The 104,931-nt window shown below is 32.9% G+C and overlaps 4 protein-coding genes across 4 annotated transcripts; 2 read left to right on the top strand and 2 right to left on the bottom strand.

Moving 5' to 3' along the window:
* Positions 1 to 14,453: 14,453 nt before the first annotated feature.
* mars (guanylate kinase-associated family member mars) lies at positions 14,454 to 28,193 on the bottom strand. Its single transcript, XM_072520644.1, has 4 exons — positions 27,336 to 28,193; positions 26,962 to 27,160; positions 23,152 to 24,004; positions 14,454 to 17,881 (listed from the first exon to the last, which is right to left on the bottom strand). Exons 1-4 carry the CDS (start codon positions 28,013 to 28,015, stop codon positions 16,926 to 16,928), a joined length of 2,688 nt encoding a protein of 895 aa, XP_072376745.1. The 5' UTR covers positions 28,016 to 28,193; the 3' UTR covers positions 14,454 to 16,925.
* Positions 28,194 to 30,087: 1,894 nt separating this feature from the next.
* LOC140432615 (uncharacterized) lies at positions 30,088 to 50,516 on the top strand. The gene is made up of 7 exons (XM_072520643.1): positions 30,088 to 30,242; positions 31,209 to 31,336; positions 32,399 to 32,532; positions 35,329 to 35,727; positions 35,949 to 36,132; positions 40,448 to 40,630; positions 50,096 to 50,516. The coding sequence occupies exons 3-7, from the start codon at positions 32,470 to 32,472 to the stop codon at positions 50,362 to 50,364; spliced, it is 1,098 nt and encodes a 365-aa protein (XP_072376744.1). The 5' UTR covers positions 30,088 to 30,242; positions 31,209 to 31,336; positions 32,399 to 32,469; the 3' UTR covers positions 50,365 to 50,516.
* Positions 50,517 to 60,224: 9,708 nt separating this feature from the next.
* Positions 60,225 to 89,306, bottom strand: Fem-1 (protein fem-1 homolog B). The gene is made up of 8 exons (XM_072520642.1): positions 88,982 to 89,306; positions 80,534 to 80,714; positions 72,951 to 73,162; positions 68,248 to 68,588; positions 67,666 to 68,131; positions 63,813 to 64,030; positions 60,611 to 60,834; positions 60,225 to 60,471 (listed from the first exon to the last, which is right to left on the bottom strand). The coding sequence occupies exons 1-8, from the start codon at positions 89,123 to 89,125 to the stop codon at positions 60,308 to 60,310; spliced, it is 1,950 nt and encodes a 649-aa protein (XP_072376743.1). The 5' UTR covers positions 89,126 to 89,306; the 3' UTR covers positions 60,225 to 60,307.
* A 7,257-nt stretch (positions 89,307 to 96,563) lies between these two features.
* Positions 96,564 to 99,407, top strand: LOC140432613 (uncharacterized). The gene is made up of 5 exons (XM_072520641.1): positions 96,564 to 96,978; positions 97,083 to 97,300; positions 97,361 to 97,602; positions 97,760 to 97,897; positions 98,070 to 99,407. Exons 2-5 carry the CDS (start codon positions 97,086 to 97,088, stop codon positions 98,399 to 98,401), a joined length of 927 nt encoding a protein of 308 aa, XP_072376742.1. The 5' UTR covers positions 96,564 to 96,978; positions 97,083 to 97,085; the 3' UTR covers positions 98,402 to 99,407.
* Positions 99,408 to 104,931: the final 5,524 nt, after the last annotated feature.

The raw sequence follows: 104,931 nt of genomic DNA, 5'->3' as shown, positions 1-104,931 counted from the left end.
CATTGAAAAACAGACAAAGTCATGTTTGTATAAACAATCTAAAACTTGTAAAACTGCACTTTTTCAATTACACTAGTCTTCTTCTTCTTAACATGCCATACACCAAAGTGCGTAGGCGACTATCTCATTACTAGAATTCTGTTCTTGGCGGCGTGACACAGCTCGCCTGTATTGTGTATTCCTGTCCATTCTTTAATATTCCTTAACCAGGATAATTGTTTGCGGCCGGCTCCTCTCCTACCTTCGATCTTCCCTTGTAGGATTAACTGTGGTATTTCATATTTTGCTCCTCTCAATATGTGCCCAAGGTAACCAATCTTGCGTTTTTTAATTAATTCAAAGAGTTCTCTTTCCACGCCGGCTCTCTTAAGGACGTCATCGTTTCGAACTCTATCCACCCAAGGTATGCGCATCATTCTTCTCAATGACCACATTTCAAATGCTTCAAGTTTGTTGATAGATGTTTTTTTCAAAGTCACGTTTCCATGCCATAAAGCAAGATGGACCATATGTAGCACTTGACTATTCTGTAGCGTATTTCGAAATTTAGGTTTTGATTACATAGGAGCGGTCTGAATTTCACAAAAGCTTGTCTTGCCATTTGTATTCGGGTTTTTATCTCTTGTTGTGGATCCGATTGGTCATTGATTGTGGTGCCAAGGTATTTAAAAGTTTTCACGCGTTTTATGCGATCGTCACCTATGCATATTATCGGGTTTTCTGGAGGGTTTCTGCTAATGACCATATATTTCGTTTTCAAAATGTTGATTTTGAGGCCATATTTTTTACCTATGCTATTCACCCTATCAAGTAATAACTGCTGATCTTCCAAATTATCAGTTATAATCACTGTGTCGTCCGCATAGCGTAGGTTGCTAATTGGTATGCCGTTCACCTTAATGCCTAATTCCGTGTCTTCTAATGCTTCCGCAAATATATTTTTAACATATAAATTAAAAAGCATCGGAGAGAGTATGCAGCCTTGGCGGACACCTTTCCGGATTTCAAATTCATCCGTATATTGGTCTTGATCAATCCTTACCTTTGCCATTTGGTTCCAGTATAGATTCTGAATAATTCTGATCTCCTTCTGGTCAATGTTGGCTCTATGTAGTAGTTCCATCATGATATCATGTTTAACATTGTCAAATGCCTTCTCGTAGTTGATGAAGGTGAGGTAGACATCTTTTCGTTGATCTAAACAGTTTTGTATTAAGGTGTTCAAACATAATATTGCCTCTCTTGTTCCTAGTCCTCCCTTAAAACCGAATTGTGTTGACCCGCTAAGTTCTTCTAGTATCTTGTACATTCTTGAGTGTAATATCCTAAGGAAGAGTTTCAGCAAGTGACTCATTAAACTGATTAAGCGGTGTTCATTGCATTTTGTGGCATTAGCTGTTTTTGGGATCATCACAAAGGATGACTGCAGCCATTCTCGCGGAATGTAACCAGTATCATAAATTCTATTGAACAGCTTTACCAAGATTTCGATATTCTCCTCGTCTAGTATGTTTTTCAAAACTAGCATGTAGCATTACACTAGTATGTTTTTCAAAACTAGCAACATGTTTTGAAGATTCTGGACGTACTCCATGTGGCGTTGGAATATCTGGAGCTGTCAGCAAGGCCTCCACAATTCGCCTTTAAAATTCTAATAAAGAAATTGCCTCAGTGTTGCGGTAAATAAGCCACCAGTCCAATATAAACCTCTTAACTTATCGAATAAGATTACACCACCCATTCCCTTGTTATACATTTGCACAACGTTTGTGTGAGGGACCGCTATAATTTTTCTGTCTTTTCTGGCCGATCTGTTACAGTTTCCTATAGTAAATATTTCTGGAGTTAAAATATTAGTTGCCATAGTAACTTCATTATTGTCATTCTAGCGAACAAGAGTTCTAATGTTCTTTGCTATGTAAAGCGTGGGAAGTTCCACGAATTTGTTTTTTTATTTCTTTGAGGCTCTTTCAATCCTGTCTTTTCTAAGTGTGTCGATTCAGTGTATCTTTTGATTTCTCAACCTTGTCAGTAAAGGTAAAGATGTAAAAAAATTATCAATATAAATAACAGATTCTTGTGGTAAAAACCCTGTACACAGCTTTTCGTTTACGGAACTACCTCACGAGTTACCCTGTAATCTATCTCCTCTTCCAGTACAGGGATGAAATTTTACGAGGTAACCTTTATTGGTCGCAAAGCCCAAAATTTATATCTGTAATGGATGAGTTTTCCTCGAATAAACTGCTTAATTGAATGATGTCCATAATACGACTCCATGGCTTCGTCCACTGAGAAACTTCCGTTCATTTAGATGGTCAAGTAGGGGTTGAACTTTGAACGCTTTATTGGTTTGTTGGTACAACGTATTATCGTTAAAGCGTAAAAATCTATGTTTAAATCTGTTTCGACTCATAGTATTACTAACTAGATGTGAGTTGTGAGTGAGGGTCCCCTCGACATTCCCAATACATTCTCCTAGAAGGAAATTGATGGTATCTAGAGAGAATAAGGGTGCCAAAGTATTTATATAAATCATCAACGGAGAAAGAGAAAGCGCAGGATTTTTGTGACGCGTACTTTACCGTTTCTTTACAAAGACAGCCCATGGATTAATAATTTTTCATCAAAAAATAAATTAACACATCGATTGGCTTCAAATTTTGTTGTTTCCATTTATTTAGTATATGGGGTTCCATATTGTTTCTGAAAATATCATTTATGGCTCCGTTCTCCAGTTTTTTTTCTTCCCACTTACGATCGATTTTTCATAGATTTTTTTCTGTTTTCAGAATCTTGTGAAATTTCTGCAACATCCCTTTTTTTGTTACATGATTCGTGAGTTTCGGTCATAGTTGTATTTGCCGGCACTGTTTTCTCAATTGCTTTTTTTTCGAGAAACAGCTATAATATCCATGCTTTGAGATAATGTACCTCGGCCAATACTTTGAAAAGTGTAATTGAACTGGTCTTCCTCATCAATTCCGGCATCATCTCTGTCAGAATCATTTCCGTTATTTGGATAATGCAACGTGAGTTGAACTTCGTTACACTGGTCAATTTCCTGAGCCAAAGTATCGTCATGTTCTAAACTCTCATATATTTTTTACAATTCTTCTGCATTTTTCGGATTATTAGATTTTTTCGCCATTTTTTCTAAAACAGAAACAATATTGATTAGTTATCACGATTGCTCAGCGTAATGTATATGATACGCAAGAATCAAAGACCTTCAAAATACTCACCAGTATAAATTCATATAAGTACTATGTATATCACTATTTGATATTTAGAAGCCTTACTTGTTGAACACCACAAAAGATTTTTCAAAATAAGTCGAAAAAGTCCTACAAACTCTCCTAAAATGCAACCGGAGATCTATAATATAACCTAAGAAAACTTAGCACAAAACTGATCACGCATTGACGCCAAGCGGTTATAAATTTCTAATGTTATGATAAACAGTTACCTTCTATAGTTTATTTTTATGAACGAGAGAGTAATTAGCATAATTTTAACTAGTAGCTCCGACCACTCCATGGGCGTGCTCAAGATTAATTGAAAAATTACTTTGAATAATTGTAAAAAATAAATGAATTATTTCAGTGTTATAAAGTGTTATGTGTACGTAAACAAAAGTGACCTCTTTTATCACACACTATATTAGAACTGACTGGCCTACATTAAAAAGGGTTTTAAAAAATTCACATTTTTTTTAATTTTTAAAAATTACAAAAGAGAAAAAAAATTTTTTAAACCGTCTAAGGTATGTTAAATAGATGAATAAAAATATTAATATAAAACTTACAGCTACTTGTTACAAATCCAAATCAGATTCAGAAGATGAACTTTCAGAACCAAGATTTATAATAACTGACTCGATCATTTTATCAGTAATATTGTCCAGCTTCCACATTTTTTCCTCTTCTTTAATAGTGTGATTTACTGCCTTTTCCCAGTTTTCAGGTTTTACATTATTTACGGCCTCCAAAAACAACTGTTTAACATCATGAATTTTAAAAGTGGTATTTTTTCTTGAAACTTCACTCTTTATCTGTGCCCATACCAGTTCAATCGGGTTTAATTCACAATGATATGGTGGGGATCTAAGTACTGTCATTCCACGATTTTTGGCAATTTCATTAATTTCGTATTTTTTAAATTTTTCTTTATGAAGGGCACACAACGAATAAAGTTCCTTTCTTATAGATCCGGGATGGTACGTAATAGTTTTTGAACTCAGCCAATTCTGCAAGTCTTTTTTTAACCACTTGGTTGTGGGCAGTCCTTCTATAAGTCTGGAGTGATAACTTGCATTATCCATTACTATTACACAGTTCTTAGGAAGAAGATCTATCATTTGTTCGAACCATTCTTGAAAGACATCAGCGTTCATGTCTTCATGGTAGTCACCGGTACGAGTTGATTCAAAAGTTAATAAACCACCTTCAACAAAACCGTCTGAACTGCCAATGTGTACTATTATCAGCCTGTGTCCCTTTCCTGATGGTGGGTTTAAACCAGTATATAAGTTATTTACAAAAGCGTGCCTTTGACTTGTAACAGTTTCATCCTGACAAAATTTATTTGGTGTATGACCCTCGTTGATCCATGTTTCATCAAGATAAAATATTTTTCTTTTTTGGTTTCTCATTTCCTTTATGGTTCTTAGAAAATGTCTTCTCCATATGACAATATCGCTTCTTTCTAATAAAATAGACTTTCTGGGATTCTTTTTCCAGCGGAAGCCTATTTCTTTTAAAAGTTTCCATAACGTACTTCGACTCATTTCTGGGTAATCCTTATCATCTCGAACTGAGACAAGAACTTTATCCAATGTTGGAAATTCTTGTCTAAAGAAGAATTCATGCACTTTCCGTCGAAGTCCTTCTTTAAAATGATATTCTATTTGAAATTTTGGTTTCCCTGGAGCATTACGTGGCATTTGAAAACTACCACATTTCTCTTCTTTAATAACTCTGTAAATCGTAGATTTCCCAACACCAAGTGTACTGCTAACTAACTCAACGGTCTCATCAACACTTTCACATAAACGTTTGTCTGTAAATGATTTAAAACAATTAAATATTAATGTTTTTTCATTAACTGTTAGAGGACCAATTTTTCGGCGTTTACACGGCACTTCCAAATTTTCCATAACACTAGTATACACAATAAACTGCACCTTGCAACTGAAGTACCTACTTTTAGTGAACTGTTAAGAATTTTGAATACGCCACTTGGACCTTCCTATATACAAAATGGAAAAACCCACTATCACATTTTCTGTGGAATAAGTTTAGAAGGTAATTATCTAGTCAATTACTGCCGTAGATTCCTGGAATTAAAGAATTAAATGTTTGATTGTTGAAACCCTTACTTCGTGGAATGCACTCATTTCAGATAAAATAAAACGTTTTATTTTATCTAAAGAATTAAACTTTATTTTGCAAATAGGCAAAGAATTAAACTTTATTTTGCAAATAGATAAAATAAAACGTTTTATTTTATCTAAAGAATTAAACTTTATTTTGCAAATAGGTAGGTACTTATTAAACTTTTATTGGTTATATATAACCAATAAAATAAACATCTTAAATTTCTTGCAAATTCATTAGTACCTGTTAACCTCCATCACTCCGACACTGGCAACCTTATTTAGGGATTAGTAACCCTCACAACTATTGTATTCTATTCTGCTCCAACCTTTATACCTGGTGGTCATACTCAATTTAAAATTGTTTTCCTATATACTTCTGTAAACTTGTTGACAAATATCTGTTTTTCATTGAGTCACCCGTATCAACAGTTTAGGGATTTGCATACATAATTTATTGTTTTATTACTCTCTCATACATAAAAATACACTATAACATCTACTCTGTCACCTATATTAAGAAAACAACTGTTTACTTTTTTTTTTGTTTGACTAGTAGATGGTGAAATCTGTAGCAGTGTTTCGCATATTACATAAAATACGGTGGGCATTAATGGGTTAATTTGATTCCGTATTACGTTTTCTGGTTGATCTTGCGGAGAGACCCAGGTTACCAGCGTAAAAAATATTACTAAATTATAAAAATAACTAGCCCAGATTTGATTCAAAACAGAAATCTAAAATCTTAAAAAGTACATTTTCTGTAATTTTAAAATAAACGTTGCAATTTATAATATCTTTTCATTCTAATGTAAAGTAAAATATGACTAATACATAGCAGTCGTACATTAATTGGAATCACTGATTTGAAGAACTCTGATTACTCCTTTTAGAGAACTAATAAGGTTTACGGCTTCCTATTTCTGAAAGCGAATATGGATTCATTTGATTAAAGTTTTTATTACATATATATCCAACAATAAGAATAAAAACAACAGCATTCCTATAAAAAAACATTAATAATATTACAAAAAGTTAGTAAAGTGCATGCGAAGATTTCTCTATTAATTTTAAATATTTTTTATCAGGAATAATATATGATAAAATTTTTTGCTGCGACAAGATCTTTTGTGTATGTCGTACAACTACGGATAAATCCAAAAGAACGAACACGCATGAATCCAGGTTTAAAAAAATCTTTTAAATTTTTAATACATTTAAACACATTTCGAGAGCTGGCCAATTGGTCTAAACCAATGTCATTAATTTAAACACACACACAAATACATTTCGTAGATACGTTTGTTTTTTAGCAATATTTATATTTTTAGGTATTTAGAGCGTTATGCAAGAATTGCGCTTTAATTCACAATTTTGAGTAATTCGATAGGAACTTCATCAGGCCCGGGAGATTTACCACATTTAGCTTGTTTCATTGCATATTCAATTTCTTCTCGTATAATGTCAGGCCCAGTATCATCCTTAAATACTTTTGGTGCTTCTGTTTTCTCTTTGTCTTCAAAAAGTTGTGCTATGTATTGTATCCATCTCTGCCTTTTTTGGTTTATATCTGTTATAAGTGCACCACTTTCATCTCTTAGCTGCCTAGTTTGAAGTGTTTTTCTCATTCCTGTTAATTCTCTAATTCTTTTATGCATGTTAAAAAATATTTTTTCTCAATTTCTTCTAGTTCTTGGCACTGCTCATGTAACATTCTCTCCTTAGCTTCTTTTATTCTCTTTTTAATTAATCGATCTGTTTCATTATATTTAATTAGAGTTTTTGTTTTGAATGATTTTCTTTCATTCATTAATAGTAGTATTGCTTCAGTCATCCAGTCTTTATGTTTTCTTTTCTTTGGTTTTAAGTTTTCATTTGCTGTTTTAATTATTGCTACTTTTATATTTTCCCATTTCTGATCAATGTTATAACTACTTTTATTAAATTCGTTCAGTTGGGCATTACGTAGATTTTCAGTAACAGTTTTTACAGTTTGTTCCTTTGTTTGTGGTTTCCTTAATGTCTTAATATCAATTCTACTTTGTGTGGGTTTTTTAACCAGTTTCAATTTGGTTCGTAATGTGACTACAATACAATACGTATACAATCGTTTTTTTGGTAGCTTAAAAAGTGTATTAGCTATTAAAAATTCTTTCGTCTGGTAAAGTTGTATCAAACGGTCATCATGTTCATTTCTATTTCCTAGACCATATTCCCCCAACATATGCATCCACTCTTCCCTGCCCAACTTTGGCATTGAAGTCGCCCATTACTATTGTAGTGTGATGTTTCTTCATTGATTTTAAGACTTGTTCCAAATCATGGTAAAATAGTTCGATATCGTCGTCATCTTTATCTGCCGTAGGAGCATAAACTTGAATAAAATTTATTATACCTTTTTTAGACTGAAGTTGTATTGATAAGATCCTATCAGAATAAGGAGTTAAACTTCTCACAGAGTAATTGACCTTTTTTGCAACTAAGTTAGCAACACCATAGCGATGATTCACCTCGTTGTTACCTGAATAATACATGGTTCCATTATTTGTAATTTGTTTGCCTGAACCTGGCCACCGTACGTCACTTATACCTAAAACATCAATTTGGAGGTTTTTCATTTCGAGCAGTACGTTCGCTAATTTACCACTTGCGTATAGACTTCTGACATTACAGGTTGCTATTTTCAATGTCTTAAGTGCACAGGGATTTCTCTGGTTTACGACCTGGGAGGCCCTGTGATCTACAGTTATTCCTCCCCTGCCGGATCTTGGATTCTGTGGTTCATAATCGGTAAGTTTGTTTACTCTACTTGTCATTTGCCATTCATGACTTTACTAGGGGTACTCTATGAGTCTTTAATGCAGTGGTTCCCCGTTGCCTTCTGCATCCTTACGCCGTTGACCTATTTTTCGATTCATCCGTCTTTAGGACCAGTGTCCCAACCCTTGGACAAAAGAGTGCCCTTTCACTTAGTCACTCATCCGCCCGCAGCCGTTGGTCATAAGTGGGGGATTGCTTATACCGGCAATCATTCGGTGAATTACCTGTTGGTCCACGGGAGGTACTTTATTTCCCTCCTACGGAGCTGGGGACGCGCTCTCTAGAGGTTACAGGTTCCCCCAAGAGGGAAAGTAAAATTGACAGATGTCAATAAAATCGTACGTCATCACTCTGGCAGACCTTGGGACATAAAGGGACTATCAGAAATTAAAAGAAGGGGAGAATGGTATATGGACTTATATTCAGGCAATAGGCTCTTGCACAATGGAACAAGTTACCACAATAACGTGTTGAAGCTTGCATAAGAGCGAGGGGTAGTAACACTGACTACTAAAAAAACCTAAATAAGTAAAAACAATTTAAACATTATTTTTTTTCATTTAAATTTTTTATGGCTATTGACCTTAAAATAAAAAATAGTTTCAGTTTGTTATTATAAGAATTTATTGTTTTCATTAATTTTTATGTATTGCTGATTAAATTGCTTTAAAATAAGTATTGTTTGAGTTCGAATGTTGTTTTTTTTAAATTCGCTTGAAAGAATACGAAATATCAGATGATAAAAAATATTGTTTGTTATAAAACACGCTTACCTCATTTATAAACAAATGGAATATTACCTACTTTAATGGTCCTTAGAAAAAAGTGTGGGTTTCGTTTATTTTTCTTATGATCTCGAAAATTTCCATATTATAAATGAACTATATAAATGTAAAAGTTAGTATGACCTCTGCGGTTTCAATATTTTTACGGGATGCCCAGATGTATAAGAAATGTATTCTGGGACTGTTATTAATAAAGTTAATCATATATTATAAATAATTTAAATAATAACTTAAAATTTTCCTAATTTTCTTGATTTATGTAGGGAATTTGGCGAAAACAATTCGACTCTTCTAGATGATTGTTATTAACTTGATAATTTATAGATAAAACAAACTTTTCTGTTGGTCTTGCATCTTATTTTCGACAAATAGGGGCAAACATCAAAATCTATGGTGTGGATCTGGTTACAATAATTTAAAAGAATTATTTAGGTCTGTACAGAAACATGATATTTTAATTATTAATAATTAAAGACCACTGTATGAACATATGGCAAGACTGCTGGAAAGATTCAGGAACCAAACTATACCTATGAGATTTATCCCCTTGTGAAGACCATCTTGAATAATCCATCCAATAGAAGGGATCGAGTAATAACTAACCGACTAAGAATTGGACACACTGCACTGACCCATAAATTCTTAATCAACAAAGAATCTTCTCCAACCTGCAGAAACCGTTCTCTCCCATTGACGCTGAAGCATATTCTGATTGACTGCCAGTACCACGAAGAAACAAGAAGAAAATATGGAATCTCAGATGACATCAAAACCACTTTAACCATAAACACTGATCATATAATAAACTATTTAAAAGATTTACGTTTATATACATATATTTAATGTAAATAAAATGAACTCTTGTGTACGTTACACTACTAATAACCCTGCGTGGTTGATGTGAATTATATGTTTTTTCTAAATAAAAAAAAATATATCTGTTTCATTAGATAATCTCTAACGTGAACATGCTATTAAACATAACGAAATTGTAAAAATACTCACTCAGTTTTACGTTGTTTAATTGATATTGTAATTTTTAAAGTTGTCGGGAATTATCATTTAGGGAACACGACCAATCAGAGCATTCGTTAAATCAAAGTAATTATAGAGAACTAAAAAAATGTTTAAGAAATACGATTTGGAATTTTCTAATTTACTTTCTGATTCGAAGACATTCAGCGGTTTATTTGCTAGAAGAAATCATTTGCTTTTCGCTAGAAGTAGATGAAAGTACTGATATATATCATGTCATTCACAACTATCAATTATTGTTATTCGATACTACGTTTTAATATTTATGAAAGATTTTTGGTTTTACAGACGTGAGTAAAAGCCATAAAGCAGAATATATTTTTGATGTTTTAAAGGACAGATTAAAATTTTTTTAAATCAAAAATAAATAGGTTGTGCAAACTTATGAAAGCGCTGCCATATCTGATGAATTGAATGGTCTCCGGGCAAAAGTTAAAACTATTGCACCGCAAGCTTTATTTACTCATTGTCATGTGAATATAATGAATTTAGTTTTACAGGATATGTGTAAAAAAATTAAAGAATGTCGTCGTTTTTTGTCAGTTTAACCGGATTCGCTTCATTTTTCTCAACCTCGCCTAAACGGACTGGTTTACAACAATTTGTTTCGAAAAAAAATGCCAACAGTTTCTCAGACGCGGTGGAATTTTAAATCTCGGTTAGTTTTCACTGTAGCAGATTTGCGTGAACAGTTTTTGGAAGTTTTTGATTTTTGAAGGTGACGATTTTGAAAGTTATGATATCTCGATCCGTGAAGCAATCGGTATCAAAAGTTTATTAAATGATTACTCTTTTAATATTCCTTCAAATATTATTAAGAAAGTGTTTACCCAAAACGATTTGATATTCAATGTTGTTCAAAATCAGTCAACTGACATTATTTATTCCAAAAATGGAAAACAAAGCTAGTTCAAAATTTTAGAGATTTTCGTAATGATAGTAATTTTCAATATATATGCAGTGACGTTTTGGATTCGCTTGATATTTCCGAACCCCCCCAAAAAAAAAGACAAGCATGACACAGATCTCGAAAACCGAGTACATTTTGAAATTTTGGATACTGTTGCAAATAGATACCTACTCGTTTTTCGAGTTTTGAAGATTTGCAAATTTTTGACCTCTTAACGATTCAAAATTTAAAAGTTACGCCAAAGAATTTCCAAGCTAACTATTAGATAAGTTAATTAAAAATTATCCATCATTCTTTAATAAAATAAAATTAGAAAATGAATTTAAAGTTTTATATGCTGATCGAAATATTTTCTGAAGGTGGTATAAGTTAAGATATGTATAATTTTAGATACAATGCAATTCATTACAACAAACTGTTATCGAAATTCATAAATTATTGTCATTAATTCTCTTATTACCACCAACTTCCGCCTCAAATGAACGGAATTTCTCTTGTCTCAAAAGAATCAAAACGTATTGTCGAAACACCATGAAACAAGAGAGAATGTCAAGCTTGTTTCAAATGTCAATAGAAAAAAAAAACTTTTAAAATCTCTCCAAAAATTTAATAAATTTTACTATGACGTTATAATCAATTTTGCTACTTCCAAACAAGGTGGCTAGAGTTAATTTATAAACATGTTTAGGTTCTAAACAAAAAAAAAACAAAAAATCTCCTATGATGATTGAAACCTTTTTATTAGACGGTATACCTATCTGAGGACACAAAAAAACCATGCCAATTCTGTCTCTAAAGCCACAAGCCGCCACTGGTTCAAATACATACAAAAACATAATAAATTTGATAAAATACTTTTTTTATTACATATGAATTTTTAAAATTATCATCATCAACTAGCCTCTAAAGTCCACTGCTGAACATAGGCCTCTCGCATGCTTTTCCACTTAGTCCGATTTTGCGCCATCTGAATCCAATTTGTAGTCACTCTTTTTATGTCATCTGTCCATCTCGTTGGGGGTCGACCTCTATTTCTGTTAGCTTGTATTCGGGGTCTCCATTCCAAAATTCTTTTTGTCCACCGTCTGCTACTCCTGATCTTTTGCGTATAGTAGCATTGGGTATTCTATCACGTAGAGAAATCCCTAACACTATTCTCTCCATTGCCCCTTCCGCAACTTGTAGTTTACTCACTGTTGTTCTTGTGAGTGTTACGGTTTCTTCGCAGTAGGTCATCACTGGCAAAATACACTGATTAAATACTTTTCTTTTCAGACACATTGGAATCTTAGACCTAAAAATATCCTTCATCTTTCCAAATGCAGCCGAAGCGAGGTTTATTCTTCTTTTCAGCTCGATTGTTTGGTTGTCTCGACTTATTCCGATCTCATGGCCCAAGTATTTATAGGAGTCAACTGGTTCAATATCTTTGTCTTCTACTGAGATGTTTTTGCTGTGAACTAAATTTGTCATAAATTGTGTTTTTAAAAAATTTATTTTAAGACTAACTCTTTTTGTGGCACTATGGAGTTCTTGGAGCATTATCTGTGCCTGATCAAAGCTGTCTGTAATAAGAACGATATCATCTGCAAATTTAAGGTTATTTAAATATTTTCCATCTACATTGATACCCTTTTCGTTCCAATCTATTGCTTTACAAGCGTATTCTAGCAAATTTGTAAATAATTTAGGAAACATGTTGTCTCCTTGCCGAACGCCTCTTTCAATACGAAAGGTATTCCCAGTATCTTCATTAAGTCTTACACAGGCTGTAGCATGCTGATAGATGTATCTGATTATACTTAAAATTATACTAATACTAAAATGGCTACTGAGTGCCATGTGAACACACAGACTGAGTGATATATCGGATCCTTGTTCTAATCTCACACACATAAGATGGGTTGAAATATTTTTTCTTCGATTGGGAAAACAATTAATAAGCTATTCACTACTATACTGTTACAATTTATATTACTTAAATGCACGAGAAAATATATATATATACAAGGATTTCCACAATTTTCACTGTATTCCTTCACTCAACCATTTTCTCCAATTTTTCCTGTTTAGCCAGTCCCCTTCCTGTAGGTTTCTTCTACTCATTGCTTCGTCCGAGAAAATAGAGACACTTTAAAAATACGAAATATGTTTAAACGTGATTTTGACTGTCTTGTCTGAACGGTGGTCGGAAAATGAATGAATAGTAATGTATATTTCTTTCAATTAATAGGCAACCGTTTACAAAGAGGGTCTGTCTCTATAATTATCGCGAAATCTAAATATCCCGACATCTTAAAGCGGCTTTCCACGATCGGCGATATTGCGGACGGACGCGGACCAGCTCGCACCGACGTATAGTGGGAAATGTCTCGTCCGTGGTAGCACAGGCACGTCTGTGCTGGTGCGTCGTATCCATCGAGAGTCGGTACATCAAAGGTGCGGTACATGCCCGTGCGACGCAATCCGAGCGCGTCCTTGTTTTAACAGACAAGTGCAAGTCAGAACTTGTTCATTCGCTGACACGAGTAGTTGTCTGTAGCGTTTTCAAAGTTGTTTTGCGCTTTTTTGCTAAAAAATGGACTGGACAAACAAAGTTATTTTTGATTTTTTAAATTTGTATTAAAATTAAACAAGTTTATGGAGTTCTACGGCGCCAGAGCATAAGAACCGGAACGATATATATGATGCATAGAACTGAATAAAAAACCAATTGAAGAATAGTACTATTTTGATTAAAGACTTAAAAAAGAAGAGAGACAATTTAATGTCGACATACAGAAGGCAAAAAACAAAAGTAGAGACCTACACAGATAGTCACGGACGGTAGGAAGAGCTCTGTCTGCGGTACGTTACCGTCCGTGTTCATCGGCTGTGCGCGATGATCTGTAGAATCGCCGATCGTGGGAAGCCGCTATTACTATGTGATTTTTGCACAACAGCGTTTATTTATCACTTGTTCATTGTTTTAAACAAGTCTATATTGTCCGATAGCGGCGTCTTTGTCAACGAAATTTTGACTCATTACGAGCGGCAATTAAATTAGAAACAAAGTATGTTGATATTTCAACACTCTGACTATTTGACTGTATGGGAATTATTAATATAGAAGTTGATAAATTATCTATAATCACAACCTGGCAACAGTGTTGTCGTTAAAACTCAAATACCATTTTTCAGAGATTAGTGTCTAAAATTTAGGTACTCTACTATAGCAAATTACAGGTTGCAGTTTTTTCTTCCTCTTCTCAAGTTGATGTGTCTAACATACAATTATATACAACATTGAAATTAAATAACGTGAAAATTTAGAGAGATGAGAATATTTAAATATATTTTGATGTGAAAGCCTGAAATTCAAAGAAAGAAACTGATAGAAGGAATCAACATAGAAAATGCAAAAGACCTTAGTAGGTAGACCTTTCAGTTGTGCTATAGGTACCTTTTAAAGAAACTAAAAGTCGGTTGATGACTAAAAATATAGCTTAAAAAGTAAGCAGAACCAGCTCTAAGAAAATAAAAAATGTTTTGATTCCTTAATATTTTATTGCTTAGTTCTATAAACAGTTTTACGTATACATTAAACATAAAATAATAAAACGAGAAAATCATACTAACTACTTTGTATTATATTAACTTTTAGTTTAAATGCAATGTCGATAACTAGGAGTGAACTTATCGTCACATATTTTGTACGTACATTGAAACACCTAAACATGAACCTGTAATCAGGTACATTTATAACAACCAATTAAAAAACCTAAAAAATTAAAAAACGGTTGTAAAGAAATTTTTAACAAATAAAATCATTTTTAATTGTATATACGTCTTTTTTTAACTTCTGCTAACATTTAATCGGATTTAATTAAAAATACTGAGTATTGTCCATTATTAACATGCAGCAAATTCATTTGTGACATATTTTCGCCTCGAGTTACCGAACTCCTCCCCCCAGCTGAACAATCGAAAGATCGACCTTCACTCAGTGGCGTATCTGCAAAATTTTAGCTACTACTTTTAGTATTCTAGTTGTACTAAATGCCATTGACACGCGGCTATTGTTTCATTACCACGATGTACTTAATCAATGTCACTAATATGGGTCCATCAAATCTGCACGATCAAATTTCACCCTGATTGGCGTTTGCGATATAGGTACAGATTCAACGAGAGTTACGAGCAAGTATTGCAAAAAATACAGAATAATTAGCTTAATGATCCATGTACTAAAGTTTTTTTCTGAAAATCATTAACTCCAGAATATATATCTTCTTAACGTGTCTTCTCCTCAATGGAGGTTGGCTACTACAATTGCAAACTTTTCTCTCTTCAGCTGTTCTTATTACGTGTTCAAAATTTAGCCAATAGAATATATACAAACAGTAAAACAAACTTTGGCAAATCCCAATTTGGCTTCAAGAATGGTTTCGGTACAACAGAAAAGTTACTTGACATCCAGGTTCTCATACAGATATATAAATCTGAATGTTTATGCCTGATTTATCGACTACGAGAAAGCATTTGGCTCCATTAAATAAGAGAAGTTAATTGTTATTTTGAATGAAAATGATCTGGGTGGAGGGGACATTCAGATAATAGCCGGTCTGTACTGGGATCAGACAGCTGACATTAGAATTAAAGTTCAGACGTCCTAAGAACTTCTTATTATGAGAGGAGTTCGACAGTGATGTAAGAGAGTACAATTATTGTACAAATATTTCGGCTGCTGGGTGCCAATTATACCCTCCTCTTTCATACACACGTTTAATATAAATATTATTTCAGTCAAATTTTAATTTAACTATCAATCTATAAACTGTGGGATATATAGAATATTCATTTGTGCTACATTCAAGATGTAGCCATTCTGTCTTAACCCCATATCTTGGACTTACAACTCTGTAGAAACAATACTATAAAAACATGCAAAAAAGTGCACGAAACTTAAGCTAAAAATTGCGAAACATACCTAAAACAACAAAAACAGTGCTAATGTCAATAAATCAGAAATAAACCTAAAAATACATTTCATAACTAATATATTTTTTATAAATAAAACGATAATTATACAAAGCATGTTTCAGTAAAAAATAAAAATATGTAACATACTAGATATACAGTACTAGTCTAGAGTACCACCCTCCCTCTATTTTCTAAATCATCAAACATGTTTGGTTGCTGAACTAAGACACCCATTGTTTATATGAAGTTTTAGTGTCGTAATTATTGAAAATGGCTATTTTCAATAGAATTATATTGCAAGTAATACTTTATTCGACAGCTCTCAGTAAGTTCCTACCAGTGGCGGCCGGTCAGTGTCGTTTATAAACATTATAGATTTTTTTAATATTTAATTTAATCAGTATTTCAATAATTAATTATCGCAGGTAATAATTTGATGTCATTTGTTTCGGTGAAAAAAAAAAAGAAAATATCTGTGAGATAATACAGACTAAATTTTATGAATGGTTTTTAAAAGAATTCGACCGATCCGAGCGTTAAGTGATCCATGCGCATCAAGACACTTTTCAAATTATTGATCCGAGCCATCCATCCGACTGTGTGAATTCTTATAAGACCCGTTTCGGCAAGACGGCCCCAGGCTGACGATTTACATGTAAAAATCAACGGAATATTAGTCAAATAAACATACATGTCTCTCCGTATGACTATTAAATTATTACACAATCGCCGCTGAACATTTAACGCCCGCCTTTTGTTAACGACTCGACAGAATGACACAAATATGGCTAGAAACGTATTCCTGGAAGGCTTTCCTGAACTATGCCAAATAATGATTACTTGTCAGATGATCTAATTTAAAATAATTTTACAAAATGGCGTCCATCAGCCATTTTGAATAGGTATGTCACTAAAACATAAACATAAATGTAAATGTCATAGTTCAGTAACCCATGTTTATTAATTTTGTTTCATAATTCAGAAAATAGTTGTGGGGGCGAACTTTAGACGACCACTGTATGAAGATAATAAATATTCACGAACATAAGGACGCTTTACACTTTACTTTACTCAGTCTTCGTGATGATCTTCTAACTGGAGTAGTATTATCATTATTTTTACTGATATTGTTAATATTTATATCTTCTTCGGGGTTGTTTTCTTTGTCTTCTAAACTAAAACTCAAATTTCTCGACACCTTTTCCTCTTTTGGATCATCAACGAAAAGTACAGACTTTGTATGCCGCCTTTTGGTAGAATTTGACATGCTTGTCTTAAGAATACTTTTACTAGGAGTTATTCCATCGCCCGCTTTTATAGCTTGAGTAACTTTCATCATCGTCAATCCGGGAGAGCTAAGCCGCTTTACGGCTGAACTTTTAAGGAGTGAGACTCTGAGGCTGTCTTTTGTACTATTGTTAACAGGTGTTAATTTTTTTACAGGATCTGGTGTTTTTAGAACCAAAGTTGCTGCTTCATCATTTTTCAGTTTATTTCTAGCTGCTTTAATCATTTCTCTTATTGATGACGAAGACGAAGTTGTCGTTTTTTTAGGACGACCTCTTCCGCGTTTTGGTACAACTTTTTTTTCCGGTAGGATTTCCTCCCAGTTATTATTCTTTAATCTTTCCAAATTTTCATATCTACTATCTAAATCAATAACTTGTTTATACATCATATCCCAAAATCCGTGTAAGTCTTCACATGTTATCGGTTTTTCTTTGAATTCTGAGGATTTACACTCAGAGATCAAACCTCTAAACTGTTCAAACTTTTTAGTGATTAGCAAATTAGATTGACCGACGACAACGTTGATCATATCGTCAGTTTCCTCCGATGTGTTATTGTTTGCTTGATACATTTCCCATACAGCACACTTTGCTTTAATTCTGGTAATCTGATTATTTAACAATCTTTCAAAATAGTCAGCACCAGCTTGGGGACTTGTAGTGTTGGAAAAATCCTTACCTTCTGGTGAAATAAAGGTGCCACCTGCAAAAAATTAAGCACTGTTTTAAAATATTCAGCAAAATTTAATCGATATTAAAGGAATATTTATCATATATTTTATTTAAAGCATCTTTATTATTAGTGCAGGCGAGGATCAGTCGAAACAGACAGCAACGGACATTTTCCATAGGAGTCTAGGGATTTCCTAGCATCACAAAAATCCAAATATATAGCATTTTTCATATAAAAATGCTTGCACGTCACAATTTATATAAAGTGACGTCACTTATATTTAAAACGTCAAAATTAGAGTTCAAATTTTCCTAACACAGCTAATAATACGAAACCCATACGGAACTGCTCGATCTTTCATAGGCGTCAACATGGTGTAATAATCAGAAAAATGTAATCATCATTACATTGGAAATTTTAGAATTATATTGATTAAATAACCAAAAACGTTTGTTATTATTAATCACATAAATTTTATGAAATAACTCTTTAAGTCTAATATTCCACAAAATAATAATTTTAATTAAATAGATTAGACAATTGTACGCAACTGATACAGTAATACTTCAAATTTATTGACAGTTTAGCGTGTGGCAAAAGTGTATAAAGTGTTACCGCTTTGTTAGAGTAAGAATTTTGTTTATGTTTTGATTTCTTACACAATTGGATCATAATATAATATATATTACAAAAGATGTAAAAGAAATAAATTAGACTTACTCACAATCAGCTTAATTTTACTACCCAAAACGACCGGTTTCGCTTTCTAAAATTTGCAAAGCATCATCAGGTCAGTGGTACAAAGTAAATTAAATGCTGAAATTATAAAAAGCCCATATTAGGGTGCTGTCTTATAAAGATATAGATCAAAAAAGTTATAGTAATTATGCCAATATTACATGTCTGTGTTTATTAATATGCATGAAATTGCTTTAGCAGACAAATAACAACCCACAAATTGGTAAAAAGATAATCTGTTGAATTGTAATAAATTAGAAATAAACAAAATACTACTTACATTCCGGTACAAGTTTTTATATGATTGGTGATATATAGTTCAAACTATCCCGTATTACTGATAATGGTATAATTGCTGTATAAAAATTTCAATAATTTAACACACATTTCAAAAAGATATCTCTTTAATCAATATAAAAAACTTTATTAATTTAAATAATATAAAACATCACTCTTTCATTCAACAAACAATAACATATACCTTACTCCTATATCATCTGTTAACATCCCTCCCCTCAAGAAACTTCCTCCTTAATTGTTAGACAGTTACAACATTGACCGAATATCACCCACTATCAGCAATACGGGATACTTTGAACTATGTATCACCAATCATTATATAAAAACTCTTGTACCGGAATGTAAGTAGTATTTTGTTTATTTCTAATTTATTACAATTCAACAGATTATCTTTTTACCAATTTGTGGGTTGTTACTTTGTCTGCTAAAGCAATTTTATGCATATTAATAAACACAGACATGTAATATTGGCATAATTACTGTAACTTTTTTGATCTATATCTTTATAAGACAGCACCCTAATATGGACTTTTTATAATTTCAGCATTTAATTTACTTTGTACCACTGACCTGATGATGCTTTGCAAATTTTAGAAAGCGAAACCGGTCGTTTTGGATAGTAAAATTAAACTGATTGTAAGTATAATTTATTTCTTTTACCTCTTTTGTAAAATGGACTCACATAAGCAACACATTTATGATTTTTATAATATATATTAATAAATTGTATTTATAAATACATATTAAATTTAGATTAATAGCTTTAAAAACTAATTATTGTTGTGTATTGTGATTGTACTGTGCCAAAATAAATAAATAGTCTGTAGAAAGCTGATAAGCTTTCATATAAGATAGATTATTTTGAACAAGAAATAATGGCGGGACGTTTTTACTATTAATGCTCTAAAAGAGGTAAGTTTAAAATTTAAAATATTAATTTAAAGTATTAAAATGTTTTCTTATGTATTTTAGTGTGTTGCAGTAGTCTTAAAACTAAAGTATTTACTGTTAATATAATAGTTTGACAAATAGTTGACATTTTAAAAATTCCTCACAAACTATTTTGATGTTTTGGCAACGCTGTGAGGTTCTGACGTCGTAAATCTTGAATGACGTGCACCTATTTGTATATGAATTGTGTATTAATAATTTTTATATTAACAGTAAATACACTTAGTTTTAAGATTACTGCAACACACTAAAATACATAAGAAAACATTTTAATACAAAATTATATATTCTAAATTTTAAACTAACCTCTTTTAGAGCGTTAATAGTAAAAACGTCCCGCCATTATTTCTTGTTCAAAATAATCTATCTTAAATGAAAGCTTATCAGCTTTCTACATACTATTTAGTTGTTTTGGCATAGCACAATCACAATGCACAACAATAATTAGTTTTTAAAGCTATTAATCTAAATTTAATATGTATTTATAAATACAATTTATTAATATATAATATATTATGATCAAGTTGTGTAAGAAATCAAAACATAAACAAAAAATCTTACTCTAAAACAATTTTGCCACACGCTGAACTGTCAAATAATTTGAAGTATTCCTGTATCAGTTGCGTAAAATTGTTTAATATATTATTTTGTGGAATATTAGACTTAAAAAGTTATACTCCATTCGCTTAGCTCGGGCATATTTTGACAGATTCATTGTCGGAAAGCTACAACACAACAATTCCTACTTCTCAGTATTAATAGCTCAAGTATCCTACTATTGCAGACTTCTTTCTTTAAAAAAAGAAGAATTATTCTAAATAGTGGAAGTGTAAACTAAACCCATCAAATTTTGGGTAGTATATATTTAAAAAATATATTTTAGTTGTTATAATTTAACATAACTATTTATTATATGGTGCAGATAAATAAATATTGATTGTCATTTCATCATTACATTTTTCTGATTATTATACCATGTTGACGCCTATGAAAGATCGAGCCGTTCCGTATGGGTTTCGTATTATTAGCTGTGTTAGGAAAATTTGAACTCTAAGGTTGACGTTCCGGAAATTTTAAATATAAGTGACGTCACTTTACATAAATTGTGACGTGCACGCATTTTTATACGAAAAATACTATAAAAAAAGTTCAAAGGTTTTCTACTAGACTCCGCGTCATAGAAAACAGGCCACTTCAAGTTTTTCTATATATTGAATCAGTAACTCGTTTAGCATAAAATGTCATCATTATCATAAAAAAAAACAATCAAAAATAAGACATTTAAGATAAATAGGAAATTTATTGAAAAAATCAACTTAGTCTTTAACAACAATGAACTGTATATTCAAAGAAAGCTGGTATCTGTTTTCAGCAACCTCGACACTCCTCATTCGATTTGGCAAGAGATTAATAACGTTTTCGAGATCTCTTTGCGGAAAAGTGGTCCATTCCTCAATGAGTGCCATCTGAAGCTCTCCAGATGTTGTTGGAGCAGGTATACGACGCGCAACACGACTTTTTAGCAGGCTCCATATATGTTCAATAGGATTTAAATCTGGGCTTTGAGCAGGCCAATCTATTATTGGAATACCAACCTTTCCAAGGTACTCCGTTACTATCCTTGCCGTGTGTGGTCTCCCATTATCCGGCGTGTGCAGGAATTCGTTGCCAATAAATTCAGCATAGGGCATCACATGATGTAAGATTTCCGTTATGTACCTTACTGCTGTTAAATCACCTCTGTCGATCACCACGAAATTCATATGCGCACCAAAATAAATCCCTGCCCAAAACATTACTGAACCGCCACCAAAAGCAACCCGTGGTGCCCAAGTGCAACCAGCGTTCTCCAGCCCGTCTGTAAACCTTACTGCGTCCGTATATTTACCATAAATGAACATTCTGCACTCATCCGTAAATAATACTATCATGTTAAAATTCAGTCTTCGTTTTTGTGAGCTGGGGAAAGTAAGAGCCCTGTTGCTGGACTACAAGTTGTCAAACCTGGTTTCCTTAATCTTCGCTGAGCAGTAAAAAGGCTAATTGCTGGTCCTTGAGCTTGCTGTAAATGGTCTTGCGAGTATTCTTTGTATCAGATTCCGTAACGCAGCAAGAATGACGACGCGAACTTCACTAGCGGTTGTTTTTTTTTTTTGGACCCGTACCAGGTCGTCGTTGGTAATATCCTGTCACAAGAAATCGTTGCTTGGTCCTTTGTACAGTCGAACGACTAACATTCAATTGTCTTGCAACTTGTCTTTGACTTATTCACTTCCCAGTAATGTTACAATTTCAACTAATTTTCTCCATCATTATTAACTGAAATGCGTTAGAACCCTTTACAATTTTATACATTTCTCAAAACAATCCCTTCCTGGAAAATTTATCAAGTCGTAAGCAAACTTTTTTCAAAATTGATTTATTTTACAATATACAAAAAAATAAATGCTTAATTTTGTAGCAATAAATAATAATTTCGAAAATATTTTAAATATTTAGGGTGGCCCGTTTTCTATGAAGCGGAGTGTATTTTTATCATCATATCCTGGACTAAATAACCAAAAATTAAACCTAACCTAACCTAACCTAACCTAACCTAACCCAAGAACATTAGTCGGTGATTAGGATCTAGAATATACGACACTCAAATTAGTCAAAGAATACAATGATACTTGGAAATAAATATGAACAAAACTGAATATATTTGTGTAGGAGGAAGAAGAGAAGATATGATACTTAGTGATTAGGAACATGTACAATATAACCAAACCATAAAAATTATGAATGGGGTTCTGTGGGACAAAAATATCTCCAAAGAAAATAAAAGAAAGAAATACCAGACCATTATACAAAGTATTGTCACATATGGTTATGAAATTTGGCCCTACAAACCAAAAAAAAACACTTCTAGTCACGGAGGAGGTGAGCTGAAAGATCACATCAAGAGTTACCAATGAGGATATCTGCAGATTTAGGAATGTGGAAACACAATGATTGGCTGCATAAAATACAAACAACTGAAGTTGTAGGATCACATTCAGAAAATGGGAGAAGATCAATTACCAAAGCAGATACTAGACTGGACAGCACAGGAAACTGGGAATCAGAAGACGACATATAACAAATATAACTATTATTTATATAAGAAAAATATCATTTCCATATTTATTATTTTTATTTCACAAAAACCCACTTATTCATACTGTAAGCCAATGTTCACACACAACAAATCATCTTTCTAGCTAGCACAGGTTGTAAAGCATATTTTATTATGCAATTAATGTAGAACAAAACTTTATAAGATTACATACCTGTGGATTTTCTGATTTCAAATTCCCTCCTAGCAGCCTCTTTTCCTCTGGATATTGTTACAAAGGGGCTAATGTATGTACTTTCTCTTTTTTTATTGTTTGGTGTTTTATCATTTGATCCTATTTCCAGTTGGATGTTGCTTTTATTATTATCTCTTAGAGATTTATTTTGAGGAGTTTGTTTTTCCGAATTTATATCTGACTTTTTGTTATTAGTACCTGATTTCTTTTTACTTTTAGGTATTCCATCCCTCATGTCAGTGGTTTTCAAGTCAGCATCAAGAGTATCATATATATCATTAAATAGCATACTGTCAATATTACTTGTTGGTTTTGTTGATTTTCTAACACTAGAAACCCTGGACATGCGACTCTTTTTAATTGGAGTTTTTAATGTGATTTCTTCATCATCATATATAACTACTTTTTCTAGTTCATTTTCAGGATCATCCCCTTCAACACTATCGTCAATAAGTATTACACTAGTGTCTTTTTTTGATTTATTGCTTTGTCTAGATGCAGATATTTTACTTTTTACTATTAATGATGGCGTACCTTTTACAGATCTACTCATTTTTGGTGTTTTACCTTTTCCTACTGGTGTTTTAAAAACCTCTGTTTTTGTAGTTTTATTGGGTGTTTTATTAGGTGTTTTATTGGGTGTTTTATTGGCTAATTTGTTGTTTGTAGACATACTCCCTTTGGGCGTTACATGTTTTCCCCCTGATATTTTTAACCCACTGACCTTCTTTTCAACAGGAGATATTTCATCAAGTCTTGTTTGTCCAATTGATTTATTAACTTGATTCCTTGGTTTTATAGGAGTCTTTTTATACTTTCTCCCTGACCTTTCCTGAAATATAACATATTAAATTTTAGTATCAAAAAAATTCCATAACAGTATAGAAATACAGTGCTACAGTGAAAATATTCGGTTAGTTATACAGAGGTAAGGTGCGTCTACGATTCATTTTAATAAGGTAAAACTTTACATAGGTATTAATCTGTAAACCCTGTTTATATAACTAACGATTTTCTCTAATAAATAATGAAAACACTGTGTTTTTATTTCTAAATTGTTTATATAGTTTTGTCACAAAAGAATTAAAATGAAATCTATTTACAGAATTAATGATTTTTCACTTCTCTGCATAGGTTAAGGAACACCTTTTCCGTTTATAAGCCATTTTTTATTTTTATTTTACATTACTTAACATCAAACAATAATGATTGTCTTTCAAATAATTGAACATGTCAAAACCTGTCGAGACATGAATTATTATGAAATTGAGGATGAATCATTAATAGGATATGTTAGATAAAGGTTGAAGGTTGACAAAATTCATTAAATGGCTTCTTAATATTGTTCTGAAGCTATTTTCTTGTGGCATTTTAAATTAATTTATATTTAAATGGGAATAAGCCACAATTAAAGTGGAAATTGAAACGTCAATAAACGTATTTTAACCTTTAATTGTGGCTTATTCCCATTTAAATATAAATTCATTAAATGGTGTTAAATAATACTTTTATTTGACAACACTTTATTGACGATATAAAACATGTAAATAGATTCACATACCTAGGAATGGATCTGGTCGCAAGCAATGAAGAAGAACCGGAAATAAATAGAAGGCTTGTGCTGGCAAATAAAGCCTATTTCGCGATGGGCCACATATTCAAATCGCGAGACGTACACCGGAAAACAAAACTCCGGGTCTATAAAACAATAATCAGGCCCATAGTAAGTTATGGTTGCGAAACATGGGTGGTGACACAGAAATCTGCCAATGCATTAGATGTGTTTGAAAGAAAAATATTACGTAGGATCCTGGGCCCAATAAGTGAAAACAACAACTGGCGAATTAGGTACAATAGAGAAATATACGAGCAATATAGCGAACCAACTCTAGCACAACATACTAAACTGCAGAGATTACGATGGGCAGGGCACGTGGTCCGCATGCATGAGAATAGAATCCCCAGAAAATTATTAAATGCAAGAATGCAGGGAAAAAGACCTGTTGGAAGACCTAAAAAGAGATGGGAAGATGAAGTCGATGAGGATGCCAGGAACTGCCTGGGAACGCGTTCATGGAAAAGAACAGCGGTAAATAGAGATGGTTGGAGAAGCCTGTTGAAGGAGGCCAAGGCCCGATTTGGGCTGTAGCGCCATTGGATGGATGGATGGAATACTTTTATTTGTATTTTGGAATGATTGAGAATTCGTTAAAAGGTTTTTTACAAATCATTTGTAATGAAAAGGTATTTTTTGCATTAGCTCTTACTGACAGTTCTAGGGTATTTTTTAAATCGAGGAAAACGTAATATGGGGGTTGTTATATTAACTAGGTATATAGGGTGTTTCATGACGAGTTTACACTTTCTATATATCGGACTCTCTTGCATATTTAGGAAAATTGCTTTATGGAGATTACAACCTATGAAGAACTTACAAGAAAATAGTTTGACAGACATGCCATTTCCGGTTATACCGGAAGTAAGCAGCAACTCTGTTATTTTAAATAGAACATCCTCTATATTATTGTATTTTTAGATTCTGCATAAGATTCTAGATAAAATTTGTAAAAGGTATGTCAAAACTTCATATTATTTTAATTATTCATCTTTTTTCAAAAATTTTGATGGAGACAAACTTGATAAACAAACTTGAGATACACATACAGAGTAGATGACATTCTTTTAGCAATTTACTCTTCACAGTGTCTGGATATCTTTTAGCTTTTAGCACATGTTCTAGTAATAACTCTGTCACATTCTCCATATATTAAAAGTAAATTTACACACTCTTCATTGTTTAATTCTAAACGAGCCATGTCTATCACTTTGCAAAAGTGCAAATAACTACAAATAATGACAATTATGACATATTCATATACGGCTTGCTAGAATAAAACAATAAATATCTGATCTTTATTTAAAATTATTGACTATGGTTTGAAATTTAAAGAAATGAAGTATCATTTTTGAACACCCTGTATTTAGTAATTCGATGTTGATGTAAATTCCGGAAAGAATGTTACCTATTCTTTGTGTGCAAAGAAGTTTTCAAAGTATTAACTTTGAAATAAAAATTTTTGAAAAAAGATGAATTACTCAAAAAATGTGTAGTTCTGATCTATGATACATTATACAAATTTTATCTATTTTATCACACTTTATTTTATCTATCTTTTTGATCACCATGATCAAAAAAGCCTTGATCATGGTGATCATAGCAGACCGAGGATTGTCAGAATTATATTAACTTTTCTTGTGTCACTTTTATATGAACTAATAGATCCTATGAGCATAAATGACAATTATAACTAAAAATATCTTATATTTGATGTTTCAATTTCCAAAAAAAACTCTTTTATTATATAAAAAAAAATTAATTTATTAAACTACATAGTGAATAACAAAACATACTTTTAATGAAAACCCTGGAATGCAAATAAATGGTAGAACTAAAATGCAAATTAACATCTCATATAATTTGATAAAAAGAATGACTGATATATAAACAGGCTTGAATTACTATGAAAACTGATGATATTAATAGCGTAGTTGCTAACAGCACTGAAACAAGGTTGGTGAATAAAGCAAAGCAATAAGAATGTACTGTAAATATAATGAAGTAGTGTATCAAATATATCTTAATAGTATTCACTGAAACTGTATATATGTATTTACAATATTAAATATATTTATTTTTTTTTTAATTAAGTTACTATTCAAAAAAATATAACTTAATAATCTGTTAAAAAATAGAGCTAATTTTAACTATACAGGAAAAATGCTACTTACTTTTTGATCACAATTATCATCTGACATTTCAAATGTCTCATGTAGGTCCCATCCAACATTCTTACTGACTTGTGATGGTTTTGACAACTGCCCTTTGTTTCCTATCACTTGAGGGCTAGAAATATTTGTTTTAGCATTCTGATATATTGGCTTCTTTATGTTTTCCTTTTGCTTAGTTACTGGTCTCTTCAGAGTATTTCTAAACATACAAAAGAATTTGATTTATAAGCCTGCAAATCCATTTAAACTATAAATTGTATTAAGATCGGTAAAACACTGTATGATTTTATATAAAAAAATGTTGTAAATGCAGAGTTACAGCCAAAAATATTGTTGTTGTATGAAGTTTTACTCTATAAATGGAAGTAGCTTACCTTGATTCAATTGATTTATTTATAGAGATATTTCCGTTAGCTCTAGTTTCAGTTCTTTGATAATTTTTGGCAATATTAATTCTAGTCTCTGATTTTATCTGTGACTTCGTAACATTTGTGGGTTTCTGACTTTGTGAAAATGAATTACTTGGCTTTCTATTCCTTTCAACTGGCTTGGCAAATTGCACTGCTCGCATGTTGTTTGGAGCTTTAAATGTATGATTCGCGGGTGCAAATGAGAGTACAGTAGGTGTGCTAAATGTTTTTATTGGTTTACCCTTAATCTCCTTATTTACCTTGTCTAAATTGGGTAATCCTATGTTTTGATTTACATGGAATACTTTAAAAATTGGCTTAGCCCGTTTTTTCTCCTCTTCCTTCTGTTTATTTCTTTTCTCTTTCCATTGTTTTAACATTTCATATCTCTTATTTGGTTCTTCAACTATAGGTTTAGGTTTGGCAGGTTCAGGATTTTTTTTCTTTTCTGGTTCAGGGGTAATATATGGCGACATATTAATATCTATATTTCTCTTATTAAACATGAGAGTGTCTCTAGTTTGTCTTCTAGCGTTCATAAGAGATTCCTTGCGTGAAAGCAAACTTTTTTTCTTGTAGTTCTTGTCGAAAACATCCTTGTGTAAGTTCTGAAGTCCTTTTCTAAAAATGTCTGAGAGATCCATAATTCTCTTCAACACAAAATAACTGGACACTAGTTTCTTTTAAAAACACGCTACTGTCAGTAATGTAATGTTTTAATATAAGCAATAAGGCAACGTTCAAATAAAAACCGTTAAATTAATAATTTGAAAGTGACGCTTATATTCAATTTACACAATTGACAGCTTTTATTTTGACAGTAGACACTAGCACGAAGATAGCAATATCACAATATCTATGATAGGAAAAACAACCATTTTTCTAGATTTTCTATTAATTTGAAATCAACTTTTTCTTTGATTTTTGTTTATTATTGGTTTTATTTACCAGAGCTTATAATCCTGGTCAATATTTTTATTGGAATATAAATGCAACTGCCACAACATGCAGTTACGGCTTATTGCCTTATTATTGTCGTCGGGTGTGCAAAATGAGGTTTTTTACGATTTTGGAGATTGTTTTAAATAGGATTTGTAAATATTGTGTCATAATATATCAGGATTATTGCTGGTAGATGAAAGTCTGCATTTTAATGCAAAAATCTTCGATCAGAGCATATACCTACATACAAATGTACAAGTTTCATATATATTTTCTTATGTGAAGATTTTTCTCAATACACACGCTTATTGGGAAGATCATTGAAATCACAAGAATAAAAATATGACAATAATGCTTTGCATTTCCTCTAGTGTCACTCCTAAATAATGTAGTTATCTGTCGAAAAATGTGCGGCACAGATTAAATACATTGTTGTTTAAGATTGCATTGTTGTTTTGTTTTATTATTCTATGGTGCGGGCTTGTTTCCCGATCTACCTAAGTACCTAGAATATTTTTCTTGTATGAATATTAAAAATTGATTTATTTTTCAATAGTGAATTAAAAAGCTTTAGGAAATTGTTTCCTAGTATATGTGAAATCTACTGACATCTAATTAGAATATTTTGTGTATGGTGTATCACATGATTGGGCATTTATTCCATTTATAGAAGAAGGTTATCTAACTTTTTTTCATCAAGATCCTGTGAGTGTGTTTGCTTTGTAGGAATATGTTGTTCTAGTAAATTTGGAGTTGATTTAAATATAATTTGCTAGATTATGTTACATTAGGAATATTGCTAGTAAATGTGCCAATCTGCAATGTATGATGGGCTAAAAACTTTGATTTAAGTATATATATTTCACATTGTCTTTATAAGAATAGCTCTAAAATTTAAAACATATTTAGATCTCGTAGGATAATAAATTAGGGAGGCATGTCAAAAAAGAAGAGTAGAATCACCACTCCACCATAACTTCGCAACAATGAAAACATTTTCATGTGGTTTTATATTCCACCAAGAAATATACGTAAAAAATTTTTTTGATAAACTTTTAAAACTATACCAATTAATTATCTTTTCTAGCTAAGTTACTAATTAGCTGCCAAGCTCACTAAAAGAAAAACTTCTGCTAAAATATCGTATAATTATGACACATTTCTTAAAAAATATAGTTATTATATCACTGCTTAAATAAATTGGTTAACTGTTTATTTGTTTGTAAACTTAAGTTCTTGTTTCATTGCTTTTTACCATCATCTTTTACTCTTCTCAAAACTCATTGTAATAATTTGAATCCATTAATTGTTTATATCTGTTATCTGTATTTTGTCGAGTTTACTGTATGGAGATTTCATGTATCAAAATGTAATATATCAGTTACTTATTATATATGTGAAATTGGTGTGCCATATAGATAATAATTTTTACTAATTAATATTTTGTTGCGACTCTATCCTGATATTTTTAAATATGTTAGAAACGTACGTCTATGGCAAATGGACATGGATCACAAAACAAAATTGTGAAATTATGTGGCTGTAGAAACTTCTTATTAGCCATAAATAGATATACTAACCATATTATACAAATTTTTTAAGATTACTTATATTATATTTTTAAAGAGACTCACAATAACAAAAATTTATAATGTTTTATTAAATAATCTCAACTCTAATTACATTATATTTATTTGATTTTTTTATTAGCACATTCGATTTAAGGGTAGCACTCAAGACATTTTGTTTATCGAAACGTCAAACTTAAAAGAGAAGAAGAAGCATACAATTACAAATACCTTACGAAATTATTTATTTTTCAATTGTTCAATATATTATTGTTAATTAATAGATTTATTAAATACTGTACACCATTTGGAACCTCTTTAAAATTATATGGTTACGTTTTTTAGTAAAACCATTTAACCGGTAAATATTAATATTATTTAATGTATATTTGTGATTGAAATCCTCAAAAGACATATATCTGTATATCTTGAAATAGCACCCAGAGATTAGTAACTAACAACTGTAAATATTATTATAACACTAAATCCTCATCTGAATTATTTTTAGTTGGGTTGTTAAGCTTAGGCAATTACATATATGCAAATAAATTGTTTATCAATCATCACATAACCTGTAGTTAAATATTTCTGAATCATTTCCAGTAAAATATTTCCAGTTCGCAGTTTTATTCCAAGTTAATTTGCTAATTTTATTTGATCTATTACATTAAGGTACTATTAAACAAAATATGAAATCACTATACTCTATTTGATACATCTATTGTATGTTGTTCTTTTCATATATACAGTTCAGTTTTACTTCATGTCTGCTATATTTTCTATGTATGTTAGTTCTAATATATCATTATAGTTACTTTTGGGCTTAAGCTAGTCCCACAATCAATTGTTATATGGCTTGTAGTGGTTTGATATATACATTTAATTTTTTTTATTCAACTTTTTTTGTCCAGTAAGTTAACAAAACATATTATTAAAATCCTTTATTTTTAAATGCATTTCCATATTAGTTTTAAATGTGACTTGACAGCTTCTTGACTTACTGAATGGAAGTCAGTCAGATTTCTATTGAAATCTGTAATCTGTGGAAAAGTTTACTTCTTGAATAAATTTTTATTTCAAATTCAGAGTTCCAAATATGTTACTAAATTTACTTATACTTTTTTTTAAATAATTTTTATCTACAATATTCAAACATAATATATTCAATAGTTAAAAGGAATTACAATTTTATATTTGAAACAATTCAGTAGTTAGGTACCATTGTTAAAAATTATGCCTAGCATATAAAAATTCTTTGAACATATTTTGGTAAAATAATTATTTTGTTTTCTTTTATATTTTATTGTAATTAATGTCTCTATTTTAGGTGCAATATAAAATATGGTCTACTTAAGTTGTAAAAATGAAATACTGCAGAAATGGAAATACAGATTTGAATACTGAAGATTTTTGTTAGTACTAATGCATTTATGTTATAGTTTAACACTGCAATAAGTAAGCTTTGCTTGTTATTTAATACTATATTTTCAAATTTATTAAAACTGTTTATTAAATAATTATTTATGAAAAAGGTATAAAATACACTTGGGTTGTATTCATTAAAGTGTGTACCTATATAAAATTCTTGTGGGTTTTAAGGGTTCATTATCTGTGCTTATCTCTCTTTTATTTAAAGGGTTTTCGCACTTTATGAAAGAGCAGCAGCAGTTATTCTTCCAATATGTAATTCAGGTATCATTTATGTCATCACTATCATGTCCAGTTTATGGATTAATTGGTGTGTTTGTGTATATTTTTCATGTTTAACATTTTATGATAGTTTATAAGTTGGTTTTAGGTGTGAATTATGCAGTTATATCTAGTATTGTGTTTAATATACAAATTGTATTAAAAAACAATTTTCTTCTCTTAGAAAAGTCTTAATAACTTCTAATAGGAAAATAGCATCTTCTTCTTCAGGTGCCCTGTCTGCTGTGAATATTGGCTATTAACTTGGCAATTCTGATTCTGTTTACTCAACTTCTGAATAGTTCAACCTATGTGAGCATGAAAAAATTCCACAGATTTTAAAGACATGAGTATCGTCTCTTACCTGCCCCCACCAGTTGTCTATTTTTCCCTGGATAATCAATTAAAGTAAGCATCCGTTACTCTTAAATTTTCACTAACAACTGTAAACCACATAAAGAAAAAACTATGAAAATTTCTATTTTCATAGTTTTTATTAAGATTCATCTATAAACTAGCTATTGCACTTCACACATTCTTCTTAATGACGCCTATATGACCTTGGCTTAACTCAGATTTGTTATCTAGTATATTCAATAAACTAAACATTAGTTTTTTTATGGGTATTTAATACTTGGGTTTGTTCTTATCCTGACAGTTTCAAAATTCTTTCAATGTACTGAATACGTTTTAAATATATAAGTTTGTAAAAAGGGCATCATAATAGTGCATTTATTATATTGTTTTGTATGACTAGAATAATGTTGTACATATTTCACTTAGATTAGTTCTTTTATGTACTAATATAATACTTTATTACTTTTTTAGGTATCTATTAGAACAAGAGGCTTTAAATAACATTGGATTAGATAATAGGAAATGTACTGATATTTTTTAAGATGAACATAGAAAATGATATTCATAATCACTATCAACAACACTGGTTTAGTGCAGGACTTGAGGTAATACACCCTGATATTTAAAATGTTTTATATTGAATGATTTATTCAAATGAGGTAAAAATTTTGTTCAAGAAATATTTTTGTAATTGTAGTGTTCATTCAAATTACGTATTCCTATCAGTAAACAATTTAATGTGCTAGCCAAACAAGGTGGTACTGAGTTGTATCATATGATTTTTAAAAATATTTACTTTTTGAAACTAAGAATGTAAGAATTTCTTGAAGTTTAACTGTGGGTAAAATTTAATGTTCCATTGAAGAAAAACGTGCTAAAATAAAATATTCATTAACCAAGATATACATAACAAAGTATTTTGAATAAAGTAGCATCATCATAAGTTTTTCAAAACATAAAAACCTACCGTTTAAATCATTCAGAGTCTGAGGAGCTACATGTGCTTCTTTCGTCATCTGAATTTGTTATTATTGGTTCGTTATTGGTCTCGATTATGTTGTCCAACTTCCACATTTTGGACTTGACTTTTTGTTCAACATGTTGCACACATTTATGCCATATAGTTGAAGTAACATTATTTATTGTATCATAAAAAATATTTTTGATGTCTTTAAATTTAGAAGTATTGTTTTTGGCTGCAACATAATTTTTCACTTTTGCCCAGATGAGTTTAATTGGATTGAGCTCAGAATGGCATGGAGGCAACTTTTCAAAACATCAATAAATTAAAATATTGGTTTCTCTCACCTTTACCCAAGTGATTACCACGAGCTATTTTTACTTTTGATGAATAAATACTTTAGATGTTTTTGGATACTATAAAGCTTACTACACACTATAAAATTTATAAACAATAACACGACCAGTATAATAACTCAAAAATAACCTTACAAAACACAAAATTTATTAACTTATAACAAAATAATGATAGACCACCACACTACAAATTGAATATAATCAGACTGAGTAGTTTCATGTCATCAGACAATTATGCTCGCTCAAGACGATAAATCATATTTAATAATTTAATAGCTTCCTGGTGAATGAGAAGGCGAATACCGTCAAAACAAATGCCTGTCAAGCTGCTTATGTTGGGAAATTCCAATGTGAATAGGGTTTAGTGTCATCATTATGAATTTTTGTCTATTCATATAGTCAGCACTATACTGCCCTCTACAAAGTAATTTACAGAAATTTTGTTTCTAAAAGATTAGAGATATTTCAAATTTTAGAGATTGGTTTATAGTTTACAGATGGCGATAAATTTCGTTAACTCTTTTGTTGTGTAATTTTATATTGGTATTTTATGCTGGTTAATGCTGTTTTATGCTGTAATGGTATTACAGCAGCTTATAAAAGAAATATGGACACAGAAATCCCTCCCCAATTATTGGAATATTAGAATACTTTGCACCATACACAAAAAAGAAGATATCTTTGAAAGTTCTAACCACAGAGGAATTACGCTTCTAAATGCAGCATATAAAATATTTTCCACAGTAATATGTCACTGTATGGCACCAGAAACGATCCTCCTAACTCCTCAAAGCAGAACTTGAAAAGGCATATAACAAATGTCAACTCAGAAATGATGCCCGAAATAAGCCACGAAGAAATAGAAAGAGCATTAAAAGGAATAAAGCTCCTGGAAGCTGAGAGTTTAAAGAGCTGAGAATATAAAATCAGTTGGTAAATTTAACAAAACTAACTCTTGAAAAAGTTGAATGTAGAGTACAAATTCAGGGGGAACTGTCTGAACCTTTTAAAACAAATAACAGGCTGCGCCAGGGAGACCCTCTCTCCTGTATACTGTTCAATCTGGCTCTGGAAAAAGTAATATGTATGTCACAAATCACAACCATTTGTTCAATATATAATAAATCAGTGCAAATCCTTGCCTATGCTGATGACATCTATATTGTTGGGAGAACAGAAAACACTGTACGAGAGGCATATGCAGCATTTAAAGAATTAGCTACAAAAATGGGTTTAATAATAAACACCAACAAACCGAAGTGTATGAAAATAAGCAGGCAACCACAAATCCTACGATCACTTGTTATAGAAAATGACCACTTGTTATAGAAAACGACGTCATCGAAGCAGTGAACGAATTTGTATACCTGGGAGTGCTCCTTAACACTGAAAATAATACTACCGCAGATATATACCACAGAATTTCCACTGCCAATAGATGCTATTTTGGAATCAATCTCCTCATTAAATCCACAATTATATCGAGAAATACAAAAATAAAACTCTACAAAACCATAATACGCCCAGTCCTAACATATGGTTCAGAGATCTAACAAAAAGTAATGTTTCTAGGGGAATCTATGGAGCAGTGAATGACAGTGGAGTGTGGAGGAGACGATACAACTTTATAGAATATACCAGGAACCAGATATCCTAAAACATATTAAGATAGGACATCTGAGGTGGATAGGGATGTAATGCGGATGGAACAAAATGACCCAGCTAGAATAAGGCTCCTTGATAGAGCCATTGGTCAGAGAAGAAGAGGAATACTCAGAACAAGGTTCTTTGATAACAGCAATGAAGGCATGAGAAAAATGGGAATACATGCTTGGAGGAGTAAGGTGATGTATAGGGACGACTGGAGAGAAATTCTTGAGGAGGCTACAACTTATGCAGAGTTGTAAAGTCAGAATGATGATTTTATGCTGGTTACAGTTTTTTGGATAAATTCGAAAAAAAACTTAATGAATAATTTTATGTAATTCTAAAAACTTTTATAATATGTACTTTACAATTATATCTTTTTTCTATATAGTTTAGTTAGGATTACTTCAAGTATTAACCTAACCTTACTTTTTTAGAAATTTAAATTGGAAGACAGATCTAGAGAAGAAAAAATAGAAATAACAAGACACGAATTCCGTAGGTATATCCACCAAATAGTTAGAAGTGACGTGGGCAAACCTAATTTATTTGTAAATTTATCTGAGAAGCTCATAGACGAAGTCTCTCCTATCATAAAAAACGGGTATCGATCTGGAAGCAGTCGATTAGTTGCTCCTAGAATGTGCGAAATCAAAAAATGTTCAAAGCCAGCGTTGCCTTGTACCAAACATTGCATTTTGCATATTATGTTCAATCCCGAACAAATTCTATTCGAGTATTGTACTGCCAAATTTTCAGATAACACTCAATGTTCTACACCTGTCCTTGATATATCCCATGAACTTCCCTTATGTGCAGAACATGCAAGGAAAAGGGTAAGTATTTATGTTGTTCGATAGTTTAATAAATTTGCAGTCTGAATATATAAGCCAATATCAAGTTCCAGAATTTACAAGTTCAGTTAGTGAAAGTGTTTGCTGACCTGCAGAATGTAATTATTTATGTAACGAGTTATGAAGTAACAATAAACTTTTTTTACCATAAATACTTCTGAATGCCATAAATAATTTTTAACATAACCTTCATGTAATTTTAGGACAACTATAAATTATTTCAAGAAGGAAAACCTAAAAAACTTAAGAGGAAAGTGAAACTTTCAGCAATGATTAGACCACAAAAAAGAAATAAAAAACGAAAAAGATCAAGTACAAAATCGGAAGAAATGAACATATCTTTATCCAATAGTTTATTAGATACGTCTATTAAAACATCTAATTCGGGTAAATATAATTACTTTTATAATTACATACAGTGTGTACAAAAAGTAACCTAACTTGCTAATATTTTGATTCCTGATAGTTTTACAAAAAAGTTTTTAATAATTTTTTTTTAATAAATCATGTTATCTATATAGGTTAATTAGAAATATACAGAGTGCACAATTACTCCAAAATAATGTAAAGGTATATTTTTAAATGGTACACTTTGTATATCGTGTCACTTTGGAATGCACCGTCCTGCTGAAACCAAATGTCATGAAAATTGTTACCAAACACATTCTTTATTGCAGGAATTACTTGATTTTGCAACAAATCTAAATATTTTTGTCCCTATAATACCTGCCCAAATATTAACTTTGTGTTCTGATTTACGTTACCGTTTAACATGAATGTAGTTTCATCGGGAGAAACTTATTTTAAAATGAGGGTCCATATCTACATTTTTCATTAATTTTTTGAACACACTGACTATGTGAAAATCATGCGTGGAGTGAGGCAAGGCTGTATTTTATCTCCTCTAATCTTCAATCTGTACTCTGAAAGAATATTTATCGAAGCTTTGCACGAAACAGAAAAAGGTATTCTACTAAATGGTTGCCGGCTAAACAACATCAGATATGCAGATGACACCATAGTATTTGCGGACAACTTAGAAGACCTTAGAAGTTCTTATGAACAAAATCACGTATTACAGTCAACAATATGGACTCAATATAAACGTTAAGAAGACAAAGCTTATGATAATTAGCAAGAAAAGGATAACAGAAGGTCAACTCTACGTCAACCAATCCGCTGTAGAAAGAGTGACGCACTACAATTATCTCGGCACCATAATAAATGAAGAATGGACCAACAACCAGGAGATTAGAGCACGCATCGGAAAAGCTAGATCCACCTTCAATCGGATGTGGGTCTTCTTCAAGAGTCACAGCCTCTCTCTTGATACAAAAGTAAGAATGCTGCGATGCTACGTCTTCTCTGTCCTTTTTTATGGTGTTGAATCGTGGACCTTGAACGAAGATATGTGCAGAAAACTGGAAGCATTTGAGATGTGGCTATATCGGAGAATGCTTAAGATCATATATCACAAGTCACAAATGAGGAGGTCCTCAGAAGAATGAATAAGAATCGAGAAGTACTGACCACCATCAAATCTCGAAAGTTACAGTTCTTGGAACATATTATGCGAAATGAATCCAGATATACTCTCCTTCAAGCCATCCTGCAAGGAAAAATATTTGGAAAACGAGGTACAGGAAGAAGAAGAACATCTTGGTTAAAGAACCTCTGAATCTGGTTCAATACAACATCTGTGCAGCTTTTCCGCGCTGAGGCAGATAAGATAAAGATTGCCATGATGATCGCCAACATTCGTAACGGATAGGCACATCAAGAAGAAGAAGAAGAAGAAACATGTTGATATTTTTATATGTAGCTGATCACCGACGGAACTGACGTAACATTATAGACTACTATGTCCGACGTGAATTTGACAGGCGATTAATGTAAACATGATTATTCCCTATATTGTAATATTAAACAGGTAACATTATATATTAAGTCAATAATTTAATATATTCTTTTTGGTAAATCAATAAATTCGTTAAATTTTTTATATTTTGCATCAAGCCACATCAGTGGCGTGCGATGCGCAATTGTGTACCTGTAAAATATATACGTTTTATATGTTTTTATGTTATAAAATTAATAATTTTTGAATTTTACAATGTTACATGTCAATATATCTTCTATTCAAATGTAAATAGCAACGAAAATAAATTATTGTTGTACATATATAGGTACCAAAAGAATATTTTTCGTACTCCACTGACATTTCAGAAACAAGAGTCGTGCATTGTTACTAGCTACTTTGGACGCAAGTATTTTTTCATAGGTTCTATCCTTAGTATCTTATATCGATGGCTAATGCAGAAACATGTTTTACATAATATTAATGACAATGATACATGTCTTCTTCTTCTTCTAATGGCGCTACAACCCTTTGTGAGTCTTGGCCTGCTTAACAATGTTCTTCCATTCTGCCCTGTCGGATACTTTCCTTCGCCACTGCCTGATGTTCATGGTTTTAAGATCCCTCTCTACGTCGTCTATCCATCTTTTACGGGGCCTTCCTCTTGTTCTGTTTCCTTGGGGCTTCCATCTCTGGACTACTTTTACAGCTCGATTATCTGGCATTCTTTCTAGGTGACCAAGCCAGTTTAGTCACAATGATACATGTATTTGACATTTTAATCATTCGTGACAATAATAAATGACAGATGACACAAAAAGTGCATACTAGTATTTTTATCGCAGATAATATTTTATAATATTATTTTAAAGCCGTTTTATTTTTTTATTTTTAAAGCGTAAATAACAAAATAATAGAACGAGTGATGGAAACTTAATACTTGGGAATAAAACTGTCAATCTACGGAAAAGTGGAAGAAGAAGTACAAAAACAAGTGAACATGGCAAACAGAGCAGCAGGATGTCTCAACAACACAATCTGGAGAAACAAATACCTCACAACGGAAACGAAAACCAGGATATATAAATCAACAATAAGACCGATAATGACGTACACAGCGGAAACAAGAGCAGATACGGCGAAAACACAAAGACTACTGGAAACAACAGAAATGAAAGTCTTACGAAAAATAACAAACCAAACTCTTAAACTCAAACCACCTAACTACTCGGATTTCTCACTCGCGCGCTTCTCTTATTGCAGGCAATACTATACTCATCGCGTTTGTATGTAATAATCTTTATTTTGATATATATATATTTTGATTCTTAAACAGATGGGTGAAACTTGCTAAAAAAATAATTAATATCTTTTTGATTAAGTATAGCTATGAACATTTTGATGGGCAATATATGCAAGACGTATTTGTCTATGTACATATGAAATTAGATAAAAAAAAATGTTTCATTCGCTCAACAGATGGGTGAAGGTCGATCTATAAAAAAAGATTCGGATCTTAGACTGTAACCATATACAGTGGTGTTAAAAAGTTTTGCATCACCTAAGCGCCTTTTAAGTTTTTTGTATATTTTCGCTAATTCATTTAAAGTTTGTGCTTGTAATTAGCATTATCGGTATACTTACTAATGTTTTTTTAATTACTAGCTCAAAATTCTACAGAAAAGATTAAAATAATCTGATTGAAGGGATTTCCCATAATCCGTGAAAATTATGAGGTGATTATTAAGTCGTTAAAGTACTATTAAATTGAATCTTAATGACAAATTTGCCACATATTTTGACTATATAAACATTGTAGTTACCCTAACACATTTATTCGCTCTTTGATTTTTGATAAAAAGGTCAAAATGTCATCCCAGACCAAACAAACTAAATTATCGGACGAAAAGTGTTTTGAAATTATTTTTCACTATAAAAACGACAAATCTAGTCGAGAAATAGCATCCGCAGTAAACTGTAATCAATCTACAGTAATTAGAGTCATTAAGAAATATGCCGAACAAGGAAAAATCGACGACAGACCGCGTAGTGGCCGACCAAAGAAAACTTCTGTTCGGGATGACGCTGCGTTAAGAAGAACAAGTCTGGCAGACAGAAACCTTAATTCCACCCAATTGACAAAGCTGTGCTCTGAATCTACACATGTAAGCGTATGCACTTCCACTGTGAGAAAAAGACTGCTTAGTTTTGGACTTAGTAAACAATTAACTAATGTTTGTATTTTGAGAACGTTTTTCGAAGTGGAAATTGAAACGTCAATAAACGCACTTTAACCTTTAATCGTGGCTTATTCCCATTTAAATAGTAATTACTTTAAAATGCCACAAGAAAATAGCTTCAGAATAATGAATTTGTGTTTTGACTTACCCTGTATTAGATTTAAGGAGTATTAGGGTCATTTTTATGAATGTTGACAATCATTTATAAATTATGGCTACAACAGGTCGTTGCTTTTGTACCCCCTTTCAACTATACAGGGCATTGAACTTGTTACGATTTTCATTGAAATTTGATTACAACTTTTTTAATACCCTGTATAAAACAAAACAATTTTTATATTTGTAACGAGGATGAGAAGCGGATTTTAAATTTAGATAAAATACAGGGTGTTTCATTTAAAAAACATGTTTGAGGCGGTACATGCGGTGTTATGGAATACCCTGTGTATTTATAACTAATTTTAAAATGTGAAGCTTATAGTTACCTCCTATTTTTGTAAATAACTTTTTTTGTTATCTTCTATAATAACAGTTATAACAGTCTTTGTCACAAAAGTTAACCACCCCGTATATTCCATTAGCTGATTAATATATTTTGTTTTAGATATTGATGATATAACGGAAGCTGATTCGTCAAATCTAGAAGTTGAAGATATTCAAATAGTCGATCAAGTTCTCGGTTTGAATGGAAGTACTTTACAAACACAACCTCACCTTTTAGAAGAAAATGACATAAATAACGTGCTCAATACAATAGAAGTGGACGAATTTGATGATTTCTTCACAGGTAATTATATTATTGGAACACATGAAATATTGAAACAGACTAATAAACTTTTGTGGCAGTCATTACATTCGTTTGCGTAAGATTTTTTTTGGTAATCGATCTTTTCATATTCGTTTAATTATTTCGGTTGTAATTTGGTTAGGACTTGTGGTTTTATTGGATTTTGCTAAATTTCTACAAAATTGATAATTTGACTATAATACTAATATTTTGTTAAGCCACTCTTGGCTTTAAGAATTTTAGTCACTCTCCTTGGTCTGCTATTTATTTTTAAATGGTCATTGCGGTTCCAATGAAAAATAATTCTCTCTCTCAACTGAACCTTATTGTTATTACTTCTTCCGCTAATTTCCTTTTTAGTCACTCCCAGAAATTTTTGATGGGTTCATGTCTGGGGAGTTTCCGAGCCATTGTAATAGAGGAATTTCTTGCCCTATCAAAAAACTTTTAATGCTTTTATCCGTATGGCAATGTGTTTTATCCTGCATAAAAACCTTGCGACCATTACTAATCCATTCATATATTTGTGTAACCCATCTTGTTTTCAAGACTCAGACGCATTGTTCCTTCTACCACATATAAACGACCCATTTCTTTGCAACTTATTACAAACCAGATCATCACTGAGGTGCGATGTTTAATTGTTTTTATTACCAATCCTTCTCATATTTTCCCCTTGACGTCTTCGGACAAATTGGGCATTATCATCCATAATTTGTATTAACTTACTTTTTGCCAATCATCAGTAGTACAGTCTTTATGCAAATTGGCCTAAGCTAAGCGATTCTTGAGCATTTGAGATGTTAGTTTTGGCTTCTTAACAGACCTGCGAGATTTGAACACCATGTTTTACAAATTTACTATACCCCGGCGTACAATGGCCTCCAATACTGAACACCCTGCTTCTTTCAATTTATTCTTTGTATCCCTATGGTAGGCTCTTTTGTGTTTTATAGCCAAATTCTTTAAAATTCGTTGCCCCCTGGGGGAGAAAGCTCTCTGTCACACCGAACCGACCAAACAAGATATTTCTCTTTTTCAGCTTTTGACTCAAACTTCGAACTGACGATTGACGTACAACATATTTTATTGCTATTTCTCTTTGACTGTATATGGTATTTTCTAATAGAGCAGTAACAGAAGAGATTTACCCAATATAAAGATCTTTATATTTACCCATCTGAAAAAATTCCAATCTAAGATTAATCCTCGTTTTATGATCAGAAATTAACCAAATTCAAAACTAACATTATTGTAGAACAATATCATCATTCACTGCTGCAAATTTTACAAAAGTTAAATAACAATCGCTAATTTAAGAAAAAAAAGCTAAACTTGGAAAAAGTCGAGTTACTGCACATTTTTAGCACATTATATTGCCATCTGTCAAGTTTTGACAATTCAATCAAAAAGTTCCACCATTTTTAACTTAATTATATAGCATAATTATTTACTAATTGTTATGTAACCCACTCAGCAGCTCTGTATCGCTGAGAAGATACTTTTAAGACGATTGGAATTCAAAAAACTGAAATTTCTAGGGTTAGCAGGGATTGTATATCATGTTCTGTAATTGTTTATGTTTTCTTGTTGTGACATATCGTCTTCGAACAATTCTTGAATGTATTCCTTGTATTTCTTTAATTTGCGTGCGATGTCTGAAGATTATCTTTCTGTTTATATCAACCAAGCGATATAAACAGAAGGTGAGTAATATTACGTTTATTATTGAATCGTTTTGTGTAATTTTAAGATGGCGTGATTTCCCTTTAGCTGTTCGTATCTTTGTTTTGGTTTTTTTCTGTATGGACTTGTATTCGTTCAAATTGAATATTTTCTATTTACCGGTGAAACTAGGTATAGTTGTCTAGGTGCTGAATTAAAAAAAAAATAAAAATACTTCCACTTCATACGCTTCGTTAACAAAAATTGCAAACTTTACAACAAATGGTAAACCGATTGGCTACACCACCATCAAAACAGTCAAAGGAAAAGTTATTTCCGCAAGACAAATAAAGCCATTGAATAACTGCCGTATGAAGTGTAAAGAAAGATTTCACGAGAATATATGTCTTCTTTATCGACATTCAGGATAAAGTTACCTATCGTCCTAGGAGAATTCAGGATGTGTACTTCCTATAAGTACCATTTGATAATACATGTCCAGCAAAAACCGATTTGCAAAGGTTGCTTACTCCGCACTTTGGATGAAAGCCCAAATTTTATGATAACTGTAGAATTAAAAAAGAAAGCAAGTATTGCTGGAACCTCTACAGAAAACAGACGAGGTAAACACATCCCAAAACAAACTGCCTACTGAAAAACTTAAAGAAATAAAACAGCGCATTCTGTCTTTGCCACATTATGAGTCGCATTATAGAAGAAAACAAACTCAGAAAAAATATCTTCCTTTACAACTCACACTACATAAAATGCTTCAACTGTATGGATTTGGATTAGGTAACATGGCGATTAGTAACACGCCATGTTACCTAATCCAACGGTAACTTTAACATCATAAGTATTTATAAGATATAATGTCGAACAAATGTAACTAATTATTTGTTAACGGGTTTTTACCCATATATTTAGTGGCTACATTCATGTACTCCTAGACACCGATGATGGAATGATGTATTCCGAAAACGTTTTGTCTAACACAGCCCGTTTGGGTTTTTAAATATATACCTTTTGTAACGATGAGTCCAAGCCATCACCGTTAAACCAGCGTGCGCGCGAACCAACCCATGAAGTAGGAGTGTATCGACAGTAGAAAGGGCAAAGCTCCGCTATATAAACGGCAACATTTCCTCACAGAGACAGAATCGACAGGTGTTGACTGAAGGTTCTCTCTTCCCTACCCCGGCTTGCGGACGTGTTGAGTTCACAAGTTGTTTCCTTTTCTTTTACCGTCTTTACCCGAAAAGCGTGTTGAGCTTTTCACTACCCGTACTCTGAAACAGTCGTGTTGAGACTGTCGAGGAGTGTCCTATTAACCCGAATCACTTAAGGGACGTGTTGAGTTCCTTTCCTTTCTTTATACCTATCGTCCGCTGTTTTTAAATCGATACAACGTTACCCTAAAATTTCAGATACACACTCGTTTGCCGATAAGACCAGTTCCATATGACAAGGTCAAGCTTAATTTGAATAAATAGGCCAGGTACTGAGAAGACTAAACTAAATTGTAAATATGTACATAAGATTTTTGTCAATTTAATTTAAGGAAGACAATAAAGTTTTATTTTTATTTTGAACTCTGTCTCTGACTGTCTAAAAGCTACCCGGATAGTGACTCCCACGAGAGGACGTCACAAATGGCGCCCGAGCAGAAAAATACGTTTTAATCAATAATACCGACCGAATTCCGAATTTTATTTTCATGAGACAGTACTACATTTCAAATTTTAATCAAAGACAAGGTGATTCACAGTTCAAAAATGACAGACGCTCCGGAAACGTCGAAGGTTAGTTGGGTGTACCTATTAAAGAAAGACGAACTTATAGCCGAATTAACAAACAGAGAACAGCCGACGGAAGGGAATTTCAGCGAGTTAAGAGCGAGATTAGTTGCGATCATCAAGGCACCAACTCAAAAAGGCCAAAACCCAGAGGAAATAGAAGAAAACCAGATGGAAGACAGACAAAGAAAGATGGAAATAGTACGCAAATGGGGGTTACACTTTGACGGTTCAAGAGACCCAATAGAATTCATAGAACGGTTGAAAGAACTCCAGACAGGTTACGGCCTACAAGACACCCACGTTTCACAAGCTCTACCAGAAACATTAAACGGGAAAGCATTACTATGGTACAGAAACAATAATAAATATTGGAACGAATTAAAAGACTTCGAACAAGATTTCCGCAATTTCTTCGTTTCCTCCGTTCTCACGCAATCTCTGGAAGCTCAAATCCGGAACCGACTCCAACGAAACAACGAAGGTGTAAAAGACTACATCATTGATATTCAAACAATGATCAGAAGACATGGTGAATTCAATCACCAAGAAGAACTAAACAGGATATACACCAATATGAACCCGAAATACAAGTTGTATATAAAGAGGCAAGACGTATCGTCAACACAGGACATCATCAGACTAGCGGAAGAATATGATATGGTCCAAAAAGAAATATACAACAGAAACAATACACGGTGTGACTGGACACAGGCAAATAGTCGTAATAACAAAATACAGAATTTCGACAGACAGACTTGTTGTTGGAGATGCGGCCGCAGAGGCCACAATAGAAGAAACTGCAGAGCTATTGCTGTACTCTTCTGCAGTCATTGCGGAACCCGAGGAACAACTTCCAATAACTGCCAATGTAGAAGCCGACCGGAAAACTCCAACAGGACTGGACAAGAAGGAGGCAACCCAGTCAGCATTTAGAGTCCTCCCTAACAACCTCCAGCTACGCACACTATACAGATCAACGAACCCACACAACGATAACGTTCAGCAACGGTAAAAAGTTAAGAGCACTAATAGACACAGGAGCCCAAAATTCGTTTATAGGACAAAAAGGTAAAAAAATATTGGAACAATGTGGAACAAAAAGCGACAGAAAAGCTTTAAAGATCACGCTGGCAGATGGAAAAACCAGCAACATAGAAATCTGTTTTACAGCAAAATGTTCCATAGACAACGTTTGGAGAAAAGCCAAGCTACATTTTTTACCAAACCTAGCTTCAGAAGTAGTACTGGGAATGCATGAAATAACAAGATGGGGCCTTGATTTATCAAACATCTTAAATAGAAATCGCGTAAGAAGGAGAGAACAATACCCAACCAGGACAGAACACGGATCCAGATCGTACAATGCAGATAATAACCGAATACCGACCAATTCCAGGGTCAACGAAACACCAACCGCAAGATATCCGCTCCAACAGAGAAGCAAAATATATAACAAAACGACCCACCGACTACCGACCGATACCGCGGTCGAAGACCAGACCGAAAATATACCGACTACCGACCGATACCGCGGTCGACAACCAGACCGAAGATATACCGAACTACCGACCGATACCGCGGCCGACGACCAGACCGAAGATATTCCGTCATACATACCGGAATTCACGAACAGTCCGAAACGAGAGCAGCTCGACATCAGTACTACACTAAACAATACCGAAAAAAAACAATTACAGGAATTGTTACTAACAGAATTGGAGAAATTTAAACAAATTAAAGGAACAACACATCTAACCGAACATACAATAAAACTCAAACATAATACACCGATCAAACAAAGATACAGGCCCCGAAACCCGGCAATGCAGAAGATCATAAACGATGAGATAGATAAGATGCTAGAAGAGAACGTGATAGAAAAATCCAATAGCCCATACAGTTCCCCCATCGTCCTAGTAAAAAAGAAGGATAACAACGGATACAGATTTTGCATCGATTTTAGGAAAATCAACGACATCTCAGAAAAAGATGCCTACCCATTACCGTACATCAATCATATCCTAGAAAAGTTAAAATCTGCAAAATATTTTACCACGTTAGATCTAAAAAATGGATATTGGCAAGTACCACTTTCCGAAGCAAGCAAACCCTTGACCGCTTTCATAGCACCAGGAAAAGGACTATTCCAGTTCAAAGTACTTCCATTCGGATTACACGCCGCCTCCGCTACTTTTCAACGATTACTAGATACAGTAATCGGCCCAGAAATGGAACCACATGCATTCGCCTATTTAGACGACATAATAGTACTGGGGAAAACGTTCGAGGAACATATGGAAAACTTAAAAGAAGTACTTCACAGACTACAGCAGGCCAAACTACGAATTAATATAGACAAATGTAAATTCTGCAAAGAAGAGATAAATTATTTAGGCCATGTAGTAAACAAAACGGGAATAAAAGTGGACGACAACAAGACAAAAGCTATAGTCGAATATCCCGCACCAAAAACCGTTAAACAACTACGCCGATTTTTGGGCATCATCTCATGGTATAGGAGATTTATAAAAGATTTTTCACGAACTGCAGCCCCTTTAACAAAGCTACTAAAGAAAAAACAACATTGGACTTGGGACAGAGACCAAGAGGAAGCATTTAACAAAATAAAATTACTACTGACACAAGCTCCAATACTGATCTGCCCGGACTTCCAGAAAAGATTTTTTTTACAATCTGACGCTTCGAACCACGGTTTAGGAGTAGCTTTAGTACAAACAAACGACGAAGGACAGGAACAAGTCATCGCTTACGCAAGTCGAACCCTAACAAATGCCGAAAAAAATTACAGCGTTACAGAAAAAGAACTACTAGCGATCATCTTCGGTATAGAAAAGATGAAACCCTACATCGAAGGATACCCATTTTCAATTATCACAGATCATCAAAGTCTACGATACTTACAAACAATGGAAAACCCTACAGGTAGAATAGCTAGATGGGCAATGCTGCTGCAACAATTTGACTTCGATGTCATTTACAGAAAGGGCTCCCAGAACGTCCTGGCCGACGCGCTCTCTAGAGAACCAGTAGATCTGGTTTGCATAATAAACGTAGAAGATGTAGAACCCGACGAATGGTACAATAAAGCTTTAAATAAAATCCAGACAAATCCGCAACTATTTCCAGACTACTCTATCAAAGATGGACTTCTCTATCGACACTTCTGGGACAAATACGATTTAAAAGAGACAGAGGTATCCAACCCCTGGAAACTATGCATCCCAAACCACAAGAGACAACAACTCCTGGCAGAAAACCACGAGCAACCGACCGCAGGACATCTAGGAATAGCCAAAACAATAACCCGCCTAGCTAGAAAATACTACTGGCCAGGGATGTTTAAAGACGCCGCAAAGTTCGTCAGGAACTGCAGGAACTGTCAGCAATTTAAGCCGCAACAAAGCTTAACTCCAGGCCGCATGCAATCTACACAAATTCCGCCACATCCATGGCACACCGTTTCAACCGACATCATAGGACCCCTTCCAACATCCAGCAAAGGAAACAAATATATAATGACATTCCAGGACACCTTTTCAAAATGGGTCGAAGCCATACCGATCAGAACAGCAACGGCAAAATCAGTCTGTCAGAACTTAAAAGATAAAATCATTATGAGATTCGGATCACCCAAAGAACTAATATCAGACAACGCAAGAACATACGATAACAGGGAAGTACGAAAGTTGCTAGACGAATTCCAGATTTCTAAAAGAAACACTCCGCCATATTCTCCCCAGAATAATCCAGTAGAAAGAACAAACAGAGTAATCAAAACAATGATAGCTCAGTTCTGCGATAATAACCATAAGAAATGGGACACGAGCCTTCCAGAACTACTATTCGCATATAATACAGCTAAACACGATTCAACGGGTTTCTCCCCAGCCTTCCTGAACTTTGGACACGAACTAGAAATTCCAAGTAAAGTCGTAAACACCCCAAACGACACACAACATACCGATCAAAACATAAAATGGCATAAACTACGAGAAACATTCGAATTAGTACGTACAAACCTGGCAAAAGCTTTTACAACTCAAAGCCATTACTACAACTTACGACGAAGAGAGTGGAAACCCACAATAAACAACAAAGTCATGAAAAGGGAATACCAACTCTCAAATGCCGCCAAAAATTTTAACGCCAAATTAGCACCGAAATTTTCAGGCCCATATACTATAACAAAAGTGTGTTCTAATGTAATATTCAAATTAAAACACGACGATAAAAACCGTACAATAACAGCTCATATCAAAGACCTAAAACCCGCATTTACCGATTTCCCTACTCCTTAATCAGTCCAAGCACTTACAGTCAACACCAAGTAGTGACAGTATATTTTAATACAGTTTACAGTTACCTTCAAATACAATGTCAGACACATTAGAAATATATTACAGTGACATAGAAATGGACGGCACAGTTACGCCGCCACCATACACCGTTCCAGAAGTAATATCACCATTAGGGAACACACCAAAACCTAACACCCCGGGCAAAGGCTGCGAGCCCCTGATAAAGGCTATTTCCAAATTCAAGAACCTTTTCGATGAACCAACCATGGGCATCACAAAAATTCAGAAAGTCCAGTCAATTCCAGTGTCAATCCCGCTGCTCTCACTAGTTCCGCCGCAGCATAAAGGAAAAAAATACAGACTGAGACTCCCGAACCAGGTGCTGAGGATAAAAACCAATAATTGAAGCCCCACGAAGGAAGACGTTTTTTTTTAAAGAGAGAGGAAGACGATTTTTTGTTTAAGAAGACGATATTTATATTTTTTTTTAGGGCGGACATTTTTTATTTCGATGTATTGTAAATTTTTTTTTTAGGGTAACCAAGTACCTGGCAAGGAATAAAAATAAAAAAAAAAATTTTGTTCCAAAATTTTTTTTTTCCCCAGGAAGAGGGGGTGTAACGATGAGTCCAAGCCATCACCGTTAAACCAGCGTGCGCGCGAACCAACCCATGAAGTAGGAGTGTATCGACAGTAGAAAGGGCAAAGCTCCGCTATATAAACGGCAACATTTCCTCACAGAGACAGAATCGACAGGTGTTGACTGAAGGTTCTCTCTTCCCTACCCCGGCTTGCGGACGTGTTGAGTTCACAAGTTGTTTCCTTTTCTTTTACCGTCTTTACCCGAAAAGCGTGTTGAGCTTTTCACTACCCGTACTCTGAAACAGTCGTGTTGAGACTGTCGAGGAGTGTCCTATTAACCCGAATCACTTAAGGGACGTGTTGAGTTCCTTTCCTTTCTTTATACCTATCGTCCGCTGTTTTTAAATCGATACAACGTTACCCTAAAATTTCAGATACACACTCGTTTGCCGATAAGACCAGTTCCATATGACAAGGTCAAGCTTAATTTGAATAAATAGGCCAGGTACTGAGAAGACTAAACTAAATTGTAAATATGTACATAAGATTTTTGTCAATTTAATTTAAGGAAGACAATAAAGTTTTATTTTTATTTTGAACTCTGTCTCTGACTGTCTAAAAGCTACCCGGATAGTGACTCCCACGAGAGGACGTCACACTTTTACAAAGGATTTTAATTAATTTTTTAATATATGGTATACAGCCAAATACAGGAACGTAGATTCCTTGTGGATAAGCATATAAGTTAGACATACATATCGTGCCTAACCATATAAGTCATGCAAAACCAAAAATACGCCAATAATGCGATAAAAACTATTTAGACAATGTTTTTGGTATAATTTTAAACAAATAGAGCCAACTATTTTGCAAAAATGCCATTGTATTTACTCTTCAAATCATTTTTTATCTCTCCTGTAAAAATCACATTTGACTTATTTGCCTTTGTCCACGAACTAATGAATTAAATTACAAAATTTTTAAAGCGAAATTTAGAACTGAAAATAAAACCCATATTATAGTAGTAAAGTCAAATATGTTATTCTATAGTTTGGTTGGAATTTCCTTAATTATGTTAATTATTTATTTTTTTGTTTTAGTTAATCGAAATGGGGAGTATGAGCCTTCTAGGGAAGAAACGGAGGAATTGGAAAAGGCGCTGGCCGCCGTTGATAACGACGTAAAATCCTTGGAGAAGCTGAGCCAATCTCAGGGCCTTCTAGACTCTCTTTTGGATGAAAACGCGCTAAGTGAAACGTTAGTACAAATTCCAGAAATGTTCCATAACGGATATACAACTTGTGGTGGTAATGTGGTTGCACAGACTTCGTCGTTTCTTCTTCCCGTGGACAATCAATCACATTCCTAACAATTCCAAAAAATAGTACAATGTTTTAATTTTAACCGTCATATAATGTCATTGTTTATTTTATTACGTTGCATGCAGTGTTAGCGTATGATAGACTAAGTTGTAAGAACTACAATATTTATTAACATTACATTAATATAATTTTAGAAATCCGTGTTTTATTTTTGTAAATTATTTGGGAAATTTAAGTCAACTGTAATAAGGATTTTTAGAGGTGAGTCAGAGTAAGTAAACAATTGGGCATTGTTGTCTTTCGATAGTATTATAATAGTATTTTAAGTGAATAATTAACTATATAACTTATTATTTATTGAATCCTACTAGCTGACTTCGCGTTACCGTATACACAGGTAAGCGGTCCCCCACTCTTTGCGCTCTATCTTAAGAAGGGTTGAAGGTACATAAAAGTACTTGAGACAAAAATTTAAGAGAATTTTCCATTCTACAATTTTTCTTACCATCTTAAATGTCAAAGTGTAAGCGAAACGAGATATTTGCAGAAAACTCATTTTCGTGACCTTTGACCTTTAATATCTTAAGTCGCGGACACGTGAGTATATGAGACTTTTGAGGTAAGTTTTATACCATCAAAATAAAGACGTATGCAAATTTTCAGCTTATTATCTTTCATTCCGAGGTTTGCCCCCTTTTTTGCCTTATTTTACTGGATTAACAGACAGACGTTCAAAGTTATGTTTGGTAGATTTTCATGCAGCTTCATATATTGGTTTTGTTAATGTTTCTAGTGCTATTTCTATTTCTTGTCTAGGTCTATTTTTTATTATAGGATTTCTTTGAAAATATTCCATTATTCGTTAGTCTTGGACGTGGACATTTTTCTGATGGAATTGTCATTATTGCTGCAATGATCTGACGATAGGTCTTCATTAGATTCTTTGCGCAGTTATTCTTTTGGTATTCCTTTACAGTTAAAAAGTCAAGTAGATGGGCAGTCTATTTTGATCGGTTGACTAGTAAGTTTAAGGTGTGTAGGTTGAGAGATATTTTACAGTACCTGGCCAAATTATTAGGTCAAGCAAGGAAAAATTTACTATATGAAGTTATTTCTATCATGATTATGAATATATTTGAAAAAAATTACTGTTTTCTTCTTTTTTGTGAATATTAACTCTTAGGTAATTAAACTGTACTAAAAAAGTTAACAAAAAACTTTTATTTATTAAAAAAGTATAATTTTTACAAAATAGGGGTAAATTTAATATTTTGTATATACGCCTTTATTAGGCAAATATACCTTTTTCCAGGTGTTGTAATGTTGTACCCATTCGAAACGTTTCTTTATCATAGCCGGAGTAAGCCTTGGTTTTCGAGCTGGTCTCCTAGATACTAGTTTGCTTTCGACAACAAAGTTTCCGACGAACTGTTCTTTCTGAAACACAAAATTCTTCATCTCTTATATGCTGGGTAAGCAGCCACAAAGGTTTCTTTCTGTTTACTAGGCAAATATTTCTTATTTTGCGATCAGTCCTAGGAGTAGTCACACGATGTCTTCCGCTGTGACCCTTAAGCTTTGGATCCAAACTGACTCCAGACGCAATTTTCTGTTTTATATTCCTTACAGAAATTCTTGATGCTCCTACCATTGCTGCTATTCCACTTTGAGACATTTGTCCAGCTTTTATGAGTGCAAATACCTAGCCTACTCGTTTTGGTGACAGATCAGCGTTTTTCTCCATCTAAAAATGTGTAATACCCTTAATTATACCGATAACTTCACCACATATGTTTATAATCTAAAAAATAATAAAAAAGGGATAAATCACTTACTTCTGCAATAAAATTTCAGTTCAAAACCGTTTAGAATTCAAATGTTCACAGACAGTATTGGAGGTTATAAAACGCACACTAGTGGACAGTACGCAATGCTGTCTAGAAATGGCGGATAGGGCGATGTTGCCAACATTAAAATAGTACAATAATGTTACCATACTATATTAAATGTTGCTATGCTAACAAATAATGACATCCCTGTTGATAAAAATTATTAATTTCAAAAAAATGCAAATGTTTAATGCTTGCCCTAATAATTTGGCTAGGTACTGTAGTTGCTACTTCTTCTTGGGGGGAGGGGGTAGGAATAATCTTGAGCCGCAGCTCTTGTGTTTTGAATTGTATTTGCCACCCACTAAGAACCTGGGTCCTAATGATCTAAAAAGTGTTTCAAATTCATTCTTGTTAGTGAAATGCATAGTAGGAAAAAAATGATTTCTGTGCAAACTGAAGGTACTTGTAGGAAGTCTTTTTCGATTTTAGGTAGTTCGGGAAGTTTTAGATTATTCCTAAGTATTATTGCTGCTTCGCCTCTGGGGTTTCTTTTTGCATCAGGATGTGCTGCGTTGTAGACATTATGCGAGGTAATTTTAAATTGTGCACCGGCGAATAAGGGCATCTCAGAAACTAATAGAATATCTACTTTATTAGTAGCTAAGAATATTTCGATTTGTTGTCTACGTTTTAGAAGTCCATTTGCGTTCCATTTAGCAATTCTTATTCATTGTAAATGCCATCAACTCTTTTTAGTAATGAGTTCTCTTAACTGTTGTATTTCTAGTGTTGATAGATTTATTATTGGTTGTTGGTTTACTGTCAACTCGAGATGATTGTGATAAAGTAAAATTGACTGTCTTGTTGTTGATTTTCGTTTTGGAAATCATTGTGGTTGGTGTCACTGACTGTGGCGGGCATTTGGGTGTTTTTTGTTTGTAATGATTTCACATTTTTATTTGGGTATCTTCTAGCTTGTATCTCTAGATAAGATTGGCATTTTTCTAATTAACTCTAGATAAGATACATTGTGGTGGATTTCCATCATTTTTATGTTTTTCGCAATTCTGGTAATCATGATTTCCAGCACATTTAACACATCTATACGGAAATGTGTATTGATTTCTTGAGTGGCCGTAGTTTTGGCCACGTTTACACTGTATTATATGGGGTGCTTCAAAGCTTATTTCAGCAAGTCGTAAGTTTGTTATTCCAAAGATGTCTTTGTTGTTTTCATTACGTTTCAGATCGATAAAGAATAGATTTTTGTGTTGCTTGTTTACCTTTAAGAACATTCATTTTGATTTTGTTTGATTTTTGTCTGAATTGAAGTACTGTGGTGGATATTTTTTAAAACGATCCTAAAGGATTTCTCTTCAGGGGGTAAAGATGTTTCAAAACCTCGTGGACCTCGTAAATACGCATGCCCGAAAAAATAAATGGACCCTAAAAACATTTACCATTTTAATTTCATAGGAAGTTAGGCGACAGAGTAGGATTTGCACGTGCTAATAATGTCAAGTATTTCCAATAAACATGACATATTATGCTTCTCTAATCTTAAACATTCCAGTTACTCAACGCATTTTTATTTTATCTCACATTGGAAGATGTAATAAAAATTTACGACTTCCGGTCTTCACTGTCGATAAGAATTGCTGTGTAAAAATGTAAAATATTTACATTGCACTAATATGGCTTATAAATAAACCTTTTAAGAACTGAAAAAAATCTAGAGGACAAATAAATAAAAAACAAATCAATGTATGATAGAAAAATAATAGGATTTTGGTTTTAACTTCAGCAAAATATGTTTATATGAGACGAAAACCTCGAATTCCTTGGGAAAAATATTCCCATAAGATTTTTTGGATATTTACTTTCATAAAATAACGCAGAATAATGTTCAAGAGGTAGCTCATACAAAAAGTGGTCCTAATTTATTAAACAGTTTTGTATAAATCCATTTTTAGGTTGTGATAAGGGCCTCAAACAACTAAAAATAATGTTTTTAAATTAAATAAGCCCAAACTAAAGTATCAGACACTGATAGAACAAGGTTTGGTGAATTCAAAAATAATTGTGAGTTTTTTAGCCTTCAATCATCATTTTTCGTTTTTTTTTTCAGTTTTAAATTGTTTATAAGTTGAAAACGATCAATATTAGAGAAAAATTACAATTCACTTTTTTATTCAGAATGATCCAAAAAATGATGAAATATTAAAAACGATTGTTCACAAAAAAAAAAATATTAAAGCTATCACTATCGCAAAAATTAGTTCGTCTCTGTCTCGCTACGATAACGCACTGAAGAGAACTGCATGTAAAATGAAATGAAAAAGACAGTCAAGATTTCATTTCACGTACAAATCGTCTATGTATCTGTTTATACGTATTTCGCTTTAATAAAGCTCATCAGAACAGTTATTCATAGGCGTTCTCAACGTGAAAAATAAATCTTTTCTGTCTTTAAGAAGCAACAATAAAATGGCTTCGAAACGGACGCAATATTAACATCTTTATCAACGTCTGGCTATGCCTTGCAATTTTTAGAAGGCTCAGATTAAGGCAGTTATCTGAATTGTGTTTCGAAACTATTTTACGGATTTATTATCAGATGTCGCTATTGCGTCCGTTTCAAAGCCATTTTATTGTTGCTTCTTAAAGACAGAAAAGATTTATTTTTCATGTTGAGAACGCCTATGAATAACTGTTCTGGTGAGCTTTATTAAAGCGAAATACGTATAAACAGATACATAGACGATTTGTACGTGAAATGAAATCTTGACTGTCTTTTTCATTTTATTCGGATCTACTCTGTATGAGTACAAGAAACCAATTCGCTAACGATTTCTGCTTAGTTGAGGAGACATGTCGTGGAATGCAAATTTTAGATTCCCCATGTCTCTATTAACATCTTTATCAACGTCTGGCTATGCCTTGCAATTTTTAGAAGGCTCAGATTAAGGCAGTTATCTGAATTGTGTTTCGAAACTATTTTACGGATTTAAGAACTGCATGTTTTTAGCAATGCCAATGCCTGATAGTGTTGTTTCGTTCGTAGATCGACGTCAATAAATGGTTACGTCAGGTCCACGACATTATGAATTATCTTTACAAAAGTATTGAACACTATCTTATTTTGTTCAAATGATTTTCTGAGGACTTTGTAATCATCCTCACTTGTTGTTACTTGAATTTCCAGTTTATCTTGGTGTTTTGTTTAACCCTTTCATTACTGTGGGGACATAGGGGAGAGTAACATAAGATGGGACACTTTTTTTGTTCCAACGAATTTTAAACAATCATTAAGGCAAATGAAAAAACAAAATATGGAAACAGAAACTTTATAACATTGACAAGAAACATTTTCATAGATAATATGTAAAAAAACAAAACTTTTTTTTCTAATTTAAAATGCAAAAAACTTTGCAAATGTCCCATTTTAGGCAACCTATATCCTAAAATGGGACATGGGGTTACTCAAAAAGGGACACTAAGTACAACAGTTGATACATGTGAAATAAAGTTCATCTAAAATTCCACAAGTTTCATTTGCCCAAAGGCAACAGTTTTTGCACTGATACCAGTCCTCTTTGCTAGATGCGTAAATACATTTACACACTGCACACAACTCCTTTTCTTTGCGCTCTTTTTTTTGTTCTGAGTCTAGCTTTCTTTTGCCTTTTCCACTTTTATTTTTTGTATTTTCATTCGCTTCAAGTTCATTTTTATACGGAGACTCAGTAAGAATGGTTGATGGTAGGGACCTATTAGAATTCATTTTCTTTTTTCTGCTCCGGGCTACTGGAACAGGACTTATCTGCAATATGCTGATATGCTTTTTCTGAGATTTTTCACTTTCGTCCTGGATTTTTGATGTTGAAGGTTGTGGATTATTTAAGATTCCGGCGTTTTCCTTTGATTTTTTCTTATTCGGGATATTTAGTGACTGATCTTTACCCAGAATGGACACTTCATTGGTGTTACTTTCAATAACTAGAGGGGGAGGGGCTTCAGTTCTGTCGTTTTCTTCCAAAGGTAATTCTGTCGTTTTACTTGGGGCAAATTCGTATTCCTGAAATATGTCGGGGTTGTATGGCCATATGCCAGCTGCTCTAAAACCATTCATAGCAGTTTTAACAGAGGCTGCCTGTGAAAAAGCATCAGTTACCGCTGCAGCAACCTGATATATGCCAAAAGTACGTCCAGGGTGGTTTTTCATCCATCTATTTAGCCCAGCGTCGTAGAATGTCATAAAAGGTTTAAAAAATGACACATCTAATGGCTGCATTTTGTGCGTGCAATGAGGAGGCAAGCTTAAAAGGATAAGATGGTTTTCTCTTGCAAAATTGATTACGTCTAAGCTTTTGGTGTGCGAGACATGACCGTCTAATATTAATAGGACTGGTTTTTCGGCAGTAGGTCTTACATTATCCACAAAATATTTCAAATATTTCAAAAAAACGTCGCGGTCCATCCAGCCCTTATCTTGAGCAAATGCTACACTTCCATTGGGAGCATTATCCATAAGCTCAGGTTTTATCCTCTTACGAGCAAAAATAAATGCTGGTGCTAGAAAATTTCCCGTCGCACTCATTGCACAGACGAGTGTGGTGTTCACTCCTCGTTCGGCACTTGTTAGCCCTCCTACCTGTCGTTTACCTTTCTGAGCTAGTACTTTAGACAGCTTTTGTACTGTTGTTACTCCTGTCTCATCCACATTCCATATTCGATCAGGAGACAAATCATACTTGGCAAAGATGGCTTCTAAATTTTTGAAAAATGTCGAGACAGCATTTTTGTTGAAGCCCGTCGCCCTTGCGTAGGACGTTGCTTCTGGTTTTCTAAGAGAAATGTTCGAATGACGGGACAGGAAACAATAGAGCCATTTTTTGGAAGCCATTCTTGTCACTTGGTTGAAGTTGTTGGGGATGCCGTTAATTGCAGCGAAATCGAAGGCTAATCGACGAAGTTCTTTATAGGAAACTCCAAAGAATCTTGATTCCATTTCCAAAACGTATGCTATAATTTCCTGTTCTTGCTGTTCATTGAAAACGCTACGAAATCTGCCCAGATGTTTTTCGCTGTTCTGTACCGTTTTATTTTTATTTCCCGTTCTTCTTGCGAGGGTACTTTTTGGCACATTGTAACGTTCTGCCGCGTCTCTGATGGAAAGCTCTCCTTTATGGACCTTGACAATCGCCTGCGACATATCTGTTTGAGACCACTTGCCGCGATTGGTTTTTCTAACATATTTGTATTTTTCTAAGTTGGGCATCTAGAAACAAGAAAAAATGCTGTTTACTATTCACATAGTAACTCTTTAAATAACCCTACTAACCGATAACACTTTATAAAAATATGTTTTATTTTTATTGTAATGCATACCAAATATAAGAGAAGAAAATAGAATAAGTTACCTAAGATGGGACGTCTCGACTTAGGAAACTTCTTTCTGTCCCATCTTAGGAATAATGAATATACAAAAAAATTTCATAACCCTACTTATCAGCAGTCGAAAATAAAATCATGCAACCATAGCAATATGTACAGTATAAAGTACCTAATGTTATGCCAAATAAAGAAATAAAACGCACTTACATTTTCCGAGTAAAAACACGCCTCGAATAAACCAGAATATTTTAACGAATGGCACGATAACAAGCAACGGCTTCTCACAGGACACTGCGAGATCGATGATGGCCGATATTCGTAAAACTTGTTCATACTGAAGGAAGGTTTCCGCACGGGACGGTAGATGTCAGTAGCCTCACAGAATAGACGGGCAAATTACGTGTCTCATCTTAGGTTACCGTCCCGTTTTAGGTTACTCTCCCCTATATGTCCCAGCTGATTCAAAAAATCTGCTGGCATCTGTTTTCGACCAAGTGGTTTCTTCTTTGAACCAAATTTTTGTAAAGACAAGGACTGAGAGTTCCTATCAGTCCATCGACAAATCAATGACTAAGTTCAAAGGAAGATCTGCCCTGAAGCAGTATCTTCCTATGAAGCCAGTAAAAATGGCCAACTACTGGAACCCTAGGAGAACGAGTTGTTGAAAGTCTAGCCAATACCACACGGTAACCAGATGTGTGCCTATGCTTTGATAGCTTTTTCACTTCGTTCAACCTACTAAACACCCTAAATTTTTCATGTTTAGGAACCTATATGGCCAATCGGGCAAACGTAGCCAAGTTTGAAAATAACAAAATGTTAAGGAGTGATATGGAGTTTACAGTCCGAACGAATTTTAGCGACTAAATGGAAAGATACTAAAGAAGTGATGCTGGTGTCCAATTGTCACAGTACAACTGTTGGAATTATCAACAGAAAGCTGAAAACTTGAGAGAAATGCCGAGTTCACTTGTCCAGAAGTGAATAATTTTATAGGAGTAGATTTCGCCGATCAAAACGTTAGCACATATGATACGGACCGAAAATCTGCAAGTTTTTTATAGATTAGTTATGTATGCCATTGTAAATTCTTGGATTATTTGCAAGGATTTGCATAAAAGGAGCGTACAACAAGATAATACAAAATTTTCACTTTTGAATTTTCTGGTGCCACTAGCAGAACTGCTAATTAAATTGTAAGATTGGAATCGTAATGTACTTTTTTATTTTGAATATAAGTTTGTTTCCTTACTGATGGGATTTATTTATCCCACCAGTCAACGCTAATGGGACATATATGTTCCATGTCCATTCCAACAAATATTAAAGTAATGTTAAACAGTTTTATTTAGCTACAATGAAATCAGTAATGAAAGGGTTAAAGGAGCTTTCTGTAAGTTTTACTCTTCATCTACATTACCTAGTGGACTATATTTGTTGCTTATGGTTTTATTTTTTGCCGTGTAACATTTGTACTTTTATGTGGACTGTACCTCTTTCTTTTACTTTAGACAATTTGGTTTTTAAAACAGAAAGACGGTATTAGATTTAATTTCGATACTGGGCATCTGCAAGCCGTTTATACGTATTTCGACCTTTTTAGGTCTCATCAGAGCGACATATGCAGTTGCTCTGAATCGAAACAAAATCTCTCCCGTCATAGGACAATAATTATAAAAATAATTATTTACAGACGTCACAACGCCATCTACTAACAACACTAGGAATCCTAAGATTTCCTACTTGGCGAAACTAAATTCAAATCTTTACCACTGTGCTTTCTAAAACTTGCAAAGCAGACAGATTGATAAATTAGTCATTAGTGCCAATCACGGTAAAAATTCGAAGTGAATTTAGTTTCTGGTACTCGAAACAGAGTAAAGAACTAAAACAGAAAGACTAGATTAGATTTAATTTCGATGTAGGGCATCTGCAAGCCGCTTATACGTCTAATCTAATACCGTCTTTCTGTTTTAGTTCTTTACTCTGTTTCGAGTACCAGAAACTAAATTCACTACGAATTTTTACCGTGATGAACGGAATGTGGAATGTAAATTATAGATTCCCTTGCCGACTAATTTATCAATTTGTCTGCTTTAATGTAAGATAATGTCCATTATCTTCCATTCTTTCTGTAGTTATGTTTCTTTGTTGTAACTATTTGGTTTTGATACTAGCTGAGGTTTTTTATGCTGTGGGGATCATTTAACATAGGGGTGGTGGTGATTTCTTTATCTAGTTGTGTCATTTGTTGACTATTGAGTTGTTGCGGATACATCGTATATTGTTGGTGCTGAGGTGGTAGAAAAGACGTTTGCGTATGTGGTGTAGTGTTTAACATGTGTGTTTGTTGTGAATATGTTGGATGAAAGAATTGTGTAATTGGTTGTTGTGCATAATTTTGCATGTTTGCAATTACATTTTGGTGCATCAAATTTATTTAACGAGCCGCCTGCTCAATACAGCTATCCTGCATTATTGGTTACTAATGCTAATTGATGGATGAGTTTTCTTTTTCTAGTGGTATTTCTAGTTCATCATAAAATTAATCTATCTGTTTTTACGGATCAGTTGATGTAGGGATATGATATTAAAGACAAAACCATTCTAAACAGCAAAGGCAAATTTAAAAAAAATTGTAAACATTTTATGGGCCAATATGTCAACTAAAACGCAAATTTAAAAAGAATAAAATTTTTATTCAACACAGTAAAAAACAGTCACATTAGATTAAAAGAACACATTTATATACACAAATTATTTACTTATTCTTCCTCTTAACTCCTGAGCCATGTAGTTCAATGAAGGATTCTAAAGCTTCGGGTACCTGCCCCCTATAAGTAAGAGCATACGCTTTAATAGCGTTGGCTGCAATACATCGTAAACTGATTTTCATTTGGGTTTTTAAGATTATCTCTGCAACTCCTAAAAGAATACAAAAATACTTTTTTACAGAATTTGTAGGTAGAATGTCACGCAATTTACATATATATTACGCCTAAACCTAAATACATAAATTATAACTGGGCGTTTTGAAGATTAAATTGTAAGTCATCTAAGTTACCTGTAGCAGAAATATCCAATGGCGTTTCATTATATTTATTGACGCAGTCCAAATGTGCGCCGTTTTCAATCAGATCTGTAATAATCGAGTGCATTGTGATAAAATCAGACACAGCCTTGTTGTATTGTACAATTATGTGAAGTGGAGTATTTCTTTCATTATCCATGGCATTTACGTTAGCGCCACATTGAAGTAACAACTTTGTTGTTTCTTTGCAAGGAAACCTACAACATTATTATATTATACAATAGAGAAAACATGTTGCACGTCGAAACTAGACAATATTTTTTACAAAATTATTAATTTTAATAAATTATTATTGTTGTTAATAGGAAATATTTTTTTTATAATCACTATCATATATAAAATGAAGCCTTACACAACAACTCGATCCTGAACGTTCCTTCGTAGAGTTTTCGTCATTGTGGGACAAACCTGTCCAATCATGCGCTTTTTAAATTGTTACTAAAGTCAAGAGTATCGTGGACAAATAGATAGAATATTTACATTAGATTGTGGTGTCCTCATATTATAATAAACTTTCTAATAGACGACAAAACTAAAAAACTAAACAATGTTTAACCAAAGTCTAATGAGCGGTGTCTGTAGTATATCTACTGATTAACAACTCAAATTGAACGCACCAATAGAATGTACTAATTAAAGGCAAAAACCAAACTCTGAAATATAATCATCACTGTGCTATTCCTTAAAGGGCCTCGACCTACACAAGTTTTTTGTGCCATTCAGCTTTGTCTCCTCATCATCCGGTGTTACGCCATCTATCCAGCTAAGCTTTGGTCTGCCCCGTCCAGTTATTCCTACCGGCCGAGCTGTTAAAATCCTTTTTATCATGTTCGATTTTGGGGCCCTGGCTACATGTCCTGCTCTCTACAGATGGACACGCTTTCACTCCATACAGTAGCAATGGTCAAGATCAATACTAAGATCGTGGCGGAAAGTACGTTCCTCATTTTTACAAATGTAGCTCGGACTCGGTCTATTCGACTTTTAATTTCTACAGTTGAACCCCAACTGTCATTAGTGATAATGCCTAGATACACGAGTTTCTCTACCTCGTCCAGTACGGCATCTCAGACTTTATACCGTCATACTGTGTATAATTTTTGTTTGCTACCTATTGCTAAAAAATTCAAGTAACTTAATGGCATCTTCTACTGATATAACGCTGCGCATCATTATCCGCCGCGCAAGATGATCCGATCTGCTTCTACCACATTTTAAATGCGACATATTTTAATTGCTTAAAGAAAATAAAATAAAAGTGCAAATAAATTTTTCCAGGTTAAAACTACCACGCCTGTCCTTAAAAAAAATAGAATATATATATATATATATATATATATATATATATATATATATATATATATATATATATATATATATATATATATATATATATATATATATATATATATATATATATATATATATATATAAATATGTTGGAAATATCGGGTATGTGGTCTATATTAAATAAAAAATCTTTGTTTTTTCTAAAGCTCAATATTTCGCCATTTATTTGATGGCTTCATCGGGAGTAACTGTAAAAAACAAACATTTCAAAACACTGACGTACACTTAGATTTACAATACTTACAGAAATTAAAAGATTATACACATATTTTAAATATGTGTATATTATACTAGATATTTTAAATTTTAAATTTTAACATGCATTTTATTAAATGTACAGTTTTATCAACAATAATGTTATTTTAGTATTCAATTTTATTTATGTGTATAATCTTTTAATTTCTGTAAGTATTGTAAATCTAAGTGTACGTCAGTGTTTTGAAATGTTTGTTTTTTACAGTTACTCCCGATGAAGCCATCAAATAAATGGCGAAATATTGAGCTTTAGAAAAAACAAAGATTTTTTATTTAATATAGACCACATACCCGATATTTCCAACATATTTATAAATTGTTTTTTGGTCGAAATAATCACGTTAAATATATATATATATATATATATATATATATATATATATATATATATATATATATATATATATATATATATATATATATATATATATATATATAGATCGGTTTAAAACGTTCTCCTACGTCTTCCGATACCTAGTTACCACTCCTCTCGATTCATCCATAAGTCTTCTTCTATGTCTCTGTCTTTCATTTCTCTATTGATGCCTTCTCTCCAACTAAAGCGGGGTCTTCCTCTTTTTTTTTTCTACCGTGAGGGGTCTACATTAAGACTTGTTTTGGGAGACGTTTTTCAGACATTCTCTGTACATGACCGTACCATCTAAGTTGTTGGGTACCAATATCGTCTACTATTGTATGTTTTACTTTCATAATTTCTCTTATTCTGTTGTTCGTTATTCTTTCTAGTGTAGATTTTCCAGCTGAACGTCTCCTTAAATCCATTTCCGTTGCCTCAAGTTTTCTCTTGTATCTTTCCTTTATTTGCCATACTTCACTACTGTAGGTAATTATACTTTTAATGGCTGTATTATATATCTTATGCTTATTATTAGAGATTGAATACCATTAAATACCAACCAATAAAATATATGTACATACATATGCTTTCTGAATATATAAATGTATTTGGATGATACGCTATATTGGTTTTCTATAAGAAAGACAAATCATGTACATATAATTTTGTTGTCGCTATCTAGTAAATGTATTAAACGGAAATAGAGCACTGAAGGCTGCGAGAAAAACCAAAGTTATGTTACCTCTACGGATGTTACAAAAAATAAAAACAATCTTTTCAATGTACAATATAAAACATGTTACTGGAAACACACCATTATGTCCGGGATTATGTTACAAACATGTCATGAGAACTTATGTTACTAAATGTTATTAACTGTTAACTAAATTGTTATTAATTTTATTTGCATCTGTATTTTATGACTTGTTTACACCTATTTAGGAACTCATTATACGTTTTTGGCAAGTAACGTTTTACTAATTTATGTTTAAACAATAAATTAATTTCAAAAATGACAGTTATGACCCAATTAGGTAAATTTTAAATATTTCTACTCGTAAGAGTCGGTCACGACTCTCTTGACTCTAGTAATAATTTAGAGCCGACTCTGATCGTCTTGTCTCTCAACGATAAAAACTATTCAACGTTCATGACCGACATGTTCGTGAAAGGGTTGAATACGAAAAATAAAATGAAAAACACTTTACTAACTTGCAAATATCTGTTATATGAAAATCATCAACAGGAGTATCTGAACTACAGGCCAAATGTAGAAGAGACTGTCCATTGCGTAATGTCATATTTAAACGGTTTATACTAAAGACGAGCTTTTCCATGTCATGTTTTATTTCTTCTGAAAAATTCTTCATAGTTTTAGTTATTATTGTAAGTAAATACAATATCGTCGTAATGTTGTTTTCAATGTTGTCCTACAACAATTTTAAAACTAAAATGTAAGACACATATTTTATAAATGTTACCTTAATAGTATGTAAGTAATTAAAAAAATCATATATGATACTAGTTTGGAAAAGTATGTACATAGTAAAGGGTGTTTTTTTTAGATGTATAGAAATATAAGTTGGCAACACTTTTTTAACTGACCTTTTTTAACTGGCCATTTTGACAGCTGTTAAGTGATTTATGTTTAGTTTGGTTTGGCATTTCACTATGAATAGACTGACGCCTGAACAACGCTTCCAAACTGTGCAAATTTATTTTGAAAATCATGGTTCTGTTCGAAATACGTTTCGCGCACTACGTCCATTTTATGGTCAACATAATCTTCCATCAGAGTAATTAATTCGACTAATCATGGAACGTTTTCGCAGCACATTTACTCTAAATGATAATATGCATCCACAGAGACATTGTACAGTGAGTACAGAAGAAGTCGTTGCTGATGTAGAGCGTAGCATAGAGGAATACCCGAATCAGTCTATCCGCCATCGTGCACAGAAGTTGGACATGTGCCCATCCACTGTATGGAAGATTTTGCGGAAAGATCTTGGTTTGGGTGCTTACAAAATCCAACTCGTGCAAGAATTGAAGCTACACGATCACCTAGCAAGGCGCAGATTCTGTGAATGGGTCCAAAACGAGATTTCCTGTAATCCTGACTTTCATTAGCGAATTTTGTTTAGCGATGAAGCTCACTTTTGGTTGAATGGCTATGTCAACAAACAAAACTGTCGTATTTGGAATGAAGATTATCCTCAAATGTGTGTTGAGACACCATTACCTCCAGAAAAACTGACTGTTTGGTCTGCTTTGTGGGTTGGTGGAATCTGACCATGATTACTGACTTTTTTATTCCTGATTTGAACAACCAGGAGGTGGCACAGCTCGTGCCACAATTGATTTATTGAAAAAAACGTTTGGTAACCGCATAGTTTCACGTTTTGTACTCGTGAATTGGCCTCCAAGATCGTGCGATTTAACACCGCCAGACTATTTTCTGTGGGAATGAGTGAAGTCGCTAGTCTACGCCGATAAGCGTGAAACGATTGACCACTTGAAAACAATATTTACCGCGTTATTGCCGATATATGGCAACAAATGTTGGAAAAAGTCATTGAAAGTTGGACCTCTAGATTAGACTACGTCTGAGCCTGCCATGGCGGTCATATACCAGAAATCATATTTAAATTATACTGCCAAAAGATTATCTTTTGAATAAAGTCAATTTCATGTCAATTTAAAAAATCGTCTTCGTTTTATTCCAATTGAAAGTTCTATACCTCTAAAAAAAAAACACCCATTACTTACTCAATATTTAATATTTTCATATTTCATATCTTTAAATTCCTCTCTATAAAATTGGCGTAGTCATATGTTAAGGCGGGTACACATATGCGAGCAGAACTGTTCGCGAACCGTTTGTGAACGCTATATTCGTTAATTTGTACGACGGGACGAACCGCTTGCGAGCTGTTCGTTCGTTGCTCATCAGGAACCACAGCCTGTCGGTTCTTGGGACGAACACAAAGAATGTTCGCAGTTAAATTAATTGTTTCTGCTAAGTGTGTGATGAGATCATTCGGTTAAACAAAATTGCTGAACGAGCGCGGCTTATTCAAAAGTAACGAGAGAAATTAAAAACAGATAATGTAAACAAAATACCGAAATGTTTAGAATAACGAAGTAAATTAATTCTCGGTTTGTTATTAGATACTTAGGGTATTGGATAGCCTGAACATAAACATATTTTCAACGAACTCTTCGCGAACAGCTCACTATAGCGTTCACAAACGGTTCGCGAACAGTTCTGCTCGCATATGTGTACCCGCCTTTAACGAGAATCTATAAGTACGAGTTTTTACCACTATACATACAGGATCGGTCCATGGTACAATGAACACAGGTATGATATTGCGCATGACATTTGACAGTTCCGTCAGGCGTGTGACGTAGCAAAGATCCCCGGACCCATTATTTGTAATGATAGTTAAACGACTTTTTTGGCATTGTAGCAATTTACCGCGTTTTTGTTTAGTTTAAGCATTATAGTATCTTAAAAAGTACATATGGTGTTTAGTTACTGTTTAGTTTATTATAATGTACAGTAGTCTCTTTTTAAAACTTATAAATCTCACCTCTGCGATGTTGTTACATTTTTGAATGTTTGTTATATGTTAAAAATAGGTGCTTTTTTACCATTGAATGCTGTGAGAAAGGTAATTTAAAGAATTTAAAATATATAATTTTATATTACAATGTTTAATTATTATTTTAGCGTGTTGCAGCAGCTTTAAAACTAAGTTTATCTTCTTCTTCTTAAAGTGCCTATCCGTTCCGGACGTTGGCGATCATCACGGCTATCTTCACTTTGCTTATTGCAGCGCGGAACAGTTCAGTGGTAGTCGTGTTATACCACTTTCGCAAATTTTGAAGCCAGGAAATGCGTCTTCTTCCCGGTCCTCTCTTACCATTTACTTTCCCTTGGAGAATCAGCTGGAGAAGGCCGTAACGTTCTTGATTTCTCATTACATGACCTAGATATTCCAACTTTTTAGTTTTGACGGTCATGAGAATTTCACATTCTTTCCCCATTCTTCGCAGGACCTCCACATTAGTAACTCTGTCAACCCAGGATATACGTAAGATGCGCCTATAACACCACATTTCGAAAGCTTCGAGCCGATTCATAGATGCAACAGTCAGTGTCGATGCTTCCATTCCGTAGAGCAGAACTGTGAATATGTAGCAGTTCAATAGACGGCATTTTGTTTTTAATGATATGTCTCGACTGTTGAAAATAGTTCTCATTCAAGTTTATCTACTGTTGTATTATTTCTCAAGCTGTTAAAAATAATGAACTTTCAAAATCACCTCCTAGTAAAAAGTAAAAAACGGTATCACAAAAAGATTAAAACTAATACAGAAGAAAACTTATACAGAAGTAAAACACTTCAAATTTGTATTTAGGTATAAAACATATAATTAAAACTTTTTTAAAAAGTGTCGTCAAAATTTATACAAGAGCACAACGTGACGTTTTCGATCTAGATCAGATCATCCTCAGTGCCTTCTTTTGTAATTGAAGCTAACACTAAAATTGTAGCTGTGACATCAATATATGGTTTTACATTGTTCCAAATTTAAATTCTAATGTGACTCTAGGTCGATGACATTGGATAACAATTTAGTACTTAAAGAGCAACATGTTTCTCTTTCTCAAGCGAACCGATTTTGGTCATTATGTATCATACCTTGTGTTCATTCTACTCTGCGATCGGCCAGTAGTTAACCATAGGTTGAGATAGCGAGACCAGTCTAGCGCCTAAGATATCACTTCTTCTCTTTGAACGCTTCTACAGAGAGCGACCTTTGATCATAAGCTGCCTTTCATCTTTCTACCATATACCTACCATATTCAAAAGGTAAGTGAGTTTTTTGAATTGATAACATTTATGAGTCACGCCAAGTGTTTTTCGTTATTTTACAATTACATATATTCTGTTCAATTATTTACTATTTCAATTAATTAACCAGCGGTTTCAAAACATCCTAATCAACCAAATAAATGAAATACAAAAAAAACCTAATAAGTGGTTTTACTTACCGTGATCACATCATGACCATCATGTGTTGCTGGTTTGTTTAGCTTCTCTCTATTTTTAACGAATTCTTCGATTGCGGAACCAAGAACCTCGTCCAAGTAATTATATGGCAAAGTAACACCAACGTGTATCATCTGACAAAATACCTGCGCAAATCGTAATAGATCTTTTGTTATTGAAACATCGGTCTTTTTATGTAATCGTAGAGCATGTAACCACAACTCAATACATCTATCGAAACGAGCATTATCAGCAAAAACGGCTCCTCTATATATTACGGAATACGGTACTTCCACGTTTTGAGTACCCAGTATCCGTTCGCGAATTGTGAGTGCTTCCATATGAAGACTGTTGTGATTTTCACTTATTGCCAATAGATCTTGAACTGTCTGACATTCGATCCAATTTTCATATGCAGCAATAGGTTTTATGATCTTCTTTTTTATAGGATTATCTGGATCACTGTACCTACAAAAAGGAAGATATAAATTTAGTTATCTTTTTGCAGCGCCTGTGAAATACAATTCTTCAATTTATTTGAAGTGTTGAAATACTAAATATGAAATTTCAAAAATACTACATACCTAAGTTTCATAGATAAAAGCATATATTTGTAGGCTTTAGTAATATCGTAGTTTTCTTTATCGTTAGCAAATGACGCACCTAATAGTTCTAGCGCCTCAATTCTATCTTCCACTGTTATATCTTCCCTACTAATTAAAAATTCCACTACCTTCTCTTTAGTTTTCTCTGCAGCTGATTTAATGGGCGTCAATCCGGCTTCGTTTGTTGAGAATATAGCATCGTACTTAAGTAATTCTTTAACAACTTTGACGTGATCCGATTCAGCAGCAAAATGAAGAGCTGTGCCGCCGCAAAGAGCTCTTTCGTTGGGGTTAGCACCATTTTCTAATAAATATTTTACCTAAAACATAACATCATTTTTTTTAAATAACTGTTTCACTAAAACTTTGAATATTTTATTGAAAAATTGGTGACATATACCTCTAGAATGAAGCTTTCATCAAACATATACTTTATCTATCGAGGGAGCGTAGTAAACCCGAAAAGCTGTGGATATCTAACAAAGGATGACAAAACACAATAAACTACAAAGTTCTATTAATTAGATTCAACATTATTTCAGCGGTTACACTTACATATATGTTGTTGAAGTACATATTTTAGAGGTACTATTTTTCTCGAGTAAAATTAAGTCGATATTTAAAAATAATAACTGTATTGATCTCTAAAAGAACTATTTCAAAACTCATCATTTTGAAAAACAAAAAACGGAGCGTGGCACTTGAGTGCCGTCAGAAGTGAATACTTCTTATAGCGCGTCATTACTATATGTGGGTTAATGAAATTTTATGTCTGCTTATTTCTGAATTGTTAAATTTTTTTTTATAATAATACCACACATTTGAGTTCTTTAAACTTTAAAAAATCTCATTTGTTTTCTTTAAAAATTGTGTTTAATGATTTTACTACCTAATTTTTAAAAATTGTTAAATATAATATAGAATTTATTCATCATTTACATTTTCATTATTATATTGTATTTATATTTAATTACTTCATTTTGATTATCATTATATTCCATTATAATCGAAGAAATATTTAGACGTTATATGAATAGAACAGTCAGGCACTGGTTTATTTTCGTTCCAATTAAATGAAATTAACAAGAAGACAGTTACATAAATCCATCGTAGCTTTCCATAAACACGCTAGATATATACATACAGTACATATTAATTTATCAACCTTTCACACTTAAATTTAAAGCGGTACGTATCATAAAAAATTTAATCGTGTAGGATTTTTTTTGCCGATAAAACTTATTTATATCTTTTTTTTATTATGGTTGGATATATTTGGAAAATTATTGCGAATGATGTGAAGAAATCTTATTTTTATGTAGATGTTTACATTCCCCTAAAACCCCCCATATTTTGGATTGTTTAAATTGATTCCAGCAAATTTTGTGTAAGTTGCCGGTGTTGTCAAGTTAGGAAAATACCAGACTGCTTTCAGAGGTGGTAAATCGACAATTCATCAGATTGCAAACCTGAAACAAATTTTGGAAAAAACACTGGAATATGGCATTGATACTCATCACATATTTATAGACTACAAAGCAGCCTACGACTCTGTGAATAGAAGAGAAATGTTCAAAGCAATGAAAGAGCTAGAAATACCAAATCAGTTGGTATATTTAACAAAACTAACTTGAAAAAGTTGAATGTAGAGTAAGAATTCAGGGGGAACTGTCTGAATCTTTTAAAACAAATAACGGACTGCACAAGGAAGACCCTTTCTCCTAAATACTGTTCAATCTGCTCTGGAACAAGTAATACTTATGTCACAAATCACAACCATTGGTACAATATACAATAAATCAGTGCAAATCCTTACCTACGCTGATGATATCGATTTAGTAGAACGGAAAATGCTGTACGAGAGGCATATGTAGCATTAAATATTTCTACTACTAATTAACAATAAATAGTATTTTGTAAGCAATAAATTATATTGTTTACAAAGCAATAGTGCGAGCACTGCCAGATATTTATTTAATGTAAGATATAATACACTCCAATTCAAAGAATTTCAATATAGTTTTACTGTGATTCTCCCTAAAAATAATTTATGATAATTTCTAAACATAAAACTATAACAAAAAATGTTCAAACAATAAGCCATTTTGTACTAAGCAGTATCCCAATCGTATGTAAAATTCTCGTCTAACATTAGCCAGAACACGTGGCGTTATTGAAGTTATACTTCTATACAACGGTCGGCGTTGGAAATTTGCATGAGAGTGAATCTGTGAAACCATTACATATGTAAGATAATGACAGAAGATATATTTTCTCTCTCTTAATCTCTCGAGAATAAAAATGTTCCTTTTGTATTTAATATTATATTATATATATAATATTGTATATATATATATATATATATATATATATATATATATATATATATATATATATATATATATATATATAATATTATATATAATATAATATGTATTAATATTATTATTTATGTGATATGTTTTGTATTATTTAAAATTAAACGTTTATAATTATTTTAGGCTTTTGTATTTCAAAATAATCACTGTTTTACCGAGAACTGTCAATTTTGAAATCCGTTAGTGTTATGTCTAATTGGCAAATCCTTTACGTGTTTGGTTCATACGCTGGTGGTTGTGAGTTCGAATCCCAATTATGAATTTCCTTTTTTATTTTTGAAATATTTAAAAACCTCACGTTAATCTTATTAAATATATGTAATATACGCAAAAAACATAAATTTTAAAATAAAATGAAAATTTACAACATAATCCGAGTTGTTGGTTTTTTATTTTTATCTTCGTAAAGTAAGTTATGTATATTGGCAGTTTTAAATACTTATGAATATTACATTTTAATTTATATTGTATTATTATATTGAATTATGTTGCAGTGTATTTATTGTATTGTAATTTTTATATTAATAACAAAATAAACAATGAAGTAGATTGCAGAAGAAGATGATTTTACTGCAGAGTATGTGTAAATTTTTTTTTGCATTCAACTCCTTTTATATATATATGAAAATAAAAATATATATTTTCATTAAAATATTGATACAATCCTTCATTTACTATACTCCTATTACAGGTCAAATGTTTATATACAGCAAACGATGCATCATATACCTATATAACTAATTATTTTTCTCTTTCTGCTCTCTCTTACCTATAGCATTACATATGTAATGATTGTACAGATTGACTCCTATATAAATTTTTAACGGCGAACGCGTGTATAGAAGTATAACTTCTACCGGCAGTCCCACCGGACTGCCACACCCGTTTTTTTTGCACACTCTTCAATAATTCGCATTTTTAATTTTAATGCTTCTATATCTGTAAATTTTTGGTAAGAATTAATTTTTGATTTTAGATGCCCGCAAATAAAATAATCGTTTGGAGCTAGATCTCCCGATTTCGGGTGCCACTTATGTTACAGTCAGGTCCAATCAAACAATTATTAAAGCTGTTTTTAAGGAATTCCTTAACCACCCAGTTATTGTGCGTAGGGCATCCATCCATTTGAAACCAAATTTCAACTTCATTTGGAGCTATTTCTGCAAGTCTGGATAAAATCTCTTCTTGTAGCAAGTCTAAAAACTTTTTGAATTAAAATTTTCCTCATAGAAAAATGGTCCAATAATATTGTGTTCAAATATTCCTAACCAGACATTTATTTTTCGACGATATTGGGTATGGCTTTCAATAATATCCTCAAGCTTTCCTGTCGAGCAAATCCTATAATTTTGAACATTTGGTTCATTATTTAATGTAAATGTACATTCATCACTAAACAAAATGTTTTTTTTTTTAAATTGTCTGTCTGCATTACCCCCCTCTAAAATTTCATAACAAAAATTCCGCTCGTCACTCAACATCTCCTTCTCTTAGTTCTTGAAGACATTCTAATTTATATGAACGGAAATTATTCATTTTCAAAATTTTGAAGACCGTGCAATTATGAATATTAAACTGGTCTGCAATGGTCCGAGAACTTATTTTAGGATTTTCTACGACTGCTGTTAATACATTTATTTAATTTTGATTTTCTAAATTTCTTGGTACCTCAGCAATATTGTTTGTACAGGTATAATTAGAAATCACGGTTCCAGTATTTTCAAAGTTTTGTAAAATCCTTTGAATTGTTGAATGACTTGGAATTGGTTTATTGCGATATCTTACGCTAAATAAAGAACTGAAAATTCGCGCACTATTGCCTGAATAAAACATTTTTATTATTGCTACTTTCTCCTCAACTGAATACATTTTTAATCAACTTTCTTGTTTTTTAAACAATAAATCACAAAATAAAAATGTTGGCAATTCAAATATTGTCAAATATCAGAAACATCAATATGACTAAACGCAACATGTCATACACACTCTTGCACAGCGTATGGCCTGACTTTAAGGGGTGGCCTGAAAAATGTATTATATTCTTGCAAAATTTTGGAATACGTTTAATTCGTAGAACAATTGTATCATTTGTTTTCGATACATATTTCAGTCTTCTACAAATAGTTTTTCTTGACTTTTGGTGTAAAATAATTAGGGAAGCACAAATTCAACAATTTAGAATTTTCCTATGGCCCATTTGACGATTCACCACCCTGTATATATTCGTAAACGGTTTATATTTCTTACACACTAGTTTAAAAAAATAATATGTATTCGTTCATATATTCATTTAAATGTACTTACTACTTCTAAATGTCCCTTGAAAGAAGCTATCATCAAACACGTGTTATTATATTTATTAGCTTTATTAATATCAGCCTTGTGGTGTACTAGATATTGCACAATGTCTAATCGGCCATCGAAGCAAGCGGCACGGAGAGGTGTAGAATCAGTTTTAGTTCCGTGGTTTACGTCGGAACCGGCTTTTATTAAATATTTACAAATACTTAGATGACCTAAAATTAGAATTAAACTGTAATTAATGGAAGCAACATATACAAAAATAAAACTAAATTTAAAAAGTAGTAAAGATTATATTATCTTATTATATATCTAAAAAGCCACAAACATTCATTCTTGGATCGCTACCTCCTTATCTTCTACATTTTCCTTTATTCTTAAAAAATCTCCATAAGATCTACAATGTTGTTTTTAAGGTTATCTGAACAGTAAGTTGCCATTTTACTTGACCACTTACTAGCAATAAAGAACCTGATAGAGAAATGTGCATAATACTACAAACCAATGGCACTGATATTCGTGGACTACGAGAAAGCATTCGATACCATAAGCCATCAGAAAATGTTAAAAGCGTTGACAGAATGCCGAATAGACCATCGCGATACTAACGTAATATAAACAAATATATCTACCAAAATGCCACAGCTCGCGTAAGACTATCTGAACAACAAATAAATTCTGTATACAGCGGAAAATACGGCAAGGAGACACCGTCCCTCCAAAGCTATTCACGACGCTTTTAGAGCATACTTGTAAGAAGGCAGATCTGAACGATCTAGGTATTAACATAATAGAGAAAAGTTCAGTAATTTGAGATTTGCAGATGACATAGTCCTTATATGTTTGAAAAATTATATCACGCTTCCTTGGAGGTCAGACAAAAGATAAATATAAACAAGGTGCAAATAATGACTAATCTGGTGCTAAATCGAAGTATTGCTGTTGATGGAAGGGGTATTGTGCAGATTGCATCGTATAAGTACTTAGGACATGAAATTCGGTTGGGCCGAGATAACCAGTCATGTTAGCTCCCACATCGCATACGATTAGCCTGGGCAGCGTTTGGTAAATTAAACTTATGTATTTAAATCGGACCTACCAATATGCCTCAAAAGGAAAATCTTACCAATATCTGTTACTTGTACTCACTTATGGAGCGGAAACATTCTTCTTCTTCTTGTGCCACTCCTATCGGAGATTGGAAATCATCAAGGCTATCCTGACCTTGTTTACAGCTTACCTAAAGAGTTCATTAGTGGTACAGCCAAACCACTCTCTCAAATTACGCAGCCATGACATTCTTCTACGGCCTGGATTCCGTTTTCCTTCTAATATTAACACTCACAAAAAAAGTGGTGAATAAGATTCGCGCGACTCAGAGGCTATGGAGCGCCAGATGTTAGGTGTCTCTCTGAGAGACCGAATCCCAAATCGAATATGTATTGTTGAGTGGAAACCAAGACAAGAAATACTACGGAGCTGAGGACGATCACCAAGCAGATGGACTGACAACATGAAGCATGTTAGCAGTAACTGGATGCAAGCCGCACAAAACAGAGACCGATGGAAAAAGCTGAGGGAGACCTATGTCCAGCAGTGGACGCATAAAGGTTGATGATGATGATGAAGTTGCCATCTACCCTTGTATTATAAGGTTACATGACCTTCTTTTATAGTATTAGGACCCTTATTAATTTTGTTTAGCTTTCTTCTGAGCTCGTTTTGTGATCCTTAGCTTCTATTTCCATAACATCGCTTTAGTGATCTACCTACATCTCCGCGTGGTTGGTTTATGAATTCTAACCCACTTAGGACATCCTAGCGATACGATCTTTCTAAGATATCTTGCGTGCCCTAACCCTTCTCACCACTTTTCTGAACCTTGCTTCTTTCAACTTTAATTCTCGTTCTGTTGTTAGTGTTAATATCTTTAATTATCTTTTTACCAGTCTGCTGGACCGGAGTCAAAAGATTTAGTCAGATCTACAAAGCACATATAGGCAGGTTTTTTTTATATTCCAATGCTTTCTCGTTAATTTATTTGGCTATGAATATGGCATTTATACTTGATTTATTTGGTCGAAGGCCTTGTTGCTCTTCACTGATGATGTTTTTCTATTAATATTATTAGCAAATGTCCTTGCTGGCAGTTTAAGAGTTGTGTTGAGCATGGTGATTATACGATAATTGGTAGAATTTGACTGTTTATTTTTTATATATTGGTGATGTAATGCTATCCCTCAATTGGTCTGGAACATGCTTGATAATTAAAATTCACTAAAAAAGTAGCCCATTTGGTATACCATCGGGATCTGTAGCTTTTTATAAATGTCCATAGACTATCAATGATCTCTTCTTTTGGGATTTCCGTGTTGTCAACATCATCACTTTCTTCTGCCTCTGTAGGCATAATACTATCTCCCCTTGTTAAGTTCTTTTATATAGTGAGTCCAATTAATTCTGCACCATATGGAAAACTTTGTTATCTTTAGTTTTATGATATTATACAATACAATCATCAGATATTACCTTTTTCTACTCATATACACGGTTTGCCAAAAAATATTAATTATATGTAAGAGTTAACAATATCCATCTCACCTGAGCTTATAAAGTACGACTCAAAAAAATTACACCGGATGATAAAATGGATATTTCAGAAAGCCATAAATGGAGAACAGCTCCCAAAGGAATGGACGGGGGCACATATGACATCTATATTTAAAAAAGGAGATAGAAAACGATGCGAAAACTACAGAGGAATAAGCGTAATATCATCAATAGGTAGATTATATGGGAAGATACTGCGAGAAAAGATAGAGCAAGCGATAAAAGGCAAAATGGGGGAGGATCAGGCAGGCTTCACGGCAGGAAGATCATGCATAGACCACATATAAACACTGGAACAACTGTTGAAAAAGAAAAAAGCAAAAAATAGAGATATACATTTGGCATTTGTGGACCTGAGAAAGGCGTATGACTGTACCAAGGATAGAACTATAGGAGGCAACGTACAAGTTAGAAATACAGACGGAACTCATAGAAGCTACAAAAGTTCTGTATAAAGAAAATAAAGTGTCCATTAAAATGGGAACAAGAATCATAGGAGACTTCTTCACCACAACAAAAGGGCTCCTGCAGGGTTGTTCCACATCTCCAACCCTATTCAAAATATACTTAGAAAAAGTCTTGACTACATGGAAAAAAAAAATGGGAAGGCATGGGAGTACCGGTACGAAACGAATACCTATATACGCTAAGCTTTGCAGACGATCAAGTAGTGATTGCACAAGACAAAGAAGACCTCAGTTACATGATGAAGAAACTACAAGAATATACCAAGGCTGGCCTAGATATTAACCTCGCGAAAATAGAATACCTATCTACAAGTGAAGAGGGCATAGAAGATTTACAGATTGACGACAAAGCAAAGATTAGGACAAACAAGAACAGCAATCCGACAACTTAACTCAGTATGGTGGGATAGACACCTAAATATGAAGACAAAAACACAGATTTATAAAACATTAGTGAGAAGTATTATGACATATGGGGCTGAAAATTGGATTATAAACAAGAAAAACAGCAGTAAGATAGTAGCAACAGAGATGGAATGCCTGCGAAGATGCTGCAGAGTAACAAGAATGGATAGGAGAAGTAATGACGAAATAAAGCAAAGAACAGCAATAGACACAGACATACTAACATATATAGAACAAAAAAGACTAAAGTGGTATGGACATGTAAGAAGAACTAGCGACAGCAGAAGGATAAAGAGAATAACCGAATGGAGCACTATAGGAAGGAGGAAAAGAGGACGACCCCGAAGATCCTGGAGGAACGAAGTGGACGACGCCATGAGTAAGAGAGGCCTAAACGATGGAGAATGGGACAACAGAGAAAGATAGAAACGGTTGAGCTATTGGAGGCAGTGAATATTGTAGAATCCCTAAATATATAATAATATCCACAATTCATATTTTTTGACAAACCGCGTATATGACTGAAAACATTTAATATTTGATGATTGTATTTTAGGTATTAGAAAATGTAGAACTTTTTATAAAGAATAACTTTTTTTTCATAAAACTAAAAATAAAAAATTTCCCATATGGTGCCGACTTAATTGGACATCCTGTATAAGTTATCCATGGATCTGTTTTTCATTGCATTGTGTTTATCCATTGCAAACTTGAAAGATATAAAAGCATCAGAAGAGTAAGCCATCTCTTTAACCTCTTGAACAAAATATATGACAGTGGGATTATACCAACTGAATCGTTGCAGTCAACTTTCATTGCAATATGCAAAAAGAACAGAACAAATAGTTGCGCAGACCACAGTCTGACAAGCTGGATGAATTATATATTAAAGGCATTTCTTCGAGTGCTCCACAAAAGACTCTTCAAAAAACGTGAAGAATTTAGTGGACATAATCAGTTCGGTCACAGATGGTTATGATCACCTGTGGTTCAGTTTTAAAAGAGGATTAGGAACTAGAGGAAACCATATCGTACGCAAGTACTATTAACTTCTTTATAACTATCAAAAGACAACTTAAAAAACCAAATCATACGGAACCAAATATTACGGAATAAAAATTAACAAAAATCAAACCAAATGGATGATTATAAATAGTTGGAATTTAAACCAAATACAATCACTAATAGATAACGAAGCCATAGAGAGAGTTCTTCTTCTTCTTCTTTTTATGTAGGCATGACTGTCTGTTTTTCAATGTGCCTCCAGTAAGTTGTCGTTCCATCGTTTACGTGGTCTTCTTACTGATCGTCTTCCTATTGGAGAACCGTCTTTACTACTCTATTTTTTGTCATTCGGCTTGTATGATCGTTCCATTCTACTCTTCTAGTTCTTACCCAGTTCTTGATGTTCTCCACCTTGCATCTACGTCGTATATCTGTATTTCTAGCTCTGTCCCATAGTGTCTTACCGTCAATTTTTCTAAGTGTTTTCATCTCTGCTGTTTCTAACATCCTTTTTCTCCTCTCAGTGTCATGTCATTATTGGTCTGGTGACTGTTTTGTAAATTCTGTCTCTCATTTCTTTCCCAATATTTTTATTTTTTCATATTGTTTCATTCAGGTTCTCCATATTGTTCATATAATATTGGACGAAATAATACAAGTAGTACGTAAAGGTCATGGTTACAGAATGGGGAACAAAGAAATCCAAATATTATGTTATGCGGACGACGCCGCATTAATCGCCGAGACAGAAGACGAACTCCAAAGATTAACACACATCTTCAAAACAACAGCCAAGAAAATAATATAATAATATCAGCAGAAAAAACCAAATCTATGACAACATCTAAATACCCACTACGATGTAAAATCGAAATTGATGGGAAAATAAAAAAGCAGGAAGCAAGGTTTAGATATCTGGGAGTAGATATAACTAGTAATGGAGATGTTGAAGAAGAGGTACGACAAAAAAGCTTAAAAGCAAGTAAAGCGACGGGATCTCTTAATGACACAATCTGGAAGTACAAACACCTAAGACAAGATACAAAAACAAGAATCTATATAGCAGCAATTAGGCCTATATTAACATACACGGCGGAGACAGGAGCTGACACATCTAAAACGAGACGACTACTAGAAACAACAGAGATGAAAATACTTTGACGAATATCAGGGAAAAGTCTGTTGGATAGGGAGAGAAAAAAACATAAGAATAGCATGCAATATAGAAGACATAAATATATGGGTGACAAAACAAAAAACAGGTGTGGAACACATTAGTAGAATGGCAGAGGATAGGATAGTACGAATAGCACGAGATAAGCCACCGAACGGACGAAGAAGTATTGGCAGACCAAGCAAAAGATGGTGCGATAATTTAAACAATTTAGGAGGCTAATATTGAAGAATTAACAGGCCTTAAAGCCGACATACAAGAAGGAAGAAGACGAAGAAGTTTCATTCAGCCAACCTGCGGCTTTGTTCGCTCTATTCACTTGATCTTTCACTTCTGTTTCGAGCTTTCCGTAGCTAGATAATGTGATGCCTAGATATTTAAACTCCATCACTTGTTCTATTATCTCAACTTCCAGCCCCAAATTACATCTTAGTAGATTTGTGTTTTTTTTTTTGGAGAAATTAACATCTTATATTTGCTGGCGGTTATATTAAATTGGTGCACCTAGTAGAGATAGACAGAATTATCATTTTAAATACTTAGGCTATACAGTTAATGGCAAATAGGACTGTAGACGAAGATATACGAAGCAAAATAGAGAAATATATTCCTTGAATTCACTAAATATATCTGTTGAAGATAGGCTCATCTTGACTTACATGACAAAAACGCGCTTTCGGGCGCAAAGAACGATCGTAGCTTCAAGACATAAGAAATTGGTGTGAAGTGAGGAATTTTCTGGCTATATTCAGGAAAGCACAATTCACAATTCAACGAAAACAGAAAACATGCTGTACGTGTAAGACACCAAAAGATTTTTAAGCATTTTCGTCTTAAACCTTCGCTGTGTTCATTATGTGGTTTACCTCTTACTAAAATTATGCATAAGTCAAGGCACTATATTTGTGAATGTACACTTCCCGTCATATAAAACTGGTACACTTTTTTTTCCCAATGTAAACCTGTGTTCAGACTGGATACAATGATCCGTGAATCAATTCGTTGTTGCCATCACAGATAACGGAATTGCACAAAATCTAAATATAAAAAATAACGTTCAAAAATGTATAAAGTTTTTAGATAGGTATTATTTTTATCATTAACAACAAAAAACTGTATCTAATAAATTTAATAACCAAAGATAGGGTTGAGCTAATATCCAAAATGTTTAAAGGGAACATTGGAATGCATCTACTGTAATTTTATACTTCATTTACCTACCGAACACGAACTGTATTTTGTGTCAATAAGTTCAGTAACAGGCAAACTACCAAGATTAAATTATTATTTATTACAAGAACAATAAATGTGAAAAAATAACATTATACTTTATCCTACGTATTATAAACTATAAAATATCCGGGACGAAAAAACTCTTTTCAAAACGTGACAGTTACAATCCAATATCTCACTGTAATGTTTTATTATAATAATTTAAAGTTATGTTTAGATTGATTATCTATCATTATTTTTGAATTGAATTATTTTCATAGATTATAATAAAACACAAATCAATGTGTGGGTACTTAATTGAGATTATGTAATAGGAGAATTTTTTAGGATGCATGTTTAAATAAATGTGACTGACTGATAGAGAATGCTCGATAATGTTTTAGTTTTTAGTATACTCAAAACTGGCGGTCTGTCGCACAGCCCTGATTTTAGCTGGTTTCATTTAACATTTTCGTTGAACTGGTAACAGTGCCCTAGAAATTAGAATGACACATGTGACAAGATCAATGTACACAACTTAAAAAACACGATTTTTGGTTACAAGAGTTGTACCAGTTTTTTATGACGCGAACGGTACCTTACAATAGGTGGCTATTGTATCTACTGCCTTAGACACATAAACATATAAACACGCATTATTATTAGTGTAAATTAATATTAGTACCTTTCACATATTAGTATCACAAACCTACCTGCGAAGGCAGCACACCATAATGCAGTAGCACCATCTATAACATATCCGTCAAATCTAACAATACCCTCCTTTTCCAAATTAGGTTCATAGTTTGTTAAAAGCGATCTCACAACTTTATCATGTCCTTTCTTTGCGGCTATCATAAGAGGAGTACATCGTTGCCCAGCATCGTCCACCGTCTAATCAACAATATATAGATATAATAGCATACTGTACTGAGTTACCATAATATATGCATGGTGAAGCATGTTTATTATGATAGTTGATTACGATAATCTAAACCTAATGTTTAAAGAAATATTAATACAAGAGCTTTGTTCTTCGATAAGATGGCCTAATATATATATATAGATAGGCCATATGAACGCTGTTCATATGGTATCAGACTTTCTGCCTCCTTTCGTGCACTTTATTAATCAATGATAAGTCTTTTCATTTGGGTTCTTTGTAAACAAATGTTATTTTCTTAGCTACTTTATTCTTTCTACAAATTTGTATATTGTTTAACTCTGTGTAATAGATAGATACATACAAACGTAACACACATTATTTGTGTAAAAAGGACTACTATCTAACAAACATATTATAAATGACAGAGCAAATACAGAACTTATGTTATAATCAATAACTTTTGTTTTGGTAGTGATAACGGTTTGTAACTTGTATATCTAATCTGCTACTTATCATTGTTCAAAACACAGTAAACAGGATATTTTAATGAAATTATTATTATCGGAAATATTTTCTATGTTAATACTAGATACTTAATAATATGCATGTTTTTAAGGGTTATTTTTTTCACACCTTTTTTCACTAATATTTCATATATCACACATTGATGAAGTGATTCACTGTATCATAATTCTAGAAGTGAATTCTAGTTACTGATATTCAGGGCCATATTTTCTCACAACTTCTTGACATTTTGTTTAGGAGCTAAGTCAATTCCAATGGCAGTTTTGGCATCTAAAAAGACATCATTTATCTTTCCATGAATTTCAACAAAATGAGAAGAGTTCTATGTAACAGGGATTTAAAACTGGAACTAAGAGTTAGGTTGGCGAGGTGCTATGTTTTTTCGACCTTATTTTATGGAATGGAATCTTGGACCTTGAATGCTACATCAATGAAAAAACTGGAATTATTTGAGCTGTGGGTGTACAGAAAAATTCTGAAAATATCATGGACAGAACACGTCACAAACAAAGAGGTTCTGAGAAGGATGAACAAAGAAATGGAAATTTTAAATTCAATAAAAACAAAAAAATTGGAATATCTCGGATATATTACACGTGGAGAGAAATACACCTTGCTCCAACTGACCCTGCAGGGAAAGATCCAAGGAAAGAGAAGCATAGGGAGGCGTAGAATGTCATGGCTGCGCAACCTGAGAGAGTGGTACGGATGTACATCAAATGAACTTTTCAGAGCAGCCGTCTCAAAAGTTCGAATAGCTATGATGATTGCCGACCTCCGCCGCGGAGATGGCACTTGAAGAAGAAGATCTTTCCATGGCTCTGTACATAAGCAACTAGCAGTAACATATTTTTTTATGTCTATTTTAACTACTTATCCATCATGTATCTTAAACTGATAATTTCTTTCATCATCATCGGCTCTATGACTCTATGTAAGTCTTGGCCACTGATACTATTTTCCACCACTATTGTCAGACTTGTACAGTTATCTCCAATTTACTTTACCAAAATGTTGTATTGAGGAGTCTTTCCTCACTTATTTATAGTACATATCCCACCCATCTTATTTGGTATGCCTTGATGAACCATATTATGTTTGTAATAATAAACTGGACACAGCATAATAAACAGCAACAAGCACAAACCGCAGTGTCTCAACAACCTCCACAGCCTCAGCAGCAACCCCAACAGCAATCTCAACCTCAAACAATGACGGGTTATCCTCAGGCACAGCAACCTCCGCAGTACACCCAATAGCAGTCTTAGCACCATCAGAGCTACTCCCAAGGACAAACTGTTATACAAACCAATGAACAACAACAAATGCAGTATCAGCTAGAACAACAATATCAACAACAATAAAGCATAGAGCAACAGGCTCAACAACAGCAACAAGAACAGGTTCAGGCTATGCAAAACCAGTATATCCAACAGCAGCAACAACAGCAGCAACATCAACCAACGCAACAAGGGGATGGAACAGTTATTTATCAACAACAGCACCCCATTATGCAACAACCGGAGCAACAGCAAGCTTTTAAACAACCACAGCAGATACCGCAGGATCGGCTTCAAAATCCTCCAGTAATACAGAGACAACCTTCTGTAGAGCCAGTGCAACAACAAACTATTATTCACAAACAGTCCGCTCTGACTCATTTTATGCAGCAAAACTATTTGGAAGGACAACCGCAACAGGCTGAGTACCTACAGGTGCAGTCTCAGCAGCAGCAACAACAACAACAGGACACCCATAAAATATCTAGTGTATCTCAACCGGAATTGCTGCATCCGGTTCCTCAACATCATGAACACAGACTAAGCGTTGATAGTCAAATGGATAAAATTCCACCAGGCATTATGCAAGACCAGCAACAGTCCCTTGCCAATTTCCAACAGACTTACCAACAACAACAGCAGCAGCAGCCGACATATGCACAGGTAGTGCAACACCAGCCCCCAAACTATCAACAGCAACAGACCTACCAACAATCGCCTGCGAGTTATCCACCTCAGCAAACTTATCAACTACAAGACAGTCAAAATTACCAGCAGCAGAACTACCAGCAGCAGAACTACCAGCAGCAACAAAGTTATCAGCCAAGTCAACAGGAACCCAGGATGAATATTATTCCAGGTTCTATAACTCAGATTACTCAGGAAATGGGGCAGTAGTATGTACAGCAACAACAGAGCTTTCCTCAACAGCAGACTCAACCACAAGCTACTTATCAACATGTACCACAACAAACTCAACAAACAAATTTCGCAACTCAGCAGTCTTATCAACAGAGTTATCCTCAACAAACAACCGCTCATCAACAGCCGCAACAGACCTATCAAGGACAACCGTATGAACAACCAGAACAGCAACAAGTTTATCAGCAACAGTATGTCCAACCTCAAAATATCGATCATTCCCAACAGTATATTCAGCAACCAATAGAACCTACTTAACAGTATATTCAACAGCAAAGTATTGACCCTAATCAACAGTATATGCAACAAAAAATAGGGCCTACCCAGCAGTATATTCCCCAAAGTATTGATCCTTCACAACAGGTTCAATCCATGGAACAGACACAACAACAGCCACGTCAGTATATTCCTCAACAACCCAGCCAGCAACAGCCAATACCACAGCAGGTAGTACAGAGCGAGCCTACCATGAACCTGGTAGAACTTAAGCAGAAATTAGCACAACAGCACATGCAGGCAACTAAACCACCAGAACAGCACCGAACTTCGACCGTTTGTTTACCTCCGATGGCTAATTTTGAGCAAAAATATGTTTCTTAAGTCCAGACAGCTCCAGTTCCGGTCTCACACAAGAATAAAAAAAATCGATAACGTGAACACAAGATAACACAACGCAATAGAATTGTGAATATAAGAGTGAAAATAAAGAGCGCGAGGTAAATTAATTGTGAAACACACTTTGAATGTACACAAGAAATGGCTCAAATTACAAAACTTACTCTTACTCAAAATCAGAATTATCCGAATCATCGCTCTCGTCATCAAGTTGGACTATAATCGGTTCCATAAATACATCTACCTCTATATCTACATCCCACACCTTATTTTCTATTTTCTCCACGTGACCGATGCACTTTCGCCAGTTGTCTGCGGTAACGTTTACGTATAGCTTCGTCGAATAGTACTTTAACATCACATAATTTAAATGTAGTATTGCGACATGCTACCTCTGTTTTCACTTGTGTCCAAATCAATTCAATTGGATTCAGCTCACAATGATATGGTGATAATCGATGAACAAGAACTCCTTGACTAAGAGCCATTTCGTCAACAACATATTTATGATATTTATGTTTATGTTGTCGTGCAATATTTAACAACTCAGGTTTAATCATTGATCTGTCATAAGCGATTTGTTTCTTATCCAGCCAATCAATGATTTGTCCTTTGCGACAGCTTGTTGTTGAAAGCTTTTCTACCTGTCGACTTTGGTAGGGAGCATTATCTAAAATTATTACCGAACCCGGTTCTATTGTCGGTAATATGGACGAAAACCAAGTTTCAAATCTCTGAGCGTCCATGTCCTCGTGATAGTCACCAGATTTTTTTGACTCAAAACATAAAAGTCCACCAGGAAGAAAACCATACTCACTACCAATGTGTGTGATAATTAGACGTCGACCTTTACCTGATGGCGCCTTAAGGCCTGTGGATAATCCATCAACAAATGCTTGCCTACTGCTTGTAACATTTAAATCGTGCCAAACCTTGTTTACAGTATGGCCTTCATTTAGCCATGTCTCGTCTAAATAATAAATTTTTCTCTTCTCGGTGCGATATTGACGAATTTTTTTTATATAATTGCGTCTCCATATAACGACTTCACTTTTTTCTCTGAGACTGCTTTGCCTACATCTTTTCATATATTTGAAATTCATTAAATGAAGTGTGCGCAGTAATACTTCTCGTGAAATTTTTGGCAAACTATCGTCGCTGTTGATTTCTGCAGAAATTTTCTTCAATGTCGATTTAGATACGAAAATCATACTCATGGAGTACCATTTGAATGAAGGCCACGAGAAGACAGAAGAAGAGTATAATATTTTCATATAAAAATGCGTGCACGTCATTCAAGATTTAGGACGTCAGAACCCCACAGCGTTGCCAAAACATCGGAATAGTTAGTGAGGAATTTTTAAACTGTCAACTATTTGTCAAATTACTATATTAACAGTAAATACACTTAGTTTTAAGATTACTGCAACACACTAAAATACATAAGAAAACATTTTAATACAAAATTATATATTCTAAATTTTAAACTTACCTCTTAGAGCATTAATAGTAAAAACGTCTCGGCATTATTTCTTGTTCAAAATAATCTATCTTACATGAAATTTTATCAGCTTTATACAGACTATTTAGTTGTTTTGGCATAGCACAATCACAATAAACAATAATAATTAGTTTTTAACGCTATTAATCCAAATTTAATATGTATTTATAAATACAATTTATTAATATATAATATATTATGATCAGATCGTGTAAGAAATCAAAACATAAACAAAATTCTTGCTCTAAAAAAGCGGCAACACTTTAAAAAATTTTGCCATACGCTGAACTGTCAAAAAATTTGAAGTATTCCCATATTAGTTGCGTACAATTGTCTAATATATTTAATTAAAATTATTATTTTGTGGCATATTAGACTTAAAGAGTCTTAAGATTATTATACCATGTTGACGCCTATGAAAGATCGAGCAGTTCCGTATTGGTTTCGTATTATTAGCAGTGTTAGGAAAATTTGAACTCTAAGTTTGACGTTCTGGAAATTTTAAATATAAGTGACGTCACTTTATATACATTGTGACGTGCACGCATTTTTATATGAAAAATACTATAGGCCCCAACACGCTGTAGGGATGATTTAACAAAGGTAAATATTACCTGAATGAAAGAAGTGCAAAATATTAAAAAGTAGAAGCGAATAGACGAGGCCTATATTCGGCAGTGGACAACACAGGCTGAAAGATGACTCCAAAACCATATATTTTAAATAAAAACTAAAATTCCTCTCATTTTTAAAACATTTGCAATACTTTATTAATTAGTACAAAACATACACTTCTATTTAGTTATGAATAACCTCTTATTGTTTATAATTAAAAATGCCAATCCCAGAGCTATCTAAATGTCTTTGAAACTGTCTATACAAGTGACTCATAGCTTCGAGAGAAATTATGCCATTGGTATATGATTCCAGGAATGCTGCGTATTGACCATAACATTTGAAGAGATGTTACAAGGAAATTGCATAGCGATAAAAAGTCATTTTGAAATAGATATTTGCAATGTAAAGATACATTGTATAATATAAATTAATTCGTAATGTTGTAAGTAAAGTTTAAACAATTGAACGGTAGTTTCACATTACAATATTTTACACCCAGAGAAAATCCGTATGCAACACTATCGTTTTGTTGACTGCCAGTATTAAATAAAAAATATTATAATTCACAAAGAAGTGATTGAAAATATCCACTTACCAAAGTTAACATACAAACGATATAAATAAATTGTTAATAACCACACAAACATCAAACACTTTACAGACAATTTATAAAAATAAATATAACAAGTTAAGAAGCAATAGTTTATGGCAGTTACGCTACTGATAGTAACTGATCATAGTGAAACAATTAATCTATTGATAAGCCGGCCACTTCATTTTTACACTACAGCTGTTCGGGAGCTAATTGTTGGCATTCGTTACTCAAAAACGTGATTTAATGTTGTTATCGTATACTGTGTCGCCATGGTTTACACTAGGTTTAGTTACACTGACTAATTTACATAAAATTAATTTAATTAAATTTTGCTGTATGTTCAAGTTATGGTCCTGTACTAAGTATTTGTCACTCCATTGTATATTGGTGGTATACTGATTCCAATCAGGGTATATGTTAATCATAACAGCTTTCTAGAGACTTCCATTTCGACCATAGCCTTCTATAACACATCTGTGTTTACAGAATCATACACTTGTAGATTTTACAAAGATTTGCTGTATGTCACTGTGATGTTCCCAGTTCTTTTCCAATTATTTAGCTGCCACCTATCACATATCAGTCCAGCTGACCATTAGCCTGGTCAGTCCATGTATCATCATATATTTGAGAGCTCATTCAGATTAAGAATAGGCTCAAATTTAGATTTTTGCCAATCATGAGGTATCATCCACTATTATATCTTCATGATACAAACTATACACTCACAATGAAGCTGTAACTTTTTTACTTGAAAATCCTATTACTGTAGGAGATCAGCCCATGAAGTTAAACAATAAAACTGCTTTAAAGCCTATCTCTGAAATCATTATATTTAGCCACCTTTCTGTATTATGTTGTGAGATGATGTTTATTATAAAAGAAATTTGAAAAACATTGTTTTTCCACACATTTTGATGTTAAATACAGTAAAGCAATCAAAATTGTTATATTTATCAGAAATGATGTATAGAAAATACAATTGTTTTTATTTATTTTCAATAAAGAAAACAAAAGTTAACCCAGTCCTCCATATTAAACAAATGTATTAAGAAAACAAGAAAACTCCTGTTTTGGTGATCATAATGAAATTATAATATTAATGGTAGTATTGACTATATTGATACCTATGTAAAATAGAATGGTATGGTTGTGAGTGCACTTTTTGGTATAGACATAAATCTTTATTAAACAGACTCGGGGTTAATTGTTTCAATGTATTAGTAAAATTGTATCAATGGTCAATATGAATAAAATGTAAAAATAGTTTACATACTGACATTTTGACTTTTAAAACTAAGGAAGCAGATAAGTTAAAAATAAACCAACAGTTTATTTATCTACCCTAATATTTTTATATTAAAAGGTGTCCAGTTAGGGTAATTAATTCTATCACCCCAAATATCCTGTTAAAGTTAAGAATCCAGAATGTCATGAAAAATTACATTAACAATGTAGAAAATAATTTATCACTTTTTGTGGAATTTTTGAAAATTACATATAAATATTGTACTATAATTAGATATTGAAAAATGTCCATAAACTCCCTGTATTTTAAAACAAAGAGGTTTAATTATATATTTACATAGTTTAAATTTTGAATGTTGACAAAACCAATAAAACAAAACAAAAATAGTAACAAACATTTAAATTTATAAAAGTACTAAAAAAGCAAATTAGAAAATATAAGAGATGTGAGTATTTAGGCCTTAACTGCACTAAAGAGGGTTGATTAGAAGGTTAAAAATAAAAAATGGAATAAAGGATTTAAGAAAACAGAAAAACAGTTTTTGTCCACTTTAAAAATATATTTATAGATGGTTAAAAACTCATGTTTTAATCAGAAATCAAAACAATAATCAGAAACGCAGTTAAAATGATTTAACATATTTTAATAAATAAAAACTCAGATTTGAATCTCAAACCTACAATGTTTAAAATAAGATATCCTATAATTATATCTAGAAATTTCCTGATTTGTTATAGCAAATTACGATTTCAAGCGGTCGCCTTGAAAATTTTGAATGTATGATAAACATAAATTTAGATTTTTCTAAATAAAGATGTGATAAAGAACAGCCATTTAATAAGATGATTCAAACATAATCAGAATTGCTTGATCTAAAGTGGGCGTAATTTTCCACAAAATATGCGTTTTATAGGATATAAAGGAACAAGGGATTTATTGAATTAGCATGATTAGCAGTTTTTTGAACATACCTCGTTTAAAAGTTCATTAACTTTATTTTTGTCAACTTCACCAATTGATGTGTATAGGGCAATTGACATACCATCCTTCGATGCAAAATATATACGATTTATTAGATGATCATCCGGTATGTATTCGTATTTAACTGTACACATTTTACTTCCTTAATATTTAAAAATAATAATTTACTTTAACAATGTATTTGAAGTTTATCCTTGCTCACATATTTTAAAACACTGACAGTACTGACAAATGACATTCAGAAACGTCTTTTCCCGACTTTTGGGCTAAATAGGAGTTGCCAGTTTAATTTTTATTCCTTGAATATAATGAAATTTTCTGAAATAGATAAGTATGGTACATTTCACGAATTTGCGACTATTTTGAAATAGGAATGACTGGTTTTGACTTAAACCAACTTAAACGGTCCGCTATGTTGAGAAAGTTAATAGCAAATTCTCCCAATATTTGAAGCACTGTCACAGAATAATAAAAAATCAGAATCTGCAATCAGAATGCCCACTCTGCTTTCAGTCCGCTAGAAATTCAATAGAGAATTGGGGATTAGATCCAAATTCGGCGTATATTTCTTGCCAGAGCCTATCACGAGTTGTCTTTGACCTTTCTTTTATTGATAGCCTGGAATCCCATAAAGGAGGTCTAGCCATCACTCAACTTATTAGCAACTCTTCCACAGTATATTCCTGCTCAAACAATAATAATGTAAAAATGTTTTGAAAAAAATTACTACAAATCTTACATTTTCGATTTCGTGGATCTCCTCCATACTTTCTTCTATGTTATCCATAAGAAATTAATAATTTATATTTAATTTAATAATTTATAGAGCAAGAGCAAAATTATAACAAACAATAATCAAAAAATTGACCATTGACACTTACACTTTAATACGGAATTTCGTATCCGACAACGACAATCGCATATGACTAGCTTCCAAATAGAAACTACGAAAACAGACGATTTTCGTATGTCGGAGGTCGGAAATCGGATACATGGGACTCCGCCTTAAAGATGAAATTGTTTTAACTTTTTCCCATAAAACGGTTGTTTTGTAACCTAATTGTATTCCAATAGTTTAACATCTGTACATTCAATTTATTGAGCCTGACTTTTAATCGAAGAAGCTATGTTCGTAAAGTTCATAAAACGCTATTATTATGTCTACTTGGTTTAATTCGCAAAAAAAAACAAAACGTAGAATTCGGCAAAGAAAATATTAAAGTGGTAAAACAGCAATTACCAGCCAAACATCCAAACAATAAACAAAAAATTGACCATTTAAGAGTTGACAGTTTATACGGATTTTCGTATCCGACAATCGCAACAATGTGACTAGCTTCTAGCTTCCAAATAGCAACTACAAAAAAAGTCAATTTTCGTATGTCGGATGTCGGAAATCGGATTATAGGATACATGGGACTCCGCCTTAAGACTGTTCACGGTCAGAAGTGGGGAGTGTGGATTCAGGCAGACAGACGATCGAGAATGTTCAAAATATTGGAACTACTCGCGACGAAAGGCAATCGGTTCGAAATCGGTGCCACATATCAATAAATTTATTTATTCTCGGTAATATGGTAATTACAGTAAGATTTTACTGTAAGTTTTTTGTTAAAATACTCAAGGTACATTATTATTACATAGATATAATGTTATTGTACGAGAGGGGGCGCGGTGAAAATAATTATGGAAGATTGGGTCGCAAATGGTAAAAGGTTGAGAAACGCTGGTCTATGAGTAATATATCCAACCTGTATATCTTTTATATTACATATAACAATATATTCTTATATACCTACTTTATATAACTTCTATATTATCCTTTTTTTTTTATTTTTACCCTTTTTTTACTTACCTATTTAGCTCAAAATCTCACTACAGGATCACTACGTTAGAAAATAAAATTAGGAAAATATATTGATAATACGTTGCCTGCCAGTCAAAAAGTGGCTGCAAATATTAATTCAATTAATAGTAATTCATTTTTGAACAAAAATTTTATTTCGTTTAATTATTTTTAAATAAAATACGCTGGTCACATACTACCAGTATTTATTATGATTGGTTGAATGTTAATGTCAACCATTTTTTTTCTACGTTACATTGGTTTAGTGCCTCTTTTCCACATATTTATAACAGCACTATCAACATGTCCATCTCTACCAATATACTTTTTGTAATATGACTAATACGATAAAAAGGTATTCTCAACAATTCATGGTCGTGTTCTCTTAGTAGATCATCAATTATTCTTTTCGGTTCATTTTTACAATTTGTAATAATTCAGGTTTTGTGAGTTTTGGTACTAGGTCACAGAATAATAAACAATCAGAATGCCCACTCTGCTTGAAAAAATAAGTACGCGCATCTCGTTCGCGCAGACGGAATCAGCCATGTTTTAGTCGGAACCAGTGCTGTTCAGTGGAATTTTATCTGGTGCGCATAGAAAAATTAACCCGGTTTAATTTATTTACGGCAACTATAGACATAATATGCACTATTTTATTCGTACTTTTAGTTGAAGAATAGATTAAATTATTTCAAATGTACTAAATTATTAATATCTAAAAATTTAAATTATAGTTCTGTCGTAGCTTGTCACAACTTTCTCAATTCGAGTCTATGTTTCCGTCTAAAATATGGCGATCGTGTGCTGACAAACTTCAAAGGTGGCATCTGACCATCTGAGAGTGGGCATTCTGATTATTATTCATTCTGTGACTAAGTAATGATTTTCATTCTAGTTGAAACAGTGGACGGTTGCTTTTCTAAAAGAACATTGTGATATGGAGCATTATCCATCACAATTAATGATGACTCTTCTAACTTGGGAATTATTTATTCACTTATCTTCTTCTTCTTTTGGTGTCTCACCTCTGTGGATGTTGGCAATCACGTTGGTCCATACAACTTTGTTGACAGCTGCTCTAAATAGATGTATGGTAGTCATTCCTGCCCACTGTCTGATGTTCTTCAACCACGATGTCCTTCTGCGCCCTTGAGATCTTTTGCCTTCTATCTTGCCTGGTAAAATTAGTTGATACTTCTCATTGCGCATCACATGCCCTAAGTATGTCATCTTTCTGATTTTCACGATACGCATAATTTCCAGATCTTTATTTATACGTTGGATCGCGGTGTTATTTGTAACATAATGGATATAGGAAATTTTGAGCATGCGGTGGTAGCACCAGATTTCGAAGGCTTCTAATCGTTTGGATGTTGCCTCTGTCAAGGTCCAGTCTTCGACTCCATATAAAAGGGTAGAAAATACATAGCATCTCAAGACTCGTGTTCTTATATCAATGTTCAGGTGCATATTACATAAAATCTTCCTGATGTGATTGAAGACAGCTCTCGCCTTTTCTATACGACATCTTATTTCCTGTGAGTGGTCCTATTCCTTATTTAGGCTGCATACAAGGTATGTATCCAAGGTATGTTATTATATAGGGTATATAAAAATATAGGTATGTTATTATATATTGTATCCAAGGTATATATTCACTTATCCATTTAATAAAAATTTCATTGTTCATTTCCCCATGATAATCGGCTAATTTAGATTTTCATAGGCATTCACGTCTTCTAGGGTATCATACGCCGTCCTCTACAAATTTTTGTGGTTAAATTAGACGTTTCTCTCTCAAAAATATCCATTTATACTGTTTATAAAAATGTTAAAATAATGTACAAAAACTAATAATTATATTTATACAAAATTTATTTTCTTAAAATTTATACATGCCATATACCAAATCCTATATTTTAAAATCAAAATAAATGAGAAATTTACAATGTTTCAATTTTTTTACACTTAAGACTTTTTAGTCACATTTAATGTCGCTTACACACTTGAGAATTCATTCGCACTGTTTTGCTGACATAGATACTAGCCGAGCCGAACGGATCCGCACGCATCGCTCAGCCCCAGCCGAGAGTTGTCGGTACTTCGGAAAGTGAGTAGGCATCAATTTCGTGCTCGATGTGTACGGGGATAGTAATGAATTGGAACGCATACGCTAGTTAACCTTATTGTGCAATTTATTATAAACTATTAGTAATTTAGCTCGTCGCATTCAACGGGAGATCCAATCAATTGCCATCTATAGTCATTCATTAATTTAAAAAAAAATAAAAACGGCTCGTGGCTCTTGGGGAGTGCCGACTGAAGTGAATACTTCTTATAGCGTGTTATTACTATATGATAATTGTTAATATTTTTTTATAATAACAACACACGTTTAAGTTCTTTAAAATTCAAAAAATCTTAATTTTTTCTATAAAAATTTTGTTTAATGATTTTAGTAATTTTTAAAATTTGTTAAATATTATGTAGAATTTATTCATCATTTACATTTTCAGTATTATCATGTATTTATGTCTAATAACTTCATTTTGATTATATCATTACATTTAATTTAATTTAATTTTTTTTATTTAATTTTATTTAATTTTATTTAATTTTGTTTAATTTTACATAATTTTGTTTAATTGTATTTAATTTTATTTAATTTTACTTAATTTTATTTAATTTTTATTTCATGACGTTTGTTAAACGTCATTTCATTTTTATAATAAGTACAGTCGGAAAAATGAAAGATTATCCATAAACGATCATATCAATCACTTATTTTGTATTTTCTGTCTTTTTCTATAACAAACATTTGTTATTTATAGAAAAAGACAGCAAATACAAAATAAGTGATTGATATGATCCTTCATGGGTAATCTTTCATTTTTACGGCTGTATATAAATGTAAATGTATATAAAGATTTTTTATACTCTCCTACTATGACAGTAACCCAAGGTTAGTAAATAGACAGGTTGTCGGGTAACTTCACACCAATCAGCGTCGAGAGTCCAATGGCGGAAATGACGTCACTGAGAATGCTACATTCAAAATCATTTACTTTACTCCTTGAAATGAACTCGATAAGTAACAATGATTGAAAATATATTATTCTATGTATATTAAAAAAATACGTTTGGAATTTTAATGACAATATATTTAATTTTATCTTTAAAAAATGTGGGAGATACCTACAAAGTTACAGAAATAGTAGAATATTAGTGCAACTAAATATATGTAGTAGAATGGCACTACTACTAAATTAAACTAAATGTAGGTTCTTTCTTGTGTATATATGTGACTAAAGCATGCAAATGTACTATATTTGAATACAATTAACTTGTTTAAATTATTTTGAGTATACTTTTGAGTTGGGGATAATGCATATAGTGCAAAACGTACTTAAGCGTACTAAAGTACCTTAGGTTAAAAACCCTTGATAATTATTTTTGGGGCCAGCGAGCCTTTGTTTTCTTTTAAATATTACTTGTAGTTGATTAGGAGTTAAAAAGTTCTCTAATCCATTATTTACGATTGTTTTCAGTATCTTCTTTTTCTAGAAGTTTTTGTTGAAGTTTCACGTTTTCTTCTTTCATGTTCCTTAATTCTCTTTTTAGTATAACTAATTCTATTCTTTATTACATGAAGGTTTTTCTGGTAAATCAATATGTTGGGTAGAAATATTCATGTGTATTATTTTTGTCTGCTCCTCTTTAGTATTGTATTCTGTAAAATTATATGTCCGGCAACATATGTGTTTTCTCTCCTGGTCACGTTTTTTGATCTCATACTTATTTCTTTTACATATTCTTCATTTGGTAGTAGAAATTTATTTCTTTTTTTACTTTCTTTTGTAAAACTCAATCTCAAAAATAACTCTAAGTCAATGAATTAACACCATTTTTTTCCAACTTTTTAGGTTGTATGTTTAATGGTTTAGCTTTTAAATAGCTTATAATCTTTCATGCGAAAGTGTAAACTACAAACTCTTTTATTAACACACAACCACTTATCCTTCCTATGACACTTGCTGATCCATTGCTTTTGAATTTTTACATTTTTTGGAAATGTAAAAAGCATTAAATCCCTTACATCCAGTTTGGACTTTTTTGAATTATTTTTGCAGATTGCTACACTGCAAATATTTCCACCAGTTATTTGAATCAATAGAAAATACTTGAATTAATTTATGTTAAACATTTACCTTCACTATATAATATAGCAGAAATAAAATCCATTAAGTAGGCGCTTAAAGCAACCACATTAAATGTATTTTAACACTTGTATAACAGTTTTGGAAGCCCCAAGGAAACAGAACAAGAGAAAGGCCCCGTAAAAGATGGATAGACGACGTAGAGAGGGATCTTAAATCCATGAACATCAGGCAGTGGCGAAGGAAAGTATCCGACAGGGCAGAATGGAAGAACATTGTTAAGCAGGCCAAGACTCACAAAGGGTTGTAGCGCCATTAGAAGAAGTAGAAGAAGATAACAGTTTTGGGGTTCAAGTTATATACTAAAAAACACTCAAGGATATCTATAGACACATTATATCTCAAGATATAAACATAAACAAAAACACTAACGATATTTAACAACAAAATATATTCTCCAAACCACTTATCCTATTCTGTTCTCAAACCATTCGTAAAATTGAACCTCTGGGTGACGTCACGGTGACATATTTCATTCTGTCAATATCACAGTTACCATGCAACCTGTCTTTTACTAACCTTGATAGTAACCTATATTTTATATAACAAAATATGATTGAAATATCAGATGTTGGTAGTTCAGATTTTTTTCCTAGGTGGCGTAGTTACCCTACCGGACAAACAGTGTGACTTGTCGTCCTAGCCTTTTATATAGATAGATATATTTCTTGCGTAATAAAGAAACAAAAAATGGAAATGTCTCAAGACAGTTAACTTTTACTTATCGGCCATTTCCGAAGATTTTTTGAAATTCAAAACATAAATTTTATTTCAACAAACTTTAAAAAGAAGATGCATGGCAGCAACTTTCAGACCTAATGAAAATGACAAAAAAGGAATGCCGGAAGAAAGTGGAAAGTCTTAAAGGTTCATATCGGAAAGAAGGAGCAAAAATTAAAAAAAAAACTACCGCAATTGGCCCACATAAAGTAGACTTTACACTACATGATTTTATCATATGACAATATCATATGAGATTTGTTATGATTCCTCGTTTCTACCATGTGTTAAAAAATCGTGTTTACATTGCATGATAAGTTATGACTTATGATATGAGTGACAATGAGTGAGGTTTTATTGATTTTGTTTTGTTTATGGTCATAGAGATATTAGACACAGTATAGGTATCAACTATTAGATTTTTGAAACCATTATAATGGAAAATAAATCTTTGATTGCATTGGCTTCCCGACTTTTAATAATAATACGCCGGCAACAACTGCGTACAGCGTACAGCAGTAAGAAGAAAAGATCAGACGCCTTTGGGGTTCGCACGTGGCTCTTACGAAGAAATCGTGGACAGGGTATATCAAATTTAGTGTTGATATTATACCAAATTAAAAATAATTAATAAAGAAACTAAACTAAAATTATGACTAAGAAGACTATAAAACACTAAACTAAGAATAAAATAAACTAAATAAATAATAAAAGAAAAATACGACACAATAGCACACATTAGATAATAGGTTCAATATCAATGTACTACTACTACTACTACTAGAGAGATATCGCAAGTGCATTTTTATCGCACGCTAATAGCGGAATACGCTATTTTGACATGTACGCAAGCGCATAGTGAATGTTACGTTAATAACGGATAAGGGCTTCCGCTATTTGGGTCGAAATAAGGGGTGGTAATTACGTTAAACGATAATTTGACATTTCGCATAAAACATAAAAATATTTGATAGAATACAAATTTAGAAACTTAAAACTGTGACTGTGGATTATCTTGTTTAGCAATCTAACCTTATCTATGTTGTTTGGTTTGTTTTGAGAAACACGTGTGTTTTTATTTTGTTTAGACAAGTTTTATACTTTTTGTGCTTAGGATATTAGTTATTTATAAGTTATTAATTATTATATATACGTTAAGATATTTTATATTATTTTCTAACGTTTCTTTTTTAAATATCTGGTAAGTAAAAGTAAAACACACTATTAGTTTGTGCATTATTTTAAATGGGTTAGGTAATTTGTTACCTATTTAGAGGTAATAATAAAATATTTACGTTTTTACAGAAGATGAACAAAAGAATCAGGTTTAACTCCGACGATGATCTGGCTTTATTGAGGCAAGTAGTAAGTCAGAATGTTTTGCAACAACCAGAACAATGGGAGGCACTGAGAGAAAATATGACTGTACTAACAAAGAAAGAATTCTCAGTCAGAACGCTAAGAGACCATTTAAAACATTTAATGGAAATTTGGAAAAAGAAGGATGCTGTAAATAGAGTCAGGTAAATATTTTCACATAAAACAAATCTAATTTGTCTTCATTCCTACGTAAACATTTTCAGATCAGGAGTTGAAGAGATTTTTTCGGAAAGAGATAATCTACTTCAAGAGATTTGGGACATTGCTAGAAGAAGAAAAATTACTCCAACTAAATTAAAAAGAAACAAAACAAAACAGGAGCAACAATCCTCAGAAATCGGTGTTGCTCTAAGGGACCTTGCAGCAAAATATTATGCCAAAGATGAGTTAGACATGTCTATTGATAATGAAGAAAATGTCATCAGTGATCATGACTACACTTGTGGTAATGTTGATACTTCCATACTTACTTTTATTAAAAAAATATGGAATTCATAAAATCATGGTAAATGTGATTGGTTACTATTAATCATAACATTTTTTTTTTCAAAATACTCCTTTGTACACAGAATTTTATTTTGTATGTATTACTGTTATTTTAGTTGCATCAACTTCTCGAGAAACTCCTGAAGTGGTATATGGGCAAACACCAGATGAAGGAACTGTTAATGAGGGTCCCATCAAAACACTCAATGATGGAACTGCTGAAGAAGGTCCCAGCAGCAGGAAACAAATAGCAGGTTAATTCTAACTTATCATAAATATTATTCTGACAGTTTAATACTTCCTCTGTGAATGTTTTCTAATTGTTCCAATAAAAACTACGACATAACTGTATTATAATTAACACAAAATGTAATATAATTGTTTAGGCTATATTTTGTTTTAAAGAAATTTATTTATTTTATTCAGGGCCAATCCGTAAACGAAAAAATCAAAGTGCAGGTCTTCGTAGAAGTGGCTTAACTTTCATTCAAGAAAGAAGTGAGAGAGAGCACAACATTAGAGTACGGGAGCTGGAATTAGAGGAAAATAAATTGCAGTTAGAAAAAAGGAAGGTTGAAGTTCAAGAGCGGCAAATAACATTAGAAGAAAAAAAAACAGAACAACAGCTACAAATTGAAAAAGCCAGATTTGAATTGGAAGTTTCTGACCGCAATAGCCTGCGAGAGACAATCTCAGCCCAGAGGGAATTAATTCAATCACTACAATCACAATTAAAAGAGTTTTTAAAACAGATTTAATGGTAGATTAAGGCAATTAACTAATGTATTTAAAAAGGAAAATATATAAGTAGAATAAATTATTTAGTATAAGTGATGATTACTTAATATTTTCCCATTTAAGAAATGAATGTAAACAAGTCTCCTCCTAGTGATGATGCCGTTTTGTAAACGGCATCATCACTTTACTTATATGTAAAAAATTACTTCTGATAGATCAAGGGAATTATTATTAATAAATTAAAACAAGTAAATTATTGTTATTGTATAAACTTCAATTCTAAATTTATCATATTAATATTAATTAAATATCATATTAATGAAACTTCAACTAGAGCTTTAAATATGTTGGGATTTATTCTCAGAAATTGTAATCAGTTTTCATCAAATACATTGTAAATTTACTTTTATGTAGTTTTTTCTGAAAATGCTATTTTTTATATTGTAGTGTATTTACATTATTTGGATTATGTAAATTATTTATTTTGTTAATATGTGGTTTTTAATTTTTTTCTAGCATTTCATTGTTTATTGAAGTTGAAATATTTAAATAACTAATTCAATTTTTGTTACATACTTGTAAAAATGGTAAATCTGTAAATAAATGTTTTGTCATGACAATTCTGGTATATTGTATATTTAATTTTATGTATTTTTTCTGAAAGTGCTGTTTTTTTACATTATAATGTATTTACATTATTTGGATTATGTAAATTATTTATTTTGTTAATATCTGTTTTTAATTTTTTTCTACCATTTCATTGTTTATTAAGGTTGAAATATTTAAATAGGTAAATTTTACTAGAAATAAAACTAATTCAATTTTTGTTATGTTTATTTTTTCTTAAATTCCTAAATATTCTTCTACAGTGGGTGACACTGTATTAAAAAAATCTCCTGTTTCACTGCCATACAAACAAGTATGAATATTTGTAAATAGAACTGCTACCTTATATATACTTTCTACATCTTGTAGCAAAAGTTTTAAATTTTTTTTGTAGTCCACAAATGCAAATAATGCAGCTACTCTTTGAAAACCCCACTCGACAGATGTTCTTAATACTTTCATTGATGCATTAAATTGCTGTTCATGGGGTAGTAGATTTGGTCTAGCTCCATAAGGGCACATAAGAAGCTCCCTAATACCATAGGCCTGATCGCCAAATATAACAAACCGTTGGTTTCCATAAACTGCTGCTGCTTGTAATTGATTGTATATTCCACTTTCCCGAAATATACCTGCATCATGGCGTCGGCCAGGGTATGCTCCTAGCAGACTCACTATTATTCCATCTGGACATATAATGGATTGATATTTAACACAATGCAGTCGTTTATGTCCAGAATAATAATTCTGTTGGTCTACTGATGGGCGGCATATTGGTCGAATAGTACCATCGATAAATCCCCAACAGTTTGGTAAACCTCCACCATTATTTCTTACTGCCTAAAATACAGTATTCAAATAATAAACAAATACTTATATTTAACACTAATACACATCACACTTTTAAATTGAACTTACAATTTACTAATGTTTGTATGTGGAGAATGATTACCGGATTGGAAATTAAAACGTCAATAAACATCACATTTTTGACAAAACAAGTTAAGACACTATCTTTAAGTTACCAAAATTATGGAATAAATTTATAATTGTGTAATAACATTACCTGGGAATAATACTCCATTTTTTCAATATTAAGCCAAGCATGGTTTCCTAAATCATTTAAAAGGTGGCCCCAAGTGTTTATAATAAAATCTATCATGTAATTTATTATATGGGATAAAGACTGCGGGGATAGACCAAATAAAATTTGTATATCCTTTAGACGATTAGGGTAAATTAACCTTCTTAAAAGGATACAGAGAGCAGTTAAACCTAAAAATAATAAACTTTAAATCATTTGATACAACTACATTTGGTATACTTTGTTTACCTGCTACTTTATTCCTATTGGCAGTTCGAATTTCATTTGGAATTCTTAACAAATTAACCAATAATCTAATGTTATCGGAGCTAAACCGAAAGAAATCTTTACATTGACTATTGGTTAAATCATTAAAATTAAAGTGCACGTCTACCTGCTCAATATCTTCTCCTTGTAGCAAATTAACAAGAATTAAGTCTTCAATTTCGTTATCATCAGCACCAGCTATTATTGCTGCATCAATTTCCAAATCCATTATTCAATAAAAAAAAAAAACAGTTAAGTACAAGTAGTTATATTCGAGTATGGCTTTATGGCTCTATGACTAACATTAATTTCTAGGTTACAGTTAATGCCAAACGTCGGTTGTCATAATAACGTTAAGTCTTATCGTACCCCCCAGACAGAGTTGCCAGATGCGATTTTCTAAATCCCCCACTTAGAAACTGAAATTCCCCCAAATTTAAGCTTAAATCCCCCAAACTTAAAATTTTGTCGCATAATAACAATTTTTATAAATTTGAAAAGACTGTAGACTAGAACAGACTGTACTATAATTTTTTATACTATTTATACTAAAACAATGAATTAGAATAATTTTTCATACTAAAAAAATGAGAACAATTTTATTACTTCACGATTTATAAAAACTGATGTCACCAGTGATGTCAGTTGTATTTAAAAATGAAAATTAAATTTAAAAAACAAAATTAGAAAATCGGACACCATTGATTATGTGTAGAATTGGGACGACTAGGCTCTGAATCTGAATCCCATTTGTTCTTTTATTAACTCAATAATTCCCAAATTTCTTAGCCTTCCGTTTTGGCTATATTCTGCATCCAACGTAATTTTAATCCACAGCCGATATATGGAAGTACATATTTCTGCAACTTACATATTTTCACAAAAGACTATATTTTTGTAAAAAATTTAGATAAGTACATTTTTTTGGATGCCTTAAAGGTATCTACTAAAAAAATCAGATATGTATATTATTTATTTATGTAGGAAATTAAGGAAATAGTCTTTTCTAGTGAGTTCTATCTACATTCGCAAATTTAATTAATGATGATTCCCTAAATCTGCCACAATTTTTCCCCCAAAAAATCCCCCATCCATTTTAGCTTATAAAAATTCCCCCAGACCCTTTGAAATTACCCCAAAAATGGGGGAAAATACCCCAATCTGGCAACTCTGCCCCCAGAACAATTTGCGCGATAACTCTCTTGATACCTGTGTTTCAACAGACCGTTATCCGTTATTTACGTCTCAATACGGTATTAACGTTTGACGTTGCGATATCTCTCTACTATCGGTTTACAGCGTTCTCCGACGCCTTCCGACTCCTAACCGCCATTCTTCTCTATTCAGCCATAGGCCTGGAGGGATTTCTCTTTCCTCTAGTTCTTTTTCAATTCCCTCTCTCCAGCTTTTTCTCGGCCTTCCTCTTTTCCTTCTCCCTTGTGGTGTCCACGTCAAGATCTGTTTTGGAATCCTGTCATCTGGCATTCTCTGTACATGGCATTCTCAATATCAATGTAACAAACAAAAAATAAATAAAGAATGTTGTCTCTGGCTGGGTAAGGGAATGTTATTGAATTGACATAAGAATAAGGCGCGATATTTAAATATGTTGGTGTTACCCGTATTATTACCGAAAATCATATGATTTTATCATGCGGAATAGGCACCGTCCTATTCTCCTGTGACAAGCTATGACGAGCCGCATGACAGTGCTTATAACAAAATCATATGACAAATCACACAGTGTAAACATGTAAATTTCACTTATGACCAAATCATATGACAAATCACATGATAAATCATGTAATGTAAAGTGTGTATAATCCTTCAGACAGTCTACTATGGCTTAAATAATTATTGGTTAATAAAAATTGCAACTTTTATTTGGTTTCGGTTAACCGTAACTTGATAGGGCCGAGTGAATTCCGTGTTCAAAGTTTGCCTCTACTTCCGGCTCAGGGCTCAGTGCTCATGCGGGGCGTGGCGCGTGGCCGTTCGCTGAAAAGCTTACCTCTCCCACTGGATTGCATGATCATTCAGGGCGAATGCTCAAATGTGTACTCGCCTTAAAGGGGTATGTTCAAGCCGCAGTTAAAATGAGTGGCATTCAAATACACTAACGTTTAACAATTCTTTGAGTAGATGGCAACACATACATCATATTTTAATATTTTAATTTTCCCGAAATTGAATTATCTGAACAGCGATATTGTTGCTAGCCATGCCAATGGAAATTACAATCGGTACAGTTCGCTCTCAATCGACAGTATTTTTGAATGTAAGTTGGTATTAGTTATTAGTTGAAGTTTTACAAATTCTAATTTTCGGATTGGATGATTGGATCATTCGATATAATTTTTGTAACGTGTTGTTTATTTATACCTTTGAGGTTAAGTTACAGTTGGATTTTGAGTGTTGTTTTTTTTATAAACATTTTAAATAGTGTATACCATATACTTACCATATTTCCTAATATTGATTGATTGAATATTTTTTTAACAATTAAAAGTATTGAAAATAGATGTAAACACTAAAAAGTGTATTTATTCTAGTTATCCTGCTATATACATTTTTCATTAATTTCAAAGGTTTACTGATTTTTCAAATTAAAATTTAATAAAAATAATCATGTTTTTAAATAATCAATAACAAATACCTTTTTATAATAATTTGATGACCATGGTACTTAAACAAAAGAGGTTTTTTGATAATGAACCTAAGGGTAAATTCCACAAACCGAGTATGTATGGTCTGTGGTAAATTCTTACTAACACATACAAAACGTTCGTTCATTTAGAAATATTTTATTACTTATTGTATTTAGACAGCATTCAGACGGCAATTCTTAATTCTTTACCTGCTCAAAAATATTTATTTCAAACTGTTAAAGAAGTTTGCAATTGTTTGAAATACAAGTAAATAATGATCATAAAAGCGATTATGCTTATTCTCAAGTGAATGAAGATTGAGTTACTATTTATTTATCTTCTTCTTCTTCCTTCTTGTACGTAGGATTTAAAGTCTCTTTCTTCTTCAATATTAGCCTCCTAAATTGTTTAAATTGTCGCACCATATTTTTCTTGGTCTGCCAATACTTCTTCGTCCATTTGGTGACTTATCTCGTGCTATTCGTACTATCCTATCCTCTGCCATTCTACTAATCTGTTCGTTCCACTCCTGTTTCCGTTTTTTCACCCATCCATTTATGTCTTCTATATTGCATGCTCTTCATATGTTTTCGCTTCTCTCCCTATCCAACAGACTTTTCCCTGATATTCGTCGGAGTATTTTCATCTTTGTTGTTTCTAGTAGTCGTCTCGTTTTAGATGTATCAGGTTTTGTCTCTGCCGTGTATGTTAATATAGGTCTAATTGCTGCTTTATAGATTCTTGTTTTTGTGTCTTATTTTAGGTGTTTGTTCTTCTAGATTGTGTCATTAAGAGATCCCGCCGCTTTACTTGCTTTTAAACTTTGTTGCCGTACTTCTTCTTCAACATCTCCGTAACTAGTTATATCTATTCCCAGATATCTAAACCTTGCTTGCTGCTTTATTATGTTCCCATCAATTTCGATTTTACATCGTAGTGGGTATTTAGATGTTGTCATAAATTTGGTTTTTTTTGCTGATATTATTATATTGTATTTCTTGGCTGTTATATTGAAGATGTTTGTTAATATTTGGAGTTCGTCTTCTTTCTCGGCGATTAATGCGGCGTTGTCTGCATAACATAATATTTGGATTTCTTTGTTCCCCATTCTGTAGCCATGACCTTTACGTACTGCTTGTATTATTTTGTCCATTATTATTCTTCTTAAAGTGCCTATCCGTTCCGGATGTTGGCGATCATCACGGCTATCTTTACTTTATTTATTGCAGCGCGGAACAGTTCAGTGGTAGTCGTGTTATACCACTTTCGTAAATTTTGAAGCCAGGAAATGCGTCTTTTTCCCGGTCCTCTCTTACCATTTACTTTCCCTTGGAGAATCAGCTGGAGAAGGCCGTAACGTTCTTGATTTCTCATTACATGTCCTAGATATTCCAACTTTTTAGTTTTGACGGTCATGAGAATTTCACATTCTTTCCCCATTCTACGCAGGACCTCCACATTAGTAACTCTGTCAACACAGGATATACGTAAGATGCGCCTATAACACCACATTTCGAAAGCTTCGAGCCGATTCATAGACGCAACAGTCAGTGTCCATGCTTCTATTCCGTAGAGCAGAACTGTGAATATGTAGCAGTTCAATAGACGGCATTTTGTTTTTAATGATATGTCTCGACTGTTGAAAATGCTTCTCATTTTAACGAATGCTGCTTTTGCTTTTATTATTCGCTGTTTAATTTCTGTTGAGTGGTCCCATTGGCTATTTAAATTGGTGCCTAGATATGTATATTGCTCGACTCTTTCTATATTCTGTTGGTTGATTGTAAGTTGAGCGTTTAGTATTGGTTTTGTACTAATTGTCATAAATTTGGTTTTCTTTATGTTAAGAGCTAGTCCGTATCTGTTGCTGACTTTTGTTATGCGATTTGTTAATATCTGTAAGTCATTCAGATTATCGGCAAAAACTATAGTGTCATCTGCATAT

Source organism: Diabrotica undecimpunctata, chromosome 1 (genome assembly GCF_040954645.1).
Source record: "Diabrotica undecimpunctata isolate CICGRU chromosome 1, icDiaUnde3, whole genome shotgun sequence".
NCBI classification, from domain to species: domain Eukaryota; kingdom Metazoa; phylum Arthropoda; class Insecta; order Coleoptera; family Chrysomelidae; genus Diabrotica; species Diabrotica undecimpunctata.
The sequence above is the reverse complement of the archived record's forward strand: the minus strand, read 5'-3'. Positions and strand labels throughout refer to the sequence as shown.

What these genes read in the sequence shown, in the direction of transcription:
- mars (XM_072520644.1), bottom strand. Translation starts at nt 28,015, where the DNA reads ATGGATCTCTCAGACATTTTTAGAAAAGGACTTCAGAACTTACACAAG. An exon ending in ATGATAATTGTGATCAAAAA is followed by an intron (nt 24,005 to 26,961) that starts GTAAGTAGCATT and finishes GTTATATTTCAG; the next exon opens with GAAAGGTCAGGGAGAAAGTA. An exon ending in TGAAATCAGAAAATCCACAG is followed by an intron (nt 17,882 to 23,151) that starts GTATGTAATCTT and finishes AATTTTTTGCAG; the next exon opens with GTGGCACCTTTATTTCACCA.
- LOC140432615 (XM_072520643.1), top strand. Translation starts at nt 32,470, where the DNA reads ATGAACATAGAAAATGATATTCATAATCACTATCAACAACACTGGTTT. An exon ending in GGTTTAGTGCAGGACTTGAG is followed by an intron (nt 32,533 to 35,328) that starts GTAATACACCCT and finishes TTACTTTTTTAG; the next exon opens with AAATTTAAATTGGAAGACAG. An exon ending in ATTTGATGATTTCTTCACAG is followed by an intron (nt 40,631 to 50,095) that starts GTAATTATATTA and finishes TTTTTGTTTTAG; the next exon opens with TTAATCGAAATGGGGAGTAT.
- Fem-1 (XM_072520642.1), bottom strand. Translation starts at nt 89,125, where the DNA reads ATGTGTACAGTTAAATACGAATACATACCGGATGATCATCTAATAAAT. An exon ending in ATGGTGTGCTGCCTTCGCAG is followed by an intron (nt 73,163 to 80,533) that starts GTAGGTTTGTGA and finishes TTCTAATTTTAG; the next exon opens with GTCATCTAAGTATTTGTAAA. An exon ending in ATTGGATATTTCTGCTACAG is followed by an intron (nt 60,472 to 60,610) that starts GTAACTTAGATG and finishes GTATTCTTTTAG; the next exon opens with GAGTTGCAGAGATAATCTTA.
- LOC140432613 (XM_072520641.1), top strand. Translation starts at nt 97,086, where the DNA reads ATGAACAAAAGAATCAGGTTTAACTCCGACGATGATCTGGCTTTATTG. An exon ending in GATGCTGTAAATAGAGTCAG is followed by an intron (nt 97,301 to 97,360) that starts GTAAATATTTTC and finishes AAACATTTTCAG; the next exon opens with ATCAGGAGTTGAAGAGATTT. An exon ending in CAGCAGGAAACAAATAGCAG is followed by an intron (nt 97,898 to 98,069) that starts GTTAATTCTAAC and finishes TATTTTATTCAG; the next exon opens with GGCCAATCCGTAAACGAAAA.